The sequence below is a fragment of the Phaseolus vulgaris genome, chromosome 9 (assembly GCF_000499845.2).
Source record: "Phaseolus vulgaris cultivar G19833 chromosome 9, P. vulgaris v2.0, whole genome shotgun sequence".
Taxonomy (NCBI): Eukaryota; Viridiplantae; Streptophyta; class Magnoliopsida; order Fabales; family Fabaceae; genus Phaseolus; species Phaseolus vulgaris.
The window spans coordinates 1267105-1410703 of record NC_023751.2 but is presented as its reverse complement, the minus strand read 5'-3'; the positions used below and the strand labels follow the sequence as shown (position 1 = coordinate 1410703).

General features: G+C 37.1%; 8 protein-coding genes and 1 long non-coding RNA gene across 12 annotated transcripts; 6 read left to right on the top strand and 3 right to left on the bottom strand.

Annotated features, from left to right (window-relative positions):
* Positions 1-19781: 19781 nt before the first annotated feature.
* LOC137820591 (uncharacterized) lies at positions 19782-20366 on the top strand. Its single transcript, XM_068624742.1, has one exon. It carries the CDS (start codon positions 19782-19784, stop codon positions 20364-20366), a length of 585 nt encoding a protein of 194 aa, XP_068480843.1.
* Positions 20367-51081: 30715 nt separating this feature from the next.
* Positions 51082-58640, top strand: LOC137820155 (AT-rich interactive domain-containing protein 5). 3 transcript variants are annotated; one of them, XM_068624016.1, is made up of 14 exons: positions 51082-51481; positions 51676-52032; positions 52113-52246; positions 52396-52435; positions 53480-53532; positions 55048-55093; positions 55504-55596; positions 56305-56427; positions 56550-56601; positions 56673-56748; positions 57340-57406; positions 57524-57574; positions 58151-58243; positions 58373-58640. In XM_068624016.1, exons 2-14 carry the CDS (start codon positions 51706-51708, stop codon positions 58475-58477), a joined length of 1260 nt encoding a protein of 419 aa, XP_068480117.1. In that variant the 5' UTR covers positions 51082-51481; positions 51676-51705; the 3' UTR covers positions 58478-58640. The 3 variants fall into 3 exon arrangements, with proteins under 3 accessions (XP_068480117.1, XP_068480116.1, XP_068480118.1); XM_068624015.1 differs by having other exon boundaries at positions 51092-51481; positions 51654-52032; XM_068624017.1 differs by having other exon boundaries at positions 51104-51481; positions 51787-52032.
* A 1196-nt stretch (positions 58641-59836) lies between these two features.
* On the top strand, positions 59837-65468 carry LOC137820154 (uncharacterized). The gene is made up of 2 exons (XR_011082552.1): positions 59837-59962; positions 64765-65468. It is a non-coding gene; the product is annotated as an uncharacterized lncRNA (long non-coding RNA).
* A 718-nt stretch (positions 65469-66186) lies between these two features.
* Positions 66187-67262, bottom strand: LOC137820153 (uncharacterized). Of its 2 annotated transcripts, XM_068624014.1 has the most exons (4): positions 66951-67262; positions 66792-66869; positions 66638-66700; positions 66187-66377 (listed from the first exon to the last, which is right to left on the bottom strand). In XM_068624014.1, the coding sequence occupies exons 1-3, from the start codon at positions 67113-67115 to the stop codon at positions 66641-66643; spliced, it is 303 nt and encodes a 100-aa protein (XP_068480115.1). In that variant the 5' UTR covers positions 67116-67262; the 3' UTR covers positions 66187-66377; positions 66638-66640. The 2 variants fall into 2 exon arrangements, with proteins under 2 accessions (XP_068480115.1, XP_068480114.1); XM_068624013.1 differs by having other exon boundaries at positions 66187-66700; positions 66951-67259.
* Positions 67263-71657: 4395 nt separating this feature from the next.
* LOC137820853 (uncharacterized) lies at positions 71658-76287 on the top strand. The gene is made up of 8 exons (XM_068625138.1): positions 71658-72664; positions 72879-73002; positions 73511-73640; positions 74102-74138; positions 74226-74460; positions 75060-75167; positions 75249-75347; positions 75752-76287. The coding sequence occupies exons 1-6, from the start codon at positions 72434-72436 to the stop codon at positions 75152-75154; spliced, it is 852 nt and encodes a 283-aa protein (XP_068481239.1). The 5' UTR covers positions 71658-72433; the 3' UTR covers positions 75155-75167; positions 75249-75347; positions 75752-76287.
* A 2254-nt stretch (positions 76288-78541) lies between these two features.
* LOC137820785 (SWI/SNF complex subunit SWI3B) lies at positions 78542-82182 on the top strand. Its single transcript, XM_068625029.1, has 5 exons — positions 78542-79303; positions 79725-80144; positions 80993-81128; positions 81534-81664; positions 81750-82182. Exons 1-5 carry the CDS (start codon positions 78692-78694, stop codon positions 81939-81941), a joined length of 1491 nt encoding a protein of 496 aa, XP_068481130.1. The 5' UTR covers positions 78542-78691; the 3' UTR covers positions 81942-82182.
* Positions 82183-84285: 2103 nt separating this feature from the next.
* LOC137821587 (psbP domain-containing protein 3, chloroplastic) lies at positions 84286-86509 on the bottom strand. The gene is made up of 10 exons (XM_068626243.1): positions 86340-86509; positions 86217-86268; positions 86026-86129; positions 85686-85751; positions 85503-85583; positions 85312-85394; positions 85142-85217; positions 84776-84894; positions 84648-84692; positions 84286-84516 (listed from the first exon to the last, which is right to left on the bottom strand). The coding sequence occupies exons 1-10, from the start codon at positions 86416-86418 to the stop codon at positions 84490-84492; spliced, it is 732 nt and encodes a 243-aa protein (XP_068482344.1). The 5' UTR covers positions 86419-86509; the 3' UTR covers positions 84286-84489.
* Positions 86510-136189: 49680 nt separating this feature from the next.
* Positions 136190-140018, top strand: LOC137820905 (AT-hook motif nuclear-localized protein 10). Its single transcript, XM_068625233.1, has 5 exons — positions 136190-137092; positions 137640-137689; positions 138568-138699; positions 139003-139164; positions 139360-140018. Exons 1-5 carry the CDS (start codon positions 136576-136578, stop codon positions 139606-139608), a joined length of 1110 nt encoding a protein of 369 aa, XP_068481334.1. The 5' UTR covers positions 136190-136575; the 3' UTR covers positions 139609-140018.
* Positions 140019-140525: 507 nt separating this feature from the next.
* LOC137822029 (cysteine protease XCP2-like) lies at positions 140526-142164 on the bottom strand. The gene is made up of 4 exons (XM_068626909.1): positions 141643-142164; positions 141237-141472; positions 140993-141133; positions 140526-140885 (listed from the first exon to the last, which is right to left on the bottom strand). The coding sequence occupies exons 1-4, from the start codon at positions 142097-142099 to the stop codon at positions 140670-140672; spliced, it is 1050 nt and encodes a 349-aa protein (XP_068483010.1). The 5' UTR covers positions 142100-142164; the 3' UTR covers positions 140526-140669.
* Positions 142165-143599: the final 1435 nt, after the last annotated feature.

Genomic DNA, 143599 nt, shown 5'->3' with positions numbered 1-143599 from the left:
CGTCTAGTTCCAAGGAATGAGCGTCTAGGACGTGAAGAAGGGAGACTACCCATGGAGCGTCTAGATGTGGAACTAGACCGTCTAGGTCCTCTCACAAGGTCAATGGCTAAGCATGTACAAGCACAAGTGGATGAAGCCACAGATGGAAGAGAGAAAGCCTTGTACATGTTGCATAAAGGCCCAATAGGGGTACTTAGTAGATAGGGTAGTGTAGAAAGCACATTTGATGGAAACATTCTAGAAACTTGCTAGGTGTGACCGGTCATAGCACATGGCCTATGCTTTGCATTTCATTTGGTTTACATTTCATTATGTATTAGCTTAAGAATCACGGCCATCTAGCTTATAAATAGGGAGGCCATCTCTTTGTATTTGCAAGTTTATTGTGAGTAAAGTTATGCTGCCATTTTGTGCCAAACTTTGCTTCTCCCTAGAATCCTAGGCTCTAAACTTCAATTCCTTCATCTTTTCCCTTGGGCTGGCCGAACCACCCAATAACCACACATAGCATGCACCTACAAGATCAACACCACTCCTAGGAGGATCTTGCTCACCTTCATTCATTGCTTCCGCCCCATTACTCTACATTGATTCAAGAAGAACTTCATGAAAATGCCATCACTTTCCTAAGTTTTCTCAAGGTAAAATACTTGTATACACAAAGCTTTAGCCATGTCTTCTTCTTCTCATTCTACAAAGTCTATTGGAAGTGAATTAAAATCTTTAAAAACTCTTTTGAAAGAAGTTTCACAAACTGTGCAATCAATTGCTTATAGACAATTGGAGAGTGAGACTAAACTTAATGTTTTGACTAAAGCAAAGAATGAGAAGTCTCAATTTTCAAAAAAATTACATTTTCATGCATCTAGCTCTAAACATCATGATTATCTTGGGGAAGAAAGTCTTAGGAAAAATGAATATCATCAACAATTCCCTAGGAGAGCTAGGAAAGAGAGACAAGAAAACCTAACCAAGCATAACTCTCACACTCAAGCTAGAGAAATTCCATGTTTAGAATACCTTGGCAATGATCAATTAGCATCTCAATGTTTCAATGAAAGATCTATGATCTTAAGGGACAAAGATGAGAATAGTAGACAAGAAAAAGAAGCTAGTGAGAGTGAAGAAAATGTAAAAATAGAAAAGCAAGAGAAAACCCTTGGGAAACAAAAGGCGTGGGAGAAGAGTGTTCCTTCCCACAAGGTCATTCAACAAGAAGGAAAAGTTGAAAATACATTTGAAAATATACCTCTTGTTGAACAACCTAGCCTTACCTTTTGTAAAGGAACACTTGCAAGCCTAGAAAAAAAAGAAGAATCCTTAAAAAAGGCTTGCATAGGTAAAAATATAGTAGATTATTTTACATACATGCCAAGATATCACCAAGTGAAGGTCAAGTCATCTATAGGCATCTACAAAGACAATTTTTTATGTGAAGTAGTGCCTAAAGAAACTTGTCATGTCTTATTGAGACAACCTTTGCAAAGAATTGAAATTTCCATGAACAAAGGTTGTATCAACGAGACTACCTTCACACATAAAAGAGAAATTCTTCATGAAGGAGAACTCATGGGTCAAATTAGAGTTGATAAAACTCTAGAGCTTTTAAAAGGAAAATTATTGTCACCCATGAGAAAAGATGTTCAAAGACATTACCCTAGATACATTCCGTGTTTTAAAAATACATCTAAGGCGATGTCTCATGAACTCTATACTCCTTCACCTTTTGCAAATGATCCTTGGGAAGACATAAGCCTAAATTTCATATTAGATCTTCCTAGGACAACAAAAGGTTTTGATTCCATTTTCATGGACATGGATAAACTCTTCCTTAAAGAAGTGACAAGTCTTCATGATTTCTCTTCAAACTTAGTGTTGGATAGAGCTCCAAAATTTGAAAACCATCATTTGAGGATTCTCTTGGAAAAACTTGCAACTAAGTTGTCCTTTTCAAATTCTTATCATCCTCAAAAGAATGGTCAAAATAAAATTGAAAACATAGCTCTTGTTACTATGCCTAGGGAAATCATGAAAGACAACCACAATTCTTGGGATGAGTATCCTTTTTCTATTGAGCATGCATACAATAGAGTAGTCCACAAGACTACTAATATTTCTACATTTGAAGTTGTATGTGAACATAGTCCTCTTTCTCTTTTTGCGTTGTTACCACTTCCTAAAGGAATTATGCCTAAGGAACAAGTAACCACTATTGAAAATTTTACAAAGCATGAGAGGATTAGAGAACACATGCAACCATCAAAAGAGAAATATTGTAAAAAGTTGCCAAAAACAAAAGAAAAACAAAAATGGCAACTTCATAAAATTGATTTGTATATAACTGCTTCAACTAACTCATTTGCTTTATTTGATAATTCCCCTAGATGGACGTTTGATCCGGGAGGGCAAGCATAGTTGAAGAAGCAAGAGGCTGCTATCTGAGATCAAATCTCTAGATCTGAGGATAGATCTTCTCAAGGAGAAGGAGATGATGGACACCATCCAGCCACATCCATTCCCCTAGCCATGAAGAAGAAGAAGCAATGGATTTGAGGACAAATCCTTTTCAAGAGGGAGGGGATGATGGAAGAGGCCCAAGCACAAGCCCACATGCAAGCCCACCAAAGGGTAGATTTGGGCCAACCATAGAGTTATGGCCAAGAGGATCCAAGAAGACGTTCTTTTACATGTTCAAATGCCATAAACTCTAGTGTAAAGTAGACTTTAATTTCTTGTCAAAATTAGCATAGGAACTTTATTTGTAATTTTCTTAGAATTAATTTTGGCACCTAAAACACCAACCTAGGTAAACTTAGAGTTTCTAAAAAAACCTCTAAATTTACCAAGGCCGGTCTAGAAAGCCCATGGAGGGGGTGAGCATAAAAACTAGACACACCCCTCCCCATGTGCTCATTTGTGCACCCATGTGCCATGTGCACCCATGTGCTTCACATTTACATTTCATTTGGCTAGCATTAGGGTTGCATTATGGTCCTCCTTAGCCTATAAAAGGAGGAGCCTACACCTTGTATTTTCAAGTTTATTGTGAGTAAAGTTATGCTGCCATTTTGTGCCAAGCTTTGCTTCTCCATAGAATTCCAGGCTCTAAACTTCATCTCCTTCACCTCTCCTTGGGTTGGCCGAACCTCCCTAGCTTCATACTCATCATGCACCTTCAAGATCAACACCACTCTTAGGAGGATCTTCCTCACACACCTTCATAGCTTCCGCACCACTTTTTCTTACATGATTCAAGAAGACCTTCATGAAATGCCATCAGGTGTTCTCCTTGAAGTCTGCGTATGATACACTTGCTAAGCACGCGAGTGGATAGCACAATGACTTATTCACATGTATGTGGAAGGTCAAAACTCTACCCAATGTGTTGACTACAGTCTGGAGGGTGTTGTTGGACAGACTTCCTACTAAGATGTGTTTAAGAAGGAGAGGGGTTTTGGTTGAAACCACATTATGTGGTATGTGCCAAGCTAAGGAAGAGACTAGCCAACATTTGTTTCTAGAGTGTAAACATGCTCAAAGCGTCTGGTCTTTGTGTTATAGATGGATAGGTATCCTCGGTGTCCAACATAATGATTTGAAGCGTCACTTCGAGAGTTTCCATCTTTTTTAGGTTAGCAATAAACAAAACCTGATTTGGAAAGGTATACAGGCAACGTTAGTATGGAGTATATGGGACCAAAGAATAAATTTATCTTCAAGCAAGACATTGATGATGCAGAAGAGAACTTTTAGAAGGCATAACTCAAATCTTGGTTGTGGCTAAAACATAAGGTACCCTCTTATAACCATTCCTTTATGGATTGGGTGTTGTACAGGCCAGACCTCGGTCATCGGCCTAAGAGAAAGACATCGGACATCGGTGGACTGATAGTAATGGTGGGCTTTGCAAGCTGAGTCCCACAAGCACTATGAGTTGACATGAAGTCAACACCCAGATACCAGTAAAGGACCTAAGTCACGAGAGGATCATGCATGGGGTGTGTATGGTACATTCGGGTACGACACAAGCAAGTGTTCCTTGGAGGCACTGAGGCCTGTTAGGGTTAAGGTTTCCAAGAGAAGACTGCATTCATGGCACGTGAATACTTAGAGCACCCATAAAACGGATGACCCCGCAACATTGATGCATGAGTTAGTACCTTGGCGGCCATACTATTAGTCGTTACACTCCGGTAAAGGGAAGTCCTATGTGCTAGATTACGCTAAGATTGTGTAATAGTGGTGCAAGAACATTCTCCCAAGAACCCTAGATATGGGTAACAGAATTAACCCTAGTTACAACCTCTATAAAGGGTGCAAAGAACCCTAACAAGGTACACCGTTTCTAAGACTGAAACTAGTTTATTCACTTATTGTTTCTTTGCCCCAGTACTGACTTGAGTGTCGGAGTGCAAACGACCGTTAGGGCGCCTTTTGTCTCTACAGGTACAATGTTCTTCAATCAAGAGGAGGGCGTGAGAAGGAGGAGACAGGTGGGGCCTGAAGCTGTCATTGGAGTCAAACGAAAACCAAGTCAACCGGCGAGAACATTTAGCGCTCACCATGGGGCCCAATAAAACTAGGTCTCACTCACAATCGTGTTAAGAGCTTACCAGCAATATGAGGAGTACGAGGCAAGGATCAACTGCGAACGAAGGAGGGGAGAACGTTACCTTACAACAAATGATGGAGACCATACGTTCCCTTCAGCAGGCGGTAGCGACGTCTAGGGTCGACCAAGACCGTTTCCAGGTTAACCTAGCCGCGTCACAAGCAAGCAACGAAAAGTTGCGCAGAACCAATGAGGAACTGTGTGTTGAACCAAGTGGTGTTCAAGCTTTGAAGAATCCAAACCCTTTGAAGGATGTTGAAGGCTTGGCTGTGCTTGCTGTTGCTGAGCTGTCTTAGTTAGGATCTGGGTAGTTTGAGTTTTGTAATCCACTCTAGATTGAATCCAAAGCATAGGCATTCTCAATCTTTTAAAAGAAAAAGTGTTTTTCAAACTAAGTGAAAAAAACCGATTGTTTAGTCGAAACAACCGATTGTTTTATACTTAGATGTTTTGAGAAAAGATTGAAAACTGTTTTTCAAATGGTTGAGCTGTTAAAACCAAAACAACCGATTGATTCGAGGAAACAACTGATTGTTTGTTTTGGTAACATAACAGAAAAACTGTTTTAGATTTGACTGAGTTTTAAATGCTTTAATTGTTTACGCTCCAGTCTTTAAATGCATTGACCAATCATTAAATGCAATGAATAAGTTTGTTAAAATTTGATAACAAACAATATCTTTGAATAAATTCAGAAAAACAGATTTGAGTAACAATCTTTTGAACAAAAGTTTTTTAGTTTTTCAAAGAGTTGAGATTGCTTAGAGTTTGTGATTGATCAAAGAGTGTGAGATAGGATTTCTGTTTGTATTGATTTCAGATTTGCTTCTGTAACAAGTGTAATCCTTGTATTCTGTAGAACAAGTTTGTTTGTGTGTTTGCTGAGAAGTGTTGTGTGTTCTTGAGGGGATCAAGATCAGCATTCTTAGTGTTGGTGTGTTGGCCAAGAGAAGTGTGTGTCTTGAGGGGATCAAGGTCACTTTCTTGGTTGTGTTGTAAGTGATCTAGGTTTGATTGCTTAGTGGATTTCCTCAGTGGTTTCTGAGAAGACTGGATGTAGCTCTGGGTTTGGAGTGAACCAGTATAAACATCTATGTGCATTCTCTATATCCTTAAACTCTTTAAATTCAGTTTTGATATTTGCAAACTGGTATAAACAACCGATTGTTTTTCTGGTGTTGTTGTTTTTGCTTGTTGATTTGGCAAACTGGATTCCTTATCAATTGTTTCTTGAAGTAATTTCATTCTTTACTTAAAAGTTTGCGAAAACCCTCTTTAAACAATTCACCCTCCCTCTAGTTTAAAGCCATCCATTCTAACACTGTGCAGGAGTTTGCAACAGGCGGGGGAGCGCGCAGTGGATGAGTGTGCCCCACCCATACCAACTAGGGCACGTCTCATGCCGTTCTCTCAGGCAATCATGGACGTTGTGCTTTTAGCCATTTCCATGGGCCCAAAGGTCACCTTCACATGTGTAGAGGACGCAGAGGCTCACCTCACAGTGTTCCACACCCAGATGATGTTTTCAGGAGGTTTCGATGTTGTGTACTGCAAGCTATTTATGAGCACGTTGGCAGACGCAGCGTTGGACTGGTTCGTCAGTCTCCCTGACGGACACATTACTTCATTCGACCAACTCTCAACGTTGTTCAGAGAACAGTACCTTATCAACAGGGCTCCCCCTCCGATCTCTTACGATGTCTTTGACATAAAGCAATACCGGGGAGAGTCCTTGAAAAAGTTCTTAAATGGATTTGGGGTCCAAGTGGTGAGGCTAAACACCAAGGATGAAGCCATGACGGTGTATGCCTTCACCAAAGGAGTGCTACCAGGGCCCTTCAACGACTCACTGATAAGATGTTTCCCAAATACGTTTTGCTAGATCAGGCGTCGACCTATGGCGCACATCGTCGCGGAAGATCGGGTCACAGAAAAACGCAGTAGCGTTGGCCATGTCTGACCTCGAGGAACCAGTCGAGCTCAACCCATGAGGGTGCATGAGGCGACAACGGAGAAGAAAGACTCGGGAAAGCAGCAACCATATGAGACAAGGAAGCCCCAGACCAGGGCACGAACGAGGGAAGACGCACCCCCAAACACAATTTTCGAGTAGAGCTCAAGTGATGGCATTTTCATGAAGTTCTTCTTGAATCAATGTAGAGTAATGGGGCGGAAGCAATGAATGAAGGTGAGCAAGATCCTCCTAGGAGTGGTGTTGATCTTGTAGGTGCATGCTATGTGTGGTTATTGGGTGGTTCGGCCAGCCCAAGGGAAAAGATGAAGGAATTGAAGTTTAGAGCCTAGGATTCTAGGGATAAGCAAAGTTTGGCACAAAATGGCAGCATAACTTTACTCACAATAAACTTGAAAATACAAGGTGTAGGCTCCTCCTTTTATAGGCTAAGGAGGACCATAATGCAACCCTAATGCTAGCCAAATGAAATGTAAATGTGAAGCACATGGGTGCACATGGCACATGGGTGCACAAATGAGCACATGGGGAGGGGTGTGTCTAGTTTTTATGCTCACCCCCTCCATGGTCTTTCTAGAATGTTCACACAAATATGCTTTCTACACTACTCTAATTACTAAGCACCCCTAATGGGCCTTTATGTAACAATTACAAAGGTCTTCTCTTCCCAAAACCGTAGCTTTGACCCATGTGTATGTGAAGCTAGACGGTCTAGAAGGAATCCTCATCATGGCCTAGACGCTCCTTATGTAGCCGCTCCTCATCATGGCCTAGACGCTCCTCTTCATGGGCTAGACACTCCTTTTTGAGTCTAGACGCTCCTCATCATAGGCTAGACCGTCTAGTCTTGGAGGCTTGGCTTTCATCGTGTGGTGAGCTTGGGCCCTCCTCCATCATCCTCTCCCTCTTGAAAAGGATTTTTCCTCAAATCCAAAGCTTTTGCTTTTGAGGGGGCTTGTTGTGGCTGGATGGTGTCCATCATCTCCTCCTTCGGGAAAAGATCTATCCTCAGATTTGCTAACTTGATCTCGGATAGCAGCCTCTTGCTTCGTCAAGGTGTGTCCTCCCGGATCAAATATCAACCTATGAGAATCCTGAAACAAAGCAAAGGAGTTAGAGTGAGTATTTGGAGAACAATTAATTGTGTGAAGTTGCCATCTTTGTTTTTCTCTTGTTTTGGTCAACTTCTCACAATGCTTCCCTTTTGATGGTTGTAGGTGCCTTCTAATCCTCTTATGTTTTCTAAAATTTCCAAAAGTAGTTACTTTTTCCTTAGGCATAATCCCTTTAGGAAATGGTGACAACTTTAAAAAGGCAAGAGGACTATGTTCACATACAACTTCAAATGGAGAGATATGAGTAATCTTGTGGACTACTCCATTGTATGCATGCATAAAAGGAAAAGGATTCTTATCCCAAGAATTGTGGGTGTCCCTCATGATTTCGTGAAACATAGAAGGGAGAGCTATGTTTTCAAATTTTGGAGCTCTATCCCTTATTTTTGAAAATAAATCATGGAGGCTTGTCACTTTTCTTAAGAAGAGTTTATCCACTTCCATGAAGAAAGAATCAAGACCTTTTGTCGTCCTAGGAAGCTCTAATTTGAAATGTGTGTCTTCCCATGGATCTTTTACAAAAGGTGAAGGAGTATAGAGTTCTTGGGACGTTGCCTTAGGTGTAGTTTGAAAACAAGAGTTATACCTAAAGTAATGTCTTTGAACTTCTTTTCTCATGGGTGACAAAAGTTTTCCTCTTAAAAGCTCTAGAGTTTTATCAACTCTCATTTGTCCCATGAGTTCTCCTTCTTGTAGACTTTTTCTCTTATGTGCAAAGAGAGTCTCGTTGGTACAACCATTGTTTATGAAAATTTGTACATTTTGCAATGGTTGTCTCAATAAGACATGGCAAGTTGTTCTAGGCACTACTTCATACAAAAATTGGTAGGTGCTTATAGATAACTTGTCATTCATTTGGGGATATCTTAACACATTTGAGAAATAGTCTTGATCTATGCAAGCTTCTTTTAAAGACTTTTCTTTTGTGCTCATGCTTGCAAGTGTTCCTTTACAATAGGAAAGGCTAGGTTGTTCAACAAGAAGCATGTTTGTAAAGGTAGTTTTATTGTGATTGACTTGTTGAATGACCTTGTGGGAAGGAACACTATTCTCCCACGCCTTTTGTTTCCCAAAATTTTTTTCTTTTTCTATTTTTTCTTCATCCCTTTTGTGTTTCATTTGTATTTGGTCTTTTACCACTTGGGAATGTGGTAAAGGACTAAGTACAAACTTTTTGTGCTTGTGGATGAAAGAAATCTCGTTAGTTAGACCATTATGCGAGGTTTTCTTATCAAATTGCCATGGTCTACCTAATAAGACGTGGCAAGCTTCCATAGGTACTACATCACACAAAACATTGTCTTCGTAGTTACCTATAGAAAACTCGATTTCCACTTGTTTGTCTACACGTAGTTCTCCATCCTCATTGATCCATTGTAAATTGTAAGGTTTTGGATGAGGAACTACTTGTAGATTTAGTTTCTCAATCAATCTAGTGCTACAACAATTGCAGCATGATCCACCATCCACAATAAGAGAACATATATTTTCTAAAATATTGCATCTAGTATGAAAAATGTTCTCTCGTTGTGTCTCAATGGATGCACTAGGTTGATTGTGGAGGATTCTTTGAATCATCAATAAGTCCCCCTCCAAAGGATTTATCCTCTCTCCTTCCCCCTTTCCTTGTGTACTAGGTTCATCCTCACCACTTGTGTACTCATCTTTTCCCTTTAAAAACAAAACCCTTTGGTTTGGACATTGCGCTTGCACATGCCCTCTTCCAAAACATTTAAAACACTTGGTGTCCCTAGCACGGATGTATGGGGTGGAGGCATCTTTTACTAAGGGTTTGGTAGTTTCTTTGGATTCGTCTCTAGGTGTACTACCCTCCCTTTTAAAGTCTTTCTTGGGATAAGAGTTGGAGTAAGAACCCACCCTTTGACTTGAAGTTTTGCGCAAATTTTGTTGTTCAACTTTAATGCAAAGTTGAACCAAATCATTCGAGTCTTGGTAGGGTAATAGTTCTACTCTATCCCTTATCTCAAGGTTGAGCCCACTTAGAAACCTAGATATGGTGGTGGTTTCTTCCTCTCTAATGGATGCTCTCATCATGTAGAGTTCCATTTTCTGCCTATACTCTTCCACACTTAAGTTCTTTTGTTGGAGTCTTTGGAGCTTGTCCATCAACTCCCTATGGTAGTAGGAAGGTATGTGGCGACGTCTTAGGGCTCCCCTAAGGTCATTCCAATATTCTATGGAAGGCTCCCTATGAAGACGTCGGTCTCTCTCTAGAGAGGTCCACCAATACATGGCATTGCTTTGGAAACTAAGGGTTACTAAGGGTACTTTCCTCTCTTCACTCACTCTATGGCAAGCAAAGAGTTGTTCTACTTTCATCTCCCAATCTAGGTAGGCTTCTACATCTTCCTTACCATGAAAATGAGGTAGGTCTACTCTAGTTTCCCTTGGCACCTCTTGTTCCCTTTGCCTAGTTCTTCTAGGGGGTGGTTGGTAATAATCATTGATTCTACGGCTTCCCTCCCCTAGAGACTCAATACTTTGAGATGCATGAGTAAGCGTTTTTTTTTATTTTTGTGTTTTTTGTGATTTCTCTTCTTGAGCTTTAGCCAACTCATTGGTTTTGTTCTCATTCTCCAATTGTCTAAAAGAAATTAATTGGACCGCTTGTGATACTTCTTTCAAAAGAGTTTTCAAAGATTTTACTTCACTTTCTATAGACTTTGGAGAGTGAGGAGAAGAAGACATGGCTAAAACTTTGTGTATATAGGTGTTTTACTTTGAGAAAGTTTAGGAAAGTTAAAGAAGGTAGTTTTCCAGGTAAGGGAGGTGAGTCACAAATGACTACTTAAGTACCAAGCCTTTTCCTTGCCAAAACCTATCCTCCAATATCTTCACACAAGACTTTCTCTTAGTGAAACACTTAGAACACAAATAAGTTGAGAAATAAATGCAAGAAAACAATGTAAGCTAACTATGCAACAAAGCTATTCGGTTTTAGCACAAAATTTAAACAAAATTAAACATGCAAAGCGTTTCTACTAAAGCAATAAAATAGCAAATTCAAACAAGTAACAATTACTAAACAAGAATGCTATATTATTCGGCCCTAGGTGAGGCTTCTTGGACACTTAGAGCCCTTGAAGACACACTCACCATCTAAAACGTAATTAAAAAGGTAATTAACAATAAACCAAGTTGCAAAGGAAATAAGAGAACTCCCTTTGTTGATCCTCTTTTTGGTTAGTGCACTTCCTTGTTGTCTTTGCTTGTTGATCTTCCAAGTGTTTGTAGAATTTTTTTTCAAGAATGCTTGTTTCGGCTTTGGCCTTGTCTTCTCCTTAGAATGATGGTATTTAATTCTCCAATTTTCAGCACCTAGCAAAGGGCTAAACCTTAACCAAATCAAGTTCCCATTCACATAAGCACTAAAGAAGAATAAATTCCAACACCCAAATTAGAGGTCAAAGAACAAAAGCAAGAAACAAATTTAATTGAATAAAACAGTACCACCAAAAGGATTTAGATGATGACAACTAGAAAGAGAGTCAAGAAATTAAAGCAAACAAATAAAGGTACTCAATTAAAGGTTGGCACACAAAAGAATTCCTAAAGAAAACCACTAGATTAGATGACCAAAGAAAAAAAAACAGCACCACTGGAAAATGTTGTGGGCCAGAAACGTGTTTGTTCCCCAATTTATGCTGAGCTGTATTTTTAAAATTTGACTCTGAAATTTGATATGCAAGATATTCAGGATCTTATCTAAAATCTAGCTTTGGAATCACTCAAAATGCATGCACCATTTTTTTTTAATAAATTTTGCAATTTTGGTGTTCAGTTAGGCCAGCTGGAGCGCCTCAGATTTGCACTCTGATTTTAAAAGATTTATCATTTTTTTCTGTTGCTTCTTTTGACCTAATTCTTTTTTTTTCCTTTCTATAACACTTTAAACTTGCATATTCCAGAGAATCAAAATTTTCCTATGAGTGGAAATATTTTTCTGGATCAAAACAGCCAAAACAGAGAAGGTGAAAACAGGGGAATCTGAAAACTGGAAACAAAAACAGCAAGATACCAAAGTTTAGACACAATGGAAATTTGTGAAATAGAATTGTGTAGGATCTAAACACAATATGAACTCAAACTAAAATTAAAAAGGCACCAAAAGATCAAAGAACAGCAGATTTAAGCAATTAAAGAGACCCAAAATCAAGAAACAATCAAGCCAAATAAAAGGACTACTATGAATTGTTGACAATATGGATGAACATGACTTGACAAAACATGTATAGATTCAGAAAATTAAAGACTCAAAGCATAATATGAACCAAATAATGAAAGCAATAAAGACTCAAAAGCCTAAAAGAAAATAGCAACTCAAGGTGTATGGAATCCTATCACAAATTGCACAAGAACTTGTTCAAGATCAATTGAACAAGAGTGCTTCGGTTGGATCTTTCACAAAGCACACCAAACAAATTAAAATGTAAAAAACAGCAAGACAAGTATGGAAATTAAATGACAATATGAAATAAAGAAGAACTAAAATTGAAAAGACTAAGAGCTACTCATCTTGAAGAACCAAAGCTCATGATACCAAATGATGGCATTTTCATGAAGTTCTTCTTGAATCAATGTAGAGTAATGGGGCGGAAGCAATGAATGAAGGTGAGCAAGATCCTCCTAGGAGTGGTGTTGATCTTGTAGGTGCATGCTATGTGTGGTTATTGGGTGGTTCGGCCAGCCCAAGGGAAAAGATGAAGGAATTGAAGTTTAGAGCCTAGGATTCTAGGGATAAGCAAAGTTTGGCACAAAATGGCAGCATAACTTTACTCACAATAAACTTGAAAATACAAGGTGTAGGCTCCTCCTTTTATAGGCTAAGGAGGACCATAATGCAACCCTAATGCTAGCCAAATGAAATGTAAATGTGAAGCACATGGGTGCACATGGCACATGGGTGCACAAATGAGCACATGGGGAGGGGTGTGTCTAGTTTTTATGCTCACCCCCTCCATGGTCTTTCTAGAATGTTCACACAAATATGCTTTCTACACTACTCTAATTACTAAACACCCCTAATGGGCCTTTATGTAACAATTACAAAGGTCTTCTCTTCCCAAAACCGTAGCTTTGACCCATGTGTATGTGAAGCTAGACGGTCTAGAAGGAATCCTCATCATGGCCTAGACGCTCCTTATGTAGCTGCTCCTCATCATGGCCTAGACGCTCCTCTTCATGGGCTAGACACTCCTTTTTGAGTCTAGACGCTCCTCATCATAGGCTAGACTGTCTAGTCTTGGAGGCTTGGCTTTCATCGTGTGGTGAGCTTGGGCCCTCCTCCATCATCAAGGAACTAATCGCTATTCCTAACATAATGGAAAGGTTGAAGACACCCCTGAAGACTGACAAATAGTTGAGGTCCAGCAAGAACGCTTGGTGCGAATTCCACCAAGCCTATGGCCACGCCATACGCAACTGCTTGTCATTGGGGTACCAATTGGACGAACTAGTGAAAAACGGCTTCTTGAAGGACTACCTCCAAAAGTCACAAGGGGCTCAAGCGTCAGCAGCCCCAGGAGGTGATCAAGGGCACGAGGTGCCTATTCATGGTGATATCAACACCATCTCTAGAGGGTTCTCAGGAGGAGGATGCACCGCCTCCCAACGGAAGAAGTATGCACGAGAGGTGATAGTAGTAGAGGTACAAGAGGCATATCAGACTCCCGATGTCGACCTCGTCTTCACCAAGGCCGATCGCCAGGACGTCGTTCCGCATGACAATGATTCAGTGGTGATTTCGATAGTAACAGTAGGAAGGAGGGTGCATCGCGTCCTCGTGGACCAGGGAAGTTCGGCCGAAGTGATGTTCTGATCGACCTTTAATAAGTTGCAGTTGTCTCCAGACCAGTTGAGACCTTATACTGGCTGCTTGTATGGTTTCGCTGGAGACCAGGTAGAAGTGCGTAGACACATAGAGCTAAGGACGACCTTCACAGATGGCACGGCCTCACGCACTGCAAACATCAGGTATCTTATTGTTAACGCTCCATCAACCTACAACATACTTTTGGGTAGACCTGCTTTGAACAAGATTTGAGCGGTGGTCTCCACGAGCCACATGAAGGTGAAGCTGCCTTCCATCGAGGGGACGGTGATCGCTATCAAGTCTGATCTGAAGGAGGCTAAGAAGTGTTACAAGAATAGCCTCAAGACGAAGAGAGGAGTGTTCATTGTTACCACCCAACCTCCAAGGGAAGAAGGGGTTACCCGCGCCAGGAGAGACGACCCAAACCTGCAGAAGAGGTGTTGGAGAGGGAGATCGGTGGAAAGAGGTTCAAGCTTGGCAAGTCCTTAGGCCAAGAGACACAGGACCAGATTGTCGAAGTCATAGCGCGGCACCTAGATGCTTTTACATGGTCCGCCTCAGACATGCTTGGCATAGATCCTGATTTCCTGGGTCATCATCTTACCATGAACCCGCAGGTCCGACCTGTTCACCAGAGAAGAAGAAAGTTCAATAACAAGAGGCGTCAGGTCATCAGAGAAAAGACACAGAAGCTGCTAAGCGTTGGCCACATCAGGGAGATTTAGTACCTTGAGTGGTTGGCGAACGTGGTGTTGGTGAAGAAGGCTAGTGAGAAATGGAGAATGTGCGTCGACTTCAAAGACCTCAACAATGCATGTCCGAAGGACTCCTACCCGTTGCCCAGTATTGATGCTTTGGTAGACATTGCATCTGGTTGCAAACTACTCAGCTTCCTGGATGCGTTTTATGGTTACAATCAGATCAGGATGCATCCCAGGGATGAATGCAAAACAACGTTCATGACAGAGCTCTCTTGCTATTGTTATAAGGTGATGCCCTTTGGGCTTAAGAATGTAGGTGCGACCTACTAGAGGCTAATGGACAGAGTACTAGCACCCATGATAGGACGAAATTTCCAAGCGTATGTAGACGACATGGTGGTCACCTCCCAGCAGAGGGAGTAGCACGTAGTGGATTTAGAAGAGTTATTCACTATGATAGCTAAGTACAAATTGAAGTTGAACCCCGAGAAGTGTGAGTTTGGGGTAGAAGCGGGCAAGTTTTTGGGTTTCATATTCACTGAGCGTGGGATGGCCTAGACGCTCCTCTTCATGGGCTAGATGCTCCTTTTTGAGTCTAGACGCTCCTCATCATAGGCTAGACCGTCTAGTCTTGGAGGCTTGGCTTTCATCGTGTGGTGAGCTTGGGCCCTCCTCCATCATCCCCTCCCTCTTGAAAAGGATTTGTCCTCAAATCCAAAGCTTTTTCTTCAACTAGGGGGATGGTTGTGGCTGGATGGTGTCCATCATCTCCTCCTTCGGGAAAAGATCTATCCTCAGATCTACAGACTTGATCTCGGATAGCAACCTTTTGCTTCGCCAAAGCTTGTCCTCCTGGATCAAACGTCCACCTATAGAAATAATCAAATAAGGCATAGGTGTTAGTTTGCAAATTAATTTTACTAGGTTGCCATTTTTGCTTTTCTTTTGGTTTTGGCAACCTTGGACAAAGTTTCTCTTTTAATGGTTGTGTGTGGTCTCTAATCATCTTATGTATTTTAAAAGGTTCATTTGTGGTTACTTTCTCTTTAGGCATAAATCCTATAGAAGATGGTAACAACTTAAAAGGAGAAAGATGATTGAACCCACACATAACTTTAAAAGTAGAAATATAAGTAGTTTTGTGAACTACTTTATGGTATGTTTGCTCACCTCTAGAGTTGTGTGTGCACTTCATGATTATTCTAGGCATAGTGAAAGAGCTAGATTTTCAAATATATTTTGACCATGCGTTTGAGGATGATAAGAATTTAAAGTGTGCAATTTAGTTGCAAGTTTTCCAAAGGAAATCCTCAAATCATGGTTTGCGAAATTTGGAACTCTATTCAACACTATGCTTGAAGATAAACCATGAAGATGTATCACTTCTCTAAAGAAGAGTTTATCCATAACCATGAAGATTGAATCACAACCTTTTGTTGTCCTAGGGAGTTTTAATAGGAAATTTATATCTTCCCAAGGATCATTTGCAAAAGGTGAAGGAGTATAGAGTTTATGAGACATTGCCTTGGGCGTATTTTGAAAACAAGAATTGTACCTAAGGTAATGTCTTTGAACTTCTTTTCTCATGGGGGACAAAAGTTTTCCTTTTAAAAGCTCTAGAGTTTTATCAACTCTAATTTGTCCCATGAGTTCTCCTTCATGAAGACTTTTTCTCTTATGTGTAAGGATAGTCTCGTTGTGACAACCATTGTTTATAAGGATTTGTACACTTTGCAATGGTTGTCTCAATAAGACATGACAAGTTTCTTTAGGCACTACTTCACATAAAAAATTGTTTTTGTGGATGCTTATAAAAAAGTTGACATTCACTTGGTGATATCCTAGCACATATGAGAAATAATCTATTTCATTTTTATCTATGCAAGCTTCTTTTAGAGACTCTTCTTTTTCACTTAGGCTTGCAAGTGTTCCTTTACAAAAGGTAAGGCTTTGAGGTTGTTCAACAAGACACATATTTTCAAAGGTATTTTTAAATCTTTGGTCTTGTTGAATGACCTTGTGGGAAGGAACACTCTTCTCCCACGCCTTTTGTTCTTCAAGGGTCTTCTCATGCTTTTCTTTTTCTTCTTTTTCTTTAGCTTCCCTTTCGACTTCCCCTCTCTTCTTTTGTATTTTTCTTTCCTTTCTTTCTTTATGGGAAGCAAACAATTTTTCTACCCTCATTTCCCAATCTAGGCAAGCTTCTATATTTTCTTTTCCATGGAAATGGGGTTGGTCTACCCTAACCTCTCTTGGGTTTTCTTGTTCTTTTCTATCTCCTCTATGTCTTCTAGGGGGTGCTTGATAATAATCATTTACTCTAATGCTTCCCTCCCCAAAAGAATCATGATCTTTAGAGATATATGCATGAGAAGGTAATTTTTTTAGAATGTGAGACTTCTCATCCTTTGCTTTAGTCAAAACATTAAGTTTAGTCTCACTCTCCAATTGTCTATATGCAATTGATTGCACAGTTTGTGAAACTTCTTTCAAAAGAGTTTTTAAATATTTTAATTCACTTCCAATAGACTTTGTAGAATGAGAAGAAGAAAACATGGCTAAAGCTTTGTGTATATAGGTGTTTTACTTTGAGAAAGTTTAGGAAAGTTAAAGAAGGTAGTTTTCCAGGTAAGGGAGGTGAGTCACAAAGGACTACTTAAATACCAAGCCTTTTCCTTGCCAAAAACTATCCTCCAATATCTTCACACAAGACTTTCTCTTAGTGAAACACTTAGAACACAAATAAGTTGAGAAATCAATTTTTTTTTTTCAATGCAAGAAAACAATGTATGCTAACTACTTTAACAAAGCTAGTCGGTTTAACACAAAATAAGCATGCAAAACGTTACTACTAAGCAAAAAGAAAGACAATCACCAACAATTAACAAAATTAAACATGCAAAACGTAGCTATGAAAGCAAAAGAAAAGCAATTACAAACAAGTAACAATTACTAATCAAGAATGCTATACTATTCGGCCCTAGGTGAGGCTTCTTGGACACTTTGAGCCCTTGAAGACACACTCACCGTCTAAAACGTAATTAAAAGAGGTAATTAACAATAAACCAAGTTGCAAAGGAAATAAGAAAACTCCCTTTGTTGTTCCTCCTTTTGGTTAGTGCACTTCTTTGTTGTCTTGATTGTTGATCTCCTAAGTGTTTGTAGTGTTTGTTTCAAGAAAGCTTGTTTCGGCTTTGGCTTTGTCTCCTCCTTAGAATGTTGGCTTTAATTCTCCAATTTCCAGCACCTGTTCACAAGGGCTAAACCTTAAACCAAGTCAAATTCCATGCACATAAGCACCAAGGGAGAAATTAAATTCCAGCACCCAAAAAGAGAGGTCAAGGAACAAAAGCAAGAAACAAATTTAATTGAAAGAAAACAGTACCACCAAAAGGATTTATAATATGACAACTTAGAAAGAGATTCAAGAAATTAAAGCAAACAATTAAAGGTACTCAAATAAAGGTTGGCACACAAAAAGAATTCCTAAAGAAAAGCACTAGATTAGATGACCAAATAAAAAAAACAGCACCACTGGAAAATGTTGTGGGCCAGAAAACGTGTTTGTTCCCCGATTTATGCTGATCTGTATTTTTGGAATTTGGCTCTGAAATTTGTTATGCAAGATATTCAGGATCTTATCTAAATTCTGGCTTTGGATTCACTCAAAACGGATGCACCATTTTTTTTTAATAAATTTTGCAAAATTGGTGTTCGGTTAGGCCAGCTGGAGCGCTCAAGATTTGCACTCTGATTTTGTAAGATTTATCATTTTTTTTCTGTTGCTTCTTTTGACCTCATTCTTTTTTTGTCTTTTCTATAACACTTTAAACTTGAATTTTCCAGAAAATCAGAATTTTCCTATGGGTGGAAATATTTTTCTGGGTTAAAACAGCCAAAACAGAGAAGGTGTAAACAGGGGAAACTGAAAACTGGAAACAAAAACAGCAAGATACCAAAGTTTAGACACAATGGAAATTTGTGAAATAGAATTGTGTATGATCTAAACACAATATGAACTCAAACTAAAAATTAAAAAGGCACCAAAGGACCAAAGAACAGCAGATTCAAACAATTTAAAGAGACCCAAAAGCAAGAAACAATCAAGCCAATAATAGGACTACTAAGAATTGTTGACAAATATGGATTCACATGACTTGACACAACATTTATAGATTCAGAAAATAAAGACTCAAAGCATAAAATGAAGCAAAATTAAGAAAGCAATAAGGACTCAAATTCCTAAAAGAAAACAGCCACTCAATGGTGTAAGGAATCCTATCACAAGCTGCACAGAATTTGTTCAAGATCAATTGAACAATTGTGCTTCGGTTGGATCTTCCATAAGCACACCAAGAACAATTTAAAAAGTAAAAAAAACAGCAAGACAAGTATGGAATTTAAATGACAATATGAAATAAAGAAGAACTGAAAATTTAAAAGACCAGGCTACTCATCTTGAAGAACCAAAAGCTCATGATACCAAATGATGGCATTTTCATGTGTTCTTCTTGAATCAAAGTAGAAAATAAGGTGCGGAAGCAATGGGTGAGATGATCAAGACCCTCCTAGGAGTTGTGTTGGCCTTGTAGGTGCATGATGAGTATGGTGTTTGAGTGGTTCGGCCAGCTCAAGGGAGAAGGTGAAAGGATTGAAGTTTAGAGCCTAGATTTCTAGGAGAAGTAAAGCTTGTGCACAAAAATGGCAGCATAACCTTACTCAATTAAACTTGAAAATACAAGGTGTAGGCTCCTCCTTTTATAGGCTAAGGAGGACCATAATGCAACCCTAATGCTAGCCAAATGAAATGTAAATGTGAAGCACATGGGTGCACAAATGAGCACATGGGGAGGGGTGTGTCTAGTTTTTATGCTCACCCCCCCCTCCATGGTCTTTCTAGAATGTTCACAAATATGCTTTCTACACTACTCTAATTACTAAGCACCCCTAATGGGCCTTTATGTAACAATTACAAAGGTCTTCTCTTCCCAAAACCGTAGCTTTGACCCATGTGTATGTGAAGCTAGACGGTCTAGAAGGAATCCTCATCATGGCCTAGACGCTCCTTATGTAGCCGCTCCTCATCATGGCCTAGACGCTCCTCTTCATGGGCTAGACACTCCTTTTTGAGTCTAGACGCTCCTCATCATAGGCTAGACCGTCTAGTCTTGGAGGCTTGGCTTTCATCGTGTGGTGAGCTTGGGCCCTCCTCCATCGGGCAAATCCTGAGAAGTGCGCTGCAATCATAGGAATGAGGAGCCCGATCTCAGTGAAGGAAGTGCAAGAGCTGAAAGGGCGGATGACTGCTTTTTTCATATTTGTGTCAATAGGAGGGGACAAAGGTCACCCCTATTTCCAGTGCCTTAAGAGGAATAGCAGATTCGTATGAACCAAGGAGTGCGAAGAGGCATTCCTCAAGTTGAAGGAGTAGTTGGCCAGTCCACCGGTGTTATGCAAGCCACGGCTAGGTACCCCACTTCGCTTGTACTTCGCAGTCACTGATCGGGTGATCAATTCGGTCCTTGTGCAGGAACATGACCAAGTACAGATGTCAATTTACTTTGTGAGCAAAGTATTGCAGGGGCCTGAGGTGAGATACCAGGCCATTGAGAAGGCGGCCCTGGCAGTAGTGTTCTCAGCACGAAGGCTTCGCCACTACTTCCAGAGCTTTACAGTGATAGTGATGACAGATCTTATCATTCGCAAGGTCTTGCAGAAGCCAGATGTGGCAGGAAGAATGGTGCGCTGGGCAGTAGAGCTATCAGAGTTCGACGTGCAGTATGAACCCAGAGGCCCTATCAAAGGTCAGGTTTATGTTGACTTCGTGGTAGAACTCTCCTCGACAGCCACGCACCAAGAAGGAGCAGGTTTCAGATGGGTACTCCCTGTAGACGGTTCCTCCAACCAACAGGGTAATGGGGCTGGCGTCATCTTGGAAGGGCCAAATGGGCTACTGATTGAGCAGGCTCTACAATTCGCTTTCAAGGCTAGTAACAACCAGACAGAGTATGAGGCCCTGATCGCTCAAATGCTATTGGCTAAGGAGATGGGTGCGAAAAGTTTGTTGGCAAAGAGTGACTCCTTGTTAATCACAGGTCAGGTCACAAGAGGATACCAGGCTAAAGATCCTTAGATGGTTGCATACCTAGAGTACATTCAGATTCTGAGGATGACGTTTGAGGTGTTCGAGTTAGTACATGTCCCCAGAGAACAGAATGATCGAGCTGACTTGCTAGCAAAGCTCGCCAGTTCAGGCAAGGGGGGCAGACAGAGGACAGTCATTCAGGAGACCCTGAGGATACCTCGAACTACCACAGATAATGCAGCAGAAGTCCAGCAGGTCAACATTTCGGAAGGGGTGAGGAGGAGTCATCGGTCATTGACTCAGGAGACGTTGAAGACGCCCAGGATAAACACATACCCAGTTTCTAGGGAGAAGTCGTTGCAGGTTTGCCTAGTCGAAGGAGGCGAAACCTGGATAACACCCTACAAACGCTACTTGGCTTATGGGATACTCCCGCTGGAGCCTACAGAGGCTAGAAAAATCAAGAAAAATTCGAGCAAGTACACCTTGATCGATGGAGATTTGTTCAGACATGATGGGTTCACTCACCCTATCCTGGTATGTGTAAGTGGTGAGCAGTGCACGCGCATTATGGCAGAACTCCATTAAGGGATATGCGGGAGTCACATTGGCGGTCGAGCTCTCGCATCAAAGGCCATTCGCGCAGGTTACTATTGGCCAACCATGAGGGAAGACTGCACAGGGTATGCATAGCGGTGCAAGCAGTGCTAGCAACATGATGACTGACACAAGGCGCCTCCAGAAGAGCTCAGATCGATCTATAGCCCATGGTCGTTTCACACTTAGGGGATCGACATTTTGGGGTCTTTTCCTTTAGTGGTGCGGCAGATGAAGTACCTCGTGGTTGCCATAGAATACTTCACAAAGTGAATAGAGGCTGAGCCAGTTGCGCAGATCACAGCCCACAAGATCCATCACTTTGTGTGGAAGAACATAGTATGCCGCTTTGCAATCCCAAAACGGTTGGTGTCCGACAATGACACCCAGTTTGCAAGCCAACAGTTGGGCAAGCTATGTACAAAGTTGGGAGTAAAGCAAGTGTTCACATCAGTCGAACACCCCCAGAAAAACGGGAAGGTCGAGTCCGCCAACCGAGTTCTGCTCAGAGGTCTGAAGAGAAGGCTGGAGAAGGCCAAAGGGACTTGGGCAGAGGAGGTTCCTAAAATTGTGTGGGCTTACCACACTACTCCCTAGTACACTACCAAAGAAACACCCTTTAGCTTGGTGTATGTTTCGGACGCAATGATTCCTGTAGAGATCTAGGAGAACTCGCCACGTTTCCAGAACTTCGTGGTTGTGGCTGAAGAGTCCAATGAAGAAAGAAAGGTGAACCTGGACCTACTAGATGAAGCAAGAGAGGAAGCAATAATCAAGGCTGAAACTTTGAAGAGAAAGGTGGAGTACAAGTACAGCTCCAAGCTGAGACCTCAGCAGTTCCAGGTCGCCGACTTGGTGATGCGGAAAGCCCACCCATACCAGCTAGAGAACAAGTTGTCTCCCAAGTGGACTGATCCCTTCAGGATGATAGAGGCCCTTGAGAATGGAGCATACAGGCTCGAGACTTCAGAAGTTGGGGCGATCCCTCGTACATGGAACACGGCCAACCTTAAGTTTTATTTCAATTAAGTTATTTGTATTGTACACGGTCTTAGGGGACACTCTTTTTTCCTTATAAGGGTTTTTTAACGAGGTCACCAAATAAAATTTCAGTTATTCAGTTAAAGAGATATATGTTCAAGTATTTTGTATAGTACAATTATGAACCTCTCCCTTGGGTTAGAAGTTCCAAGAACGGGAATAGTATGGTTCTGAGTGAGCCTCCCTCTTAGGTGAGAACGCCAAGGTCTAACAGTATAGTTCACCAGTTAAATCCTCTTTTGCCCTCAAGGGACGAGGACGAGGTCAGTTACAAACCTTTCCCTTGAGTTAGAAGTCTCAAGATGGAGATAGTATGGTTTTTTGTGAACCTCCCTCTTGAGTGAGAACGCCAAGGTCAAACAGTATGATTCGTCAGGTAAATCCTCTCTTGCCCTCAAGGGGTGAGGACAAGGTCAGTTACAAACCTCTCTTTTGGGTTAGAAATCTCAAAATTGGAAACAGTATGGCTTTTTGTGAGTCTCCCCCTTGAGTAAGAACACCTAGATGGAGAACAATATGGTTCCCCAGTATCATCTGTAAAACATCTCCTTTGCCCTAAGAGGCAAGGACGAAGTCGGCAAACAGGCCTCTCCCTAAGAGTTTTTCCTTATCTTTATGTGACAAAGTAAGGTCAGTTAAGAGTTTGTACGCACATCACCGACACCTCAAGATATTGGAAAGTGAAAGAAGGTAAAATAGGTGGGAAGAAGCGTGCTACTTAAGGTGAAAACACTCGTTAAAAGGCGTGGTTAGTAAAGCTAATGCAAGACATGGAAGATAACAACCAACACAGAAAAGAAGAAAACAAATTTCATAGGAAAAAAATATATACAACTTATCAAATTGTTCTCCAAGCTACAAAATAAGTACAGGAAGGGAGAAGTCACTTAGCATCGACCAGCTGCCCATCGACAATCCTCTTGGTCATACCGGTTTGAGATAGGTCCACCCCAGGATGCACACAGGCAACCTGAGCCATGGCTTACTCAAACCCGGCACTATAAGCTCCAACAGTGTCGTTGGTGAGCTCCTCCTTGATTTCACTAAAGAGTTTGTTCTTGTGAACTAACTCTCCTTCCAATTGGCCAAGATGCACCTCCTGCTGGGTCGCCCTCTCCTCCAGCCTGGCCTGTTAGAATGGATGGCTTTAAACTAGACGGGGGGTGAATTGTTTAAAGAGGATTTTCGTAAACTTTTAAAACAAGAATGAATTTATCTCAGGAAACAATTGATAAGAAATTCAGTTTACCAAAAACAACAAACAATTCAGCAGAACCAGAAAAACAATCGGTTGTTTCACAGAAACAATCGGTTGTTTATACCAGCAAACAACAAACAAAACTGAATTTAAAGAGTTAAGGATAGAGAGATTGCACAGATGTTTATATTGGTTCACTCCAAATCTAGAGCTACATCCAGTCTTCTCAGAAACCCTGAGGAAATCCACTAAGCAATCACAACTTGATCACTTACACAACAACCAAGAGAATGACCTTGAACACCTCAAGAAACACACTCTTCTTGGCCAACACACCAACACCAAGATTGTTGATCTTGATCCCCTCAAGAACACACAACCAATCTCAGCAAACACAAAAACGAAACTTGTTTCACAGAGTACAAGGAATAAACTTGTTACAGAAGATAATCTGAAATCAATACAAGCAGAATCCTATTCCACAACTTTGATCAATCACAAACTTTCAGCAATCTCAGCTCTTTGAAAAACTCAAAAACTCATAGCAAAAACTTGTCAAAGATTTTTTCCACTTCACTTGATGGAGATCAAGCTCAAGAGGACATGGAGGCCAATCATCAAGCTCAAGAAGAGGTGGAGGCACAAATGGAGGACGCCCATGGAGGTCAAAGTCCACCTCAAAGGATTACAAGAAGCATGTTCAAAGCTTTGGGAGCTAGAGGACATTTATTTTCTCTTTTTGTAATTTCTTTAGTTGAAGGTACTTAGAGGGAAACATTAGAAACCTCTTTTGTTTTAGCATCTTGTAGGCTTTAGTTAGGAGCTTTGGGGGGTGTATTAGTAGATAGGTGTAGAAGTAGAATAGGAGGTGCCAAAGTGAAGGAAAGGGTCACACCTTCCTCATGCATAGAATAGGCGCCGGTTCTAGAATGATTTGGGAGGGAATTTTGAATTGTTTTAGCTTTCATTTTCAGCACCTTAGGCTATAAATAGAGGTGCTCTCTTTGTAAAATTCAGATTGGAATTAATCTAAGAAAACTCTACTCAAATTTTGAGTGAACTTTGGAGAGCTTTGAGCCTTCTTCTCTAGTCTTATCTTGATGGATCATTGGAGTCCTCAAGTGGCGGCATCACTCTCATCTAGGAGCATTCCACACTTCTAGTGGCGAGATCATCCAACATTCTTCCATCTTCATGAGCACTCTCTTCTCCTTCCTTTCTTCTCTTTCTACTGTTTTTGTTAGCTTGTGTTCTTGAGTTTTGGTTTGGTGTTCTTGCTATTTTTATGAGTTTTGGTTCGGCAGTTTTATATTTCAGTTCATTCATCTTGTTCCTTTGCTTTTCTTGCTCTTTTGTTCGGTTCAATTTGACTATAATTGGTTCATCCAAATGAGTTTGGGATTTGGTACTAGTTTTTGGTGAGTTCTTGTCTTAGAACAATGATCCAACTCTAAGAAAAGTGCCTCTATAATGTCCAACTCAAGGTGATTCCTAAGAAGGTCAAGAACCTTTCTCTATATGGCTAGTGGAATCTCATCATGTGGTATCATGAGTCTTAGGTTCATTCTTGCTTAATTGTTGAGTTGTGTGCACTTTAATTTCAAGAGCTCTTTAATTTTCTTGCAATTTAAGTTTCTGTTTTAGAATTTTACTTGAGTATTCTTGCTGTTTTTCTTTTACACCAAGTGCTTGTGAAAAGGTTTATGGCACTCATAATTCTTATGAGTATGGTTGCTCTTTTGGAATGACATTATCCTTCCTAGAGTTTACCTTAAGCTTCCTTTCACTTGTTACAATTTGTGATGTGTCTTTTAATTTTTGAATCATGTCAAGTTTTGTCTTAGTCATGTTATTCCATATATGTCATTACTTCTAGTAGTACTTTTATTGTTTTGATTGTTTCTTGCTTTGGTGTCATATAATTTTCTGAATTGATGTTGATCCTTTGTGCATTTTCTTTTTAGATTTGAGTTCATACTTGTATTCTAGACCTATACAAGTTCCAATACATCATTTTCTATTATGTCTTTGCTAGTTCATAATCCTGTTTTTTATTCCTATTAGGATTCCTCTGTTTCTGAAAAAGTGTGCTTACTGTTTTTCTTATTTCAACTGATTTACGTACTTTAAAATTCTGAAATTCTGGATTTGAGATATTCAAAGTGTTAGAAAAGAATAGAAAAAAGAATCATTCAAAAATATGAAGTACAAAAAAAATGATAAATAAAATAAAAAAAGTGTACATTCCTGCCAAAAAAAATACGGTAATCTGGCAGCGATTTTAAAAAAATTATTTCTCTCAATTGGCTTACTGTTTTTAATTGATTCCAGTGCCATTTTTGAGTTAACATCTTGAAGTTTCTGTGGTATAAATTTCATAATCCAGTTCGCTCTACAACGTTCCAGTTAAATCAGTGAATATCAAGCACAGTTTGCATTTAAAAAAAAAAAATATTTTCCAGTAGCTAAATTTTTTGTTTTCTTCATCTACTCTAGTGCTTTTCCTTAGGTATTCTTTTGTGTGCCTACTTTTCTCATTGAGTTCTTTATTTTCTTGATTGTCTTTCATTCTTACTCTTTGAGTTTGTCTTACATATAGTTTTCCTTTTGCAATTACCTTTCCTTGCTTATACCTTTTCTTGTTTGTCTTTATTGTTTCTTTGGTTTTGTGGTGGATTGCTCTTAAGATTGGTGTGCTTGCTTTGACATATTTCAATTGAGGATTCCAAGGCCTCAAGATCAGATTGGTGCAAGAACATTATTTCTTTGAGAGTGATATCTTTTTCAGCCTTAGTTCACTTCGACAGTTTCATTGCCAAAAGCTCACTGTTTTTGCTAATTTTTAACTTGTTTGCTGTTTTTGTGTGTTTGCTGTTTTTAATTACAAATGGCTGGATTTTCAATCCTTGGTGAATTACATGAAGCTCAAAGAACCATTAGACGGTTGGAGGAGAAATTGCAAAAGATGGAGGTGCAACAAGCTAGACCATCTCCTTCAATTCATGATGAGCATCATAGACCTTCAACAAGAGCTTCTTCCAATGATGTTGGCCGTGAAGATGAGCATAGGAGAAGGAGAACTCCACCCCAAGTCCATGGACAAAGACATCATCACCATGGGGAAAGAATTCACTACGGCAATGGCTTCTACCATGATGCAAAGTCCAAGCTTCCTTCGGTCAAACTACCTTGTTTTAATGGTTCTAATGATCCAAATGTATATTTAGATTGGGAGGCTAAGTGTGAACAAATTTTTGAGATCCATGAGATCCAAGATGAGCATAAGCTCAAGCTAGCCACCCTAGAGTTTAGTGATTATGCCATGAAATGGTGGCATGGAATTGTAAAGGACATTATCTATCACAAGGGTCCTCCCATGGACTCTTGGAACTCTTTAAAGGATCATATGCGCGCTAGGTTTGTGCCCCCACATTTTAGGAAAGACCTCATGTTGAGACTCCAACGGTTTCAACAAGGCACGCTAAATGTGGATGAATATTATAAGGAGCTTGAGACGCTTGTGCTTAAAATTGAATTAGAAGAAAGTGAAGAAGCCATGGTTGCTAGGTTTGTGAGTGGTCTTAGGAAGGATATTCAAGACATTGTTGAGTTACAAGAGTATTCATCATTGGGTTCTTTAGTTCATCTTGCAATGAAGGTGGAAGCCCAACTTGCTAAGAAAAACTCTTTTAAAAATGCTTCCAATGATGGATACTACTCCAAGTCTTGGAGAAACAAAACTTCTTTTTCTAAACATCCTTCCAAAGATTCTTCTTTCAAACCCAAGGAATCTAAGCCACCTACTTCTAGACCTAAGTCTCCCACTAGAACATCTAACACTAAATGCTTTAAATGTATGGGTTATGGTCATATTGCTGCAAATTGTCCTTCCAAACGAAGTATGTACATGCATGAGGGCATTGTAGTTAGTGAGCATGATTCGGATTCTCCAAAGCATTCATTGCATTCTCATGCATCTAGTGAGGAAGAGAGCGAATGTCCACTTGAAGGGGACTTGTTAGTTGTGAGAAGACTTCTTGGACAAGTTTCACAACCTTTTGATGAAAGTCAAAGGGAAAATATTTTCCATACAAGATGTCTTATTCAAAACAACATTTGTTCCTTGATAGTGGATGGGGGTAGTTGTGCAAATGTGGCTAGTACAAGAGTAGTAGATAAGCTTGGATTGCCTACTATCTCTCATACAAAGCCCTACAAATTACAATGGCTTAGTGAAGTAGGAGAAATAATTGTTAATAAACAAGTCCTCATCCATTTCTCCATTGGAAAATACAAAGATGAGGTATTATGTGATGTTGTGCCCATGGAAGCCACTCATGTTCTTTTGGGAAGGCCTTGGCAATTTGATAGAAAAGTTTTACATGATGGCTTTTGATGGCATTTTCATGTGTTCTTCTTGAATCAAAGTAGTAAAAGTGATGCGGAAGCAATGGGTGAGTGAAACAAAGCCCTCCTAGGAGTTGTGATGGCTTTGAAGGTGCATGATGAGTATGGGTTAGAGAGGTTCGGCCAGCTCTATGGAGAAAGGTGAAAGGAGTGAAGTTTATAGCCTAGATTTCTAGGAGAAGTAAAGCTAGTGCACAAAATGGGCAGCATAACAATACTCAATAAAACTTGTCAAATATAATGAGTTAGCCTTCCTATTTATAGGCTAGTTTGGGACGTAAATGATAAGCTACATTACAAGGAAAAGAAAACCAAAATTAAATCTAAATTCTAGGGTGCAATGACCGGCCATACACAACCCTAGTTTCTAGAAGGTTTCCATCCAAAATGCTTCTTACACTATCCTATCTACTAAGTACCCCCAATGGGCCTTTATGCAAACATATACAAAGCCTTCTCTCTTCCATCCGTGGCCTCATTTGCTTGTGTTTGAATATGTTTGGCCATTGATCTTGTAAGGGGTCCTAGACGGTCTAGCTCCATGGATAGCCTCCCTCCTTCACGTCCTAGACGCTCACCTTCACGTCCTAGACGCTCACTTTCACGTCCTAGACGCTCTCCGTGGTCTTGGTCTTGGTCTAGACGCTCTCCTTGGCTTGTGCCTTGGTCTCCTTGGGTAGGTGTGCTTGGCCCTCCTCCATCATCCCCTCCCCCTTGGAAAGGATTTGTCCTCAAATCCAGCTCGTCACTGTCATTGGTACCTACAAATGGAGAAAGATCAATTACATTAAAAGTGTCATGTACTCCATATTCAAGAGGTAGGTCCAACTTATATGCATTGTTGTTGACTCGCTTGAGAACTTGGAAAGGTCCATCACCTCGGGGACTTAGTTTGGACATCCTTTGATTTGGAAATCTATCTTTTCGAAGATGAAGCCAAACTAAGTCTCCTTCCTCAAAAATTATTTCTCTCTTCCCTTTGTTGTTGTATTTTGTGTACTTCTCATTTTGTTGTTGTATTTGGATTTTAATCTTCTCATGCATTTTCTTGACAAAATCAGCTTTGATTACTCCTTCCTTATGCACAAAATCTTGTGGATTAGGAAGGGGTATTAAATCCATAGGCGTGAGAGGATTAAAACCATATACGACCTCAAAAGGAGAAGCATTAGTAGTTTTGTGAACTACTCTATTGTAAGCAAATTCAATGTGGGGAAGGTACTCATCCCAAGATTTGTGGCTTCCCTTCATGATAGCCCTAAGCATAGTTCCAAGAGATCTATTGACTACTTCGGTTTGACCATCCGTTTGAGGATGACAAGAAGTTGAAAATTGTAGTCTTGTTCCAAGTTTACCCCAAAGAGTTTTCCAAAAGTGGCTTATAAACTTGGGATCTCTATCGGACACTATACTTCTAGGGAGACCATGGAGTCTCACCACTTCTCTAAAGAAGAGTTTAGAAATATTTTGAGCATCATCCACTTTGTGGCATGGAATAAAGTGGGACATTTTGCTAAAACGGTCCACTACCACAAAAATAGAGTCATGACCTCTTGCAGTCCTAGGAAGTCCTAAAATGAAATCCATGCTAATGTCTTCCCAAGGAGCATTTGCAATCGGCAAAGGGGTGTAGAGTCCATGCGGCATTGTTCTAGACTTTGCTTTTAAACATGAGATACATCTAGAACAATGTCATTGGACATCTTTCCTCATGTGTGGCCAACAAAATTTTGCTTTTAAAAGATCTAGAGTCTTATCAACTCCAAAATGGCCCATGAGTCCCCCTTCATGTGATTCTTTGACAAGGAGCTTTCTATGTGTTCCTTGGGGAATGCAAAGTTTTCCTTCTTTAAAAAGATATCCCTCGGACACATAGTAACCTCCTTGTGCTCTATGTAGACATTGAGCATAGATGGATGAGAGTTCTTGGTCTTCTTGGTAAAGCTCTCTTATGTGGTCAAATCCAAGAATTTGGGCACCTAGTTTTGAAAAGAGTGTGTGCCGTCTTGAAAGAGCATCAGCCACTATATTGGTGCTCCCTTTCTTGTATTTGATTACATAAGGAAATTGTTCAAGAAATTCCATCCATTTAGCATGTCTCTTGTTGAGCTTGTGTTGGCCCTTTAAATATTTTAAACACTCGTGATCACTATGGATAACAAATTCTTTGGACACAAGGTAGTGTTCCCAAGTCTTTAGGGCTCGCACAAGAGCATAGAGCTCTTTGTCATAGGTGGGGTAGTTGAGGGTGGCACCATGGAGTTTTTCACTAAAATAAGCAATGGGGTGTCCACCTTGCAACAAGACCGCACCTATGCCTACCCCCGATGCATCACACTCTATCTCAAAAGTTTTGGAAAAATTTGGAAGAGATAGAATGGGTGCATTGGTGAATTGAGCTTTGAGCCTTTGAAAGGCTTGCTCATGCTTTTCATTCCAACAAAATGCAACATCTTTTTTCACAAGTTCATTCAAAGGAGAAGCTAGACTAGAAAAATTAGGTACAAACCTTCTATAGAAGCTAGCTAACCCATGAAAACTTCTTACATCACTTACATTTTGTGGAGTTGGCCACTCGCGGATGGCTTTGATTTTCTTGGGATCTACATGCACCCCCTTTTTGTTAACTATGAAACCTAAGAAAACTACACTATCTACACAAAAGGTACACTTATCCCTATTGGCAAAAAGACTATTTTTCCTAAGAACTAGAAGAACTTCCCTAAGGTGACTTAGATGGTCTTCTAGGCTTTTACTATAGACTAAGATATCATCAAAGTAAACTACTACATATTTACCTATACAATCTCTCAAGGTGTGATTCATAAGCCTCATGAATGTGCTTGGAGCATTAGTAAGCCCAAAGGGCATCACCAACCACTCGTATAGTCCAAATTTGGTCTTAAAAGCGGTTTTCCATTCATCACCCTCCTTGATTCGAATTTGGTGATATCCACTTTTAAGGTCAATTTTGGAAAATAGAGTTGACCCATGCAATTCATCAAGCATATCATCAAGCCTCGGGATTGGATGCCTATACTTGATGGTGATGTTGTTGATTGCTCTACAATCACAACACATACGCCATTTTCCATCTTTTTTTGGCACCAACAAGACAGGTACAGCACAAGGGCTTAGGCTCTTTTGAACCCAACCCTTCTCCAACAAGTCTTGAACTTGTGATTCTATCTCCTTTGTTTCCTCGGGGTTGGTTCTATAAGCAGGCCTATTTGGTAGGCTTGCCCCCGGTATAAAGTCAATTTGATGTTCTATCCCCCTAAGAGGAGGAAGCCCAATGGGTCCTTCTTGGGAGAATAGATCTTCAAATTCACTCAAAAGGTTTTCTACTTGAGGAGGTAAAACCATGAGTTCACTACTTGTGGCAGTGCATGTAAGTGCTCCTTTACAAAAGATAAGGCTTGGTTGTTCAACAAGAAGCAAGTTTTCAAAAACATTTTCAAGAGGTTTTTCTTGTTGACCAACCTTGTGGGAAGGAACACTCTTCTCCCACGCCTTTCTATCCCTAAGGATTTTCTCTTTTTCTAGCTCTCTTTTTTTTTTGTTTTCCTCATCCCTCTTTTGTTTCATTTGTATTTGGTCTTTCACCACTTGAGAATGTGGTAAAGGACTAAGTACAAACTTCTTATATTTATGGGTGAAGGAAATCTCGTTAGTGAGACCATCATGCAAGGTTTTCTTATCAAATTGCCATGGCCTCCCTAATAAGATATGGCAAGCTTCCATAGGCACTACATCACATAAAACTTTGTCCTTGTAGTTCCCTATGGAAAACTTGATTTCCACTTGCTTGTCTACATGTAGTTCCCCATTTTCATTAAGCCATTGAAGTTTGTAAGGTTTTGGGTGAGGAACTACTTGTAGCTTAAGCTTTTCAACCATCCTAGCACTACAACAATTACAACTAGATCCACTATCCACAATGAGAGAACATATATTTTCTAAAACATTGCATCTTGTATGAAAGATGTTCTCCCTTTGTGTTTCCATGGATGTGCTAGGGTGATTGTTGAGGGTTCTCCTAATCATAAGCAATTCTCCCTCTAGTGGAGCTACCCTCTCATCCTCTCCCCCTTCCTCTTTCTCACTAGGCTCATCCTCGCCACTAGTGTACTCGTCTACACCTTTTAAAAACAAAGTCCTTTGGTTTGGACATTGTGCTTGCACATGCCCCCTACCATAGCACTTAAAACACTTGACATCTCTAGCTCGGATGGGTGGGGTTGAGGTTTCTTTGGTGAAGGGCTTGGTAGGCTCTTTTGGTTTTTCCTTGGATGTACTACCCTCCCTTCTAAACTCTTTCTTGGGATAAAAGCTAGAATAGGGGCTCACCTTTTGACTTGAGGTTTTGCGCAAGTTTTGTTGCTCAACTTTAATGCAAAGTTGAACCAAATCATTCAAGTCTTGATAAGGTAAGAGCTCTACTCTATCTCTTATCTCAAGTGATAGGCCACTAAGGAACCTAGCAATGGTGGTTTCCTCTTCCTCTCTAATAGAGGCTCTCATCATATAGAGCTCCATCTTTTGTCTATACTCCTCTACGCTCATATTTCTTTGTTGGAGTCTTTGGAGCTTGTCCATCAACTCCCTATGGTAGTAAGAGGGTATATGTCGACGTCTTAGGGCTCCCCTAAGGTCATTCCAATATGTAATGGAAGGTTCCCTATGAAGACGTCTATCTCTTTCGAGAGAGGTCCACCAATACATGGCATTCCCTTGGAAACTAAGGGTGGCTAAGGGTACTTTTCGTTCCTCACTTACCCTATGGCAAGCAAAAAGTTGCTCTACCTTCATCTCCCAATCTAGATATACTTCTACATTTTCCTTTCCATGGAAATGAGGTAGGTCTACTCTTGTTTCCCTTGGCACCTCTTGTTCCCTTTGCCTAGTTCTTCTAGGGGGTGGTTGGTAATAATCATTGATTCTACGGCTTCCCTCCCCTAGAGACTCAATACTTTGAGAATGAGATGCATGAGTTTTTTTTTTTTTTTTTGTGATTTTTGTGACTTCTCTTCTTGAGCTTTAGCCAACTCATTGATTTTGTTTTCATTCTCCAATTGTCTAAAAGAGATCAATTGTACCGCTTGGGATACTTCTTTTAAAAGAGTTTTCAAAGATTTTACTTCACTTTCTATAGACTTTGGAGAGTGAGAAGAAGAAGACATGGCTAAAACTTTGTGTATATAGGTGTTTTACTTGGAGAAAGTTTAGGAAAGTTAGAGAAGGGAGTTTTCCAGGTAAGGGAGGTGAGTCACAATGGACTACTTAAGTACCAAGCCTTTTCCTTGCCAAAAACTTTCCTTCAATGACTTCACACAAAATTTTCTCTTAGTAGAACACTTAGAACACAAGAAGTTGAGAAATCAAAACGCAAGAAAACTATGTAAGCTAGATATGCAGCAAAACTAGTCGGTATAGCACAAAATTAAACAATACTAAACATGCAAAACGTTTCTACCAAAACAAAAGAAATACAAGTTCAAACAAGCAAAATTACTAAGCAAAATTACTATGCTATTCGGCCCTAGGTGAGGCTTCTTGGACACTTTGAGCCCTTGAAGACACACTCACCGTCTAAAACGTAATTTAAAAGAGGTAATTAACAATAAACCAAGTTGTAAAGGAGATAAGAAAACCCCCTTTGTTGTTCCTCTTTTTGGTTAGTGCACTTTCTTTGTTGTCTTGATTGTTGATCTTCTAGGTGTTTGTAGTGTTTGTTTTCGGCCTTAGCTTTGACTCCTCCTTAGAAAGTTGGCTTTAATTCTCCAATTTCCAGAACCTATTCACAAAGGCTTAACCTTAAACCAAGTCAATTTCCATGCACATAAGCACCAAGGGAGAAATTAAATTCCAGCACCCAAAAGAGAGGTCAAGGAACAAAAGCAAGAAACAAATTTAATTGAAAGAAAACAGTACCACCAAAAGGATTTATAATATGACAACTTAGAAAGAGATTCAAGAAATTAAAGCAAACAATTAAAGGTACTCAATAAAAGTTGGCACACAAAAGGAATTCCTAAAGAAAAGCACTAGATTAGATGACCAAATAAAAAAAAAACAGCACCACTGGAAAATGTTGTGGGCCAGAAAACGTGTTTGTTCCCCGATTTATGCTGAGCTGTAATTGTAAAATTTGTTTCTGAAATTTAGATGCAAGAAAATTCAGGATCTTATCTAAATTTTGGCTTTGGAATCACCTAAAACGCATGCACCATTTTTTTTTAATAATGTTTTCAAATTTGGTGTGCAGTTAGGCCAGCTGGAGCGCTCAATATCTGCACTCTGATTTTGTAAGATTTATCATTTTTTTTCTGTTGCTTCTTTTGACCTCATTCTTTTTTTGTCTTTTCTATAACACCTTAAACTTGCATTTTCCAGAAAATCAGAATTTTCCTATGGGTGGAAATAGTTTTTTAAACAAAACAGCCCAGAACAGAGAGATGATACAGGGGAAATCTGGAAAACTGGAAGAAAACAGCAAGATAACCAAAATTAACACAATGGAAATGTAAGAATGGAAATTGTGTAAGAACTAAAACACAATTATGAACTCAAACTAAAAATAAAAAGCACCAAAGGATCAAAATAACAGCAGATTAAAGCAATATAAAAAGACCCAAAAACAAGAAACAATCAAGCCAATAATAGGACTACTAAGAATTGTTGACAAATATGGATCCACATGACTTGACACAACATTTATAGATTCAGAAAATAAAGACTCAAAGCATAAAATGAAGCAATTATAAGAAAGCAATAAGGACTCGATTTCCTAAAAGAAAAACAGTCACACAATGGTGTAAGGAATCCTATCACAAGCTGCACAGAATTTGTTCAAGATCAATTGAACAATTGTGCTTTGGTTGGATCTTCCATAAGCACACCAAGAACAATTTAAAATATAAAAACAGCAAGACAAGTAAGGAATTGAAATGACAAAGATGAAATAAAGAAGAACTGAAATTAAAAGACCAAGCTACTCATCTTGAAGAACCAAAAGCTCATGATACCAAATGATGGCATTTTCATGTGTTCTTCTTGAATCAAAGTAGTAAAAGTGATGCGGAAGCAATGGGTGAGTGAAACAAAGCCCTCCTAGGAGTTGTGATGGCTTTGAAGGTGCATGATGAGTATGGGTTAGAGAGGTTCGGCCAGCTCTATGGAGAAAGGTGAAAGGAGTGAAGTTTATAGCCTAGATTTCTAGGAGAAGTAAAGCTAGTGCACAAAATGGGCAGCATAACAATACTCAATAAAACTTGTCAAATATAATGAGTTAGCCTTCCTATTTATAGGCTAGTTTGGGACGTAAATGATAAGCTACATTACAAGGAAAAGAAAACCAAAATTAAATCTAAATTCTAGGGTGCAATGACCGGCCATACACAACCCTAGTTTCTAGAAGGTTTCCATCCAAAATGCTTCCTACACTATCCTATCTACTAAGTACCCCCAATGGGCCTTTATGCAAACATATACAAAGCCTTCTCTCTTCCATCCGTGGCCTCATTTGCTTGTGTTTGAATATGTTTGGCCATTGATCTTGTAAGGGGTCCTAGACGGTCTAGCTCCATGGATAGCCTCCCTCCTTCACGTCCTAGACGCTCACCTTCACGTCCTAGACGCTCACTTTCACGTCCTAGACGCTCTCCGTGGTCTTGGTCTTGGTCTAGACGCTCTCCTTGGCTTGTGCCTTGGTCTCCTTGGGTAGGTGTGCTTGGCCCTCCTCCATCAGCTTTACCAACAAACTATCTTTTGAATTCCATGGTCACAAGGTTGCTTTAAAATCTCTCTCTCCAAGGGAAGTCCATGAGGACCAAGTTATCATGAAGAAAAAGAGGGAGAGTGAAAAAGATCAAAAAAATAAAAAAGATAAGAGTTCTAAGCCTACACTCCTTGTGTCTAGGCGTGACATTGAAAGGGAAATAGTGGCTCATCATCCTCTTTTTTTAGCCATCCCTAGAACTCTTAGAGTAGATTCACTTGTTGATAGTCCTCATTGCTTGGAAAATTTGGTAGAAGAGTTCAAAGATGTGTTTCAAGATCCTCCAAAAGGACTTCCACCTTTGAGAGGGATTGAGCACCAAATTGATTTGATACCAGGCTCTTCTTTACCAAATCGTCCAGCATATAGGACCAATCCAAGTGAAACCAAGGAAATTCACCAACAAGTTGAGGCTTTGATTGAGAAAGGGTGGGTGCAAGATAGCATGAGTCCTTGTGCTATGCCTATCATCTTAGTGCCAAAAAAGGATGGCACATGGCGAATGTGTTCGGATTATAGGGCCATAAATAACATAACCATTAAGTATAGGCATCCCATACCTAGACTAGATGATTTGTTGGATGAATTACATGGTTCAAAAATCTTTTCAAAGATTGATCTTAAAAGCGGCTACAATCAAATCCATATCAAACCGGGTGATGAATGGAAGACGGCTTTTAAGACCAACTTTGGTTTATATGAGTGGTTAGTTATGCCTTTTGGTTTAACTAATGCACCAAGTACCTTCATGCGCCTCATGCATCATGTTCTTAGACCTTTCATTGGTAAGTTTGTTGTGGTTTACTTTGATGACATTCTCATTTATAGCTTATCTTTGAATGACCATAGGTTGCATGTTAGGCAAGTTTTGGAAACCCTTAGGAAGGAACATTTGTATGCTAACCTTGCTAAATGTATGTTTGCTCTTGATCATATAGAATTCCTAGGGTTTGTTGTGAGTTGTAAAGGGGTCCATGTGGACAAAACAAAGGTGGTGGCCATTCAAAATTGGCCTACACCGAAATCTTTGAATGAGGTCCGAAGTTTTCATGGGCTTGCTTCTTTCTATAGAAGATTTGTCCCAAACTTTGGTACCATTGCCGCACCACTCAATGACATAGTGAAAAAGGATGTGGTCTTTCATTGGGGAGAAGCACAACAAAATGCTTTTGATACTTTGAAAGAAAAATTGACTAATGCTCCCATCTTGGCCCTTCCTAATTTCACTAAGACATTTGAGATTGAGTGTGATGCTTCAAGCATAGGTATTGGGGCTGTTCTCCTTCAAGAGGGCCACCCCATAGCCTATTTTAGTGAGAAATTGAAGGGAAGTCATCTCAACTATTCCACCTATGATAAGGAATTATATGCACTTGTTAGGGCTTTGTTTACTTGGCAACACTATCTTTTTCCCAAAGAGTTTGTGATACATAGAGATCATGAATCTCTTAAATATTTGAAAAGCCAAAACAAACTTAACAAGAGGCATGCTAAGTGGGTGGAATTCATTGAGCAATTTCCTTATGTGATCAAACACAAGCAAGGCAAAATAAATATTGTGGCGGATGCTCTTTCTAGAAGATACACCTTGCTAAATCTTTTAACCTCTCAATATCTTGGTTTTGATCACATTAAGGAACTTTATCGTGATGACCTTGATTTTTCTCCTATCTATCAAGAGTGTCTTAAAGGAGGACACAAAGACTTTTTTATTCAAGATGACTTTCTTTTTAAAGGAAAACGTCTTTGTGTTCCCCAATGCTCTATTAGATTATCTCTTATTAGAGAAGCTCATGAGGGGGGTTTAATGGGACATTTTGGGGTTGCTAAAACTTTGGATGTGTTGCATGAACATTTCTTTTGGCCTCATATGCATAAACATGTTCATAGTTTGTGTGATAAATGCATAGCTTGCCGCAAAGCTAAGTCTAAAATGCATCCCCATGGTCTATATACTCCTCTTCCTATCCCTTCAATGCCTTGGGTCGATATATCTATGGATTTCATCTTAGGCTTACCCAAGACATCAAAGGGAAAGGACTCCATTTTTGTGGTAGTGGATCGTTTTTCAAAGATGGCTAACTTTATTCCTTGCCACAAAGTGGATGATGCATGCCACATTGCAAACCTCTTCTTCCAAGAAGTGGTTCGCTTGCATGGGATTCCTAGGTCTATAGTGTCCGATAGAGATCCTAAGTTCTTGAGTCACTTTTGGAAGACCTTGTGGGGCAAGCTTGGAACTAAGCTTTTATTTTCTACCACTTGCCACCCACAAACTGATGGTCAAACCGAGGTGGTAAATAGAACCTTAGGACAACTATTGAGATGCTTTATTTCGGGGAATCCTAGAGTGTGGGAGAATTTACTACCCCATGTTGAGTTTGCATATAACCGAGTAGTAAATTCTACCACCTCCCATTCTCCTTTTGAGGTGGTCTATGGGTTTAATCCCCTAACACCTCTTGATCTTCTTCCTATTCCTCTTCTTGAAGATGTCTTGTGCAAAGATGGAGATGAAAAGGCTTCTTTTGTGAAAACTTTGCATAAAGACATCAAGAAGAGAATTGAGAAGAAGGTTGGCAAGTATGCTGAACTTGCCAATAAAAGGAGAAAAGCATTGTTGTTTGATGAGGGCGATTGGGTTTGGCTTCACTTGAGAAAGGATCGTTTTCCTACTCAAAGGAAGTCCAAACTAATGCCTCGAGGGGATGGACCTTTCCAAGTCCTCAAGAGGATTAATGACAATGCTTATGAGTTAGATATGCCTGATACTTTCTTAGGTAGTCATACTTTTAATGTCAGCGATCTAACTCCCTTTTCTGTAGGTCTCCAGAATTCGTGGTCGAATTCTCTCCAACTCGGGGAGTATGATGGAGATCAAGCTCAAGAGGACATGGAGGCCAATCATCAAGCTCAAGAAGAGGTGGAGGCACAAATGGAGGACGCCCATGGAGGTCAAAGTCCACCTCAAAGGATTACAAGAAGCATGTTCAAAGCTTTGGGAGCTAGAGGACATTTATTTTCTCTTTTTGTAATTTCTTTAGTTGAAGGTACTTAGAGGGAAACATTAGAAACCTCTTTTGTTTTAGCATCTTGTAGGCTTTAGTTAGGAGCTTTGGGGGGGTGTATTAGTAGATAGGTGTAGAAGTAGAATAGGAGGTGCCAAAGTGAAGGAAAGGGTCACACCTTCCTCATGCATAGAATAGGCGCCGGTTCTAGAATGATTTGGGAGGGAATTTTGAATTGTTTTAGCTTTCATTTTCAGCACCTTAGGCTATAAATAGAGGTGCTCTCTTTGTAAAATTCAGATTGGAATTAATCTAAGAAAACTCTACTCAAATTTTGAGTGAACTTTGGAGAGCTTTGAGCCTTCTTCTCTAGTCTTATCTTGATGGATCATTGGAGTCCTCAAGTGGCGGCATCACTCTCATCTAGGAGCATTCCACACTTCTAGTGGCGAGATCATCCAACATTCTTCCATCTTCATGAGCACTCTCTTCTCCTTCCTTTCTTCTCTTTCTATTGTTTTTGTTAGCTTGTGTTCTTGAGTTTTGGTTTGGTGTTCTTGCTATTTTTATGAGTTTTGGTTCGGCAGTTTTATATTTCAGTTCATTCATCTTGTTCCTTTGCTTTTCTTGCTCTTTTGTTTGGTTCAATTTGACTATAATTGGTTCATCCAAATGAGTTTGGGATTTGGTACTAGTTTTTGGTGAGTTCTTGTCTTAGAACAATGATCCAACTCTAAGAAAAGTGCCTCTATAATGTCCAACTCAAGGTGATTCCTAAGAAGGTCAAGAACCTTTCTCTATATGGCTAGTGGAATCACATCATCACATCCCTTAGGAATCCACTTCATAAAACCTCTTAGAACAGAATATTTCCTTATTTTGCATAACCTTACAGAGTGGCCTTTCTTCATGCAGTAAAAGCATGTAACAACCGGTTGTTTCGTCTTAACAATCGGTTGTTTTTCTGGCTTTCTTGAAAAACTTTTTGAAAACTTATCTTGTTTGTTTTGTGGATTAAAGCCTAAACCAGCCCTTCCAAAAACACAGTTTTGAGATGCCAAGACATTCTCAAAGTTAGATTTCCTTTCGAAAGCTTATCCACAGTACTTACAAGATAGTGCACTTTCTTTTCAAGGTTTTCACAATTTTCACAAATAAGAGTATAACACTTGCAAGAAGAGTTTTTGAAATGTATTTCTAATTTTTCAAAATCACTTTTTGCTTTTTTCATATCTTCTTCAAGTAATTTAACTCTCTTTTCAAGTCAACTGTTAATATCTTTCAATCAGTTGTTTGAAAGAACCAATCTATTAGCTTCATCATGTGTTTCTTGAAAAGCTTCAAGTAATTCATTATAATTTTGTTCATTTAAGGAAGCACATGAACTTACCTCACTTTAGCTGCAAGATTCATCATCATTTTCAGCAACCAAGCAGATGTTTGCTTCTCATCTTCACTTGATAAAGAACTTGATGATGATATCTCATTTTCATCCCAAGCTATGTAGGCCCTTTTTGTCTTGCCTTTCTTTTCCTTATAACTGGGCTTTTTCTCCTTGCTTTTGTTTGGACAATCTGCCTTTTTATGACCTTGCTCACCACAACCAAAACAAGTATAGTTATTGGAATTAAAAGCATTGGATTTCTTGTTTCCATACCTATCTTTGTTGTTGTCTTTGTTGCGGTTTCTCTTTAGGAATTTGCTTAACTTTCTTGACAACAAGCTAAGGTTTTCCTCATCACTATCATCACTAGAATCTTGTTTCCCTTTGTGCTTGGATGCTTGTAAGGCTATGCTCCTTGTGTGCTTATCTTCACTCTCTTGAACATTGAGTCTATTCATCTCTAACTCATGTTCACTAAGCTTTCCAAACAAAGAAGCAATATTTAATGATGTTAGATCTTTAGATTCGGAAATAGCAGTTACCTTTGGTTGCCATGCTCTATCAAGACATTTCAGGATCTTGATGTTCAGCTCTTCTTTATCAAAGGTCTTGTCAAGGCTCATAAGGTGATTGATGATGTGCGTGAATCTTTTCTGCACCTCAGCAATTGTTTCTCCTTTAAGCATTCTAAACATCTCATACTCTTGGATTAGAGCATGCTTTCTAGCTCTCTTCACCTCATTTGTTCCTTCATGAGTGACTTCCAAGGTGTCCCACATTTCTTTTGATGATTTGCATTGCGAGACCCTGAAAAACTCATCAGAATTTAAAGCAGATGTTATAATATTTTTGGCAATGCAATCGAATTTGGCCTTTTTTCTTTTTGCATCAGTCCATTGAGACCATGGTTTCTCAATGACAAATCCATCTTTTTCAAACTTTGGGACAAAAGGACCATTTTCAATTGCATCCCAAATTCCTTTGTCAAGTGATTCCATAAATATTTTCATTCTTACTTTCCAAAATTGGTAGTTCAAACCACAAAACAAAGGTGGTCTGTTAATTGAAGCACCTTCCCCAAAAGGTAGTCTATCAGCCATTAAAAAATGTTTTTAGGATCAACTTGAATAACTTTCAAGAACCAAGCTCTTGATGCCAATTGTTAGAATGGATGGCTTTAAACTAGACGGGGGGTGAATTGTTTAAAGAGGATTTTCGTAAAATTTTAAAACAAGAATGAATTTATCTCAAGAAACAATTGATAAGAAATTCAGTTTACCAAAAACAACAAACAATTCAGCAGAACCAGAAAAACAATCGGTTGTTTATACCAGCAAACAACAAACAAAACTGAATTTAAAGAGTTAAGGATAGAGAGATTGCACACAGATGTTTATACTGGTTCACTCCAAATCCAGAGCTACATCCAGTCTTCTCAGAAACCCTGAGGAAATCCACTAAGCAATCACAACTTGATCACTTACACAACAACCAAGAGAATGACCTTGAACACCTCAAGAAACACACTCTTCTTGGCCAACACACCAACACCAAGATTGTTGATCTTGATCCCCTCAAGAACACACAGCCAATCTCCGCAAACACAAAAACGAAACTTGTTTCACAGAGTACAAGGATTAAACTTGTTACAGAAGATAATCTGAAATCAATACAAGCATAATCCTATTCCACAACTTTGATCAATCACAAACTTTCAACAATCTCAGCTCTTTGAAAAACTCAAAAACTCTTAGCAAAAACTTGTCAAAGATTTTTTCTCAAATATGTTTTTCTGAATTTATTCAAAGATGTAGTTTGTTATCAAATCTTAACACTCTTAAATTGCATTAAAAGATTGGTCAAAGCATTTAATGACTGGAGCATAAGCAGTTAAATCATTTAAAGCTCAGTCAAAGATAAAACAGTTTTTTTGTTATGGTCCCAAAACAAACAATCGGTTGTTTCTTCGAATCAATCGGTTGTTTTGGTTCTTAACAGTTCAACCATTTTAAAAACAGTTTTCAATCTTTTTCTCAAAACATCTAAGTATAAACAATCGGTTGTTTCGACAAAACAATCGGTTGTTTTAACTAAGTTTGAAAACATTTTACTTTCACAAAGATTGAGATGCTTATGCTTTAGATTCGATCAAGGGGTGGATTACAATACTCAAACTACCCCAGAACTATACTAAACCAGCACAGCAACACCAAGCACAGCCAAGGCTTCAACATCCTTCAAAGGGTTTGGATTCTTCAAAGCTTGAACACCACTTGGTTCAACATGGTCGTCTTAGCCTGCGCCTCCTCAACCTTCTCCTTCAGCTTAATAACCTCGTTTCGGAGGGGTAGAATCTTCGAATGAGCACTCAGGGCCTCCTAAGACTTCTCAAAATAGGAGCTTCTTGGTCTTCTTTTCAGTTTGGCGAAGATTTGTCAACTCCAAGTGTAAGGCGGTTTTGCGTTGAGTGAGCTTCTTAATTTGGAGTGCATCTTGGGTTGCCGCCTCCCTCAACTTCAACATCTTAGTCCTCATTTCTAGCACTTGGGTCGAGGCGCGGCAGAATGAGATGAGGAAGGCCCCAAGGCCTCTTACTGCATGCCCTCCCAGGGGGAAGCTCGGCAGTGGGAGGCACGCCAAAATCGCCCTCAGGGGTACTCCCCCCCCCCCCCACCGCCTTCATGTACCACCAAGTCACGAGGGAAAGAGGCGCTTGGGGGGTTCTCTCTGAAGGAGGAAGTGCGACCCGTTGAGTTCGATTGGGCTGAGACAGCGGCATCAACACCCTTTTTCCTCTTGAAGACGAGGTCAGAGCAGGTGTCCTTATCCTTAGAGGCAGTGGTCTCAACGACTCCCTTCTGCCTAAGATATCCACAGGGGCTGGTGTAGAAGGGCATGGAGGCAAGAATAGGCGCAGGAGGGGCATCAGATGGCCCAACACCCACTTTGAGCTTAGAGGCTGCCTCAGCTAGCATCCTCCTCTTCTCCGTGTTTAACACCATGTCTACACAAGAAAACAACAATGCATAAGAACATAAACCAACATGATAAGCAAGTAAACAATAAAGGACAAAGTCAGACAAAGTACCAATATAAGCCTTGAGAGGCTTGGGGTTGTATTCAAGCTTGATTAGTTCAGCAGTGTTAAACACCACTCCCAAGCTTGAAAGGAACTAACACACCTTGCGATTGGGCGGGGCCAAGTCCTCAAGACTCATGAGCTTTTTGAGTCTTGCTTTCTCCACCCAGTAGAGTGGGAACCCGTCCAGCAAGGTCGAATCATGCTTATTGTAGCATATCTTGAAGAACTTCCCTTTGAAGCCCTTGTAAGACCGCTGGAAGAACACATCCACAAAAGACGTATGGCCAAAGTGGTTGCAGAGAATGGCGAAAGCCCGCACGAAGGCCCAACTGTTGGGGTGCAATTGGGCAGGAGTCACGTTAACCTCAGTCAGCAAGGCGCGCTCGAACCCCGTAAAGGGAAGACAAAGTTTGAGCCGCTTAAAGGCAGTGGCGTACATAAAGAAGAAAGGTTCTTCGGGGTTTGCGCGGTCATCAACGAACACTGGCTCGCCCTCCTTACAAGGCAGATCCTTCACATACAAGTCGTGCTCCCTCCCGAAGACATGGAATTTCTCGTCAGCCTCGCTTTTCTTGTACTCATCGATGTCCTTTAAGGTGTTTATCTAAGAAGTTTCGGCCAGAAGGCCATCAGAAGCCTAGCGATAGAGTGCTTTGTAGTCAATGGGAAGTGGAGGATTTGGTGTAGTTTTGGTTTTGGCCATCTTAAGAGAGGAAGCTAGAGAAGAAGGGAGGGAAGAGGAAAAGAGAAAAAACAAAGGTTTAAAGGGAAAAGATGGTATGACTCTAAAACCCAGAAAAACAGAGAGTGCGAGAAAGCAAAGAGCGGAAACGTAAAGTGCGAAAAACATAAAGAGTCCCAAAACAGTTATGGCATGTTATGAGCATCAAAATTATAAAGCAATGGCAATCAGGGAGTAAAGATCATACCTTTGAATAAATTAGGGTTCGGAGGTAGAGGTTTTCGAAGAAGAAGACATAGTGTTTGAGACATAAATGTTCGAGAAATGTTTAAGTGAAGTAATGGAAGAGTGAAGAAGCGTAGGGGTTTTGAAAGGTTTAACATATACAGAGAAGCGCAAGCGCCAACGAGTCTTAGCCGTTGATCTTGCCACATGTACGTTGTTAAAAAAGTAAGGTGAGATGTCACTTCGGTGCACTGTTCACGTCCTATCACCCAGTGCCACGTAGGTCGTCGTGGGTGATCACTTAGTCTCTTCATTGAAACAAGTTACAGCTTGAGACTGGGGGGGGCTTGTGTACAGGTCAGACCTTGGTCATCGGCCTGAGAGAAAGACATCGGACATCGGTGGACTGATAGTAATGGTGGGCCACGCAAGTTGGGTCCCACAAGCAGTATGAGTTGACATGAAGTCAACACCCAGATACCAGGAAAGGACCTAAGTCACGAGAGGATCATGCATGGGGTGTGTATGGTACATTCGGGTACGGCACAAGCAAGTGTTCCTTGGAGGCACTGAGGCCCGTTAGGGTTAGGGTTTCCAAGGGAAGACTGCATGCATGACACGTGAATACTTAGGGCACCCATATAACGGATGGCCCCGCAGCATTGGTGCATGAGTTAGTACCTTGGCGTCTATACTGTTAGTTGTTGCACTCCGGTAAAGGGAAGTCCTATATGCCAAATTACGCTAAGATTGTTTAATAGCAGCGCAAGGATGTTCTCCCAGGAACCCTAGATATGTGTAACATAACAGAAGTAACCCTAGTTACAACCTATATAAAGGGTGCTAAGAACCCTAACAAGGTACACCATTTCTAAGACTGAAACTATTTTATTCACTTACTGTTTCTTTGCCCCAGTACTGACTTGAGCGTCAGAGTGCAAACAGCCGTCAGGACGTCCTTTGTCTCTACAGGTACAACGTTCTTCAATCAAGAGGAGGGTGTGAGAAGGAGGACATAGGCGGGGCCTTAAGCTGTCGTTGGAGTCCAACGGCAACCAAGTCAACCGGCGAGAACAGGTGTTGAATCCACTCCCTTGTATTAGCAGCTTTAGGTAAGGTTTTGAGAGGGGTAATTAGGTGCTTCGGTGAAGGAGAAAGGTGGAAATGGTGAGTGGGAGCCACTAGGTAGGGGAGAGCCCTTGGTGATTGGTGGGCGCCTCCGACTTTGAGGGAGGTGTAACCCCTCTAGTTGATGATTATCCTTAGCAAGAAGTATGCATAATTATGCAGGCCCAACACTTATGCATAAGTTCTGGTTCTCTGGTATGAGTTTTGGATTGAGAAGGAGCAGCACCGGTCATATATATGTTCTAGAAGAGTAACCCTCACGGTTAATCAAGGGGTCTTCAGGATCTAGGCAAAAGTTTTGTAGTATTAATATACATTCTTGTAGTCTTTATAGCTTGTGTTGTGGAATATGCAGATGGTTCTCTACAACAAGCCGAGTCATGGTTTTTTGCATGTGCTATCTTGATTATTGGTGTAGAATCAGTATACCTTCTTAGTGTGGAACAAGTATAAAGTTGTTAAGAATGGGATCAGGATTTTTTATGCTATACAATGGAGTCAAAGGACCATGTCTACTAGCTTGTACAGGGGTAATAAATCTACTGGGATTGGAGGAATATAAATCAGTTTAGGCAGGGGAGTCTTAAGTATATCTGAAGCACACAACTTTTTTGAACACACCTCATTATGTTGGAACACTAGCTGGATCTTGTTGATGCCTATAGTGAACTTGGGGAGAGGAAGTCATGTCTAGAAGGTTCTGAATAAAGTGAAGTAAAGGTGAGAAGTTAAATTAAAGAGTGGATGCTAGTAGGTCTGGTGTGGTATTGTTGCCATAACATTAATGCTACTAAGTAGGTTGGGGTCTTTGGTGGAGTGGTATCAGTTTGTGGTTTTTATTGCACATTGTTGTTATATGAAGGTCCATTGCAAGTTCATATAACGACTCACATATCCTTCAGAGCTACTTTCTTCATGGTTTCCAATTCAGTTTGCTGTGAATGGAGAGGAGCCACTTGTGATAACACCACAGGTAGGGTTGATGCAACCAATCTGGTATATGGAAGGTTTTGCAACAACTACACTATGCATCTCAGCTCTACATCTTGACTCACAATTGGTGGAAAAGTTTATCATATAGAACTAGCAATTACAAGCATTCAATGAAGTGTGGTAACGGAAAAAGCCAGAGTTATGCAGGTTTAGGGTTTTTAGTAAGTTGCTTAAATGGTATGACAGAAGCATGGGAAGCAGGTGGGCAGCAGGTATTGAGCTGAGTAAAATAGGTAGAGATCAAGGATTAACCAACTGGTTTAATCTGTGGCATGGAGGAGCAGTTTTGCCGGGTCTAGATTGGTAGATGCAGGGTGCAGGTTTGAGGGAGTTTTCTGGGTCTGCAATTTTGTAGAATAGATGGTATACTAGACTTGTAGGTGCAGAGGTGACTGATATCAAGTGATGTGGTCGTTTGCCTATGTCTGGAGCTCCCAATGATGCACTTGGAAGGAGCTGTTGGCAGGAGAAAACAATTTGGAATTTTAGTAAGTTGTGCAGGTTTAGGGTTTTTAGTAAGTTGCTTAAATGGTATGACAGAAGCATGGGAAGCAGGTGGGCAGCAGGTATTGAGCTGAGTAAAATAGGTAGAGATCAAGGATTAACCAACTGGTTTAATCTGTGGCATGGAGGAGCAGTTTTGCCGGGTCTAGATTGGTAGATGCAGGGTGCAGGTTTGAGGGAGTTTTCTGGGTCTGCAATTTTGTAGAATAGATGGTATACTAGACTTGTAGGTGCAGAGGTGACTGATATCAAGTGATGTGGTCGTTTGCCTATGTCTGGAGCTCCCAATGATGCACTTGGAAGGAGCTGTTGGCAGGAGAAAACAATTTGGAATTTGCTTGGCTCCCGAATGGTGAATTTGGACGGTGATTTTGGTGGATGTTGATCTTAGGCAGGTTGTATTTGCTTTGTTAGGCAGCAGGTTTTTTTGTTCTGTTTTAGTTTGATGTAAAATAGGAGCAACAATTTTTTAGCTGTCAGCTTTGGGTTTGCTGTGAGCTGTATGTCCAAAGTTGGGCTTGGCTGGACTGTTTTGTTGGCGTTACTTGCTTGTGATTTTGGTTTTGTATATGGGTTAAGACATTCCTAAGACTTTGTTTGGATTAGGGAGTGGAAATGAGGGAGTGAATTTGTGATGATTTGAAGAAAAAGTATAAAGAAAGTTAGGGTATTTGGATTAAGGTAAATAGAATGGAAAATGTGGAGAAAGTTTATAAAAGTTTGTGATGACGTGATGGGTGTGATTGAAATTATATATTTTTTAATTGATAAAAATGTAAGTTTACAAATTTATCTTTATATTTAAAAATGGTTAAATATTAATTTGATATATTTATTTATAAATTATAATTATTTTTAATTAAAATATTTATATTTATAATTATAAATATTTAATATTTTTTATATTAAATAAAATTATTATTTTTATCTTTACTTTTTTAATTAATATAATTATTATATAAATTTATTTTTAATTATTAAAAAATATATTTATTTTCATTATTATTTATATTTATAATTTATTATATAATATGATTAATTATGTTTTTTATAATAATTATTTTTTTATAATATTTATATTTTTTATATTTAAATGATAATTATATTTTAAATAAAAATAATAATAATTTAAGTATAAAATAAAAAAAGTAAAAAGGTAAATTAAAATATATATATATATATATATATATATATATATAACTTTCTTCGTATAGTTGCTAAGAAAGTTTTGGGGTAAATTCTTTTTTAATTTACGTGCAATTTTGTTTTTCTTATGTGGCTTTCTTCGTTTTTCGTTGGGAATCGGAATTTTTTTGTCTTTCTTCGCATAGAAACAAACGCAAGATTTCTTTTAATTTAATTAATTATTTATTAATAAAAAAATCTGAAAATAATGTATTTTTGAAAAAAAAATTATAATTCAAAAACATATTCCAAAAATCCAAATTTTAAAAATAGATTTAAAAAAAATCAGAAATATTTTTTATCTACCCTCACTTTTCATTTAAAGTTATTTTTCATCATTTTATAAGATATTTTCGTCCGTTCACATTTTTTAGATTCAAATTCATATAGTGAATAAATAATTTGCCTTTTTTTTTCAAAAGACAACTTCCAAAATAATTATTATATTCTTTCAGAAATTTAAGTAAAAATATAAAAAAATTAAGTCAAAAGTTATATTAAATAAAAATATAAAAGTTGAGTAACATGAAAAAAAAAAACTCTTAATTTATTGTTTTAAAATTTAAAGTAAAAAATAGTTTCATAATTTCTCATGTAAGGTGAGTCATAATATATTAGTGTATAATCTCTTCCATATATCTCTTCAAAGAATTAACAAATTTAGTTCTCTCTTGTGCAAGTTGTCAAAACTTAATAAGTTTTGTTTTCCCCATTCTTCTTATTACTAATTTATCATCTTCAATTATTTTACTATTAAAACTACATTTTTACCCTTAACAACTTAGAAGAGGTTTTTTATTTTTATATTTGCCTGTTACAAAAACACACTTTTATTATATGTGGGTGCTCAACGGCCTATAGGGAAATTAGTACTCATGCTCATAGATTTTTTATAGAAGAGTTTTTTATTGTTAGAAGAGTTTTTTATTAATAAAAATATATTTTAATATAGAATGCATAAATAAATAATATTTTAACTTTTAAAAATTCATATTATTAGATTCAATTTAAACAAAATATCTTTGTTAAAAAAATATTCTCACTAAAAAATTATAATAGCCAAGTTGTTACATAACATATTCCCCTACACTTATGGGAATTATATGTTGTGTTATTGCAGGATAGGATTTTTCTCGGTTACAAATATTTTTAGTCTTCTTTTAAGTTTTTTTTTAAATTTTTTTTTGTCTTTTTGGGTATAGGGTAATATCTATAATTATATTTCAACGTTCAAATCAAGGTTCGAGTTAAAGATATTAGTTCAATATTAAAATTGTATTGTATCTGATCTTAGGGTATTTATCTATTTATATTGATAGTGTTGGATCTTTAGTTATACAAACAGTTAAATCAGATTCAATAGAATCCAAACATTTCTCAATCACAATTTATAGGTGTTTATTATGTGATGATAATTTCTAATGTTAATTCTTTCACACTCTTCAATATGAGGTTCGTGAAGAGTGTCGAGATGCCTAGTATTTAAATGCATTTGGTATTCCACAACTCGGTAGTACACGTGTTTTTATCGAAAATAAACTCGAAAAATACTATGATGAGAAGATCGGTATTCCTTCACGAATAAGCCTTTAGGTAAGAAGATTGGTATTCCTCCATGAACAAACCTTCAACTGACCACTAAATAGAAAAGGAAATTCACCTGAAAAAAACTCTTCCATACTTAAGTCAATAAAAACACAAAAGATGTTATCGTGTACATGAAATATAAATATATTTTATTAAATGATTCTACTTTCTACAAAAATTTATTTTTATATACAATTCACTTTATATAATATTCGTATTGAAATAACCATTATGATTCATAAGTAATTGTTCAACCATTATGACTTATTGAATTCACAATTAACTCTTATAATAACCATTAGTATTAAGACTTCAGTTTTAAACACTGTAGTCATTTTGAATTAAGAACATTTTCGATTAACAACATTTATGGTATTAAGACGTTGGTTATAAAATACTAGCGTTTGGAGTTAAGGACATTTTTAATTTGTGATGGTAATTTCACTTGTAACATAATATTACCTTTAATTAGATGATAAACAGTTTAAAGAACATTGTGATTATAATATTTCTTTTTATTAGTTGACCAATTATATTAGGAATATTTCTATTATTATTACTGTAATAGTTAGTTGAACTATAAAAATAACAACAGCTAACTATATTTACATGTATTCAAACTCGATCTATGAGCGACTTTTTCTTGTAAAATAAAAGATTACCATGTGAGCTATGTCGGTTCTCGTTTTTAAAATCTCGCTAGTTATTCTTTAAAGTTTAAGATAGTGTTAATTATCTTTTTAATATTATTTATTTATATATTTATTACGAATGTAAATAAAAAAAACAATTAAATCTGTTTATGAAAATTATAATTTTATTAATTTTAACTTGTGTATAATTTTTCTAAACGGATTTAAAACCTATGAGACTCGGACACTTCTGTTAAATGACGTATCCGTGTTGGACACATGTATCAGTGTCGACACTCGTACGACACTTATCGGTGAAGTGTTTAATTAAAAAAATATTTGTTAGATTTTTAAAAATTCTAACACGGTTCTAACACAATTTTAAAAGGTTTAAATACAATAATTTTCTAAAAATTCAATTTTATTGTATAAATTTTTGTTATGATTATAAAAATAAGAAACAAATTCTTTTGAACCAGTCATGAAAAATATTTTTCTGTTCCCAAAAGAATCTGAAATATACTTTTGCACATAAATATTTATTTTCAATTTATATATAAATCCGTATCCTCATGTCCTACATTTTAGAAATTATATATATCTGTGTCTGTATCCTAATCGTATCAGTGTCTACATAATTTAAAAGAGTAGTATTAATAAATGCGTGTTTAATTTAGCGTTAACAATCTCAATACTTATCAGACGTAAAAGATGAAAGTTACTAAAAATAAATTTAACAGTAAAAGATATCTTTATATTTAACTGATTTGTGAGGTGAAATCAAATATAACTTAATAAAATCAAATAGTAATTAGTTACTTATGAGTATTTAAATGAAGAGATTGAACCTTATGCATTAATTATTAATTAAAAAAAAGTAGTAGTGAAATTAATGCAACCCTGAGTTTGGTTTATTATTTGCTGCCTTTTGCTTTTTGACTACAGCTGAAGTTGGAAGCAAAGAAAATGGATCAGAGATGGCGATATGATCCTTTGCATCTGTCTAGAAAAACTTCTGAAAAAGTGGGAGAAAGGAATAGAGATTACTTTAAATTTTAAACGTTTTATAGAAAATACGTTGAACTTTAATTTTTACTCAATTTTAAAATTATTATTTTATAAATACGATAATCAATTTTAGTTTTGTCTTAATTCATTTTTAATTTTATTGTTTTAGAAAAGTATGTTTTCTATTATTAGTTTAACTCTCCAACTCAATAGAAGATATTACTTGTAGAGAAAGTAAATACTATTTTATGTGTTATTTAAAGAAAATGAATTTATGTTGACTTGTAAAATATATTATTATTATTATTATCCAAATATGTGGAAAGAAAGATGGAGAAAGGGGTAAGACAGTCTTTTGACATGGAGGAAACAAAACGATTGCAGTAGTAGAGAGTGGGTGAGTCGAGGAGTGGAGGTGGAGGTGAAGGTCTTTAACTTAACCGGCGTTTGTATAATTGCGGCTGAACCCCCGTTGAACGGTTACCGGAGGCGGCATAAGGGAGCAAATTGTGGATGTGAATTTTGATTTTCATCATAACTTCGTGTGGCGTTTGTGCTTCTGCTCCATTCCTTCCAATTCCGTTTCTAATTTCATATCTAAAATAGGAACACGCTCATCTCCACACTTCCCATTTCCTCATCTGCAATTTCCATTTCCGATACCGAACCCTACATTTTTGCCTTGTGGTGGATCAGTTTCGCTATTCCTCGCTCCAATTAAGGTACGCTGCTTTTACTTCCAGCGTGTTTGCTTCGCCATGACTGTGAATCGTGTCCGTTACACACTATTTTGGCTTAGGGCAAGGATTTTCGTCCCTTTTCTCCATAGCCATTTCGCATTCCTTTGTTGTAAGTGTTGAATGAGTCACGAGATAATGCTGATTATATATTTAGTGTTTACGCGGAGTGTATGTAGGATTGCTGTGTGCAAATATAAGGTTGTGAGATGGAGGATGGTGAGAAACCCACGGGTAATTCCCATGGCATTTCTGATATGGATGTTGTTGATGCGGCTTTGCATGTCCAGCATGTGGTGTCTTCCCCTACTAGCAATTCCCCTGCTCAGCAACAGCAGGATCAAGTAATGCTCGAACAGGGTGATGATAACAAAAACGGGGATTCTGATCCTAGTAATGTGCCAGAGACCAGTGTTATTAGCGAGAATCAGTTTGAGCTAGAAGATTCCAAGACCGTTTCGCACCATGAACTGATCACTCCTAAGCCTAAAGAAAAGAACATTAGAGAAATGAAGAATGTGCTAAATGATACTGAGGTACTTACTTCCAGTAAGATGGCAGAGTTTTTTGTTATTTCTCTTTTGTAGATTGTATTTATCTTGCCTTTCATCCACAGATGACTGAGTATGATGAGTATGGCACACCTCTGGACCGAGATACATTTATGAAAGAGATTGAGAATTTCTACAGAGAGCGGTCCTTGGAATTTAAGCCTCCTAAGTTTTATGGAGAGCCACTAAATTGCCTTAAGTATGTATAATCCCCTGTGACGCAAGGGTGTAACCCCTTTCTCATAAGCATTCTAAAGGCTAGTTTAAGTTGGCCTGACCTCCTCCTTAATATTTGAATGTGTTACTCTACTGTTCTGATAGTGGATTCCTTACTTCCATGGGCTGCAGGTTGTGGAGAGCTGTTATCAGACTAGGTGGCTATGATGTGGTACGGATTAGTCTTATGTGTTATTTTTGACAGATCATCTCTTTGAATGGATATGGGCCATGGCTGTAATTCTTGTATTACATTACTTACTTCTAACTCAAGGTTGTTGTTAATGCTATCGCTAATAACTCTATCCCATTCATACCTTGTGTAAGATAAAAGGGTCGTTTTCACTTAATCTAGATTTAAACATTTTACTAAATGTCAGATGAGGGATCAATATGATTTCCCATGTTTGATGGCTTTGCTGATACCTCAGATATACTGTAGTTATGCCTTCAATAGTGCTGTTTGTTATGTTTTCCCATGTTTGATGTCTGAGCTAGTTTTTGGTATTCTCAATGCTCTGCTCAAATGATTGGGTAGACAGTACTTGTAGCACAGATAGAACCGATGTTGTGGAAGTCAAACATTTTTTGACTTGGTCCTCAGCCCTCTTGTCAAGTTTTCAAAGAGCTAATCATTTAGGATTTGTCATTTATCTAATAAAATCTTTTTAAAATTTTGAAGGATATGGTAGGGCTAAGTTCAAATAGTTGTGGTCTGACTTGTGGAGACGCAGTAACAGCTTTGGCCTGTGATTTGGTCTTGTACTTCTATAGTGTCATGAGACCAGCCCACATTTTTTTTGTTCTGGAACTTTATTTTGATTGACTTAATTTATTTTATAAATTTTGGAACAGGAGACATATCATTACATGTTTAGATTATCTGACATTTGGGTTGCTTCTTGCCGGGCTCTAGATATCATGTTTAGAATGAAAGAGAACGAGACATAGGATGAATTTCATTTGTTAGAATTATGCAGTCGAACATATATTTATCTTAAGAGACCAATACAAGCATAATTACATTACATTATACAATCACTCGAATTAATCATAATTAAGTATATCATATGTCATATAATATGCTGTATTTCCAATTATTTCTATCAACATCCATAAGTTTTATTTCAGTTGGTGCTGAAATGTTTTAGGCCCTTTGTCAGTTATTCATTACTAATATCTGACAAAGTTGATCTTATTGATTGGTTATATGTAGGTAACTGGCTCCAAGTTGTGGCGACAAGTAGGAGAGTCTTTCAACCCCCCAAAGTAATTATTGTTTTCTAGTTCTTGTTGTTAAACTTTTATAGCCTCATCATATTGTATTTTTTCTATTTACTGTCACTGATGAATTCTTTATAGTTTTTTCTGAGTTGTTTATCTGTTTCTTATTAACATGGGCAATTTAATTTCTAAAACATCAAATGCTTAATTGTTTTTTTGACCCCCCCCCCCCCCCCCCCCAGGTTCAAATACGGAATAGTTCAACAACCAATAAATGTAAAAGTTGCTCTTAACAGACTACTTATCCTTAGTAACCTTGTGACAGGCCTCAATCCGAAAAAGTTATTTTAATTACAAAATCTAGTCCTCAATCCATAAATAGGCCACCTGAAAAGACAAATCTCTTTTCAGATTGTCTCATGTTTGCTATATGATTCTTGAGTGGCAACAACTTTGCTAGCCTTCTTCCTTGCTATAAATGGTTCATCAAGGTCATTGATTGCAGAAACTTGGTCTGTACTGAATATTCAATACTATTTTGTTTCCTCTTAGTGCCAGCCGCAAACACTTGTTCTCCCCTTGTACCAGATTGTTGTCCACTTCTTTGTCCTCAGGGTGCGGGACTTGTTTAACTATAATGTTAGAACTGGGTAAATTAGGAATAAAATTTGGTATGCAGTATTTCCTCCCTTAGGTATGACTCTACCAACTGTAGTCTAGCCCTTGCATGTCCCAACATTATGGTCTAATTGCCACATCTCTTGTACCTGACTATGGAATCTTGGTTAAGAAATTTATGTCGATTTCTTGCTTCATCATTAGTCTTTTTCCATTGCTTTCCTAGTCTTCCGTATGGTGGATTAGTGGGCTGAAAATCAATTGCGGACCATAATTTTGGTCCATTATAGGACAAATTATGTAAGTTACCATTTGATTATTGCCATACTTGCCAACTGCTACTATTAAAATCCATTCTTCCAGCATTGATATTCTCTGCTACTGTATACTTGTGTGTTTTGGTCCATTGATTACATCCACCAAGAATGGTCCCCTTTGTCAAATGCCTTTTTTCACTATCTGGTGATATATCCCATGCCTAATCTTGTGGGAAAACCCTTGGAAATTGAGTATTTGGTTGCTGTTTTCATTGTTAGCAAACCCCAAGTAGTTTGGTATATGGATATCCTTTTGAGTTTCATGTCCTGAGGTATAATTTTATCTTAAGTTCCTTTAATTTTTATCTTATAAATTGTTTCTTTTATATAAATATTATTCGATCCTATGTGGCATATGTAGTATCAAATAATCAAATGGATTTCTAATATGGAATTCCATTGCCATGTCTGTTAAATATTTGATGGTAACTTAAAAGATGGCCCATTTGCTTAATTTTAAAAGGGGACTTGATTGGCTTGAATAATATTATGGGGACCAAAATAAAATATCTGTGCCATACTAAGGGGACCAAAATCCTAAAGCCAAAAATAAAAATTCTTTTTAAGCAATTCATTTTAAAAAATATCCCTTTGCTCACTATTATATTGAATTTTTTTCTTGCAGGACATGTACTACAGTCTCATGGACATTTAGAATCTTTTATGAGAAGGTAAATGATGGAGTGAACATATCTCTAATTATTAGAAAGACTTCATCTTCGTTATTGTAATAATTGATAAATTAGAGTGGACTTGTACTTTTGATGATTGGAATTGGCCAATATTTTTTTTTTCTGAAATAACTAATGAGCATCAGTTTTAGGTTGAATATGTCTATTTCATGTCTTTAAATGTAAAAGAAGATAAGAACTGTGTATCAATTATCCGATGTCTGCTTCTCCTTTCCACTGCATGTGTTGTCTTTGCAGCAGGACTGGATGCGAGTTGAACTAAAACCAAGATTTGCCATCATTACCTGCTTTTCTGCCTTAAACTATTTCTGCTGTGATTTTTTTTTTGCCTTTTTAGTCTCATGTATGATCTGCTGCTTTCCTTTTTCCTGAACTGAAAATTTGGACAGGCACTTTTAGAGTACGAAAAGCATAAGAGAGAGACTGGGGAGCTACAGCTCCCTGTTGGATCATTCCATCAATCTTCAAATGTGGAAAAAGAGGTTTGTATAATGTTTTTTTTTTTCCTTGTGTTCCTTGATTTCATGCTCACAAGATTACTTTTAGTATATGTTTTCATTTGTCATGTGAACTTGAATAAAGCTCCTTCTTTTGTTAGTTATGCTCCTGTTTTGATAGAGACACAAAAGTTGAGGTGTGAAGTGTGTACTGGATTTGAACAAAATGGCTGCTGGAATGAAAACATTAGGCTTTTACGGTTGTGTATGAAACAAAAGAAATATTCTAATGTCCTGGGTTTTTTGTTGAGTAGAATTAATTAGGAAATTAGGAAACCAATGATGGGGTTTTTTTTATCTGTTGATGTGGCTAATAACTTTTGAACTGTACCATTATAAAGAAGAAATAGAAACAAAAAAAAAAAAATTGGCACATAAGTTATCCATTAACAGAAGCTAACCTATCATACTAATTTAAGAAAATGTAAAGGAGAAACCAAAATAGTTGCCAACAATGCCGAAAATTGCAACCATTGTTGGTGATGCTGTCAAACTGATCCTCCAATTTCGAAAGTCCTCAATCTGTGACGTCTAGTCTAGGGATCATAAGAGGTGGTCGGTTGCTGCTGGTTCTCTACAACAAATGATAAGCAACTACGAAAAAGAGTATTTGAAACATGACTTGGAAGCATGTAACAACATTTCAACCTCTACCATTTGTTGTATATATCAAATAATGAGTTTCTTTTTCAGACTACTGTCTACCAGGCTCCAGGATCAGGTAGAGCACGAAGGGATGCTGCAGCCCGTGCAATGCAAGGTTGGCATACTCAGCGCCTTCTTGGATATGGTGAGGTTGCTGAGCCAGCTACTAAGGTCTGTAGAGACCTTTAAAATTTACATTCTTATCCTTTTGTATCATTTAATTATTCATCGAGTTGTAACTCTCTCTTATAGCAATCTTTTCACTACTGGAGTGTTTGTATTTTCGTGCACAGGACAAGAACTTCAGTTCCACACCAAAGCGTGAAAAGAACCTAAAAAGCATTGGTATGCTCACTACTAACATCACCGACTTTCTCTGAATTGTTATCTCATTTATTTATGCATCAATGAATTAGGTATGATTAATAAACAGAGGACGCAGGCTGGTTTGGACCATGCTGAGAAAGCTGCAAATATTGAAGGAGATAGACAGTTAAGTTTCTGGTCTTTTCTGTTAGTTGAGCTGTAGTCCTGTGCATTGATTCATGATCTCTGTATCAAGGTTGGCTTCTCCATCCACGATCTTTCAATTCATGGTATTGGCAACCCACCACTTGATATTGAAGCAACAATTGCTATTTAGTAAATTACTTTTTGCTGTTACACAATCAATAAATGCGACTTTTTCTATAAGATTCATCGGTTTCCAGCAAAATAAAATAAGGAATTAACCAGGACAAGTTGGGGCATTTTAATGATACTACCCTATACATATCTTATTCGAGTCCTTGGAGACATATGCATCCTTTTTCCCCTAAAGATTTATAAATCTATGTCTTTCCTAGCAAAGGTTTTCTGAGCCAAAACACAGACAAACATACAGAGTGAATATATACTGGGAGATCCTTTTGGCATTTTCTCTATGTCAGGGAGGATTCCTCTTATATTTACTGATTCCCCAATCAATTCAGTCACTTAAAATCCCTACTTTCAATCTGATAAAGATACATATGCTCACTGATAGTTGTTTGAAGTTTCAGCTTGTATATTAAATCAAGGCTAATCAAGTTTTTCATCTATTAGATTGATCACAGCAGTGGTGGACATTGGACCCCCAGCTGACTGGGTGAAGATCAATGTACGGGAAACTGTAAGTCAGTTTGATCTTATCTAATTTACGTTCTTTTTTTTTGTATCAGAATGCTAAGTTTCTATCCTATCAATAGAATTTAATAATTTTTTTACCGTTTTCTGTATCTATGTTCAGAAAGATTGTTTCGAGGTGTATGCCCTAGTTCCCGGGCTCCTTCGTGAGGAGGTAAGCACCGTAGTTATTTTTGTCCGGAAAAACTGGCATGATATTTGGGTAGTTTATTCTGTTGGGTGAAACATATTAAAGTTTAACTGTCGAAGTCGTACTCCTTAGTTATCTAACAATCCACTTGATAAAAATAATTATTCATTCCTTCAATTTATAAAATTGTAGCACAGATTGTTTCTTAAGCGTAACTGTATAAAATGGGATGTACAATCATATTTTATAATGTCTACTACTGCTGTTTTTTTGGATGCCTTATTGTGACGAGGGAAATTCTTGCCAACATAGCTTTATAAATGTTTGGTGATAATTTGACTTCGTTTGTCGTGTCAAAAATAATATCTACTTATATATAATGATTGCAGAAGATTATGTGTGAGCAATAATGTATTAACCCTTAATTTTATGAAAAGCTCCGAGATCATAGCCCATTAAAAAATCCAACTTCTAAAGAGTGGACGCAACCTTGTTTGCTCATTTTAGAAACAAACTCACTTTAAATGAGTATTTTGCTGTGTCATTGATTATGGCTTCTGAGTTCTACTTTTATTGTTTATTTTGTTATAACAAATCCAGGTGCGAGTCCAATCAGATCCAGTTGGACGTCTGGTTATAACTGGTCTGCCAGAACACATTGATAATCCATGGGGAATTACCCCCTTCAAAAAGGTAAAGTACCTTTTCTTAACAGGGATCTTGGTATATTGCTGTTTTCAGGAGGATATTATGACGTTGAGAGTAAGTTAGGACGTAGCATCTTAGCTGAAAGTGATCGACTGAAATTTGCTGTTTTTTCAGGTAGTGAACTTACCTGCAAGAATTGATCCGCTTCAGACATCCGCTGTCGTTAGTTTGCATGGTCGACTATTTGTACGGGTTCCTTTTGAGCAGGGAGCTGTATGAATGTTCCTCCCTTGAATAGTTGATTTATCAAATCTCCTCTTAAGGTGTTAAAATTAAACAATCAGGGCGAGTTTATGCTTGCAAATACTCTAGCCCTGTTGGGTTAGTCGAAACTACCACCTAAATTACCATTTTTTTAGGTAAAAATACCCAATTTCTCTAATAGTGTGCTAGAGTTTTCCCATCAAATGCCTTATTATCCATATACCAAAAAATGCACATTTTACCTTTTTTTAGTTATGTGCTGCCGCATTTCTAACTCTAACTAGAGTCCAAGTAGTGGAGGACTTGTTCAAAAGCACATCGCATAGGAAAAAGCTAAATGATCGATATTTGAAAGTACACAATATACTTAACGTCTTCCACTTGCGTGTGGATGGGGACAGAATATGTATTTACTGTTACGCACCGATCCACATGTAGTACTCCTTAACTCTGCTCAAGGTTTAAATCGTCTCTCTAAAGATTTTGGTTCATTTTCCAGCGTGTCTTTTTGTCGTAGACACTGCGTAGAAAACTATTTTAGTACAACTCTTCAGAAATAATTAACGTTTTTTCACAAGATTAAGATACGAGGAGTGTTGATAATACATCACTCTCCGCTACCCTTTCCAATGCATTGTCATTCGTTCAAACTTATTCAAAGTTAAAAAATTAGAATAGGTTCATTAAATAAAAGAATATCACAAAAAGTATAGTTTTAATCAATAAAGAATGTGTAAGAAATTTTGTTAAGAATTATAATAAATAATTTGATAAAATAATTTTATTCGAATGTCTTTTATCCTTTTCATTCAACTTCTTTAAATAATTTATGCAATTGTCTGAATGTTCACCTAATATTGATTGTAGGTGTTTTTTTAACGTAAATATAAATAATGATATAAACTAATTTTCATAAATAGTGAATAAGAAATCTAAACTAATTTCACTGTCTAATATAATTTATAAATTACTGTTGAATTAATTGAAATTTTAATTTTATCATTTTTTATTCTTGATTCCAAATGTCATTAAAGGACGATCTTTAAGTCCGTGGACCTCACTTATAAGTTATAATAAACCCCTCTTTTTAATATTCACATAATCATAATCAATTTACAAACTTGGTTGGCTAAAGTGTAGCGGTCTTAATCATAGATTTGTAGCGGTCTTCTATTTAAAAGCCTATCATTTAACCTATTTAAAGGCTTTACTTGATCTGATCCTCCCTGCACCCAATCAATTCTGACTAGCACTCAATTGTTTGTGTGAAATGTCCATAACACTCTTAATGATCTACGTGAAATGACCATAACACTCTTAATAAAGTAAAATTAGGTTACATGCACCCAACAGCCAACACAGAGTGTCGTTCATTGTTTCTTGTGCACATTCTCTTTTAGAGCCTTACACGCGCGCAAGCGTTGTTCAGGCAATGCTTTTGAGCCACTTTGATGGCAACAGAGAATGAAGGTACCAGAGAAAGAGACGCGTCGCAGAACGGTGAGTTTTTCCGTTTTTTTTTTGTTTTGGATATTTTTGTTTGTAACTGTGTTATAAGTTCTGGATATAAACATGCACCACACATGAGCTAATCTTCCGGATTAGAAAATTCAGAATTTGTTTATTGGGTGTTTTTTTTCTCTATCAATGATATTCTATCTCTGCCCTCAATGGTTAATGCATTTGGAAGTATATAAATGATAATATAAATATTTTAGAATGAAAAACAAGTGCTCTGGTTTTATGGATACCTTTTAATGTTGATTTTACTTGTATTCTTTAAATTAGTTTGGTTTAATGGTTTTAATTCATTAAAAGTAACAAAATCATCACACTGTAAAAAAAAAAACATTTCACTTCCGGATATGTATATCCAGAAGCATGATAGTGCCTTCTGGGTAAAAATGACCGTAGTCAAATAGTGCTAGTTTCAGATGCCAATGTCCATAGGCAAAACTAACACTTCCAGATACCAATATCCGTTGGCAAAACTGACACTTTCGAATGTTAGTATCCGTAGGCAAATCTGTCACTTCCAGATGCCAATATCCACAGGAAAATATGTCACTTCCGGATATTGACATCCATAAGCAAAAATGTGAAAATGACAAAATGGGATTTTAAAACTTTTGTTAGGTGCCAGTCAAAATTGATTGGGTGCAGGAAGCAATTGCCTTTAGTAAAAGAGGTTAGATATGGGCTTTTTAAAAACTCGTTTTCTTAAGTAGACCCGACAAACCACCTCATTGATACATAATAATATTTAATAAATATATTAACATTTAATATATTGTATAGTTATATTTAACAACTGAAATTATATCTTGCTTGAGAAAATTTTAATATTTATAAAACGCAATTCTTTTATGTGAACTTTAACTACTTTCAATATAATAATTGTTAATCATAGTAATACCTATTGATTTATTTAATCATAGGTTAATTGGTGTATTTAAAAATTCAATACGCAACAAGTCTTTGAAAAGGTTAAGAAAAACTTATTTAAGATTCATTACTGAACACAATATGATAAAAACATCATATCTATTAGTGTCAACATGATATAATAATTTTAAGACAAATGCTCCTGTACCATATCAATTCTGCACTTAACCTATTGAAAATAACAAAAACGTACTTTTAAAATGACGAAAATAACCTTAAGAAAAAGAAGGATTTTAATAAAAGTTATTTCTAGAATCTTTTATCCGAAATATTTAATCCAGAATACATTTTTGAATTCTATCAATTTTTAACCATAATACATTTTTAATTTTTTGTTATGAATTTTTTTATCTAAAATGTATTTTTTTTTAATTATATTTACTATTTTTAAATCAAGAATAAGGGTAATTTTGGAAATTTTGAAAAATATATGGTGCAAGTTAGAATTGATATGGAGAAGGAAGGAATGGCCTCATTTTAACGTATCACTTATTTTATTTTTCTTGCTCTAATATATTTCTTATTCTAGGGAGAACTAAGTTAAATTCAATAGAATAGGGTAAATTTTCTTTGTATATATAATCTTAAGATATAATTAAATTGTAATGGTGAACTAAATATTAAAATTATTTTAACCATAATATTAATTTCACAAAACCTTTATAATCTTTTTTTGTAATTTTAAGAAAAAGTAACTATACAAGCAAAATATAATTTTGTTGATATTAATTTATATCATCTTTTTTTAATCAACATATTATATAATATTATTTATAATTGTCGTGACAAATTTAAATTATATTATTTTTTAAAATATTAAAGTTAAATCATTAGTAGTTCAATATTTTAAAAACATTAATTACAATTTTAAAATCTTGTATAAAACTTTTATAATATAAACATGTATATAAATGAAACACAATATTGGATAATTTAGTTAAAATTGTATCTTTACAATTTTCATAATTTGCAAAAAAAAAAAAGTGTAAATTAAAATTCAACCTTTAGAAAACTATACAAAGTTTTAATGAAAAGTCATCTAAACGTCATTAATATTATATCCTACCATTATTTAGTTTGATATTTTATATACATAAAACACTAGATATGATAAATTGTTATTGTCATACCATATCATATCATTATTTTATTATATTCTATTCTCTTATAGTATCAAATCATATCCACCAAATGAGTAATAAAAGTGAAATAAGATCTGAAAAAGGCCATTAATAAAATTAACTTAACACACAAGATCGAAATAAACAAAACAGATGATGACACAGGAGAAACCAGGGCGGCAGGGATTTTGTGCAATGCAGGCTAGTCTACCATAGTGAATGCACACTTATTTAAAAGGACAAATAATAAAAATTCAACATCCATTGACTGTTTGTGACATTATATGTAACCACAACATCCTCGCTATATTTTGGTAGTGAATGATCTCTACACTACAATACAATAAACTATCTCAGTTCAATCTGATGCACCAGAATCAAGCACACAAGGGAAACTCTTGCTACTACATTCAGAATGAGCAAGTAGAAAGTCAAATCTATTTCGACATCTAATTTGTATAGCTTTAGTGTATATTCAGTCAGCTGCAGAAGTAGTGCCAACTACCAAGTGCAAAGCCAGTGTACACCAGTGACCCCAAGAAACTGGAGCAACAAAACAAGAAAGTCTCTATGCCGACAAACATCACGAACTAATGGAGACAATGATTAAACATGAGTAACCCCAACAGTACTAAGTAGCTTCGTATCACAAGGATGACAAAATTGCCAGTGTTCACAAGACCCGGCTCAGACTGCCCCCATTTGACATTCAAATAAACACATTCTCCTCTCACTGAGGTAACTAAGGTTTTGTGATATTTAATTCTGCTACTGAGGGATATCCGGCTCTAAATAGCAAATATTTTTTTGATTCATTGCTAGCCATCCAAAAGGAGCAACATAGAGGAACTGTTGCACAATTTCACCTCCAATAAATTTCTACCAAGGGGGATCAAATGTTGGTAGATTTCCAATTCACAGTTGAACTTGAAGAACAGAGTGAAAAAAATAGGAAATCAAATATCATTGGCATGCAAACAGCTTATTTTGCAAAGTGTAGATTGAGATCACAATATTATATCAAAGGGTTCTCTAAAAATGACAGTTGGCAAGTTTCAATGCCGCAAGCTGTGAAGCATCAATATGGACACCGAACACAATGGACTAATGCTAAAAATATAAAACACCAAGAAACTGCAGAGACATATATTTAACCAACATAAAAAAAAACTAAATTGAGATTTAAGATTGATATGTTCATCTTCTAAAACAAACTTTTAAAAGCTTTAAAATTTTCATAAGGGATGAAAATCACAAAGGTGAATGACAAAAGCACCCTTGTTGGCAACCACGTGTTGGAGGAGAGTTACCCTCAACCACAGAAGACAAAGGCACAGCTGGCAACAACAGAAATCAGTGACAATTGAAACTAACACAAATACAGATGTTGACGACCACGACAATGGAACAGAGCACTGACTAACATCCACGACAAAAACAAGGTTTTGTGCACAAAGATGTTTGTTCTCAATGGAAGAAGGGTAATGTGCTTCATAATATTTTAAATGATTTCAAATTTTAAATAAGTTTAATATCAATAATATAATATAAGTTTATTTTAGAAAAGTTGTGATAGAAGTGTCTGAAGAGTGTCTGTCTATCCAAGAGTAGATATCACTTTCTAAGAAATGTTGAAAAAATGTTTTTTAATTGGTGTGGTATGATGAGATTCCGGCCAGAGAATCAAGAATTGGATCTTGCCACTTGCAAGCTTCACAACTCAAGTCAAGACACAAAGACGAGAAAGAGTGAAGAACAATCACCTAGATCGGGTGGTTATTGGATTGGGTAGCTTGCAGTTTGTATGCTTATGGAAGGGTAAGGATGGCTGAAAGGTTAGGTAAGGTTTAGGTCAGATCTTGGAAGAATCTTGGAGACAAGAATTGGTGAGGATTTGCGCAAGCTAAGGTCAAGATAGGTAAGGTGTATAAGGTTGGAGATTGGATTCTTTTAAGGTTCTTTGGTTGGGTATCGTTGTGGAATGTATGAGGAAAAGAATGGTGTAGGTTTCTTGAATTATAACGGTGATTTGGTGGTCTAAAAGGGGAAAGGTCAAATGGTCTTATTGCTTGACTTCTTGGAGTATTTGGTTAGGTTTCTTGGTTCTTGGCTATGTGTATGATGGTGGCCAAATCTTGGTCTACGCTACTTGTTAATTTGTTTTTTAAGGAAAGAAAAGTAAGAACATGAATGGAAACAAGAAAAGGAAATTGGGAACCTCGCCATAACATTGGCTTCCTCTTGAAGTCAAAAGAAGGAGACGAACTTGATCTCCTCAAGATCTTCCACCTTGGATAAGCTAAAGAACAGCACCAAGAGAACTGTCACTTGAACACTATGAAAGGACTATAAACTCTTTAGAGAAAGAAGAAAACTAACAATCTTCTCAAACTCAAACACTCGAGTGAGTATTGAATTCAAGTCAAGTTACATTACAAAGCTAACTTGTGTTACGTTACATAGGCCTTTGGCTCTGAGGGATGCGGGACTTGATTCCCTTCTCTAAAGAAGCCCTAGGAGTGTTTGGATGTCACTCCTTCCTTATTCTGCCCAAGAACTAGCTAACCCTCTATCCAAACAAGTTGGATGTACACTTAGCTATCCTATGCCAATATTCACACAATCTTTATTACATGGTTGATTTTCTACTATATTTTTACAGCATTTATATTCTTCATCTTGTGTTTTAGTCACATCTCTTCCAAGTTATCCCTGATGTGAAGACTACATTTTCAGGACCGCATAATGGTAGATAAGTTGTGTCAAGACCATGTCCAAGAAGTGGTGCCTAAACATGTCCGAGAACTACTGGGGCCTGAGAATGTCCTAACTTGCCAGCATGTCATTCTGAATGGATGAATGTAATTTAAAGGCTAAGAGCACGAAATTCAGAAAGCAAAGTAGAGGAATGGTTGTAATTAAGTCGGTTGTGTGGATTTTGAAGAATAGAGTTACTTTGTACACTTAGTTTTTGGGAGCAATTATCCCATTATATCTCGTGGTTTTAGATCATAGAATCTATCAAATTACACATAAAATGATAAAAGGAAATGTCTGTACTAATAATTGATGAATGTTTAAATTTCCACATGAAGGAAGAATTGAGAAACTAAGTTACTGAAGTGAAAAGCTCCATCACTCAAGGGAAATTAGATGAAGAGAGCAATGCAAAACGGTGCTTAAGTCAGAATTCACCACAGCTAAGCTAGAAAATGAGTACAGATTCGTGTATATGACACCTGAGCAAGAAATTTCTTTCTCAAGCAAAATAAATCCATGAGACAAAAAGTGTTAGTTATAAAGCCAACCACATGGGGGCAGTTGGTTAGTTGATTTATTTTTCCATCAAAGCAAAATTTTGAGCATGATTCTCTCTCTGTTATCTTCTCACATTTAGTCAAATTCTTCATCAATTTTATAGTAGGAGTTGAATCATCTAATCTTTTGTATATAGCTGACCTAATTTATGTTCGATACAATTTTTTCTATGCTTTTAATTCTACCTGGCTTGATCAACCAAACATTTATGAAAATAAATGTGTTGTGTTGCAAATCATATTTACAGTTTAGATATGAAGTACAACTTGTTGAATATTAATTTCTAGGAATAGAATTACGGTTTTTCAGGACTCAAATCCTCTTCTGTTGTGCTGATTTCTATAATTGGGTTTTTTAAGGGATCAGACATCTGAAAGTAGGAATCAAGCCCATTAAGGAATTAAGTTTTGAGAACACTGAGAGAATTGAATTGGCAAAATGATAGAAATAAGGATGAGAGTTTCTTCTTTACATGATGAAAATGTTTAACTCCAACAACGTTCTTCCATAAATTATTTTTTTAATTCCAACTGTTTGATAAAATGATGCCACAAAGAGTTCTATTTGCACTTGTCTTTTCATAGATACATGTTTCTATTAATGCACTTACTTTAATCAGTGAATTTGTCACAATTATTGTTTAATACTTAAATCTCTAGGGATACGATACTCTATTTATCAAAGTACTAAAACGTGTTTGGTGCGCTTCCAAATATTGAACACACAAACTCATTTAAATTTGTGGCGCAGCAGAAGTACTAATGCAACCTTTTAAATTTGTTTACAAAACTGATGTAAGTGATATAATAACAGTAAGCATGAACCTATCCTTAACATTGCTTCATGGGTAAAGGCAGGACTTATTCATTAGAATATTATAGCATGCCTCCTGTCAACTGAAGGATGGATGTTTATTACAGACGTTGATTCTCAACACTCAAAAAATAATAACAACATGACACATGAAAGAAAAAGTTGACCGAAAGAGCACTGCTGCTAAATGTGTAAAACAGACAAGGCAACCCAATTTACTGCATCACCATATAGTATGTTGTCAGCAACATCAATACAAAAAATAGTAAATCAAAACACAAGATATGCCTTATTGTTATTTATTTCCATTTTGACCCCTGCCTAGGGCATCACAGAGCAGCAATGAATCAAGATGAAGCCATGCCCCCTAACACACTCTCATGTAGCGGAAAGACAGGAATCTATCTATGTATCTAGCTTCATTGACTATTCGGAATGTAGTGACTGTATAGCAGTATAGGATAGGCAACAAACTCACATGCTAATCCTCTGCTTTGCTTGCTCTGTCCTCGTTTTTCTTTCCGTATATCAAACCCGTTACCTGGAATTGTTGGAATTGAAAACCAACTTATTACAAAAGTGGAAGAAGAGTACATGGAAGTGGAACATAGAGGGTGGTGCAAAAGTGAAACCTGAGGATCGGGAATGGGTTTTCGAGTCTCAACGTATCGATATGGATCGGCTTCGGAGGCGGCAAGAGCGGCTTTTTCCTGCGGGGTCCACTGCTACAGTGAGTGCGCTGTTTGCAAATTGAAGTTTGGAGAAACAATAGAGTGAAGAGAGAGGAGAACCTGCTGTTGGCGCTTGAGGTCTTGTGAGGGTTTGATCCAGAGGTAGTAGGCTAGGGTTCCGGCGACCACCCACGAAGCAAGGTTGCTTCCGCCCCTCAGACCACCCATCGAATTGCTCACGAAGGACCTCACGTTGCCCAACGTTCTTCTCCAGCTGCTCGCCATTCAAACGCACCAACAGATTACAGATTTTTAGGGTTTCTCAGAAAATGGTATCGTTGATGAATCAAGAGTGACTCCAATTGGCGAATGGCACAACAACGCACCCTCTCCGCCCAAATTACTCTCGATATTTTTGTTTCAAGTTTCAGAAAAAAAAAAATATTGCCCCAATTTTTTTTATTTTGCTACACCAATTAATTATTTTTTATAGAGTAAAGTCTATTTAGTAGGATAAATTTAAAAATTAAAACGACAATGAATGATTAAATTTACAATCCAAATCATTTATTAATTTCAAAAAAAATTAACAGTAAATAATTAGGTTAACTATATTGATAATAAACATCTCAACTACACACAAATATTAAATTTAGCAGAAAATAATAATCTAACGACAAAATCAAAATGACAAAAAATAAAATTTCACTTTCGTATATTTTTTTAATCGTTAATAGATACATGAACTACGATCAATTGCAAATTCGAAGGTTAAAATGGCTTATCATTTTTTTATATATATATAACCTTAATAAGTTATTATGGAGTGACAAATCACAACAAAAATATAGACAGAAAAATATTTAATTTATACGATATATATATATATATATTGAAAATTATATAATTTTTTTATGAAAATTACAATTTAAATTTATGAGACCAAAATCTTAAATAATAAAAAAAAATTGAGATGGAAATTAGGAGGTGGGTTGTACCAAAATTCATTATAAAAAATGTGGGACGTGTTTACTATTTTTGATAAGTCTGTTATTCCTATATTCCTTCAAATTTTCTTTTGCATTCCATTAATTTCGGTAATTGAATTTCGAAAGTTAAAATAATTATTTTAAATTTTAGAAAAAAAAATGTTATTTAAGATCTTCTGTTCTAAACTTTCATTTTTAAAATTTTATATTATATAAAAAAATTAAAATTAATGAGATGCAAAAAACAATTGATGAAATACAGAAAAAAAAATTATAAAGTATAAAAAAAACACTTTAATAAAACATAAAAAAAATCATCTCTTTAACATATGTAGCACAGATACGGACACTGACACGATACAGATACGAACACGGAAATACGTATAATCTCTAAAATGTAGGATACGGGGATACGGATCTATATATTATATAATTTCGAATTATATAAATTGAAAATAAATATTTATGTGCAAAAGTATGTTTCAGATTTTTTTGAGAGTGGAAGATATTTTTCATGACTGATTAAAAAAAATTGTTCCTTATTTTTATAATCATAATAAAAATTTATATAATAAATTTAAGTTTTTAGAAAATTATTGTATTTATGCCTTTTAAAATTATGTTAGAATTTTAAAAAATCTAAAAAATATTTTTTGAATTGAACATTTCACCGATAAGTGTCTTACGTACAAGTGTCGACACCGATACGTGTGTCCGACACGGATACGTCCATTTAAGAGAAGTGTCTAAACCTCATATTTAACTTTTATTTTATAGAAAAATTACAAATAAATTAATGTTTTTATTATTATTATAAGATCTTTATTTTTTATGCGGACTAACTTACACAGCAACGCATGTAAAAAAGTTGTTGAATCCACATTACTTAAACCAGGAGTATAAAAAATACAATTTTGATGCAATTTTGCCGTTAGAGTAATTTCTTTGGTTGAAATTTTTTAAAATAAGTTGGACCTTGAAGAGTACTTATGGATTTAATTATCGTTATTATGTTCTACATCAACAGCAACATTTGAACAACATCATTCTGGTACATGAATATGATTGGTGTCATGTGATTAACCTTTATTGGTTTACCTTCACAACAGTTGACTATATAAAAACAATTACTATTTACGTAAGTAATCATTATAATAACGTCTCAAAATTGTAAAAGCAAATCAATATTTATTTTATGTTTTTAAGGATGTACTGTTATAAATAAAATGTGTTCATATAATTCTAAATTCATCTTAACTTCTACATCTACCAATAAAACCAACAAATTTGTCCTCGTAAAAATATACGTAAAAATAATTCACACGTTTTAACTATCTATTAAATAAGTTTAAATTTATTTAAATATAAAATAAAATAAAATAAAATAAAAATTCCAATACAATGTGTATTTAAATGCAAGCATGCAACTGCCAGTTGTTTGTTATATAAATTTATTTTTGTGTTGATGGTGGTGTTCATGGTTCTTGACATTTAAATTATCCACTATCTAATTTAATTGTAGAGGTGTTTGTTTTTAAATCTTGGAGACATTATTTATATGGTGTAAGGTTTGATACATTCAATCATCATAAGAGTTTGAAATAGTTGTTTGTTCACAAAAGGTTGAATACAAGATTATTATGATGTATAAAATTCCTAAAAGAATATAATAATTTTCACTTTACCTATCATAAAAAGCATACATGGTTTCTAATTTATTGAGTATAAGACAATGTAAGTAAATGCCATGATGTAATTTGTGAGTTGTGTCATAAATATATATATCACATATGACTAATGCTTTAATTTAAATTAATTAATTATTATTGGATAAATATAGTTTTATTTAATTATATTATTTTAAAATATATGTAATTATTTAAGAACAAAAATCTAAAAAATACATAAATACTAAATAATAATATATACATATATTAATTAGTGTGCACTATTATTATTATTCTCTACCAACTTTTTAATATTTACATTAAAATTTTCTCGTTAAAATCATTATTTCGTATATTTTTCAAATAAAATTTAAAATGATCTCTTTTTAGTTATACAATAAATATATTTACTTTAAATCTATTTGGAAGGTAAAATATATCTTTAATAGACAAGTAATAATTATGTTTTAAGATTTATAAACTCTATCCGTCAACTTGAAAATGTCTATAGTAGAAAGTAATTTTGCATATTTCATAATTTGTCATAAATTTAAATTTTCATTTCTAAACGGCTATTTATGAGTTATAAATGACAATAATAGGATTCAATCTAAAAATCACCATCCAAAAAATTTATAAATACAAACTCCTTAAAAAATACATCCTATCTAATAAACTTATACTTTGTATTTAACTTACATAGGATCTTTCAATTTGTTTTGAGACCAATTGAGCATAAATTAGAAGACTATTAGGATCTTACCAAGACTCCTTCTAACATGTTTTGGGAAGAACAATAATGATATAATATGATATGCAATGTTTTTTGAATATTAAATAATATACTAAGCTATAAAAATAAAATAAAAAAATGATAAAAGTTAAAATATAAATATTAGATATGATTTGTAGAGTGACATGGAATTTGCTACTTAAAAAGTGAAAAGCATGATAATGGATTAAGTTAAACAGGCGAAGATCGTGGAGAAATTCCACATGAAAGCAACACGGTGGTGCAACTGCACGTGTTCAAACACCATCCCCGCAACAACATTGCCAACCGCAAATACCAGTATTCCAACATTACTATAAAATTATCTTTCTATATTATACCCAATACAAATCATCTTAAATATAACTTTAAAATCATTACTATACAAAAAATTTTAGTATACCACAATTAATAATAGAATTTTCGGATGTGTAATTTAAAAAATGCAATTACACAAAACCGAGGATAACTCATGGTTGGAATGAATCACTCATTGTATCTATGATTTATTTTTATAATGTCTAAACATGATAGTGATTATTAAGTTCAGACATTTTTCTTAAATAGCGTGTCAGACACGATACTCATATGACACCTTTTAGAACATATATGTGAAGTGTTAAATTCAAAAAATATTTGTTAGATTTCTGACAATTTTAGTACGGTTCTAACACAATTTTAAAATAAAAAAATACATTGATTTTTTAAAAAATTAAAATTTATTGTATAAATTGTTATTATGATTATAAAAATAAAAAACAAATTTTTGTGAATTAGTTATGAAAAATATCTTTTTATTTTAAAAAATAATCTGAAACATACTTATGGACATAAATTTTTATTATCAATTTATATAATTTATAATTATATAATATGTAGATCTCATTTTAGAGATTTTATATATCTCTTTATCCGTGTTGTATCAATGTCTATGTCAGTGTGTCTGTGCTCAATTTATTAGTATTTTTAATGTGTAAAAATTGTTTGTGTAAAAATTGTTTTCACGTATCTTTTCAGTTATTTTAGCAGTATATTTTTCAGGATAATAATTTTCGTAAGAATACATTTTTCTTAAATTAACGAGATTAAATATGTTAAATTAAAAGAGTTAATTTACATATTTTATATAACTGAGCTCGGAATTTTAAAAAAGAACGAGACGGGGTTTGTTACTCTGAGAAAGCGTTGCTGACAAGTAACCAACAGTTGCAGCAAAGGTGGACAGTTCCAAAAAATAAAAAAATAAAAAAAAAAGTGAAAAGAAAGGAGGGAAGTGTGTGGGTCCCGCGTGACCACAATCGCAGGCTGTCCGGTTGGGTTGAGAAAACTGGAAGTCTCGAAAACTGAAGCCCTGCCTCTACTTTTCCTTTTTATTTATTTTTAATTTTAATTTATTTTTGTGTTTCCCATTCATATTCATTCATTGATTTATTCTTTGAAGTCTCTCACTTTCTGGCCGTTGCTTCTTCCTCTTCTTCATTCTTTTAGCCACAATGAATCACTCTCACTTTTCTCCCACTCTTCCTCCTCCTATTCCTCCATCTCTCCACCCTGTCATCACACATCATCGTCATCATCACCTTCAACAACCATAATTCACAACAACCAAAAACCCTTTTCTCTTCTCGATTCTCTTCTACCACCGCCACCACCACCACTACTAACACCACTGCTGCTGCTTCTTCTGTTAACAAGTACCCCAGATTCTTTTCAATCTCACCATCACCTTTTCAACCCCACAACCCCACCTTCTTACTCCAATCACTCTCCCCACCTCAATTCTAGGGTTTTTCCATTCTTCCTTTTTTAAATATATATGTATTATTGTTTTTATTTCTAAATCCCCTTTTCTCACCACTTTTAATTCCTTAGGTTACCCTCTCATAACTCTGTCTTTCGATCTCCCTCTCTCTCTCTCTCTCTATATATATATATATATATAGACTTCCTTTGATTCCCAGTATATTTCTTCTAAATCTTCACTCTTTTGTCCTTTCCTTTTGGTTTTCTCCGCGCACCACACAACACGCACAAGCAATTCTTCTTATTTTTCTTACCATGTCTTAGAAACCCAACCCCAATATCAATTCATCTCTATTCTTTGCCTGATTTATTGATTTTCCTTCTCTCTCCGTTGCTACTGCTGCGTGTGGCGGACCATAGTGATTGTTGTTAATGGCGTACCAAGCGATTCAGGGTCCTAGTTCGGGATCGAGTTCGAGTTCGGGGTTTCAGCTACTCAATTCTCCTTTCGGAGACACCACTTACACCAAAGTCTTCGTAGGAGGGTTGGCCTGGGAGACTCAGAGCGAAACCATGCGCCGCTACTTCGAGCAGTTCGGCGAGATTCTTGAGGCCGTCGTCATCACCGATAAGAACACTGGGCGATCCAAGGGCTATGGTTTCGTGAGTATCTTTTTTATTCCATTTTCGATTTTATTCGTTATTACTACTGCTGTGCTGTCACTACCAACACTAGACAACACGCTGTTTGAGAAGTTTGTTGCTTTGTGTGATTCGGGTTGCGTCTTATACGAAGATTCATATTGCATTATGTGATTTACATTTACTATAGAATGACTTGGTTTCTATCTCATGTGCATGGAATTGGAGGGTATAGGTGACTTTCCGGGATCCCGAGGCTGCAAGGAGAGCCTGTGCTGATCCAACTCCTGTTATTGATGGTAGAAGGGCGAATTGTAACTTGGCTTCACTCGGTCGACCACGACCCCCTTTGCCTTATGGTATCGTGTCTAATTCATCTTCCTCGCTGTCAATGAACTTAGCTATGTATCGTGCTGAAGTTACATTGCATATCTGCGTTATAAAATTTAATTGCTATGTTGGTTGTCACTGACGTCATCATCATTGTCGTTTGCTGTTGTTGCTATTATTTTTCATTATCGGAATTCCACATTGGCGTGTCTCTGTTATCGAGATAAAGTTATTCGCAGTGATGGAAAGAGATCGTGTGCTTCCATCCTAGTGTTTAGTACTATCATTACCCCCAAAGTTATCTCCTGACTCGTATGGACCATATTTTTTTAAAAATTTACTTACACGTTATTATTTCTCTCTGATCTAGTAACATATGTGCTTTAATTTCTGATTGAAATTTTTAACCAAAGTGTTTGTTTTGGTTCAACAACCTCCTTCACATGTGTAATGGTGTGCATCAACATTATCGCTCTGGCTTATTCTTCCTACTCAGATTGCTTTTATTTTGTGGTTGTTTCTTTTTCACTTTTATAGGACGGGTAAGACCTGCCTCCCCTTATTTTGGAAGTGTGCAAACACCTCGTGGTGCTTATGTTGGAGGCTTTGGGTACCAGCAACCGGTTTCCTACAGCTATCAACAAGGATTAGTTTACCCTCCTTATGGGTGAGTGTGATTTTGTTGCATATTATTGCAAAACAAACATTTGCTCTGAAAGATTTATTTTCACTGATAAAAATTATTGTTTTGATTGTTCTTTGTACTTGGTTGTATCTACACACGTTGTTTCTGTACTTTTATTAATTTACTCGTTATCAATTCACACGTCACTTTTGTTGAGTGTTATAAATGACGGTGATGACCTCTAAGGTCAATTATGCGCACATCCTTGCAGTAGTGGTTAATCAGGAGAGCATAATCCTCAGATTTGGTTTTAAGTTGTTTTGTTTTGTTGTGTGTGCAAAGACTATATCAATTGGATGTAACGAACTAGTAATTGTTTGTTTATCTCAGTGTGTGTGATGCGTTCCTAACTAATTTAAATTGTGCATCAGGATGTATTACACCAGAATCATGCTATAGAGGTGATCTTTTCAACATTATATGTGGTTGTTTTATCTTTGCAGGTATACGGCATATGGACCAGAGTACATCTACCCACAGGTTGAATTACCTTTCTTGATTGTCTTAGGAGAAATGATAGTGTTGTTTGTGCACTGCTGACTTTTCAACTTCCATCTTGTCTAATAGAATATGTACAACCCATATATGGGGCAACAGTACCTTCAGTTATATGGAGTGCCAGGAACAGTGAATACAACTATTTATCCGTATGGACAATTGGGTCAGGCTATTCCTGGTGGTCATGGTTATTCGGCAATGCAGGGTTATACAGTACCAGGTCATCAAATTGTCCCCTATGCATCCAATGTTAATGCCATAACAACTTCACCTATGCCCGCCATTCAAGCTTCATTTCCTAGTGGTATGGTTGTCTACCCCAAAGAATTTTCATTTATGATTCATGATGTGCCCTTTTGTTGCTTTGTGAACTTGTACTTTTCACATGCCCAAATTTCGTGTGATTGAAAGTGTGCTGCAATACATATCTTGTTCGTGATTTTCTTTTAAACAGCCATACTCAGCGTGTACTCAATGCTCACATATATAGGAATTAACATTTACTTGAAAATACTTGAGCATGGAACCATTTATTTTTCAGCAAGTACTGATATGCTGGGAATGCAATGAAATTTAAGTTAGTGGCATATTGTCCTGCAAATATATACTATTTGGGTGATCTTAGTTATCCTACTCAGATTTATGTTGGAATTTGGAGCATGGTAATGTCTGAGACGATGCAGTTTTGATTAAGCATACGTAAATGGGTGTTTTGATGGGTGTTCCATTACAAATATGTGAAGAGTGCTTGATATTTTTTATATGGATTTTGGAAAAGCACTATGTGAGTGTATTTGTACTTCTAGAATGAGGCATCGAAAACATCCATGCTGCATCTCTGGACTTCTTTAGGTCCTATATAAAAAGGATGTGAAATTATTTGCATGTCTTTTGATTTTTCAGGAATTGCTGCACCGGTTCCTGGTCAACCACAATTTATTGTTCCTGCTCCTTCTCAGTTCATGCAAAGTGGTGGTCCTGACCAAACAGCTGGGTGAGGGGGCGGTTAAGGTGGGCTCCTTTTTCTTGTATCTTACTATAAGCCTCTTTATTTCCAACATCAACTTATATTTTGAAAGTATCATGTTACAGGTATCCTTAGTTTGCAGCAGGACTAAGAGCAGCGGAACTGCTACATGAGTGGCGGGCTTCCAATCTAGCCTTGCAAGTTAATTATTTTGCATTCTAGAGGTATGTTGCTTTCTTTTACGTTGCCATGACGAGGATGGTTAAAATGGGTTAAGTTTTACATGGGCGTCTCATAACCTACTTTTTAGCATAATAAGCAGAAAATAGTAAATACACATCTTACATTTCTTAAAATTAGCACACAAGCGTAGCTCTAGCTGAGCTTCTGCTTGAAAATTTGCCTCACTTTGAATATTATGATTGAGCCATTGCAATATAGTATATAACTTTCGATACAAGTGTGTCATTATGTCCGCTATACTTTATTTTGGCAGCTTATTGGATATTTGGGTCTCATTTACTCATGGATGAAGGTTTTATTGCTCTAGGGGGTCTGATTCCTAAAATGGCACTGCAAACTACAATATTCTTTTGTTAGGCTATTTAACAAATGTTATAATATGCAGGTCAGTCATGCTCACCAAGTTGTGTCTGAGTCGCTCCAGATGGCGAAGGAAACTGGAATGTGCGGGCTGCTTTTCCATTTGGACTTTTACAATAGTGTATTTATACCTAATACTACCTGTACTCTGGAAGAGTGGAAGTAGTATTGAATCAATGGGTGCTGGAATAGGTTTCTAGTAGCCACGTAGGGAATAAACTTCTGTAAAAAAGAAAATCACGTCTGAATCAAAATATGATTCTTTGTAGTCTTGTGCAGCATTGAGTCTGTAGATAGTTGTCAATGTTGGTGCATTGTGTGACGATGGATGGTCCATCACATTGAATGTGATTTTTGTGCATAGTAGTTGTCAGGGATTCTACTAGAAGACACGGGTGTAATTTTATGATTTTAAGATCCTGCCGATTATGCAGGGTAGAACCATCAGTATATTCCATTAGAGAGGATTGCAGTGGTCCTTTAGTGTTATTATTTCACCGTCATTCAGCACGGAGTCACATGTTCCACATTTTCTTGAATTAATTTTCAACCTTTTCGTCATGCTGCCTTCTATAATTGCTATATCTTTCCCTCTATAGTTGGTACTGTTCTCAGTTTGTTTCGATTTTTCAACATGTCAATTCCTTTATAATCAAATGGTGCAGTCGTAATAATTGCAAATCGTGGTCTTTTTGGCTTGACCTTGGGTTGGTGATACGGTTGGATTGTAATTTCATGGATGCATTGGGTTTATATTTCTATCACGTCAAAATCATAGTTTACGTATGCTAAGATTGGTCACGACTAATAATAATGCAGGTTTGATCCAGAAGAACAGCTTATAAAAGAAACTTTGTAATTGTTCGAGTTTTTAAGGTTAAAAAATTGTGGGTTTTTGTTTCGAAGTGAAAAGCCCCCACAAGAACAACTAAAGAACCAAGTCCTTTGTGTACGTTCAAAAGAAGCTAATCATGTGGCACCAAAATTCCTTCACGAGAACCATGACTGAACTGAAGACATCAGTCTCTGCTGCGAAAACCAGCAAGTAAGGCACTTGGTTAGATGGTGTACTTAACCTTTTTTCTCAATAAAAACAAAACTTCAAAAATTATGATCGTTTTATAATACTTGCGAGATTAAAATATCATTTAAACTTGAACATAAATAAAACATGAAAGTTCTTAGTACAGGCTTTGTTTGTATAGATTGAGGAAGTATGTTAATATGTTAGTGTTTTTGTATAATCAATGATATGATGTTATTTACACATTTCTTTTTATTTTGCGATCATGTTATTTACACATTTCATAAAAACTTAAATACATGAAATATTATTGTGGTGTTGCATACACAAATTGGAGAAAATTGTTTCACAGCTCATATATCAACGTATATATATGCATGCTTTTAGTGCATAAAAATAGCAAAAATATTTTCTGTTATTAATTGACCAATCATTTTGATACAGTTTTCCTTCCTAGTATTTCCTTTCGTAATACTTTGCTTTAAAATTTTAGGTGCTTTTTTATTTGAATAAGTATCTTGTAACATGTTTGAGATTCTTCATAATGAGTCTAACAAAGGAATGTAAGTTTACCTTTTTTTAATGTTTAGTTAGTTTCAAATAAAATCAATCTTAACCCCTAATAAAATGCCTTGACCACAATTACTTTTAAATAAAAATAAAAATATGAGTGATAGATAGAAAAGAAAGAGTTAATGAGGGAGTTGTTAAAAGGGAGTTGGTTGATTGAGAAACGTGTGATGATGGTTGAAAATTCCTTCATATGGATTTAATTCTTATGTATAAAAAATAGAGTGTGAAGAAAATCTACAATAATTAAGTTGTTTTAAATTATGTCAGATTTGGTTAGTTCCACATATTCAAAAAAGTGGGAAGAGTTTTAATATATTGACTTAATCATAAATAAGTTATTTATAAATACTTTTATTAAATGATTAATTGTTAGATTTTTTTTTCAAACTTTTTGTTTAATCATTGGTTTCATCTTAAAATTTTAATCAGAACTTAGAATGATTAAATGAAGAGATCTGAATTTTTCTAAAAGAAACGAAGATTTCTCAATGAAAAGTTTAAGAAAATTAAATATTTTGTATATAATGACAATTAAGTATTTTACGAATACAAGACTTGCAAATAATAATTCAATTAATTAATAAAAATGAAAATATAAAGAAATAACAGATAAGATGAGATTAACTATGTTTGAATGCTCTTTTTTTTTCACTTTTGAGGGGCAATTTTCTTCTTTTTAAAATGAATATATTTTCAAAAAAATTTAAAATAAGGACAAGTAGTGCTATAAAATATGATTTATGTGTTTTAAATATATATTTAGTTTTTAAATAATACTAAAATCACATTTTTTGGAATCATATTTTATAAATAAACTTTTAAAATATTAAAGTTAAGCAGTATTTTAAAACCAGTCTGTGTTTATTAGAAATTGTATTTCAGAATAAGACATTTTAGGTAGAAGTATTTAAAACCAATCCTTCCCACTTATTTGTTTTTTTAATGATTTATTTTAGTAATTTTGTATGGATATCTTTAATTTATTTATTTTAATATTTTTATGTGACATTCTAAATTTAAATAAAATCAAGAATTATAAAAATAATAAATATTTTAAGTTTTAAAGATTAAAATATAAATCTTGTAGGAATATTGCAAACAGAAAGTACAAAAAAGGCAAAAAAAAGGACATAAAATAAAATAACTTATAATATGATTTTTTATTAAAGAAGAGCTTACAAAACATATATAAAAAAATATAAAGTATATTTGGATTTCAATTTCATAAGACATTATTTGAGCTGAGATGTTTATTTATTTCTAAAGATCCGTTGCAATTTCTGAATGGATTATTAATTAGTTACTTCAAAATCACATATATACGTAATTCGTATACCGAACGCGTGCTTGTAATAAGGGCCCAGTGACATGGCCACCACCGCCACCTCCGCCCCCACTTCTGCCACCGAACCTTCACCTTCCTCCGCCGATACGCCTCCGGCACCAATTCCTCCGAAGCAACCACCGCCTCCTCCGCTGCCTGCGTTGGCACCGGTGAAGCCAGAGGCGCCATTGTCCGACCCGAAATCTTCCTCGGACGCGAACGTAATCGTGGTCCCGAGCTACTCTCGATGGTTCTCGTGGGACTCGATTCACGAAAGCGAGGTGCGTCACCTCCCTGAGTTCTTCGAGTCGGCGTCCAAGAGCCCTAGGGTTTACAAGTACTACAGGAATTCCATCGTGAAGTTTTTCAGGTACAATCCCGCCCGAAAAATCACCTTCACTGATGTCCGCAAAACGCTTGTCGGAGACGTCGGTTCGATCCGCAGAGTCTTCGATTTCCTCGAAGCTTGGGGCCTTATCAATTACCACCCCTCTTCGTCGCTTACCAAACCCTTGAAGTGGGACGACAAAGAGACCAAATCCGATTCTGCGTCCAACCCCACCGAATCTTCTTCCGCTCCCGCTAAAGAAAACACGAAGAGACTCTGCAGTGGCTGCAAAGCCGTTTGTACTATTGCCTGTTTTGCTTGTGACAAGGTTACTTTTTCTCTATTCTTTTATTGTTTTGACACAATTTAGTATCTCTGGTGATTTTAGCCTATCCTAGTTGTAGTTTTATCTCGATAATTTATAGTAGAGATGTCTACATTGAAGGTCATCATTATAAGTTACCTAGTGAAACTTTAATACCATTTTGGAAAATAATGATAAAAACACGAGGAATTATTGTATGATCAGAGACCATCATGTCTCCATGGTTGTGACTAATTTACATATATGCGTACCCAATTTTTTATTTATGAAACATAATTAATAAAACTTGATTATGTGTCACGTGATGGTTATGATTTATGGCCGTGGTGGTTTGGACTATACCATTGTTTATCCAGATGTACCTTAACTACAACATCTAAGTTTTGTTTAGCATTTGATAGAGGGAAAGTTGAAGTGTGTGCAGTATGATTTGACTCTTTGTGCGAGGTGTTATGTTCGTGGCAATTATAGAGTTGGTGTGAACTCTTCGGATTTTAGGCGAGTGGAGATAAGCGAGGAGACAAAGACAGATTGGAGCGAAAAGGAGACAACAAATCTTCTGGAAGCTATTACGCATTATGGTGATGATTGGAAGAGGGTTTCTCAGCATGTTGCTGGCAGAACTGAGAAGGAGTGTGTTGCTCATTTTTTGAAGCTTCCTTTTGCGGATCGATTCCAGAATTATCAACAACAACCTGCTGTCAATGGCACTGAAGACAGTTGTAATCAGTTAAAGAGGGTAACTAATGCTGAATCTGAATTGGATACTGTTGCCTCAGCTGAATCTAGTAAGAGAATGCGTCTCACGCCTCTTGCAGATGCAAGCAATCCTATTATGGCTCAGGTTCTTTCTTGCTCTCTTTAAATTATAGGAAGACGAAAAAATGAAACTTAATTGTATAGCATCTAACCATTAAAGAGTCATGAATTTCTCTCTGAATCTCTCTCTAACGGAACTATATCTTAATAGTTAGTTGGTTACCAATGTTATCAATGGCAGATCATGGAAAATGACAATTCATTATATGGTATACCAGATGTCAGTGTGGAAAAATAGAGGAAGTGGCACAGTGGTTGAAATTATGATATATATCAATTATAGCTGTATAAAAAATTATGTTTTATGCAAATAAAACTAAAATACATAAAAACTGACATAATATTAACTCAAAAGTTCAATTTGTTGGAGACTTGTGGAGATGATAGGAGGATTAAGGAGGTGATGGTAGGAGGTTGAAGCAGGAGGTGACAGAAGCTGATGGTGGAGGGAAGGAATCCTCTATAGATCCTACGTGAAGGTGAACTAAGGTTTCTGTATGGGGGAAGTTTAACAGATTCTGTGTGGGTGGTAGAAGTGGGAAAAAGTCGTGGAATCCCAAATCCAGCTCTCAAAATCATGAAGCTGTAATGCTTGCCATAGTCACAGATGTGTGATACCCATAGCTGCTGCAATAGCCGTTTTGTGGGAGGCACACTGCAATGTTATCGAGATTGCAGATATGAGGGATTCCGCCACACAATAGCTCCATTGTGGCTATTTAACAGAACTGTTAGTTACTAAGTACTGAGGTCTTGGATAGATTTTTAACACAGTTATTGATAGCTGAATTGCCCAATGAAGAATGATCACTTTGGAAGTCTTTGTGTGTCTTAAATATAATATATTAACACTTTTTATTCAATGTCTTGTAGGCTGCTTTCCTGTCTGCTTTGGCAGGGTCAGAGGTTGCACAAGCTGCTGCTCAAGCTGCATTGACAACTCTTTCTGAGGTTTACAAAGCAACTAGAATAAATTATCGGTCATTTCCAAGGAATACAATGCTGCAAGGTGAGAATGATAAATTGATAATTAAAGCAATCTAAGATTATAGGCTTATATGAATGGATTAATCTTTCATGGGTATTAATGTAATTTAACGGGGAATGGATGGACCGATCTTCATTGTGTTCTTTGATTTGTTTGGTTGGAATAATTTCTGAATGTAGCTTTGCAACTGATATTTATATCTACATCAGTGCACCAAATTCATCATTTCCTTTTTTCAGTGGTTAACTTTTGGAATAAGCTCTGATGTATACGCAAATAGAAAATTCATATATTTTTCTCTCCTGTTTTTTTCTTTTCTGTTGTATACTTGTCACATGATCTGTGTGATTCTACTAATTGAAAATGGATAAATTAATTTTTAAACTCAATTTCCTTAGCAGAATTGTGGCTTTATGTTTTATGCAGATGCCAGTGTCGCATTTAATGGTGGCAATACTTCAGATTCATTTCAAGGATCTCGCCTGCATGCACATATACAGCTCGAGAAGGAAGAGTTAGATGTGGAAAAAGGAATTTCTGAGATTATAGAAGTTCAGGTCAGTGGTCAAGGTTTATTTTGATGACGTTTGTATTCACAAAATTTTATTTTTTTGGCTAAATACTGGATATTCTGTTCTGTAGATGAAAAATATCCATGGCAAGCTTGTCCATTTTGAAGATTTAGACCTGCAGATAGAAAAAGAAAGCCAGCAGCTGGAGCAAATGAAAAATATGTTTTTCCTTGATCAGCTTACTCTTTTATTTAATAAATCATCAGCTCCAAAAGCCGGAGAATGCCAAGAAGGCAATAGGGTAAGGACGAACCATGATTGAGAAGTCTCAATTAGCTATTGATCTTAGGCTTAGTAAATGTATTCAATATTTCTTTGGCTTGTGTCTCATGGGTCTGTGTTCAATTTCCTGCAACTCTATCTTGATGGAGAGGGTCTTTTTAATTTTTTCAACCAATTGTACTTGTACTTGGTAGTGCTTTGCTTGGATATGTAGACAGAATGTAGGAAATGAAATGAAATGAAAAGAAGAAAAAATAAAGCCAAAAATAGAAGTGATAAAATGATGATTATGTTGTGAAGAAAATAAAAAAAAATGTATAAAAAAGATGAGTAAATAGTTAAAAAAATTACTTGGGTTTTTAGTGATTGAGGAAAAAGGTTGTAGTTCCAAGGAAAATAAATGTATTATTAGGAAATGCATTGAAGCATTTTTATATAATGGGTAAAGCTTAGGATGTTGTAGAATTCTTTTACCCTTTTAAAGATATTTTCTCTGTTTTTATATAATAGTTGTTTTAAAAATATTGATTTTTATGTCTTATTTTTTAAATTTTAAAGTAACATTTTCATTTATACTTTAATTTTATTATATACTGAAAACTGTTTAGAGACATGATATCTAATAAGTAACTTATTTTAAATTCTATTAAAAGTAGAATAATTTTTTTTTAAATTGGAGTAAATGAATATTAAACCACTATTATATGATAACGGAGACAGAGAGTTTCAATTTCAATCGAGAAATTCGACAAATTGTTCATTGAAAAAGATCTACAAAGAATTTGAATGCTAAAAGAAAAGTGGTTATAAAAAAAGAAAAAAGAAAAAAGAAATACTTAGTAATTTCAGAGACAAATATTCATTTGAACAAAATAACTTGTGATAATAAAAAAAATCCAATGTTTTTAACTAAGAAATATTTCGTTAAATAAAAAGTCATTTAAAAAATCATAATAAAATAGATTTTCTATAAATTATTTGTGTGTATAGCTTTTTCTTGAATCAACAAAAATAATTTTTAAATTAATGAATTTACGACAACGAAACAAATTTAATTTTAGTGTACATACCTTTATCTGTGAAATGAAGGATAAGTATGCACTTTTAAAGAGAATTTTATTCATGAAAATATCTCTAACGGGTGAAATTGTTGGGTGCAATATAATATCATGTTTAAAGTGTATTATTGTAAGATTTTGCCCAATAGTATAATTCTAAGTAACTCTTAAAGTAATAAACATTTTTATATATTTCTTATTTGCACTCAACACGAATATCAACATTAAAGAATTAAATGGTAATATATTTAAAACATTGTATTGTGTAATAGAGTTATTTAAATGCTACTTCCTCTGTTTTTCTTTTAGAAAAATTAAGAGATATTATAATTTTTTATTATTTTAATAAAACACTCAGAAAAATTTATGTTTTTCTTTATTTTTTAGATTACCACATATATAATAATTAAAAAAAATGAATAGTAAGAATATAAATGACAAAAAATAATTAATATTATCGAAAACTTTGAATATAACAGTTAGATAAAAATAAAATATATTTTTGTTCTTACAACAAGGACCAAGAACACTAGAATCAGGTTGATAAGATTAACTCTTGTATAAATCTTTTAATATTGGACTGGATTCTTGATTTCTTCTTGGGCTGGATCCTCCCGACTTCAACTAGGGTTGGATGCTTAGGCTTCTCCTCAGACTGAAATTTGTAAGGACTTTTATCCTGAAAATTTTGTAAATCAGTGAGATGTGATGTGACACAGTTGCTAATGAACCCTTCATTGGGAAGCATATCCAATCAAGGTTACACATAAGACATGGAGTTATGAATCTGAATTCAACTCTCGTATGTCATGACAGAGCAACTACTACCACTAACTTCTTTCCTACTTCCTTCACTTAACGCAAGGTTTTATCAGATGCACTTACATTCACTACAACGTATCTTATCAATTATCCACTAAAAATTAAGATTTTTTGGGAAGATATAATTAATAGTAAAATCTCATTTTAAAAGTTAATTTTTGTTTTATAAGGTTGAATTAGACTTAAAATTTACTTTTTAGTGGGTATCAGAGTCATTCTTAACGAGAATTTGTTGGACCTATCAGACCACCCGTTATCGGATTACTCATAATATATAGTCTCACATATATCGGCATTAACATGAAAGATTGGGTTGAAAATTTCATATCAGACTATATTAAAGATAAAATTATTTCATAATATATATATTAAAGATAAAAATATTTTATAATATATAAATGAGTGCAAACCTCACCTTATAAATTGATAATATATGAGCGACCGCAAAAACTCATTTTATAAATTGATTTTTTATAAGGTTTAGCCTTAAAATCCAGTTCTAAATAATTATCAATACTAACTATATATTACTCTGATTCAACAATTTGAAGGAAATCTCATCGTATGCCATCTCTAGTTTGAGAACAATGACAGCAAAATAGTGAGGGAACCAGGAAAGAAAAGATCTAGGCAGACACAAATCCATAATGGAATAGGAAAAAAAATGAAGGGTTGTGAGAAAGTTTCTTCCTCGTCATGACCATTTCTTCATATGAACCTAAAAGATGCCACTACCTGCAGAATCGAAGTGGAAGCTGAATTTCAATAAATAACTTAGAAGCCACTTCATCTTATCTCACTAGATGTCTTGGATCATCATAAATTCTATTAAATAAAGGATTACATGAAAAAAAAAACAAATTCACCTTCTGAATTTTTGAGGCATATTTGTCTGTTTCCTCTTCCACAAACTGCATCATGCATAAGCAGAATTAGACTGAAGACATAGTTATTGCAGTATATGTTGTGAACTGTGATGAGGCCACAAACAAACCTGTCCTGTCACCGTATACAGTCTGTTATACCAACCATTTGATGCCATCCCAATAGCTGAATATAAATATCTCCGACTCTCACCAGGATTTTGCAGCCAATACTCGATGTAATAAATCCCTGAACCATTGTTGGAATTGAATTAAGCACTTAAACTTTGGTATTTCCCTTCGTTTTCAGAACTTGGGAAAGTTTCAAGTTCTTTCTGTGGCTCATTAAGCTTATGTTAGCATATGAATAGGGATCTAAAAGACTAAAACATATGCACCTTAATAATGGTTTTCGCATATATGTCACATTTTACAACATCTTAGTTTTTCCTTAACATATACCATAACGAACCAACTTCAAAAGCAAAAGTACACACCATTAGATGATCTAGAATCTATGAGTTTAGCAGCCACACCCGGGGGTCTTTGCCAGCTTCTGTCTAGTCCACTAACCTGTTGAATTCATTTTAACGAAATAGGGAGAAATTTTAGCATTAGTTGGAATAATAAGAAAGAAAACTCCAAACATCTGATCATGAAATCACACCAGAGTCTGAGCAAACTCATCCACTTTGCCAAAGGATTCCATTCTAGTAAAATCTGGTCCCAGCCCTGTGATCGCAACGCTCACTGAAGCCAATTTAGTTAGCAAAAATTTTACACAGTAGAAATTATAATGGCTGAAGAGACAAATATCAGAAGCACAAATTGAAAAGAAACAAATGCTGAGAACAATACCATTGGAATTGGATACTTCTGTTGGGTAAAAAGCAGTTATTGATTTAAATCCATTAGACTCTCCATTCCCCACTTGCCACCCTGATTCAGCCACAAGAACACAAGGAGTAAGAATCCAAGAAACTGAATTGAGTGTGTGGTTTTAACTTTTACTTCAAAGCCTGCAATTCAATTCAAATTCACCTTGGGGGATTTCAATCTTGAACTTGTTCTCATCGTCAGTGTACACACGAACATCCTCAGACACGTCTGAGACTCAAAAACACATTTAAGAAAAACATTATATGATGCATAAACCCAGTTCCATAAATGCTTTTGGTAATGTTTTCAATCAGAGTTGAAGATTCATTTTTCTAATCTGCCTAATGAGACATAGATTATAAAGATGAAACTATAATTCAGAATTGAAAAATAACAGTAAAAACATCTATGAAACTGGATCCAAGTTTAGTCTTTAAAGTTAGAGTACAAAGAAACATAATCTATTTTTAATTTTAAATAAATAAAAAAATGAGAAAACCACCACTGAGTGCCAATGCATTAGGAACTACAAATGCAGGTACTGCTACTGCGGCGTGTAGAAGAAGTTGCCTCCTATTGACCCCACATCCTTCTTCCATGGAAGAACTGAAAGAACAAAGACAGATATAAAGAGCATGTTGTTTGTGCATGAAACATTGGAAATGATGGGAATTGAGAAGCTTGAATTCTTACAGTAAACATGAGTTAGTTTTATGAAGCTCCAAGGATTTGAGAAGTGATGGACCTGAAAAGAATGAGTTATGAGTGATGTTGAAGGACATGAAAATGGAGTTAATGGGGAGGGAAGTGTTGGACCTTTCTCTGCCTGAGAGGGTGTGAAGTTGCATAGTGTGGGTCGCACGTGCACACCGCAGAACCAGGAAATGGAAGCCATTCCTTTCAGATGAGCTTCTCTGCCTTCATTTCTAATTTTCTTAATTTTTAAAACAACACTACTTCCACTTTTCCTAAATATCTAAGATTCTAGTTGTTTTGTTATGAAATTTGTACACAAATACCGTATTACAACTAAAAAATAAATAAATGTTAATATATTGACAATTTCGTATTACCGAAAAAAGAAAAATATTATTTTATTAAAATAGAATAATGTTAAAATTATACATTATCATAATTCATAACATTGACCATCTCGTATTAGATTATAACTGAAAAAAAGAAAAATAAATGTTTACTAAAATAGAATAATTTTAAAATTATACACTATCATAATATTGACCATCTCCTATTAGATTATAACTGGAAAAAGGAAAATAAATGTTTATTAAAATAGAATAATTTAAAAATTATACACTATCATAATATTGACCATATCGTATTAGATTATAACTGAAAAAAGAAAAATAAATGTTTATTAAAATAGAATAATTTTAAAATTATAAAGTATCATAATGGAGTTGTAAATTAATATTTTTTATTATATAATGGTCAAAGTAATATTTAAAAAAATAAAAAAATTATTGAATAAATTTTAAAATTGTATTATATTATAACACACAATCATTGTAAGGATCGAGAAAAATAGTCTGTAGAGTACAAATGGTACAATTAAAATGATATCTGAATATTTAATTATTAAAGTGAAAATGCTATATAAATAGAAATTTAGTTATTTCGATTTAATTTTAAAAGAATCACCATCTCTCTAAAAACTCATTTTCCTTTCCTCTGTCTTCTCTCTAAAATTCCAACATTCTCGCTCATCAAATCAACGATCGAAGGCCGCCATTGGACTCCTGGCAGTGAACCTGATCAAAATCTTAGATAGAGTAAGTTCATTCTTGGCTCCTTTTCCTTTGAGTTAGTTTTGATCTGGTTAGGTTGCCTTTTCTGTTAGCTCAAGATCCTAGTGATATAGTTAGATTTGTGAGCAGGACTCGGTGGTGCAGGTTAGGGTATTCTTAAGCTTTTGGTGGGTTTAAAGCTCTTAGTGAGCATCTGCTAAAGTCCAGATAAGGGAAGCTAGTTTAAAATTTTCAATAGAACCCTAGGTTAGAAGATTTAAATGTGAGTGTGACGCGGTCACCAATTCCAAATTTTGTTGCAAGATTTCTTGTATTGAGTAGATTGTAGTTTAATTGAAATTGAAAGTGTTGTGATTGAGAATTGGTTGTTTGATTTTAAATGGTTTTGGAATTAGAAATCATATATATATATATATATATGTATAGATGGACATAATAGCTCAATGATTCAATGAGAGTGATTGTATCATGCTGAACAAGAACTATCAATGTAATGTGTAGATTTATAAATTTATGAATTGAATGAGATGTTGATTTATAATCTAACAGGTATATTAAGTTATGCAGATTCTTTTTGCATATTTCGCTCAAGCTAGATAATTTTAGCTCAAGCTAAAATTTTGAGTGCTCTCAGGTTGAGTTTAGCTCAAGCTAAAATTTTTGGTGCTCTCGGGTTGAGTTTAGCTCAAGCTAGCAAATTCTAGCTCAGGCTAGACTCTCGAAAAAAAAAAATCTGAAATTTGTTTTCTATATATATTTGTTTTTAAAAGGTTGTTTATTTCTTTTTGGATAGGTATAAATTATATAGATTTTTATTTCATGTATATTTAATTGAAAATCTCTTTAATTGGATATTTATATGATTAGTGGATGAATTGTGGTATGTTTTGGAAATTCTAAAATTTTGTATGATTTGATTCTTTGATGTTGGAATTTTTTTTAAGTTCAAAGTATGAATTTTAATCAAAGACATAGTATTTTTAGGAAAGAAAATACCGTGTTAAGATTGTTTAAGATGTGCATTGACTAGGGATTCATCTAGAAGGAGATATCCTGACTCTACTAAGATAATGGAATCATGTAGATGAAGTTATTCAGGTGGTGAGAGTCGAAGGAGGTTCATATGAATGGGTAAGTTGTTTGAAAAATAACTAACTTGACCTGTTATATGAGTCAACCATGTCATACTAGGAGAGAGATGATATTGAGATTATTTATGCGCATAATTGTGTGAATTTCACAGTGAGATAGTATGACAGGTGCAAATTTCTGAGTCTGAGTCAACACACGAGTCTTCCGGAAGTAGAGTCAAATGTCTATGTGTTATGGGTCAGTAGAAGTCTGACATGAGAAAAATGAATATTAAAATTGTTGATAACACTTGATGGTTATGTGAAATGCATGAGAAATGATGGATTTATGTGGATGTTTAAAGTTATATTTATGTTATAAGTTTTAAAAATATCTAGCTTACCCTTTGTTTTGTTTTGTGGTTGGTTTTCTTTGATATTTGATGATCGTGTATTTTACACGGAGCAGATGATATTACCGGTGATCAAGTTTCTCGGTGAAAAGATGGATGATGGAAAATGTTTATTTTCTTTTAAATTTTTGTTTTTAATTTTATGTAAATGTTAAGTCTTATGAAGATGTAAATATTTTGAAACATTATATGAAAGAATTGTAGATATACTTGTATTATGTTTATATAATTATTTTAATATTTCATACAAATTGTGGTTGAGATATGAAAAAATATAGGGACGTTACAATCATAAACTGATTCATTTTATTGTGTAGTTATCAAGTAACATTTGTTAGCTTGTCGCCTAATCATTATCTCAAAATAATGATACAACTTTAAGATACAATTTTTTTTAAAAATTAAGTTGTTTAAGAAACTTGAATTGCAAATATAATTTGATTTTGTTGTCTTTAACTTTTTTTTATATATTTAATTTTTATAATTTTCTTAAAGCAGGAAATTTGTTAAACATGTTACGTACCTTTAGCACTTATGAAACTTGCAAATGCATAATTTGACTAATATGTTCATGTTTCAAGAATTTAATACTTACTAATTAGAGTAAAATTAAACTAGATTTTTTATGTTAGATTTTATAGATAAAAAAAGTAGTTGAAAAAAAATTGTGGGCAATCAAAAGTTTTAAAGAAATTAATGAGTGTTCTCAAACGGGTTTGGGATCTAGAGAATGATTGCTCCTGTTTCCACCTTCGATCGACCACTGATGCTCCAAACTCTACTACGCCTTCCTCTTCTCGGTCGCTTGGCTCCACAGTCGGGGATGGTACCTGCAGAAGGCATTCCAATGCTCAAGTCAGTCGAGGTGTTAACACTCGGGTGTCAAAGTACTATAGATAATGACGTACCTTTCTCTTTGAAATGCGTGCTATTTATATAACCTTAATGGAACTTCATTGGTGGGCTGGATTAGAGAATTGGTACGTGTTTAGGGTTGCACTAAACAACCCTTAACTATGGATTAACCCTTCTGACTTGGTCAACCCTTGGCTCAACGCCAAGGGTCGGTCGGTCACGTGGCCTTCTCACTGGTTTAGGTGGTTACTTGGTCCGAGTGGTGACCGACTCACTGAGTCGTCCGGTCGTACTAGTACAGTTGCCCCCAGGCTCGAGAGCTGGTACAGCTGAAGAGTCTGAGAACTAGGACCCGGTCAGTGGCGTAATGATGGGTGAAGTGACTGGAGACGGCGCCTGAGCGGATGACGTGACATGCATTTATGAGGGGTTTTTTGGGTGCCAAACGATATGGGTCGTTAGATCAAGCAGATCTAACGATTGAGATCTTGTGACATTTGGGATTCCGAGACATCTTCGGGCTATAAATAAGGGTTGGGAATAGTGGCTTCTCATGCGTTCTAATATTCATTGAGCTCCGATACCCGAGCGAATCCGAGCGATTTGTGCTGCATTCCTCGTCCATCTTAAGGTTAGTCATGTCTACCCGCTCACATCCTACTTCTTCTTCTTCTCCTGCTCGGTCTCCTCTTCTTGAACCCCCCTCCTGTTCGTCTTCTTCTTTTTCTTCCAGTTTTTCCTCCAACAACGTTATCTCGGTTGGGGCAATTTAGACCGTTGCCCCACAAATGGAGGAACTGAGGGGTGATGACGTTTGTAACGCGTCGAACCAGTCGAGCTCGTCTTTGCGACCGCTCCCTCACGGGGCCCTGCTTGGGTCGACCCCAAGGTGTGTGAGATTGTGTCCGTGTTTCATACGGACGCCTCAGTGGCTGAGTTCTTGGATAAGGTTCCAGTCTTGAAGGCTTCGGCCGAGGATTCCTTATTGTCGTTCGACCCCTGTTCGTTGGACAACCGTGTGTATAGGGAACAGTTATCTACCAAACCCCATTTTTCTTTATGTACAGTTGTTTGTTTTCAGATTTACACGTGTCCTTTCCTTTTGACGCGTTCACGGTGAGTGTCCTTCGGACGCTTAATGTGGCGCCGAGTCAAATGCACCCCAATACGTGGCATCCATGCAGGCTTTCCGCATGGTGTGCCGGACATTCGAGGTGCATCCTCTTTCCTCTTATTTTTTGAATTTCTATGTCTCTCACCCTTCTGAGCTGGTCGGCTGACATTCTTTTGTCAGTCGAGCGGGTAGTGTGTTGTTCAAGGCTTTCTCGGCCTTCTATAAGAACTTCAAAGAAAAGTTCTTTAAGATGTTCATGGAGCCGGCGGGCACGCACTACTTTTTCGATGAGGTCAGCCAACCGAGATTCCCCTTGTTTTGGACGAGGAGTCCTTCAAATATAAAGAATTGGCCACGCCCGGTCAATCCAAGCGAAGGCGAGCGGGAGGTTTTCGTTTTGTTCGATAGCCTTCCGAAGAATCTTCCTGCTCGGCCACTAATGTCCTTGTACATAGAGACCAATCGCGAGGCGACCTTTGAGGGTATGTTTGATATCCTCGTCTTTCGGTCGTTTACTCTATGCTTTTGACTAACGTATTTTTTTGTTTCAGTGATTGCAAAGAGAGAGATACCGCAGGCGGTCGGTATGCTGACAATTTTTAAACACAAGCTGAAGGAGAAAAGGGGAGCTACCGGAACCGGGCCCCCTGCTGCTGAGACCGCCCCTGAATGGGTTCTTCATCCAAGAATCCCAAGAAGAGGGCAAGGGAGAGCGGCAAACCGCCCGTACCTTTCGGGTTCCTGGGGAGATGCTGACCCCTCCTCCAAGCCGAACGATTGCTCATGTTGGCTCGCCACCAACCAACGAGCTCAACCGTCCTATTCCAACAGCGGTCGCCGTACCTGTGGCGATTGTCCAAGAGTCATCCTTGACGCTGCTGGGGGCGACTCGTGCTTTACGAGGGTAATGAACTTTAACTTGCCCCCAGCCTCGAAGAGCTTATCGGGTCGGTCTCCGAGGATGATCTTCTTGACGGCGGCGTCAAGATGATTTATCGCGGCCTGATACTGACGCGTCGGAGGGTCGAGGCTCACAGGCGGCGCATCGAGGACTTGTCGCACCTCGTACACCAACTTCAAGAGGCGTCCAACAACCTGAAGCAGGCCATCGATGCGAACACAGTCTACGAAAAGAAGTTGTGTTCGCAGGCTGCTGAGCTTGAGCTTGGTGTGGTTCGGGTGGCTGAGGTGGAGAAGGCGACCGAGACAACTCGGCTACGAAAGGCGTTGGAGGAGGCCGAGCACAAAGAGGCATTTCTACAGGGGGAGGCCGCTTGCTTGCGCCAGGGGAAAGAGGCGGCGAAGGCCGAGTTGTTGAAAACCATGGAGGACATCATGGTCTTAATAACCCAGAGCTTCGACCTGACCGTTCGACAGGCTGGGGTGCTGTATGGCGGGCCTCCACCTTCTGGTCAATTTGACCAAGTGATGGAGGTCTTCAACGACCGACTAGTTCCTGCAGGTGAGGTCCAGAGCCTTCAAAATGCCGACCAACCTGCCCCGAGCGAAGATGTTGAAAACTAGGGCTTAGGCTTTTAGGCTTTCTTTTTCGTTCGTTTTGTTTCCTTGAGGTCGGGGTGTGGCCTCCACCTTTATTAATGAATAGAATCGATCGCCTTTGAATTTTAATACTTTGTACAAGTCTTTTTGTTTGGTCGGTGTGGGCGTGAGTTAATAATAACTTAACTTAATGAATGCAATCGGTGCAAATTTGATGTGATCGCTCGCTTGGAGGTAAGTTGCTTAACGAAATTGTAAAGCGCGTCTTATTTAGACAAGTTAAATTGTGTGGTCAGTGTAGCTAGCGGTATCAGGATAGACTGATACGCTTGTGTGGGTATTGGGAGGGAATGCCAGTAGGGCTACATCTTGGCCGAACCGTGGCTCTTATGTTGATTTTATGATTTGCACTTTGTTTGACGAAAACGCTTCTTTAAAACCTCTCCGACCGCTGGTGCTACCGGACGAGGAAAGAGTGCGTGCATTTTATTCATTGTCTAGCTAAAATAAAATTTGAGGTGCGTGGCATTCCACGTCCTCGGTACAATTTTTCTTGATAGCCACTCAAGGTGGTACGCTCCCCCTTCTCCTACCTCTCGGATCCGAAACAGTCCTTCCCAGTTTGACAAGAACTTGTCTTCCAACTTCTTGGCATTGCTTCGCATCCTCCAAACGAGGTCACCCTTGTGGAAGCTTCTGGGCCGAACCTTCGTGTTGTATCTTCTTGCAGCTCGAAGCTTGCATGCTGCTTTGTGGAATTTGCTCTTGTCGCGTAGAACGTTGATGAGGTCGAGCTCAACTGACAAACTTTCCTTGTTGAGGGATAAATCAAATAATTGTCGCCTGATGGACGGTTCGCGTACTTCTACCGGGATCATGGCCTCAGTGCCGTACGTGAGGTTGTACGACGTTTCTTGTGTTGTGGTTTGGGGGGTGCATCAGTACGCCCAGAGGACTTCGAGTAGCTCCTCGGTCCACCTTCCTGTCACTATGTCGAGCCTCTTCTTCAACTCATTTAAGGGGACTTTGTTGGCCGCCTCTACTTGGCCGTTCGTTTGTGGGTGTTCGATCGAGCTCGTGACTAATTTGATGATGAGGTCATCGTAAAAAGTCTAGAGTCCTTGGTTGATGAACTGTCGGCCATTATCAGATATGATTGTGTTTGGAACTGCAAATCGACACACAATGTTCTTCCATACAAAGTTTTGGACATTTCTGGCGGATATGGCGGCGAGAGGTTCGGCCTCTATCAATTTCGTGAAATAGTCCACAACGACCAACAAATGTTTTGTTTGGCCTTTACCAGGTGAAAAAGGATCGATAATATCCATCCCTCATATGGCGAACGGCCACGACGACGTCATGCTGTGGAGTTCCTCTGGTTTTAAATGATGAAGTGGGCCGAACTCTTGACACTTTAGACACTTCTTCACATACTCCGCATAATCAGCTTGAACGGTTGACCAATAATATCCTGCTCGGATAACCTTGGTTGCCATTGTTTGGGCCCCAGAATGGTTGTCACACGCTCCATTGTGAATCTCTTGCAATACATATTCGGTTTGCTCTTTGGTGAGGCATTTTAGGAGCGGCGTTGAATACCCCCTTCGATACAGATCTTGGCCGATCATGGTGTATCGGGTGCACTGCAGTCTAATCGCTTTTTCATTGCCTGGTTTGCAGGTTCCATGCTCTAGATATTGGATGATAAGGCTTATCCAAGTATCGACTTTGGTGACGACCAAGCATTCGGCCTCTCCCACGCTCGGTTGCTTTAGATGGACCTGAATGATCGATCGGTGGTGGCTTTGCTTCTTGGTGGACGCAAGGCGAGACAGCATATCTGCCCGTTCGTTGTCTTGCTGGGGTATATGCTCGATAGTGACTTTATCGAATTTCGCAATGAAGTTGCTGATCGTTTGGTAATATCGTTGGAGGAGGGGCTCCCTTACCTCGAATTCACCTCTGACTTGGCCGACTACCAATTAGGAGTCGCTTTTACATGTGACCTCTCGCGCCCTAAGGTCATGGGCTAAACTAAGGTCGGCCAGGATGGCTTCATATTCGGCCTAGTTGTTTGTTGCCTTGAAGGAAAATTGCAGTGCTTGCTCGATCAGCAGGTCGCCTAGTCCCTCCAGGACGACACCTGTGCCGCACAAGGTTTTATTGGATGACCCATCAACATATAGCGTCCATGTCGTAGGGACTTCAGACTGTGGTGGAAGCTCTGCCGAGAATTCAGCCAAACACTAGGATTTGATTGAACCTCTCGGTTCGTACTGAATGTCGAATTTCTGAGAGCTCGACCGACCATCCTATCATTCGACCTGCAAGATCGGGTTTAGACAATATTTTATATATAGGATAGTTGGTCTTTACCGTTATGGCGTGATTTTGGAAGTATGGCCACATCCTCCTCGTCGTCAGAACCAGTGCTAGTGCCACCTTCTCTATCATCTGGTACCTTGTTTCGGCCGCATGGAGCGTGTGGCTGACAAAGTACACTTGGTGTTCTTCGTTGTTGATGTCTTGTACGAGGGCAACACTGACTGCCTCTTCTGATACGCTTAGGTAGACCACAATTGGCAGATCAAGTCTTGGCTTTTGAATGACGGTCGGTGATGACAAAAATTCCTTGAGCTGGGTGAAGATGCTTTCACATGCATCGCTCCAGCTGAACTTTGTAGTTTTGAGAAGCATTTGCGCCATGGGTCTCATGCGTTCAGCTAGGCGGGGGATGAACCTAAACAATACTGTCAATCGGTCGAGTTGCTGCTGGATCTCCTTCAGGTTCTTTGGGCTTCTCATCTCAGTTATCACCTTGCATTTGTCAGGGTTGGCCTCAATTCCTTTGTGAGTCAACACGAATCTCAGAAACTTGCCCCCCTCAACTCCGAACACGCATTTCTCGAGATTGAGGCGCATGTTGGTCCTTCGAAGGGCATCAAAGACTTCTTGCAAGTCCTTGATGTGTTGGTCGCACAAGTCGGATATGATAACGATATCGTCCACGTAGACCTCCACGCTTTTTCCGATCATTCCTTTGAAGATCTTGTCCATCAACCTCTGATACGTTGCCCCTGCGTTCTTCAGGCCGAACGACATTACCTCGTAGAAGTAGTTTGCACCGTCGATCGTGAATGCTGTTTTCTCTTTGTCCTTGGGGTGCATGCTTATCTGGTTGTAGCCAGAATAAGCGTCCAGGAAACTCAATACCTTGTGCCCTGCCGCTCCATCGACGAGTCGGTCGATGTTAGGCAGTGGGTATGAGTCTTTAGGGCATGCCTTGTTTAGATCTTTGTAGTCGACGCACATTCACCATTTGCCGTTCGATTTGATTACCATCATCACATTGGCCAACTAGGTAGAGTACCGGGCCTCTCAGATGAACCCGACCTTTAAGAGCTTCTCAGCCTCAACTATGGTCGTGAGTCTCTTCTCTTCGTCGTGGTTTCTTTTCTTCTACGCGACCGGACGTGCTTCCCTGTACACTGAAAGACGATGAGTAATGATCTCGGGATTGACCCTTGGGACGTCAGTGGCTGTCCATGCGAAAAGATCCACATTTCTCTTTAGGGCTTGATGAATGAGTTCGGCATCGGCGACTGCCATTGTTGTGCTGATACTCGTGTATCGCTCCTTATCAATGAAGGGGACGTGGCATAGCTCGTCCTTTGCTTCAAGTCTCGGTTCGACCTCTCTTGGATCAAGGTCGACCTTGGCGACCGCATGCTCGGCCGACTGCACATGTCTTTAGGGGGACCTTCCTCGTCTAGGTATCTTGGGCCTGGGTAAGTGACTGTTGGTGACCTTCTGCCGAGTGAGCTCCACTCGCAGGCTTTCTACATAACACTCCCTTGCTATCTTCTTATCCACGTGAATGGTCAAAATGTCACCCCACAAAGAGGGGAACTTCATTGCGAGGTGAGGGGTGGAGACGATCGCCCCAAGCTTGTTGAGGGATGACTATCCGAGAAGGATATTATACGAGGTATAGGCCTCAATAACCAAAAACCTTATCCTTAGTGTTTTGCTGGCCTTGTCGAGGTCGAAGGTGGTGTACAGCTCGATGTACCCCTTCGTTCCAACTCGCTTTCTAGAGAAACCGACCACGTGGTCATCATAAGGCATCATTTCCTCTATTGGAATTTTCATGGCTTTGAAGGTCTTCTAGTAGAGGATGTCGACTGAGCTTTCTTGATCTACCAAGGTCTTCATGATGGTGAACTTATCGATGTTGACCGATATCACCATTGGATCGTCTTGGGAGGGGTCTACCCCTTTGAAGTTGTCGTCTGTAAATGTTATGAGTGGCATCCTTGGCCGGATGGCCACAGAGTTCACCTGATGGATAACTCGCAGGTGCTTCTTCCGCGCACTGTTAGAGCTCCCACCCTCGGCAAACCTGTCGACGATGGTGTTTATGACCTTGCGGCCTCTTCTACGGTCGTCTTTGGGAGATCGTCCCTCCTCCCGCGACGTTCTTGGCGATGATCGTCCTCTCTGGGCCCTGGAGGGGTGCGGTCTCTCTTCCTTGGTGCTTCCTCCCTACAAGGGGAACGACTGGTGGTGCGTCCGCCCTGCACAAAGCGGCGTAAGTGCTCTGCTTGAATTAACTCCTCTATTTTGTCTTTCAAGGCTTGAAACTCCTCGGTCGAATGATCGGTATTCTTGTGATACCAACACTTCTTGCTACGGTCAACATTGTCAGCGCTCAGAGCTCTTCTAGGTGGCGGGATCAGCTCCGCGTTAAGGGTTTCTTGCAATATTTTCCCTCGATCGGCGTTGAGGGGTGTGTATCGTGAGAATCGAGGCCCACGATTGTCTCGCTTGGGATCACCACCTCCAGACCCGAACTTCCCTTGTCGTTCCTTCTCATCCTTCTTCTCACCGTTTGCCTCTACTCGAGCCTGGTTCCTGAACTCACGCAATTCCTGCAACTGCATAAACTTGGCGGCTCGGCCCCTAAGTTCGTCTAAGCTTGCTGCTGGCTGCATGCACAGGTTATCTGTGAAGGGACTCGGTCGGAGGGTAGTCAATATATGATGCATTGCCACCTTGGGACTGAGGTTTCGAATGCCTATAGCGACCTTTCCGAACTGGTCGATGAACTTTCTCAGGGACTCTCCCTTCTCCTAGCGGATGTTGACCAGGGAAATAGACGTTATGTGGTGGGGTCGGCTAGTTGCAAACTGGACATCGAACTTGGCCACCAGCGTTTCAAAACAATCTACCGAGTACGGAGGGAGCTTTGTGAACCATCTCAAAGCTCCTCCCTTCAAAGAGGTTGGGAAGACTCGGCATAGGACCGCGTCATCGGTCGTTTACAAACTCATGTGAGTGGTATACGCATCCATGTGCTCATCGGGATGGGTCGTTCCATCATACCGATCTCTTTTGAATCCCTTCCACTTATCCGGTAGAGGAACCTCCATGATGAGGTCATTGAAAGAGTGGCGACGGTCGGTTGCAGCAGTGCTGATCATGTTTATCGTATTGTTGGGATGGGATTCACCATCCATCTCCACGGTGAGGTTCTTGTTCTTCGAATCCCTCTCGGTATGAGGGTCGACAGCTGTGACGAAGGACCTGCCAACCTGGTTGGTCGGGGCAGGGACGGTCCTCCTTCTACCAACTTCTTCATTTCTTGGTTCTCCTTTCAGAGGTTTTTGATCTCTTCTTCATTGTTCCTGGTTGCCTCTTCATGCGCTTTCTTCATCTCGGCCAACTCCTTCTGGTGAGCCAACATCATTGCTGCTTGGTCTGCTTCGGACATCCTCTCGCTAGCCATACTGCGGGTTGATACCATCTTCTGCTGCTTCTTTACACTATTCTCTCAGCCCCACGGTGGGCGCCAATCACTGTACTAGTACGACCGGACGACTCAGTGAGTAAGTCAACACTCAGACCAAGTAACCACCTAAACCAATGAGAAGGCCGCGTGACGACACGTGACCGACCGACCCTTGGCGTTGAGCCAAGGGTTGACCAAGTCAGCAGAGTTAATCTATAGTTAAGGGATGTTTAGTGCAACCCTAAACACGAACGAATTCCCTAATTCGACTACCAATGAAGGCCCATTAAGGTAATATAAATAACACGCATTTCAAGAAAAAAGGTACGTCATTATCTACAGTACTCTGACACCCGAGTGTTAACACCCCGACTGACTTGAGCGTTGGAGTGCCTTATGCAGGTACCATCCCCGCCTGTGGAGCCAAGTGACCGAGAGGAGGAAGGCGTAGCAGAGTTTGGAGCATCAGTGACCAACCAAAGGTGGAAACAGGAGCAATCGTTCTCTAGGTCCCAAACCCGTTCGAGAACAATGAGTTATTAAACTAATCGACACTTCTCACCTATTATGGTATGACAAGAAAAATATTTATGTTTTTAAAAGCTAATAAATATTGGAAATCTAAATAAATTATAAACATGGATTTTACTAAAAATACTTACTTTAAAGAAAAATCTCTAATTTGTTTGAATGAAGAGTTTTGAGATTTTACGAAATTAAAAATATTTTAAAATGTTTTATTCATGTATTTGTATGGATGATGGAGCCTAGGTAATGTTTGTCCACCGGTACATAATTCACTGACATGTCGATGATCTTTTAGTTCTTTGAGGATCTTCCTTTCGCTCTATGTGCTCTGCCGGTCAGGGGTACCTACGATTGCACCCCAACGCTCAAGTCAGTGCTAGTATTTTGGTCTGTTATCTTAAGATATGAAAAAAGTACCTTTTCCCCCTTTAGAAATCCTATTTATTGGTTGACTTGGGCCCCCACTTGTGTGGGTTAGGAAATCAGTTCACCCAGATGTGTGTAGTGATCCTCAAAACGTGTGTAGTGGCTTCCTGATATCATGAGTATGTATCTTGAAGTATGTCTTTGACTCATTCAATGCCAGTCACAACTGCTTCTTTATTACGTATTTGTTATATTGTAAATGTCATTTGACTCGGTCGTCCGGTGTCCGACCAATACACTTGCCCCCTAGGCTCGAAGGAATTTATCTCCGAAGAGACGTATAGGATGGCTGGGGATTCCAAGATAATGTGCGATAGCTGGTAATTTTGAATGCATGGCAGAGATGTGACGTTTAGCAGAGCCACCATTTCATGATGCACTATTTCATCAGATGTCTTCAACGGTGTAGATTTCATGTCGTTTCGTATGCCGAGTGGGTTTGACCGTTAGATTGCATTAAATGCAACGGTTGATGGAAGAGGGCCAAGCACAACTTCACAAGAACGACAAAAGCCAAGACATGAGCATCCAAAGCCAAACCAAGAGCGTCTAAGGCTAAGGGAAGAGCGTCTAGGCCAAAGGGGAGGAGCGTCTAGGCCAATGAAAGGAGCGTCTAGGACCAAATTGCTAAGCCCATGGCCAAGCGAATCCATGCAGATTTGTTTATGCTACATGAAGGCCCATTAGGGGTAGATTAGTATTAGTTGTGGTGTAAATAGCATAAACTTGATTCCATGAGACTTGACCTAGATTTGCTAAAGATTTGGTCACTTTCTAGAAGGATTCTCCACATGGCCATGTGCTCCATGTGATGTAAATTTGCATTTCATTTTTATTAGCATTAGGGTTGCATTATGGTCCTCTTTAGCCTATAAAAAGAGGAGCCTACACCTTGTATTTTCAAGTTTATTGTGAGTAAAGTTATGCTGCCATTTTGTGTCAAGCTTTGCTTCTCCCTAGAATTCTAGGCTCTAAACTTCACATCCTTCACCTTTCCTTGGGCTGGCCGAACCTCCCAATATTCATACACATCATGCACCTTCAAGATCAACATCACTCTTAGGAGGATCTTGCACACACACATCCATAGCTTCCGCACCATCTCTTACATGATTTGGTATCATTTGGTATCAGAGCTTGGGTTCTTCAAGATGAGTTGCTTTTGGTCTTTTCATTTCTAGTTCTTATTTTATTTCATGTTGTTCATCTTATTTCCATAATTGTCTTGCTGTTTTTTGCATTTTAATTTGTTTTGGTGTGCTTTGTGGAAGATCCAACCGAAGCACTTTTGTTCAATTGATCTTGAACAATTTCTTGTGCAAATTGTGATAGGATTCCATACACCTTTGAGTTGCTGTTTTCTTTTAGGCTTTTGAGTCTTTATTGCACTTTTAATTTGGTTCATATTATGCTTTTGAGTCTTTAATTTCTGAATCCATATATGTTTTGTCAAGTCTTGTTCATCCACATTGTCAACAATTCTTAGTAGTCCTTTTATTTGGCTTGATTTGTTTCGTGATTTTGGGTATCTTTAATTGCTTTGAATCTGCTGTTCTTTGATCTTTTGGTGCCTTTTTAATTTTAGTTTGAGTTCTTATTTGTGTTTAGATCCTACACAAATTCTATTTCACAAATTCCATTGTGTTTAAATTTTGGTATCTTGCTGTTTTTTGTTTCCAGTTTTCCAGAATCCCCTGTTTCACATTCTCTGTGCTGGCTGTTTTGTTCCAGAAAAATATTTCCACTCATAGGAAAATTTTGATTCTCTGGAATATGCAAGTTTGAAGTGTTATAAAAAGGACAAAAAAAGAATTAGTTCAAAAGAATCAACAGAAAAAAAATGATAAATCTTTTAAAATCAGTGTGCAAATCTGAGGCGCTACAGCTGGCGTAACTGAACACCAAAATTGAAAAATTTATTAAAAACAAATGGTGCATGCGTTTTGAGTGATTCCAAAGCCAGATTTTAGCTAAGATCTTGAATATATTGCATATCAAATTTCAGAATCATATCTTAAAAACAAAGCTCAGCATAAATTGGGGAAAAACACGTTTCTGGCCCACAACATTTTTCCTGTGGTGCTGTTTTTTATTTTGTAATCTAATTCTAGTGCCATTCTTAGGAATTCTTTTGTGTACCTACCTTTATTTGAGTACCTTTTATTTGCTTGCTTAATATTTCTAGTTGTCATAATCTAACTCCTTTTGGTGGTACTGTTTTATTCAATTAAATTGTTTCTTGCTTTTGTTCTTTAACCTCTAATTTGGTGCTGGAATTTATTCTCCCTTGGTGCTTAATTGAATGGAAACTTGACTTGGGTAAGGTCTAGTCTTTTGATAGGTGCTGGAATTGGAGAATTAAGACCTTCATTTTAAGGGGAAACAAAGACAAGGCAGAATCAAGCTTTCTTGAAAACACCACAAACACTTGGAGGGTCAACAAGCAAAGACAACAAGGAAGTGCCTTTAGCAAAAAGAGGATCAACAAAGGGAGTTTTCTTAATTTCCTTGCAACTTAGTTTGTGTTAATTACCTCTTAATTACGTTATTAGACGGTGAGTGTGTCTTCAAGGGCTCCAGGTGTCCAAGAAGCCTCACCTAGGGCCGACTAGTGTAGAGTTTTCTAATTAGCAATTGTTAATTGTTTTTTTATTGCTTTTCTATTGCTTAATTAGTTTCGCTTTTGCAATTGTGTTGCTTTGTTTAAGCTTTGTAAATCGTCTAGCTTTATTAATTAGTTAGCTTGCATTGTTTTCTTTCATTGAAAATTTGATTTCTCAACTTAATTGTGTTCTAAGTGGTTTACTAAGAGAAAGTTTTGTGTGAAGACATTGAGGGATAGTTTTTGGATAAGGCAAAGGCTTGGTATTTAAGTAGTCCTTTGTGACTCACCTCCCTTACCTGGAAAACTACCTTCTTTGACTTTCCTAAGTTTTCTCAAGGTAAAATACTTATATACACAAAGCTTTAGCCATGTCTTCTTCTTCTCATTCTACAAAGTCTATTGGAAGTGAATTAAAATCTTTAAAAACTCTTTTGAAAGAAGTTTCACAAACTGTGCAATCAATTGCATATAGACAATTGGAGAATGAGACTAAACTTAATGTTTTGACTAAAGCAAAGGATGAGAAGTCTCACATTTTAAAAAAATTACCTTCTCATGCATATATCTCTAAAGATCATGATTCTTTTGGGGAGGGAAGCATTAGAGTAAATGATTATTATCAAGCACCCCCTACAAGACATAGAAGAGATAGAAAAGAACAAGAAAACCCAAGAGAGGTTAGGGTAGACCAACCCCATTTCCATGGAAAAGAAAATATAGAAGCTTGCCTAGATTGGGAAATGAGGGTAGAAAAATTGTTTGCTTCCCATAAAGAAAGAAAGGAAAGAAAAATACAAAAGAAGAGAGGGGAAGTCGAAAGGGAAGCTAAAGAAAAAGAAGAAAAAGAAAAGCATGAGAAGACCCTTGAAGAACTAAAGGCGTGGGAGAAGAGTGTTCCTTCGCACAAGGTCATTCAACAAGACCAAAGATTTAAAAATACCTTTGAAAATATGTGTCTTGTTGAACAACCTCAAAGCCTTACCTTTTGTAAAGGAACACTTGCAAGCCTAAGTGAAAAAGAAGAGTCTTTAAAAGAAGCTTGCATAGATAAAAATGAAATAGATTATTTCTCATATGTGCTAGGATATCACCAAGTGAATGTCAAATTTTCTCTAAGCATCTACAAAAACAAATTTTTATGTGAAGTAGTGCCTAAAGAAACTTGTCATGTCTTATTGAGACAACCATTGCAAAGTGTACAAATTCTCATAAACAATGGTTGTAACAACAAGACTATCTTGACACATAAGAGAAAAAGTCTTCAAGAAGGAGAACTCATGGGTCAAATTGGAGTTGATAAAACTCTAGAGCTTTTAAAAGGAAAACTTTTGTCCCCCATGAGTGGTATCAGAGCGTTCTCTCTCGTACTATGTTGGCTATAAATAGCGCTTCATACAGGTAGGGTTAAAAGGTTTACATACTTTTTCTGCCTTTTGAGTTTTGTGCCATCTGCTTCGAGTGCCGAGTTCATTGCTTGAATTGTCAGGTTGACGTTAGTAATGTCTTCTTTTGTAGATTCCTCTAGTAATGTTGTAGATAACGAGTCATCCTCAACTCGCACTGCATCTGGTAGTGCGAGTCGGTTGTCGGACGACCAAAGTTACGATTGGGTCGACCCCGCCGTTTTGAAAATTCCCACTAGGTTAAGGGATTCTGATAAGTTAGATGCATTGTTTCCTGAAAATTCATTTCTAGCTCTCCATTGTCCGTTTGGAGCCATTATGGCTGATATATGTTGCGTTATCGATCGTGTATGTCATGGTCGGGAGAATGCCCCGATCGAATTTTTCTTTGTGTATAGTACCTTATTTGTTGACTTGCATGTAACCCTACCTTTTGATAATTTTACCATGGGGGTCCTTCAGACCCTCAATGTAGCACCGAAACAACTACATCCCAACTCGTGGGCAACCCTTCAGGCGTTCTGAGTATTGTGTCGCTTGTTTAAACTACAACCTACCCCTGAAGCCTTTTTATATTATTACAATACACGTCCAAGCACTCCTGTGAGTTGGTTATCTTTGACTAGCCGACCGGGGAACATTCGATTTGCTGCTTTTACAACTTCCTATAAAAATTTCAAAGAGAGGTACTTTAAAATTTTTGTGGAGCCAAATGGCCGAGACTATTTTTATAATACCAATGGGACAACCAAATTTCCCTTTCATTGGACAGAAAAATCGACGCAACTTGGTAACCGGTTGTAGTCGGCTCTTTCACCTTTTGATAAAGAAATTTTAGTCGTTATCGACCAACTACCTTATAAGTTGCCGACCTGAGAACTGATAGCTTTGTATGGGTCGACTAAGAAGTGGGAGGATTTTAATGGTATGTGGATTTTTTACATCCGGTTGTGTTACTCGTTATGTTAATGTGGTTTAATTGTGTTTGTACATTGCAGATATTGTCATAAAGATGGACCACGCTCATGGAAGAAACTATACCATTTCACACGCCCTCCAGACCTACCCCAGTTCCATCCACTATTTCAAGGCTTCTTCAACATAATATTTTTGTTACATAGTTTACCAAGGTACTGCATGCTTTGGTTAGATGCTCCAGCTAATAGTGTTTCTACACCACTATGGATGAAGAGTCTTGGCTTATACTGTAGAGGGGATGGTTGAAACAGCTGCGACTGCCACTTCCCTCAAGCTGAATGAGGGAGTACTTCTTCTATCACTTTTATTATACACATTTATTTATTGATTTTACATTGAGGACAATGTATGATTTAAGTGTGGGGGAGGAGAATCATAGTTTAGGATTTACTTTTTGTTGATTTATTTTTGTTTTTTTATTTTTCTTTTAATTGTTTGAATTTCTTTTTGTTTCTGTTAAAACAAATGAGCTTTTTAGGATTGTCTAATGGCTGACATGTTTTATAATTCTTGAAAATCTTGGTTTCTTGATATTTTTTGTTTGGATTTTCTTAAAAATTGATAAATGAGTTGGTTATGAGAAATTTTGGGTTGAATCTTTTGATAGAATGTCCCTAGTGAGTTTTGAGCCTTAATTGATATATCATTTAATACTCTTTTTAGTGTGTTTTCACTCATGTTTGCTTATACTCTAGAACTTAGCTTGATTCTTTGTTTTACAACTGTGATTTATGTGCATGAATTGATATGATTGAGGCATTCTTTGTTTAAATTAACCCACTAGCCATTTTAGCCTACCTTTATGATAATCCATTTGTTAGCCCCTTGAGCCTATAACCTTTTTCTTATTTTTAACCCTCATTACAAGCCTCAAAACAGAAAAACCATGTTTGTCCCCACCTTAGAAGATAAAGGAGCTTTGAAATTATTTGGGAATAGGTTTTTGAATAAGTGAGGGGGTGTATCTCATTTTCATAGTTTACCTCTTCAGTTTTAAAGAAAAAAGAAAAGAAAAGAAAAGAGATAGAAAAAAAAAAGAATACAACAAGAAAAAGAAAAACAAAGAAAATAAGAATGGATCCTCTAATACACTGGATTGACTGTCTACTACATGAAAATAAAATTATATCTTGAAATAAAAAGAGGAGTTGAATTGTCATAATACTTACACTTGTTCTTAGACCTATCCTTCATTGCTCCTTTTGTTTTTCTATGGTTTTTAAGCCTATTTTCCCACTTTTACCTACCTTTACCTTAGCCCCATTACATCCCTTATAAAGTCCTCTTGATCTTTGATTGCATATTTTTCGATGGTTGTGAATATTAGAGTCTTGCTAAGCATATGGTAGTGTTTGTCTGCATGGGTGTTGAGTGTAAATACAAACCCTAAACACTTGAGAGTAGGAGTGTGTCCAGTGAAGTTTTGTCAATTTTGATTCAACCTTCGATTTCAATTACCTGCTTGTATATTAAAATATAGGAATTTTCATTCAAATTTTTCTTGATTCCTTGATTTCTTGAAATTATATCATGTTTGTCATTATGCATTCTTAGAATTTGCTATTTGTTATTTGCACTGCTTTTTCTTTTCTTTTTAAACCTTAGAGTGTTTTGCCCGAGAGTGCAAAAGGATAAGTGTGGGGGGTTGATAGCTGTCGTTTTGCTGTCGAATTAATATGATTCTAGCGTAGACTTGTCTAACACTAGAGAGATGATAGTATAATTGTGGCCAGATGACCCCAAGTCGTCTCCCAACGAATCCAATAGTGATTCAGTTAATCAGGGTTTAGAATTTATCTACAAACAATAAAAGTTAGCAATAACAATAAAGATAAAAAGGGGGTTTGAGATAGTTGTGCAGAAAATATAAAAAAAAGATTAAAATAGCAAATAAAAAGTGGTTGATCCCAAGTTCTTCCACCATTGAATTCTTCACAGGTTCTCTAAAGATTAATCTTTTCTCGATCCTCCAACAGAGCTAAACCAGATTGAACATGCGCCAATCTGATTCAACTGAAACTCACCAGTAAAAAGCATGCGTCTACTAGTTTAATCAATACCCACTTTGTTCCATGTGTATACTCCATGGGAATGCTTACCTCCTCTCTCTTGAATCATGCGCCCAAGAAATTAATTAGAACGATGCGAACTAACTAAGAAACCAAAGTTTAAGATAAGGAAGACTCTCAATCATGCGTTCAAGTACAACCTCTCACAAAAACTAGTTTTCCAGGAAATTAGACAATAAAAACAACTGCTATAGAGACTTAAAAATCGAAACTTTTATAGAACAAAACCTCATAACTCAATGGGAAATTACAAAGGAATCAACCAAAAAGGTTTAGCCTTCCATGCGGAGGCAAAACAAAAGAATTACTAGGAAGAAAATAAACTAAGAAAACCCTATGAAACTCTCCATTTTCTCCTTGATGCTTGTGTCCTTTTATAGGCTTTTCTGCTCCAAGGATCTTGGGAAAATATTGCAGTTTATATTTTGTAAACAGTTTTACTTTCCATAATTCTTTTTATTTTGCAGAAGATTTGCTTCCAATTCTGTTTCTGGAATCTTGTAGCTTTTATTTTCTCTTTCTTCTCCTCATAATATTTTTTCTGTTTTGGTTCAAGAAGCAACTTGGACTTTTGCATATTTGGCCCATTCACAAAGGTAGATGCTTCCTCTGGATAATTTACTCTAAAAAGACAAAATTAACAATAATAATAGTTAAGGCCCAAATAAACCCAATTATAAGAATATTAATTAAAACAATGGATTTATTTATTATTATAGTCCAATAATCTATGAATAAGGCTAGTGAGTGTGAATAAATATATGCTCATCACACGCCCTAAGTAACTTCATGAGCAATCTGAAACGACAAGCTGTCGAATGAAAACTCCGCAGTCTCGCCGGGATTGAGAAAGAAAAAGCTGATGTGGAAGAAATAGCACCGCTCGTGGCAGTGGCCGCCCCAGCTGTTAACCGGAAGATAGGGCGTCCACCCAAGGCTCAAGCTGGCTCTGAAGTAGGGCCATCGTCCGGCAGGCCGCTCACCATGTTGGGTTCTTTAATGAGAGTGGCCTCCACCATGCAATTCGAGCTTCGTCCCGAAGACGAAGGTGTGTTGGCGACTATCCCTACTAAGGACTTAATAAAAGAACTGGTAGAGCTGCAAAGTCGGGCTACCGTCGTGGGTAGAGCAATTGGTGATGAGCTAAGTAGGACCCAGACAGTGGTGGTCCCGAAGTTGAAAGCCTAATTGGAGGAGTCGACCCTCTCTTTAAAGAACATCATAAAGATTGCAGAGAAGAGATGCAAAAAAAGGACCGGCTGGCCAGAGAGGAACAAGAAACATTAAAGGCAACACTCACCAAGGTAATGGGCGAGCGAGATCTGCTGGTGAAAGAGAAAGCTGATGCTGAAGCTAAAGGAGAATCTCTGGCTGCCGAGGTGGAGAAATGCCATGAATTTATGCTGCACATCAATGAAGAAAGTTTTTACCAGGGTATTCAGCAGGCCGCCTTTTTCCATGACGTACGGAGTGAAGATTCGCGGTATGACTTGGAGAAAGATATGGTTAACGGTCAGATGGTACCACTTAGAGGCGGTGTCGACCACGTGATGGAAGACCAACAGACCGAAGCCAATCAACCAGATCAGTCGGTGGAGATTATTTAAATGAGGAAAATACTTGGACCCGGGTTGTGGGCTTTAAACAATGTGTTGCATCTTTATGCTTTTAGCGTTGAATATTGTGAACAATGGTGTTTATGACTTTTATTTCTATATATGCGCGTTTCTGTGAAGTAATTTGTATCCACTTTATATTTAATATTTGTTGATAGAACTTGGTATAACTTTTAAATTATAATTGGCAGACCGAACGCCTCGGTAAATAACAATTGAGTTATTAACAAATTTCAGACCAAGATTTTGGTGAATAACAGCTAAGTTATTAGATGTTGGCCAAACGCTCGGTAAATAACGATTTAGTTATTAATAAATTTCAGACCAAGATTTTGGTGAATAACAACTAAGTTATTAGATGTTGGTCGAATGCTCGGTGAATAACAATTAAGTTATTAATAAGTTTCATACCAAGATTTTGGTGAATAACAACTAAGTTATTAGATGCTGGCCGAATGCTCAGTGATTTATGTTGATGGCGCATATTTTTGAGAAATAATTTTAAAGTGCCTCGTTAAAACCTTATCGATCAAAAACCCTCCTTAGAGATAAAACAACCAAGCGAGGAAAGAGTACACTAATTTTATTTATCAGTTGTAATAAAATTTGAGATACGTGGCATTCCACGTTTTCGGTATAGTTTTCCTTGACAAATATTCTAAACGATACGCTCATCTGGTCGATGTGTCGGCGATACGGAATTGTCCTTCCCAGTTACTTGAAAACTTCTCGCTATCCTTTCGGGCGTCGCTACGCATGCACCAGACTAAATCTCCTTTGTGGAAGCTGCGTGACTTTACCTTTGAATTATATCTTCTTGCCGCCCGTATCTTACATGCTTCCTCCCGTATTCTGCATTTGTCCCTTAGCTCATTGATAAAGTTGAGGCCGACCAATAGACTTTCTTTATGTAAGTCTAAATCCCGCGTTTGTTGCCGCAGGGAGGGTTCACTTATTTCGACATGAATCATGGCTTCAGTGTCGTACGTTAGACTGTAGGGCGTCTCTTGAGTCGTAGACTGCGGGGTACACCGGTAGGCCCATAAAGCCTTCAAAAGTTCTTCGGTCCAATTTCCCTTGGCTAGACCGGGTCTCTTTTTGAGCTTGTTGAGGATGGCTTTATAGGCAGCCTCTGCTTGATCGTTGGTTTGTGGATGTTCGACCGAACTTGCAATATGTTTAATATTAAGTTTCTCGTAGAATTATGCTAAACCTCGGTTGGTGAACTGTCGACCGTTATCAATGATGATAATCTGAGGTAGACCAAATCGATAGACGATATTCTTCCATATGGAATTTTGGACGTTTCGTGCGGTTATCGTTGTCAAGGATTCGACCTCAATCCACTTAGTGAAATAGTCGATGCCTACTAGCAGAAATTTACATTGCCCTTTGTCAAGCGCAAAGGGTTCGATTATATCCATTCCCCATTTAACGAGCGACCATGGAGACAAAATGTAATGTAGATTCTCAGGCTTTTAGTGATGGCATTTCATTTCATGAAGGTCTTCTTGAATCATGTAATAAAATGGTGCGGAAGCTATGAAGGTGTGTGAGCAAGATCCTCCTAAGAGTGGTGTTCATCTTGAAGGTGCATGATAGGTATGAACATTGGGAGGTTCGGCCAGCCCAAGGAAAGGTGAAGGATGTGAAGTTTAGAGCCTAGAGTTCTAGGGAGAAGCAAAGCTTGGCACAAAATGGCAGCATAACTTTACTCACAATAAACTTGAAAATACAAGGTGTAGGCTCCTCTTTTTATAGGCTAAAGAGGACCATAGTGCAACCCTAATGCTAGCCAAATGAAATGTAAATGTGAAGCACATGGGTGCACATGGCACATGGGTGCACAAATGAGCACATGGGGAGGGGTGTGTCTAGTTTTTATGCTCACCCCCTCCATTGGCTTTCTAGACCGGCCTTGGTAAATTTAGAGGTTTTTTTAGAAACTCTAAGTTTACCTAGGTTGGTGTTTTAGGTGCCAAAATTAATTCTAAGAAAATTACAAATAAAGTTCCTATGCTAATTTTGACAAGAAATTAAAGTCTACTCTACACTAGAGTTTATGGCATTTGAACATGTAAAAGAACGTCTTCTTGGATCCTCTTGGCCATAACTCTATGGTTGGCCCAAATCTACCCTTTGGTGGGCATGCATGTGGGCTTGTGCTTGGGCCTCTTCCATCATCCCCTCCCTCTTGAAAAGGATTTGTCCTCAAATCCATTGCTTCTTCTTCTTCATGGCTAGGGGAATGGATGTGGCTGGATGGTGTCCATCATCTCCTTCTCCTTGAGAAGATCTATCCTCAGATCTAGAGATTTGATCTCGGATAGCAGCCTCTTGCTTCTTCAACTATGCTTGCCCTCCCGGATCAAACGTCCACCTAGGGGAATTATCAAATAAAACAAATGAGTTAGTTGAAGCAGTTATATACAAATCAATTTTATGAAGTTGCCATTTTTGTTTTTCTTTTGTTTTTGGCAACTTTTTACAATATTTCTCTTTTGATGGTTGCATGTGTTCTCTAATCCTCTCATGCTTTGTAAAATTTTCAATAGTGGTTACTTGTTCCTTAGGCATAATTCCTTTAGGAAGTGGTAACAACGCAAAAAGAGAAAGAGGACTATGTTCACATACAACTTCAAATGTAGAAATATTAGTAGTCTTGTGGACTACTCTATTGTATGCATGCTCAATAGAAAAAGGATACTCATCCCAAGAATTGTGGTTGTCTTTCATGATTTCTCTAGGCATAGTAACAAGAGCTATGTTTTCAATTTTATTTTGACCATTCTTTTGAGGATGATAAGAATTTGAAAAGGACAACTTAGTTGCAAGTTTTTCCAAGAGAATCCTCAAATGATGGTTTTCAAATTATGGAGCTCTATCCAACACTAAGTTTGAAGAGAAATCATGAAGGCTTGTCACTTCTTTAAGGAAGAGTTTATCCATGTCCATGAAAATGGAATCAAAACCTTTTGTTGTCCTAGGAAGATCTAATATGAAATTTAGGCTTATGTCTTCCCAAGGATCATTTGCAAAAGGTGAAGGAGTATAGAGTTCATGAGACATCGCCTTAGATGTATTTTTAAAACACGGAATGTATCTAGGGTAATGTCTTTGAACATCATTTCTCATGGGTGAAAATAATTTTCCTTTTAAAAGCTCTAGAGTTTTATCAACTCTAATTTGACCCATGAGTTCTCCTTCATGAAGAATTTCTCTTTTATGTGTGAAGGTAGTCTCGTTGATACAACCTTTGTTCATGGAAATTTCAATTCTTTGCAAAGGTTGTCTCAATAAGACATGAGAAGTTTCTTTAGGCACTACTTCACATAAAAAATTGTCTTTGTAGATGCCTATAGATGACTTGACCTTCACTTGGTGATATCTTGGCATGTATGTAAAATAATCTACTATATTTTTATCTATGCAAGCCTTTTTTAAGGATTCTTCTTTTTTTTCTAGGCTTGCAAGTGTTCCTTTACAAAAGGTAAGGCTAGGTTGTTCAACAAGAGGTATACTTTCAAATGTATTTTCAACTTTTCCTTCTTGTTGAATGACCTTGTGGGAAGGAACACTCTTCTCCCACACCTTTTGTTTCCCAAGGGTTTTCTCTTGCTTTTCTATTTTTACATTTTCTTCACTCTCACTAGCTTCTTTTTCTTGGCTACTATTCTCATCTTTGTCCCTTAAGATCATAGATCTTTCATTGAAACATTGAGATGCTAATTGATCATTGCCAAGGTATTCTAAACATGGAATTTCTCTAGCTTGAGTGTGAGAGATATGCTTGGTTAGGTTTTCTTGTCTCTCTTTCCTAGCTCTCCTAGGGAATTGTTGATGATATTCATTTTTCCTAAGACTTTCTTCCCCAAGATAATCATGATGTTTAGAGCTAGATGCATGAGAATGTAATTTTTTTGAAAATTGAGACTTCTCATTCTTTGCTTTAGTCAAAACATTAAGTTTAGTCTCACTCTCCAATTGTCTATAAGCAATTGATTGCACAGTTTGTGAAACTTCTTTCAAAAGAGTTTTTAAAGATTTTAATTCACTTCCAATAGACTTTGTAGAATGAGAAGAAGAAGACATGGCTAAAGCTTTGTGTATACAAGTATTTTACCTTGAGAAAACTTAGGAAAGTCAAAGAAGGTAGTTTTCCAGGTAAGGGAGGTGAGTCACAAAGGACTACTTAAATACCAAGCCTTTGTCTTAGCCAAAAACTATCCCTCAATGTCTTCACACAAAACTTTCTCTTAGTAAACCACTTAGAACACAATTAAGTTGAGAAATCAAATTTTCAATGAAAGAAAACAATGCAAGCTACTAATCAACAAAGCTAGTCGGTTTATCTCAAACTTAACAAAATAATCATGCAAAGCGTGATGGAGATCAAGCCCAAGAGAACATGGAGGCCACTCATCAAGCTCAAGAAGAGGTGGAGGCACAAATGGAGGATGCCCATGGAGGTCAAAGTCCACCTCAAAGGATTACAAGAAGCATGATCAAAGCCTTGGGAGCAAGAGGACATTTATTTTCTCTTTTTGTAGTGTCTTTAGTTGAAGGTGCTTAGAGGGAAACCTTAGAAACCTCTTTTGTTATAGCATCTTTTAGGTTTTAAATAGGACCTTTAGGGGGGTGTATTAGTAGATAGGTGTAGGTGTAGTTTTTGGGAGGTGTCATAGTAGAAAAAGGTCACACCTCCCATGTGACTTGTTTTTGGTGGGAATTTCAAATGAGTTTATTTGAAATTTCCCACCTATTTTTCAGCACCTTAGGCTATAAATAGAGGTGCTTCCTTTGTAAAATTCAGATTTGAATTTTATCTAAAGAAACTATACTCAAAATTGGAGTGAGCATTTGGAGAGCTTTGAGCTTCTTCTCTAGTCTTATCTTGAAGGACCATGGTTTCCTCAAGTGGCGGCTTCCACACTCATCTAGGAGCATCCATTCTTCTAGTGGCGTGATCATCCAACCATTCCTCCATCTTCATGAGCATTCTCTTCTCCTTCCTTTCTTCTTCTTCAATTTGTTCATGTTATCTTGTGTTTTGAGTTGTCTAGCTTTCGGTTTTTCTATTTTCAGCACCTATATTCTGTTTTGTTTTTAAATTCTGTTCGGCTCTTTTGTTTTAAGTTCAATTCTGTTCGGTTTCTTCTTTTCCTTCTCCTTTGTTGATTCAATTTGACAATATTTGGTTCATCCAAATGAGTTTGAGAATTGGTACTTGTTTTGGTGAGTTCTTGATTTTAGAACCATGATCCAACTTCTAAGAAAGTGCCTCTATATTTTCCAGCTCAAGGTGATTCCTCAAAGTGTCAAGAATCTTGTTCTAAGTGGCTATTGGAATCACATCATGTGGTATCATGAGTCTTAGGTTCATTCTTGTTTAATTGTTGAGTTGTGTGCACTTTATTTCAAGAGCTCTTTAATTTCTCGCAATTTAAGTTTCTGTTTTAGAATTTTAATTGAGTATTCTTGCTGTTTTTTCTTTACACCAAGTGTTTGTGGAAAGGTTTATGGCACTCATAATTCTTATGAGTATGGTTGCTCTTTTGGAATGGCATTATCCTTCCTAGAGTTTACCTTAAGCTTCCTTCCACTTGTTACAATTTGTATTGTGTCTTTTAATTTTTGAATTATGTCAAGTTTTGTCTTAGTCATGTTATTCCATATATGTCATTACTTCTAGTAGTATTTTTTTTTTGTTTTGATTGTTTCTTGCTTTGGTGTCATATAATTTTCTGAATTGATGTTGATCCTTTGTGCATTTTCTTTTTAGAATTGAGTTCATACTTGTATTCTAGACCTATACAAGTTCCAATACATCATTTTCTATTATGTCTTTGCTAGTTCATCATTCTGTTTTTTATTCCTATTAGGATTCCTCATTTCTGAAAAGAGTGCTTACTGTTTTTCCTTATTGCAATTGATTTACGTACTGTAAAATTCTGAAATTCTGGATTTGAGATATTGAAAGTGTTAGAAAAGAATAGAAAAAAGAATCATTCAAAAATATGAAGTACACAAAAAATGATAAATAAAATAAAAAAGTGTACATTCCTGCCGAAAAAAATACGGTAATCTGGCAGTGATTTTAAAAAATTTATTTCTCTCAATTGGCTTACTGTTTTTAATTGATTCCAGTGCCATTTTTGAGTTAACATCTTGAAGTTTCTGTGGTATAAATTTCATAATCCAGTTCGCTCTACAACGTTCCAGTTAAATCAGTGAATATCAAACACAGTTTGCATTAAAAAAAAATTTCCAGTAGCTAAATTTTTTTTTTGTTTTCTTCATCTACTCTAGTGCTTTTCCTTAGGTATTCTTTTGTGTGCCTACTTTTCTCATTGAGTTCTTTATTTTCTTGATTGTCTTTCATTCTTACTCTTTGAGTTTGTCTTACACATAGTTTTCCTTTTGCAATTACCTTTCCTTGCTTATACCTTTTCTTGTTTGTCTTTATTGTTTCATTGGTTTTGTGGTGGTTTGCTCTTAAGATTGGTGTGCTTGCTTTGACATATTTCATTTGAGGATTCCAAGGCCTCAAGATCAGATTGGTGCAAGAACATTATTTCTTTGAGAGTGATATCTTTTCAGCCTTAAATTCACTTCGGCAGTTTCAATTGGAAAGCTCACTGTTTTTGCTAATTTTTAACTTGTTTGCTGTTTTGTGTGTTTGCTGTTTTTTAATTACAAATGGCTGGATCTTCAAGTGATGCATCCTCCAAGCAGAATTCTCCTTCCAAAGCTTCAATTCTTGGTGAATTACATGAAGCTCAAAGAACAATTAGAAGGTTGGAAGAGAAATTGCAAAAGATGGAGGTCAAACAAACTAGACCATCTCCTTCTATCCATGATGGACATCATTCTCATAGACCATCTTCAAGAGCTTCTTCAAATGATGTTGGCCGTGAAGATGAGCATAGGAGAAGGAGACCTCCACCCCAAGTCCATGGACAAAGACATCATCACCAAGGGGAAAGAATTCACTACGGCAATGGCTTCTACCATGATGCAAAGTCCAAGCTTCCTTCGGTCAAACTACCTTGTTTTAATGGTTCTAGTGATCCAAATGTGTATTTAGATTGGGAGGCTAAGTGTGAACAAATTTTTGAGATCCATGAGATCCAAGATGAGCATAAGCTCAAGCTAGCCACCCTAGAGTTTAGTGATTATGCCATGAAATGGTGGCATGGGATTGTAAAGGACATTATCTATCACAAGGGTCCTCCCGTGGACTCTTGGAACTCTTTAAAGGATCATATGCGCGCTAGGTTTGTGCCCCCACATTTTAGGAAAGACCTCATGTTGAGACTCCAACGGTTTCAACAAGGCACGCTAAATGTGGATGAATATTATAAGGAGCTTGAGACGCTTGTGCTTAAAATTGAATTAGAAGAAAGTGAAGAAGCCATGGTTGCTAGGTTTGTGAGTGGTCTTAGGAAGGATATCCAAGACATTGTTGAGTTACAAGAGTATTCATCATTGGGCTCTTTAGTTCATCTTGCAATGAAGGTGGAAGCCCAACTTGCTAAGAAAAACTCTTTTAAAAATGCTTCCAATAATGGATACTACTCCAAGTCTTGGAGAAACAAAACTTCTTTTTCAAAACATCCTTCCAAAGATTCTTCTTTCAAACCCAAGGAATCTAAGCCATCAACATCTAGACCTAAGTCTCCCACTAGAACATCTAACACTAAATGCTTTAAATGTATGGGTTATGGTCATATTGCTGCAAATTGTCCTTCAAAACGAAGTATGTACATGCATGAGGGCATTGTAGTTAGTGAGCATGATTCGGATTCTTCAAAGCATTCATTGCATTCTCATGCATCTAGTGAGGAAGAGAGTGAATGTCCACTTGAAGGGGACTTGTTAGTTGTGAGAAGACTTCTTGGACAAGTTTCACAACCTTTTGATGAAAGTCAAAGGGAAAATATTTTCCATACAAGATGTCTTATTCAAAACAACATTTGTTCCTTGATAGTGGATGGGGGTAGTTGTGCAAATGTGGCTAGTACAAGAGTAGTAGATAAGCTTGGATTGCCTACTATCTCTCATACAAAGCCCTACAAATTACAATGGCTTAGTGAAGTAGGAGAAATAATTGTTAATAAACAAGTCCTCATCCATTTCTCCATTGGAAAATACAAAGATGAGGTATTATGTGATGTTGTGCCCATGGAAGCCACTCATGTTCTTTTGGGAAGGCCTTGGCAATTTGATAGAAAAGTTTTACATGATGGCTTTACCAACAAATTATCTTTTGAATTCCATGGTCACAAGGTTACTTTAAAATCTCTCTCTCCAAGAGAAGTCCATGAGGACCAAGTTATCATGAAGAAAAAGAGGGAGAGTGAAAAAGATAAAAAGATAAAAAAGATAAGAGTTCTAAGCCTACACTCCTTGTGTCTAGGCGTGACATTGAAAGGGAAATAGTGGCTCATCATCCTCTTTTTTTAGCCATCCCTAGAACTCTTAGCATAGAAACACTTGTTGATAGTCCTCATTGCTTGGAAAATTTGGTAGAAGAGTTCAAAGATGTGTTTCAAGATCCTCCAAATGGACTTCCACCTTTGAGAGGGATTGAGCACCAAATTGATTTGATACCGGGCTCTTCTTTACCAAATCGTCCCGCATATAGGACCAATCCAAGTGAAACCAAGGAAATTCGCCAACAAGTTGAGGCTTTGATTGAAAAAGGGTGGGTGCAAGATAGCATGAGTCCTTGTGCTATGCCTATCATCTTAGTGCCAAAAAAGGATGGCACATGGCGAATGTGTTCGGATTGTAGGGCCATAAATAACATAACCATTAAGTATAGGCATCCCATACCTAGACTAGATGATTTGTTGGATGAATTACATGGTTCAAAAATCTTTTCAAAGATTGATCTTAAAAGCGGCTACAATCAAATCCGTATCAAACCGGGTGATGAATGGAAGACGGCTTTTAAGACCAACTTTGGTTTATATGAGTGGTTAGTTATGCCTTTTGGTTTAACTAATGCACCAAGTACCTTCATGCGCCTCATGCATCATGTTCTTAGACCTTTCATTGGTAAGTTTGTTGTGGTTTACTTTGATGACATTCTCATTTATAGCTTATCTTTGAATGACCATAGATTGCATGTTAGGCAAGTTTTGGAAACCCTTAGGAAGGAACATTTGTATGCTAACCTTGCTAAATGTATGTTTGCTCTTGATCATATAGAATTCCTAGGGTTTGTTGTGAGTTGTAAAGGGGTCCATGTGGACAAAACCAAGGTGGTGGCCATTCAAAAGTGGCCTACACCGAAATCTTTGAATGAGGTCCGAAGTTTTCATGGGCTTGCTTCTTTCTATAGAAGATTTGTCCCAAACTTTGGTACCATTGCCGCACCACTCAATGACATAGTGAAAAAGGATGTGGTCTTTCATTGGGGAGAAGCACAACAAAATGCTTTTGATACTTTGAAAGAAAAATTGACTAATGCTCCCATCTTGGCCCTTCCTAATTTCACTAAGACATTTGAGATTGAGTGTGATGCTTCAAGCATAGGTATTGGGGCTGTTCTCCTTCAAGAGGGCCACCCCATAGCCTATTTTAGTGAGAAATTGAAGGGAAGTCATCTCAACTATTCCACCTATGATAAGGAATTATATGCACTTGTTAGGGCTTTGTTTACTTGGCAACACTATCTTTTTCCCAAAGAGTTTGTGATACATAGTGATCATGAATCTCTTAAATATTTGAAAAGCCAAAACAAACTTAACAAGAGGCATGCTAAGTGGGTGGAATTCATTGAGCAATTTCCTTATGTGATCAAACACAAGCAAGGCAAAATAAATATTGTGGCGGATGCTCTTTCTAGAAGATACACCTTGCTAAATCTTTTAACCTCTCAATATCTTGGTTTTGATCACATTAAGGAACTTTATCATGATGACCTTGATTTTTCTCTCCTCTATCAAGAGTGTCTTAAGGGAGGACACAAAGATTTTTTTTATTCAAGATGGCTTTCTTTTTAAAGGAAAACGTCTTTGTGTTCCCCAATGCTCTATTAGATTATCTCTTGTTAGAGAAGCTCATGAGGGGGGCTTAATGGGACATTTTGGGGTTGCTAAAACTTTGGATGTGTTGCATGAACATTTCTTTTGGCCTCATATGCATAAACATGTTCATAGTTTGTGTGATAAATGCATAGCTTGCCGCAAAGCTAAATCTAAAATGCATCCCCATGGTCTTTATACTCCTCTTCCTATCCCTTCAATGCCTTGGGTAGATATATCTATGGATTTCATCTTAGGCTTACCCAAGACATCAAAGGGAAAGGACTCCATTTTTGTGGTAGTGGATCGTTTTTCAAAAATGGCTCACTTTATTCCTTGCCACAAAGTGGATGATGCATGCCACATTGCAAACCTCTTCTTCCAAGAAGTGGTTCGCTTGCATGGGATTCCTAGGTCTATAGTGTCCGATAGAGATCCTAAGTTCTTGAGTCACTTTTGGAAGACCTTGTGGGGCAAGCTTGGAACTAAGCTTTTATTTTCTACCACTTGCCACCCACAAACCGATGGTCAAACCGAGGTGGTAAATAGAACTTTGGGACAACTATTGAGATGCTTTATTTCGGGGAATCCTAGAGTGTGGGAGAATTTACTACCCCATGTTGAGTTTGCATATAACCGAGTAGTAAATTCTACCACCTCCCATTCTCCTTTTGAGGTGGTCTATGGGTTTAATCCCCTAACACCTCTTGATCTTCTTCCTATTCCCCTTCTTGACGATGTCTTGTGCAAAGATGGGGATGAAAAGGCTTCTTTTGTGAAAACTTTGCATAAAGACATCAAGAAGAGAATTGAGAAGAAGGTTGGCAAGTATGCTGAACTTGCCAATAAGAGGAGAAAAGCATTGTTGTTTGATGAGGGCGATTGGGTTTGGCTTCACTTGAGGAAGGATCGTTTTCCTACTCAAAGGAAGTCCAAACTAATGCCTCGAGGGGATGGACCTTTCCAAGTCCTCAAGAGGATTAATGACAATGCTTATGAGTTAGATATGCCTGATACATTCTTAGGTAGTCATACTTTTAATGTCAGCGATCTAACTCCTTTTTCTGTAGGTCTCCAGAATTCGTGGTCGAATTCTCTCCAACTCGGGGAGTATGATGGAGATCAAGCCCAAGAGAACATGGAGGCCACTCATCAAGCTCAAGAAGAGGTGGAGGCACAAATGGAGGATGCCCATGGAGGTCAAAGTCCACCTCAAAGGATTACAAGAAGCATGATCAAAGCCTTGGGAGCAAGAGGACATTTATTTTCTCTTTTTGTAGTGTCTTTAGTTGAAGGTGCTTAGAGGGAAACCTTAGAAACCTCTTTTGTTATAGCATCTTTTAGGTTTTAAATAGGACCTTTAGGGGGGTGTATTAGTAGATAGGTGTAGGTGTAGTTTTTGGGAGGTGTCATAGTAGAAAAAGGTCACACCTCCCATGTGACTTGTTTTTGGTGGGAATTTCAAATGAGTTTATTTGAAATTTCCCACCTATTTTTCAGCACCTTAGGCTATAAATAGAGGTGCTTCCTTTGTAAAATTCAGATTTGAATTTTATCTAAAGAAACTATACTCAAAATTGGAGTGAGCATTTGGAGAGCTTTGAGCTTCTTCTCTAGTCTTATCTTGAAGGACCATGGTTTCCTCAAGTGGCGGCTTCCACACTCATCTAGGAGCATCCATTCTTCTAGTGGCGTGATCATCCAACCATTCCTCCATCTTCATGAGCATTCTCTTCTCCTTCCTTTCTTCTTCTTCAATTTGTTCATGTTATCTTGTGTTTTGAGTTGTCTAGCTTTCGGTTTTTCTATTTTCAGCACCTATATTCTGTTTTGTTTTTAAATTCTGTTCGGCTCTTTTGTTTTAAGTTCAATTCTGTTCGGTTTCTTCTTTTCCTTCTCCTTTGTTGATTCAATTTGACAATATTTGGTTCATCCAAATGAGTTTGAGAATTGGTACTTGTTTTGGTGAGTTCTTGATTTTAGAACCATGATCCAACTTCTAAGAAAGTGCCTCTATATTTTCCAGCTCAAGGTGATTCCTCAAAGTGTCAAGAATCTTGTTCTAAGTGGCTATTGGAATCACATCAAAGCGTCACTAACTAAGCAAAAGAAAAGGCAATTACAAACAATTAACAATTGCTAACTAAAAATTCTATACTAGTCGGCCCTAGGTGAGGCTTCTTGGACACTTTGAGCCCTTGAAGACACACTCACCGTCTAAAAACGTAATTAAGAGGTAATTAACACAAATTAAGTTGCAAGGAAATTAAGAAAAACTCCCTTTGTTGATCCTCTTTTTGCTAAATGCACTTCCTTGTTGTCTTTGCTTGTTGGCCCTCCAAGTGTTTGTAGTGTTTTTCAAGAAAGCTTGTTTCGGCCTTGGCTTTGTTTCCCCTTAGAATGAAGGTTTTAATTCTCCAATTCCAGCACCTATCAAAAGACTAGACCTTACCCAAGTCAAGTTTCCATTCAATTAAGCACCAAAGGAGAAATAAATTCCAGCACCAAATTAGAGGTCAAAGAACAAAAGCAAGAAACAATTTAATTGAATAAAACAGTACCACCAAAAGGAGTTAGATTATGACAACTAGAAAGAGGTCCAAGAAATATTAAGCAAGCAAATAAAAGGTACCAAAATAAAGGTAGGCACACAAAAGAATCCTAAGAATAGCACTAGAATTAGATGACCAAATAAAAAAAACAGCACCACTAGAAAATGTTGTGGGCCAGAAACGTGTTTTTCCCCAATTTATTCTGAGCTGTGTTTTTAAGATATGATTCTGAAATTTGATATGCAAGATATTCAAGATCTTAGCTAAAATCTGGCTTTGGAATCACTCAAAACGCATGCACCAATGTTTTTTAATAAATTTTTCAATTTTGGTGTTCAGTTACGCCAGCTGTAGCGCCTCAGATTTGCACACTGATTTTAAAAGATTTATCATTTTTTTTCTGTTGATTCTTTTGGACTAATTCTTTTTTTGTCCTTTCTATAACACTTCAAACTTGCATATTCCAGAGAATCAAAATTTTCCTATGAGTGAAAATATTTTTCTGGAACAAAACAGCCAGCACAGAGAATGTGAAACAGGGGATTCTGGAAACTGGAAACAAAAACAGCAAGATACCAAAATTTAAACACAATGAAATTTGTGAAATAGAATTGTGTAGGATCTAAACACAATATGAACTCAAACTAAAATTAAAAAGGCACCAAAAGATCAAAGAACAGCAGATTCAAAGCAATTAAAGATACCCAAAATCAAGAAACAATCAAGCCAAATAAAGGACTACTAAGAATTGGTGACATTGTGGATGAACATGACTTGACAAAACATATATGGATTCAGAAATTAAAGACTCAAAAGCATAATATGAACCAAATTAAAAGTGCAATAAAGACTCAAAAGCCTAAAAGAAAACAGCAACTCAAAGGTGTATGGAATCCTATCACAATTTACACAAGAAATTGTTCAAGATCAATTGAACAAAAGTGCTTCGGTTGGATCTTCCAAAAAGCACACCAAAACAAATTAAAATGTAAAAAAAACAGCAAGACAATTATGGAAATAAGATGAAGAATATGAAATAAAGAAGAACTAGAAATGAAAAGACCAAAAGCAACTCATCTTGAAGAACCCAAGCTCATGATACCAAATGATGGCATTTCATGAAGGTCTTCTTGAATCATGTAATAAAATGGTGCGGAAGCTATGAAGGTGTGTGAGCAAAATCCTCCTAAGAGTGGTGTTCATCTTGAAGGTGCATGATAGGTATGAACATTGGGAGGTTCGGCCAGCCCAAGGAAAGGTGAAGGATGTAAAGTTTAGAGCCTAGAGTTCTAGGGAGAAGCAAAGCTTGGCACAAAATGGCAGCATAACTTTACTCACAATAAACTTGAAAATACAAGGTGTAGGCTCCTCTTTTTATAGGCTAAAGAGGACCATAATGCAACCCTAATGCTAGCCAAATGAAATGTAAATGTGAAGCACATGGGTGCACATGGCACATGGGTGCACAAATGAGCACATGGGGAGGGGTGTGTCTAGTTTTTATGCTCACCCCCTCCATTGGCTTTCTAGACCGGCCTTGGTAAATTTAGAGGTTTTTTTAGAAACTCTAAGTTTACCTAGGTTGGTGTTTTAGGTGCCAAAATTAATTCTAAGAAAATTACAAATAAAGTTCCTATGCTAATTTTGACAAGAAATTAAAGTCTACTCTACACTAGAGTTTATGGCATTTGAACTTGTAAAAGAACGTCTTCTTGGATCCTCTTGGCCATAACTCTATGGTTGGCCCAAATCTACCCTTTGGTGGGCTTGCATGTGGGCTTGTGCTTGGGCCTCTTCCATCATTTAGTGTGACAAGGTGTCGTACTCTTGGCACTTTATGCATTTGCGAACAAACTCGGTACAATCTCCCTGTACGGTCGGCCAATAATACCTGGGTCACAATATCTTGGCAGCCATGGTTCGTGCTCCATAATGAGTTCCACATACCCCCTCCTGTAGTTCGCTCATGATGTAAGTGACTTGTTCTGTAGTAAGGCACTTTAAAAGTGGATGAGTGTATCCTCGTCTGTAAAGGTCTTGGCCAATGAGTATGAACCGGGCAACCTGCTCCTTCATTGTTTTTTCTGAGTGTAGATCACATATTCCATTTGTCAAGTATCGTTTGATGGGGGTCATCCAATTTGGCTGAGTATCAGTTGCCATACATTCCTCTGTGATGACACTGGGTTTGGTCAAAGTGACATGTACGACTGACCGATGAATTCCTTTTTGCTTAGTGGTTGCCAAACATGATAGCGCGTCCGCACGAGTGTTATTTTCTCGTCGGACGTGTTGGAACGATACCTCTTCAAACTTGGTTAACAGATTCTGTACGAAGTGAAAGTATCGCTAAAGTAATGTTTCTCTAACCTCGTATTCCTCGGTAAGCTGCCCGACCACCAACCGTGAATCGCTTTTACAAATTAATATAGTTACTTCTAACTCAGCAGTCAGATAAAGACCGACTATGATGACCTCATATTCTACTTGATTATTTGAAGTCTTGAACTCAAATTTTAAGGTTTGCTCAATGATGATTTCACCCGGTCCTTCCAATACCACTCTTGCTCCGCATGACCTGTTGTTCGAAGAACCGTCAACGTATAATATCCACCGAGAATGCTCTTTTTCATCTGGTTGTGGAGCAAGTTCAGCTGCAAAGTCGGCAAGGGCTTGGGATTTGATCGCACCCTTGGGTTGGTACTAAATATGAAATTCTGATAATTCAATTGCCCATCCTATTATTCGTTATGCTAAATTTGGCTTAGTTAGAATATTCATAATAGGATAGTTAGTCTTAACTATGACCTGGTGATTCTGAAAGTACATCCGCAATCGTCATGCGGTTATGATTAAGGCCAACGCGACCTTTTCAATCGTTTGATATTTCACTTCTGCGTCGTGGAGTACTTTGCTAACAAAGTACACTGGCCTTTCTTCTGTCTCTATCTCCTATACTAGGTCCGGAATTACTACTTCGTTTGAAACAGCGAGATAAACAATGATAGGCTCACGTGCGTTCGACTTTTGGATAACTGTCGAGGATGCCAAAAATGCTTTCAACTGGAGAAAAAATTGTTCACACTCAGCGATCCACTCAAACATGGATGCCTTTTTTAACAATTGGATGATGGGTCTCGTTCATTCTGCAAGTTTTGGCACAAATCAAGACAGAGAGGTAAGTCGTCCAACTAACCTTTGGATTTCCTTAATGCTGCTGGGACTCCGCATCTCTGCGATAGTCTTGCAATTTTCGGGGTTTGCTTCTATGCCTCGATGGGTGAGCATAAAACCCAAGAATTTTCCTCCTACACTAAACGCGCACTTGTCTGGATTTAAGCGCATGCGATACTTGCGTAGAGCTTGAAAATCTTCTTTCAGATCTAAGACATGTTGCTCGAATGAGTCAGATTTAACAACAATATCGTCAACATACACTTTGACGTGTCTTCCAATCATGTCGTGGAAAACATAGTCCATCAAACGTTGATAAGTGGCTCTGGCGTTCTTGAGGCCGAACAAAATAACCTCATAATAGAAGTTGTTGGAGTTTGTCATAAAAACTGTTTTCTCTCTATCCGTGGGTGCATCTGGATTTGATTGTAGCCCGAGTACGCATCAAGAAAGATGAGAATCTGATGTCCAGCTGCTCCGTCGACCACTCGATCGATAATCAGCAGGGGATAAAAGTCCTTTGGGCATGCCTTGTTGAGGTCCGTGTAGTCTATGCACATTCGCCAATTACCATTAGACTTCTTAACCATTAGCACGTTAGCTAACCACGTGGTATAGTGGGCTTTCTGGATGAAACCGGCTTGTACTAATTTATCAGTTTCTTCTCGGGCGGCCTTATGCCTCTCCTCGCCTAGTTTTCTTTTCTTCTGGGCTATCGGTCTAGCCTCTTTATATACGGACAAACGATGAGTAATAACATTGGGGTTTACCCCGGGCATGTTCGCGGTGGTCCAAGCAAAAAGATCTGCATTCTTGACCAATGTCGCACTTATCACTCTCGATCGTCTGTCTTTAGGGATGTTCTTATATACGTCTTACGGTCATCGTCGCGGAGGAATATGGGTTAAAGATCTTCTCCGGCCTCCATCCGAGGGTCATACAGTCGTGGATCTAGGTCTACAAGGGCAACCAAGTGCCTCCTGGAGTTTCGACCCCTAAAACGCCTCTCTGGTGACCGTCCTCTACTGGTGGGGGATCGGTCGTTCGTTGTAGTGTACAACCGTCTAGTCGGCTCAACTTTTAGGCTAGCTACATAGCACTCCCGTGTAGTCTTTTGATCAACATGCACTATTGCAATGTCTCCATTGACGGAAGGAAACTCCATGGCCAAATGAGGGGTAGAAACAATAGCTTTTAACCTGTTGATAGAAGGATGTCTGAGCAGTATGTTGTAAGAGGTGTTGGCATTAACCAATAGGTATTAGATGTTTATGGTATTCTTGAGAGAATCATCACTGAAAGTGGTGAATAGATCAATGTATCCCTTGGTGTCCACACGTTCTCCTGAAAATCCAACTATATATTCATCATAAGGTTGTATCTCTGCTTCCGAAATGCGCATCTTCTTAAAGGTTTTCCAATATAGAATGTCGATCGAGTTACCCTGGTCCAACAGGACCTTCGCTATTGCAAATTTGTCTATGTCCACCGTGATGACCATGGGGTCATCTTGGGCTGGATCAATTGTGGTGAAGTCGTCATCAGTAAAGGTAATTGGAGGTATGTGTGGACGTTCATGTATCGAAGTTGAATGGACGGACTAAATTGCCCTTATATGTTTCTTCCTTGCAGAGGTGGAGCATCCACCACCTGCGAAGCCGCCCGCGATATAATTAACTTCTTGAACTGGTACGCCAGCGAAACTAGGCCATCAGCTTGGACGATTTCTTCTATTTTATCTTTTAACACTTGGAAGCCTTCGGTCGTGTGGCCATAATTGCGGTGATACAGGAACGTTTGGCCGTATCGGCATTGCATCGTGTCTGCGCCTGTTTGAGTGTCGGGATAAGTTCAGCTTGTAAGGCTTCGTCCAACACTTTTCCTCTAGGTACTATCAGAAGGGTGTAGTTGTGGAAACGAGGACCTCGGTTTGGACAGTATCAGTCGGTCCCCGTCATGGGGGACGTATGCCTTTATTTTCCTCCCTTTCTTTTTACAGAAGCTCCTGCCTGCGTTATCCTGTGATAATCAATGTGTTCTTCTATTTGCATGAATTTGGTGGCTCTCGTTCTCAAGTCATCCATATTGTATGGTGGACATTTTATAAGGCTCTCCGTGAATCGGCCTAGGAGTATGGCCGAGAACAGATGATGCATCGCTATCTCTGGATTCACGTTCCTAATTCCCATACAGACTTTGCTGAATTTGTCCATAAAGGTTCTCAGGGATTCTCCTTTTTCTTGTTTTACATTGAGGAGACAGATGGACGAGGTGCGATGGGGTCTACTCTGTGAATACTGGGTGGTGAATTTCGTTTCTAGGACTTTGAAATTCGACACAGAATTAGCAGAAAGTTTAGTAAACCATTCTAATGGGCCTTCCGGAAGAGATATCGGGAAGTCTTTGCACCATACCGTCTGATTGATCGTGTACAAAGTCATTTAGGTTCTAAAGATGTTCAGGTATTCGTCTGGGTCTGAAAAACCATCGTATAGGGTCATAGTTAAATCTCTCCATTTATCAGGGAGTGGCGCAACAATTATGTCGTATGTGAAAGGGTGGCCTTTCGGGTTTTCTTCATTGTCGAGAGCAACATTTTTGGAACTTTGTGTTAGAATGTATGTCTTTAAACTAGAGGGGGGTGAATGGTTTAAAGGGTGGTTTTCGCAAACTTTTTAAGATAGAATGAAATTCTTTGCAAGAAACCAGATTTAGAAATTCAGTTTGCCAAGAACAAAGCTCAAAACAGAAAAGCAACATAAAAACAATCGATTGTTTCGTACAAACAATCGGTTGTTTATACCAGTAATATAACAACAACTGAAATTAAAGAGTTTAAGGAAGAGAGAAATGCACAAACAGTTTATACTGGTTCACTCTTAACCCAAGAGCTACATCCAGTTTCCCAGAAACCACTGGGGAATCCACTAGGTAATCAAATCCAGATTACATACACACACCACCAAAGAAGTGACCTTGATCCCCTCAAGACACACACTTCCTTTGGCTCAGCACATACACCACCAAGAATGTTGATCTTGACAACCTCAAGAGCACACAACCCTTCTTGGCTTTACAATACCAAAATGTACACAAATTACAGAACGAATTACACTGTTACAGAATCAACTGAAATCAATACAGAGTAATCCTATTCCACTTCTCTCTTGAATAACCAAAGCTCAAGTTCAAACTCAAAAAGATTAAAAAACTCTTTGAAAAACTCAAATATGTTTTTCTTTTATTGTTGTTTGTTATAAAACATTAACAAACTATTTATTTTATTCAAATCTTGGTCAAAGCATTGAAAGCAGGAGAGTATTCAGTTATGAAATCAATTAAAGCTCTTTGAACAAACAAAACTATTTTCTGTTAGGATTCTAAACAAACAATCGGTTGAAATAGCGAATCAATCGGTTGTTTGGGTTTGACAGCAAGTCAACCATCCAAAACAATTTTCAAACTTTTTCAAAAACACCTAAGTATAAAACAATCGGTTGTTTCGACAAAAAAACAGGTTTTTTTTCACTTAGTTTGAAAAACACTTTAAACTTAAAAGATTTGAAAACACTTAAGATTTAGATTCAACAAAGAGTGGATTACAAATATAATCTACCCCATATCCTATTCTAAAGCACACCAGCAACAATAAGTACCTCTAGCCTTCCATCAAACACAAAGGATTTGGATTCTTCAAAGCTTGAACACACTTGATTCAACAATCTCCCCCTATTTGATGAAGACAAATACCTGGTTGCTTGTGTTGTACTTGGTTGAATCTAAAGCATTTCCTACAAAAACAACATATACACAATCCAGTGTTTCCTACAGCAGCTGGTTAGTTTTTCACATTTTGAAAACAATATATCAGACAAACAATCGGTTGTTTGCACGAAACAATCGGTTGTTTTTGTCAGCAGAAGCAAAAACAATTATGATATCAGAGATTTTAGCAGATTTAAAACACTTTGTCAGAGAAAGATACACAAGAACCAATCAATTCTCCCCCTATTTGTCTTCACAAATAGACTATAACAGTTATAAGATAGTTTTAGGAAAGATTTTGAGAGTCAAGAATGCCTAACTCATTTCTCAAAAAGAAGAAGCTTTCTTTTGGTAGTGTTTTTGAGAAGATATCAGCTAGTTGCAGTTTTGTCTCAATGAACTTCACTTCACAGTCTCCATTGTTCACATGATCCCTTATGAAATGATGGTGAATCTCAATGTGCTTAGTTCTTGAGTGCTGAATATGATTTTTGGTAAGATTGATGGCACTTATGTTGTCACACATCAAGGGAACCTTGCTAATCTTTAATCCAAAGTCTGCAAGTTGTTGTTTAAGCCAGAGAATTTGTATTCAACCTCTGCAGTAGAGAGAGCCACACAAGCTTGCTTCTTACTATGCCATGAGATGAGACTTGAACCAAGAAGATGGCAAGTGCCACTTGTGCTTTTTCTGTCCAGCTTACATCCTGCAAAATCAGAATCTGAATAACCAATTAAATGTATAGGAGAGTGAGAAGGATACCATAGACCAACATTTGTTGTTCCTTTGAGATATTTCAGAATCCTTTTTGCAGCTTTGAAGTGGGATTCCTTTGGATTTTCTTGATATCGTGCACAAAGACATACCGTAAACATTATATCCGGTCTACTTGCTGTGAGATAGAGCAAAGAGCCAATCAAACCTCTATATTTTGTTTGATCTACCCCTTTTCCAGCAGCATTTGCATCCATATAGCAACTTGAGGGCATAGGTGTGCTTGCTTCCTTGCAACTTTCCATTTCAAATTTCTTGAGAATTTCTTTACAATACTTTGATTGACATAAAAAGATTCCATCCTTTGTTTGCTTGACCTGCAATCCAAGAAAGAAAGAAAGTTCTCCCATCATAGACATTTCAAACTCACCTTTCATAGCTGCCACAAATTCTTCACACAAACTATCTTGTGTAGCACCAAAGATGATGTCATCAACATAGATTTGCACAAGGATAATTTCAGAATTTGACTTCTTGATGAAGAGAGTCTTGTCAATCATTCCTCTTTCATAACCATGTGATAGAAGGAAGTTGATAAGTCTTTCATACCACTGCCTTGGAGCTTGCTTCAACCCATACAAAGCCTTTTTCAGCTTGAAGACATGATTAGGGTGTTGATGATCTTCAAAGCCAGGTGGTTGATCCACATACACTTCCTCATTGATGTAGCCATTGAGAAAAGCACTCTTGACATCCATTTGAAAGATTTTAAATCCACTCACACATGCAAAAGCTAGCAGCAACCTCACAACTTCCAATCTTGCAACAGGAGCAAAGGTTTCCCCATAGTCAATTCCCTCCTCTTGATTGTAGCCTTTGGCCACTAGCCTTGCCTTGTTCCTTGTGATCATACCATCCTCATCCAGTTTGTTTCTGAAGACCCTTTTCGATCCAATGATGTTCATCTCAATTGTTTTAGGGACAAGAAACCATACCTCATTTCTTGCAAACTGATTCCGCTCTTCATGCATAGCTTCAACCCACTTTTCATCCTTGAGAACTTCCTCAATTGACTTTGGTTCAATTTGAGAGACAAAAGCAATGTGCCTGCAAAAGTTTGAGATAGAGCTACGTGTAGAAACACCCTCCTTTATCTGCCTAATGATGTTCTCCACTGACAGATCTATAGGAATCCTCCATTCTTTGGGCAACTCACTCTGCTGCAGAATTTCAATCGGTTGTTTCGAGCAATCAACCGGTTGTTTTTCTGCACAGAAGTCCAACTTCTCCAAACTGATGTTCTGCTCATCCTCTTCAACACTGTTCTTTGAGATTTGAATGCTCTTGCGATCCACTTCATCAAAGACCACATGAACAGACTCTTCTACAATCATTAGCCTTTTGTTGTAGATCCTATATGCATGACTATTTAGGGAATAGCCAATAAAGATTCCATGATCAACTTTTTCATCAAATTTCCCTAGGTTTTCCTTTCCATTGTTTAGAACAAAACAACTGCAACTAAAAACTCTAAGGTGATTGATGTTTGGTTTCCTTCCTTTGAAGAGTTCATAGGAGTCTTCTTCAAGATTGGCCTTATTAGCACTCTATTCATCACATAGCAAGAGGTGTTAACAAAATCAACCCAAAAGTACTTGGGTAGAGAAGATTCACTTAGCATTGTTCTTGCTAATTCTTCAAGGGATCTATTCTTCCTTTCCACTACACCATTCTGTTGTGGAGTTCTTGGAGCTGAGAAATTGTGCAGAATTCCCATCTTTTCAAAGAATTTTCTGAATTTCTCATTTGAAATTCCCCACCATGATCACTTCTTATTGAGCCAATGTTGTTGTTCTTTGTGTTTTGCAACCTTCTAGCAAGCTTCTTGAAGGCAGAGAAGGCATCACTCTTTGATTCCAAGAAGAGAGTCCAAGTGAACCTAGAAAAATCATCCACAATAACAAGAGCATAATAGTTGCCACCAAGGCTCATGGTTCTTGAAGGTCCAAATAGATCCATGTGAAGTAGCTCAAGGGGTTTTAAGGAAGAAACAACATTTTTTTATTTTAAAAGAATTTTTCACTTGTTTGCCCTTTTGGCAAGCTTCACAAATGTGATCCTTCTCAAACTTGAGCTTGGGCAACCCAATCACAAGATCTTTAGATATTAATTTGTTTAAGTGATTCATGTGAATGTGAGCAATTCTTCTATGCCATAGCCAAGACTCATCATGCTTAGAAAGAAGGCAACCAATAGAACAAGGAGAAGAGATATCCAAGAGATAAACATTGTTGATTCTCTTACCAATCAACATTACCTCTTTTGAGTTGGGAAGACAGATTTCACATGTGTTTGTCTTGAAGATCACTTGATATCCTTTGTCACACAGTTGGCTAATGCTTAGCAAGTTGTGCTTTAAGCCTTCTACATAAAGAACATCATGGATGATCAAGATATCTTTGTCTCCTATGGATCCTCTTCCAAGAATCCTTCCCTTGTTGTTGTCTCTATAGGTTACATGACCTTCTTGCTTAAAGAAGATGCTTAGAAACTTTGATTTATCCCCAGTAATGTGCTTTGAGCACCCACTGTCCAGATACCATTGCTGCATGCTTTCCTTCAAGGTTTCCTACAAAATAGAATTTCAAGTACAAAGATTTGGTCCCCTTATGAATGTGGGTCCATTTGGTTTACATTCATCATTTGAAGTTTTACAACATTTGGGAATCCACTTCATAAAACCTCTAGGAACTGCATATTTCCTGATTTTACAGAATCTGACAGAATGGTCTCTTTTCATGCAATAAAAACATGTAACAACCGGTTGTTTCGACAGATCAATCAGTTGTTTTTCTAGCAGTTTCGAAAATGACTTTGAAAATTTATCTTGCTTGTTCTGTGGATTAAAACCTAATTCTGCTTTTCCAAAAACACAGTTTTGAGATGCCAAGACATTCTCAAAGTTGGATTGACCTTTTGAAAGCTTATCCACAATTTTAACAAGATAATGCATTTTCTTTTCAAGATTTTCACAATTTTCACAAATAAGAGTGTCACACTTGCAAGAAGAGTTTTTATAAACGATTTCAAGGTTTTCAAAATCTGTTTTTGAATTTTCCAATTCTTCTTCTAGTGTTTTGACTCTGTTTTCAAGCCAGTTGTTCATTCCCTTTAACCGGTTGTTCAAGAGGGCCAATCGATTAGCGTCTTCATGTGTTTCTTGAAAAGCTTGAAGCAACTGACTGTAATTTTCAGCATTTTGAAGAATTAGAGGAACTTGCACTGCTTGAATCATCTTCCTTTTTGGCCATGAAGCAGAGTTTGAGGCTTTTCCGATTTTGCCTCCTTTTCCTTCTTGCTTGACTTCTTGTCTTTACTTCCTTTGATTCAGTGATGTTTCCATGAGTAGCTTTGAGTGTGTCCCACATTTCTTTGGCAGATTTGCATTCTGATATCCTGAAAAATTCATTAGAATCCAGTGTAGAAGCTATTATGTTTTGGGCAATACAATCAAGCTTGGCCATCTTACATTCTTCATTGGTTCATTGGGACCAAGGTTTTTTAATAAAAGATCCATTATTTTTAAGCTTTGGAATGAAAGGGCCATTTTTGATTGAATCCCAAATTCCTTGATCAAAATGGATTCAACAAAGATTTTCATTCTAGCTTCCCAATACTTATAATTCAAACCACAGAATAAAGGTGGTTTGTTGATTGAAACACCTGAAATTAAAGAGTTTAAGGAAGAGAGAAATGCACAAACAGTTTATACTGGTTCACTCTTAACCCAAGAGCTACATCCAGCTTCCCAAAAACCACTGTGGAATCCACTAGGTAATCAAATCCAAATTACATACACACACCACCAAAGAAGTGACCTTGATCCCCTCAAGACACACACTTCCTTTGGCTCAGCACATACACCACCAAGAATGTTGATCTTGACAACCTCAAGAGCACACAACCCTTCTTGGCTTTACAACACCAGAATGTACACAAATTACAGAACGAATTACACTGTTACAGAATCAACTGAAATCAATACAGAGTAATCCTATTCCACTTCTCTCTTGAATAACCAAAGCTCAAGTTCAAACTCAAAAAGATTAAAAAACTCTTTGAAAAACTCAAATATGTTTTTCTTTTATTGTTGTTTGTTATAAAACATTAACAAACTATTTATTTTATTCAAATCTTGGTCAAAACATTTAAAGCAGGAGCGTATTCAGTTATGAAATCAATTAAAGCTCTTTTAACAAACAAAACTGTTTTCTGTTAGGATTCCAAACAAACAATCGATTGAAATAGCGAATCAATCGGTTGTTTGGATTTGATAGCAAGTAAACCATCCAAAACAGTTTTCAAACTTTTTCAAAAACACCTAAGTATAAAACAATCGGTTGTTTCGACAAAACAACAGGTTGTTTTTCACTTAGTTTGAAAAACACTTTAAACTTAAAAGATTTGAAAACACTTAAGCTTTAGATTCAACAAAGAGTGGATTACAAATATAATCTACCCCATATCCTATTCTAAAGCACACCAGCAACAGCAAGCACCTCCAGCCTTCCATCAAACACAAAGGATTTGGATTCTTCAAAGCTTGAACACACTTGATTCAACACTTTGATGGGTTGGATGTGTAGGAAAGGTATGGTGTGTCTGATGGACCTGGTGAGTTGGATGAGTTGGTGGTCTGGACGTGTGGGATTGTTCCTCCCTAACAGATTCTCCAAGCTGCTGCAATAGTTTTCTATTTTGTTCTTTCAAATGAGCCACCTCATCTGCCTGTCGGCGCCACTCTTCTTCTTGCCTACGCCGATCCTCTTCGTGACGCAGTTGATCCGCTACTCCCTTCTGTCGTAGTTCCTCCATCTGGGCTTGGAGGGCCTGGATCATCACGATTTGTTCTTCCGCCATGCCATCGTTATTCGTGTTGTTCCTTGTAGATACCATCGTTGTTGACTGAGATCTTCGTGTTTGAAAGGTTGAAAAATCACCTTGTGCCCCACGGTGGGCGCCAATTGTACTTGTATGGATGATGGGGTCTAGGTAATGTTTGTCCACCGGTACACAATTCGCTGGCGTGTCGATGATCTCTTAGTTCTTTGAGGATCTTCCTTTTGCTGTATGTGCTCCGCCGGTCGGGGTTACCTGCGATTGCACTCCGACACTCAAGTCAGTGCTAGTATTTTGGTATGTTCTCTTATGATATGAAAAACGTACATTTTCCCCCTTTAGAAATTCTATTTATAGGTTGACTTAGGCCCCCACTTGTGTGGGTTATGTAATCAGTTCACCCAGACGTGTGTAGTGGTCCTCAGAACGTGTGTAGTGGCTTCCTGATATCATGGGCGTGTATCTTGAAGTATGTCTTTGACTCATTCAATGCCAATTACAACTACTTCTTTATTATGTATTTGTTATATTGTAAATGTCATTTGACTCATTCATCCGGTGTCCGACCTGTACAATTCGTTTTAAAATAGTTAATATTATTTCAAAATTATTTATGCAGTAAAATATTTAATCATATCTTTATAGCATATTATAATTGAATATAAAGTTTTGTCAAAGAAGTTATAAACATTAATATAGCATATATACTATTACCTATATAATTGACTGTAATTCTTTATGTTAACATTACTATAATATATATTTCACTTAAAAAATATATTACTATAATTCATTTATATTAACTCATTACAAAAATTTAATTATATCTCTACAACATACTATGATTGAATTTTTTTTTCATAAATGTCAAAATAATTAAATATATATAACATTACTTGGTAAAAATATTAATGAGTAATTGTTTTCACATCAACTCGTATGAGGTAGCATGGTTAGAATCAATCACCGCACTCCATGTATTGTTCGTTGTCGAGAGCTAAGAAATGACCTAATTTCTAGGAATCTTCAACACACCCCTCATACCGAGAGTGACAACTCCTACGTGAGACTGTATATTTATGGGTAATCCGATAACTTCTCGATAGTGGATTATAATGAGTCTAACAAACTCTCGTTATAATAGAATTTAAATGGTTATAAAACTGGTTTATAAGGTAAGGTTTACACCCACTTATATACTATGATGTGAGAGTATTGAGTGTATCAGAACAGACAAAGAAAATACGTCCGCATCTCACATCAATTAAGAGTTGTGATCAATGACACTCTAAATACATTTTATTCCTTAACCCACAAATTATGTTTTAAAGACAAAACTAGGACAATTCCAAAATATAAAATATATTGAATGCGATGATTAATCTTCATCATATTATCTAAATAAATTTGAATCCAAACAATAATATAATTATAACATGATAATATAAGTCTAACATCAAAATTGATTACTCTGTAACATTTAAAAAATGTTAATCATATATTGTTTTTATTTTAAATTTTAGAGAATAACATGCAGACGGGACTTCACATATTCATTAATAGATATAAATTATTTTATTAATTATTACTGAAATTACAGACATTATGTTAAAAAAGTTATATACTACTTTATTTTTTAATACACTAAAATTTAATAATTATATTAATTTCAGTTATATTTTTAAAATAATATATATTATAAAATATAAAACAGAAATGTGTAAATATATTTTTTGGATATACTATTTATATCTTTAATACTTTTTTGTTATTATTATTTAATAATTTTTTTTTACATTGGTAATTACCCTTCATATGAGTTCTATATACTGTTAGGAGTATTAGAGTTAATTATAAAATATATCCAACAGAGGATTATTTATTCGAATTAGGGTGTTGTGATTTTAAATTGTAATAAAGAAAAATTAGAAAAATATGTTTTCTAAAAAAAAACAGTTAGAAAACGAATTCTTTATTGATGACTACAAACTGTGTTTACCTATCCGTTTAAATTTGTTTTTATAATTATATATAAAAGCATTAAATGTTTTCAGTTTTAATATTTAAAATATTTACTTATGCATGCATAATAATTATGTAATTAATATTTTTTAAATAAATTTAAATATTTATAAGTTAGCACATTTTTAAATAACATGAAAGTATTAAAAAATTATGAACATGTCTGTTAAAATAAATAAAATGTTATATTTTTAATATCCTATTAATTATGTCATTATGATTTTATATTAAAATTTATTTTATAAGAATGTTATAATTTTTATTTTATTTTTATAATTTTGTTGTGAATTTAAAATAATAATCTTTATCAATATGTATAATATGCTTTCATTATAATAACTATTTGTTTTGATTGTAAACAAGTTATCATCATAATATTATGATTACTATTATTTCACAATCTATCTTGTGAAGTATTAGACGTGAATTGAAATAAATATTAACATTAAAATTTTAATTTTATATTAAAAAAAATGAAATTTCTTTAACTTATAACCATAGATAGATAGATTATTTAGAATCAGTATTATTAAATCAATAACATAATTTATTAACTATTAAATCAGTATTCTTTTTCTTATGCAAATAAATATTAATATTAATCATTGTTACTTGAAAAGTATTTAATAATATATAATATTAATACTTATGGACTATTAAATACTAATATTTATTTTATAAATAAAATATTAGTAATTTATATCTGTTTAGTATTATTTATACAGTAATTTTTTAATTATATTATATAATATTGGTATTAGGTATTTTAAATAAAAATATCTTATATACATATATAAACAGTATAATAGGTATTATATTTACCAGTTTTTTGGGTATAATTATAGTTACCAATATGAAAACATTTAATAATATAATACATTATTATTAATTACCCATCAATAATAATTTATTAGCCATTGATAAAATAGTGATAAATGAAATTATTCTAATATTATTTACACAGGAAAATGTATTTAATTATTCAATATACTATTAAATTTTGCTATAAAAAATATTATATATAATAAAAATTATATTAAGTATTATAATTATTTAATTATTTATATTTTTAAATATATTTATAATATACTATATTTGAGTATAATATTTTTCAGAAATATTAACTTCTGGTTTTGTCAACTCACTTTGCAAATTCCATTTTTCAGAAATATTAACATTAATTCTAGTAAAATTAGTGAAGAATAATAAAACTATATAAATATATAACAACTTTGTGAATTTTAATTACATCTTTAAACAAATTTGTTTTCTAAGTACTTCTAAGGAAAAAGTTCTATTAAAAATAATTTGTAAAATTTTTATAAATAATTTTAATTTAAGTAAAAACCTATTTGATTTAATTTTCTTATAGGATGTTAAATATAAAGTTGAGAGAGAGAGGGAGAAAATGGACAGATGTGAAGAAGAGCAGCAGTGTATGAACAGGATAAGCTTATCAAAACTGAATCTCATTCTTTGATTTATGAGAAGAGCAGCAGTGTATGGGGTTCATTTATGAGGAACATTTAGTGGATTTTGAAATTTGAATTTGAATTGTGTAGATGTACTATGAAAGTAGAAAAAAGATGATGATTGTATTGTATTGAGGGTGTAGAGAGAGAGAGAGGTTAGGATTTATGAAGTTAGCAGTTATGATAAGGCATACCATAATAGGATCACCCTAGGGGTTATATTAACCTCAGTTCAAACAAATGTTCAAATTGCAGCTCTTCAATCTGCACTGAGACCTAAACATGAGCATGTCCGGATCTGACATGGTAACCAGGGAGCAATTCACGATTGGGATGCACAACCCTCACAACCCGCACAACCCTCAATCCCAACCGCAACAACCACAACAACAACCTCAACTTCATCAAAACATGCGTATGGACTATGCTGCTGCTGACGAGGCCGATGTTTTCGCCGCACCTACCATCAACATCAACGGCGGAGAATCCTCTCCAGGGGCTGTGCCTCCGGGCTTGGGCCTGGGCCAGGCCCATCCCCAGGCCATGATGGGTAACTCCACTGAGTCACTCAAGAGAAAGAGGGGAAGGCCCAGGAAATACGGGCCTGATGGTGGCATGGCCTTGAGCTTGAACACCACACCTCCTTCCGGTGGCTCCGCGGTGCCTGTTGGCCATTCCGGTGGGGCATTCCCGGCGGCTCCTCTCTCTGATTCTGCCTCAGCCGGTACTGGTACTGGGAAGCGCAGGGGCAGACCTCGTGGTTCTGTTAACAAGAATAAGAAAAGCTCAAAGTTCTATGGTAACTGCTTTTTCCTTTCTCTTCAATCTTCCTCTCACTTATCTTCTTGTATGTTGTTTTATAGAGGAAGCTTTACTGTTTTATTTTTCTTTGAAAACTGTATAAACCTTCCCACCACAGCGTGTTTTTTTTTTTACTTGTTTTGTTTTCAAGGACATGTCTTATTGTTTTTTTATTTTCTTAGTTTTTGCTTCCCTCACCTTCGGGGTGTGTGTGTCTATGGAGGGGTACTTGTTATTATTATATTTGTTTATTATTTATTTATCTATATATAGGTTGGATCTATTATTCCACAGGGTTATCGGTTCCCTGATTTTCAAAATTACTCTTTTGCCCGTATGTCATGTGCTGTTGTTCCCATTTGTTCAGTGCATTTTATTCTTGTTTTTCCTGAATGTGCGATCTCTTATTTTCTGGTGTCCAATGGTATATTGGATATACACTTACTATTTTAGATTGCTGCTTTCTAATTTATATTTAATATTATTTTGAAAAAATGTGCTGGTTCGGTTCTGGGATGGTATCCTCTGATGGAATATTTGTGCAGGGCCAGGAGTTTTCTTTACTCCGCATGTCATTACCGTGAAAGCTGGAGAGGTATCTGCTTAATCTTTCAAAATGCTATCTGAAATGCGTGAACTCAATTATTTTCGTTTGTGTGGTCTTTTATTTTTCTAGATAATTTTGTTTTCTTTGTGTATGTATTTGTTCAATAACTTGAGTTCCATGCCTCTCATTAGTACACCTATATTTTAATCATAGCTGTAATTTGATTTACTTTGATGAATGTTGATATTGTGATCAATACTTTTTTTCTCTTGCTTCTTTTGGGAACTTTATTGCTAACTTAGATTAGCTATTTTGTAACTTTGTATGGATCACATAAATGGAAGATTTATATTGGAAGTGTTATTACTTGTACAAGACACCCAATGACAATTTGATCTTCAAAAGGAAGAAATGAATTATGTATATGATGCAAGTTGGTGAAACACTGAGTTTAATTATTAAATTTTTAGAGTTTATCATCCAGGCAGAGAAAGCTAATTAAGTTACTAATTCTTTTTTTAATGAACTCGGATAAACTCTCTAAAATTATAGTAAAACTTAAATAAACTCTTGAGTCGAGAAGCGGCTTAACGAGTTTGAATGTAATTTTTACCCTACTTCATTTTCATATTAAGAACTTATGTTGATGTGAATTTATATATGATTTAGTCATCTATGTAGTTTTATTTTATTTAGCTCTAGTGTACTATCACATTTATTATTGTGATTTGCTACTTTTTTTATTTTGATGTTGAAAATATTGAATTATTCCTGTGTTAAGAGTATTATGTAACAATGTTATTTATGACTTCTTAATTATTTATTGTCTTTTTGGGAGAATAAAACGGGTGGTAATCCCCGAGCATTTCTGATTGGATTCTGCTGGGACCTAATATTGTTTTTTTAATGTATATTTTGATATTCAGGATTTGTCAGCAAGAATTATGTCAATTTCCCAGAGTGGTTCAAGAAATGTTTGCATCTTAAGTGCAAATGGATCCATATCTAATGTGACACTTAGACAGCCTGCCTCGTCTGGTGGAACTGTGACTTATGAGGTTCTTCTTCGAGCCAAAATTATATATACTAGCCGCTAGGTTTATCTGTCAATTATTTTGTTACTCTAAATGTTCTGTTATTTTATTAATTGTATTTGTTTTCCTACTCCCGTGATTGCTATTTATTTCATAGTTTTTTTATGTATGAAATTTGATTTTAAAAATTTGTTTCGTTAATGCCGGGAATGCCTGGCCATTGTTTAGAAAAATTTATGATCATGTCACAATAAGCTAGTTGCATGCCCATAGTGGAAAAGTAGACCTGCTCTTGTTTTTTATATATATTTTTTTTCTGGTTTTCAGGGGCGATTTGAGATCTTATCACTTGGTGGTTCTTTATTTCTTACTGAAAATGGTGCTCACGGCGAAAGGGCCGGGGGCCTGAGTGTGTCCTTGTCAGGGCCAGATGGCCGCGTCTTGGGGGGCGGAGTGGCAGGTCTTTTGGTGGCTGCCTCCCCTGTTCAGGTGCATTTTCTTTATTGATTTGTGTATGTTTCATTAAAAATTATTTAAAGAAGAAAAACTGTCCACAAGTCTATAAAAAGCTCATTCTCCTTCATCTTTAAGTGCATGTTAAACCCCACGATAACATCTAGACACTTAGCTTTGCGTGTGTTTGTCAGATTGTTTGGCCTCTAAATGTGGTGTATAATTTTGCAGATTGTTTTGGCTAGTTTTGTTTCCGATGGCAAGCACTCCAAGTCTGCAAAGCGGATGAGAAATGTATCTGCCCCAGAAAAGGTTTCCACAGCTGTTGGCCAAAGCAGCTCACCATCAAGGGGCACTCTCAGTGAGTCTTCAGGTGGGGTCGGAAGTGGGAGCCCACTAAACCAAAGCACAGGAGACTGCATCAACAATATCAACAGCACCACCCCAACGCCAGGCTTTTCAGGCATGCCCTGGAAGTAAAACTTGACTCTTCTCTCATCACTGTTTTCTGTAGTGTCACATCAAGTTCTACTCACTTGTGATGGTATTACTTTTGTGTATCTTCAATGCTTTAAGCTTTGAAGTGCGCCTGTTACATTAATTGTGTAATATTAGTTGGAGGATTAGCATTTGAGGGATAAAGCATGTGGTCTCGTAGCTTAATTTGGTTAGATATTGCGACATATATTAGTGTATGTGCACTTGGGTGATTCAAGAGGTTCTGGCAGGATGTAGTTGTGTTCTAGAATCGTGGGTAGGATCATGATTAGATGGCGGGGATTTTCTCATCTGTTTGTTGTAATTTATTGTCGGTCCATGTGCCCAAACTTTCTCCTCCGCCCTAGTTGTTTGGTGGTAATAATACTTAATCTAGTTAGTCTTTCACCCTATCTTCGTCTTTCACTAGGCTGTTATATTGTTTATTTTATACTTTTTTCTATTCTGTTTACATTAGTCATGATTGACAAACATTTTCCTGCATAACATCATTAAAAACTAAGGCCGTTTGTTTAAGCTTTAAAAAATGGGCAATTTGAAGTTGTGTAAAGAATATTTGTTTTGGAAAATTATAAAAAAAAATGTATATTTTTTGAAAGTACAGTTCTTTTTCATTTCACAAAATTTGTTCGAAATCATTTGAAATATGTTTACATCTTTAAAAGCTGATATTATTTCAAATTTAAGATTTTCTAATGTAATGAATGTTAACAAAGGGGCCCTCATTTTGTTAGATCGATAGGGCATTTGTAATAGTATAATCTATCTATGACATGACCTAATAGAGTTAAACTTCATTTACACCTTTAACTGCAGATATTTGTAGAAACTTTTCATCCAAAATGGAATAATGAAAAGCCGCATTAATATGGAAAAGGCCACATTGGCTCAAGGGAATATAATGTTAAGAGTCAATCATTTTATTATCCCATAGAAAAGGTTACATTGTTTGATTGTTTCTATGGACAAGCTGAAATAAGCAGACAGTGAGAATGGAGTAGTAGAAGGAAACAAATTGAGAGAGAAGAATGGATATTTTTTATCTATTTCTTCTTGGTAGGATAAGAAGCCATCTTATAGATTCCACAGATTCCCTCGGGCTTTCCGATGTTTCTCCTCATCCTTACGTACCCTTTCTCTCCCCACTTAGATCCCCATGAATTTTTCACTGTGATATAATCCACGCCTTTCGAAGTTCCGTATCCAACAGCTGCCACTCCGTGATCTAAGTCACTTCCGCAATGTCCATCGAAAACACCCTGAATATAGCAATCAATTAAGCACACTGTATTAAAATTAGTTTCTTCTATATACAAAATAGCCATATTTGCCACAACAATAACACTTAGTTTATAATTTAACGTACCCCACTGTAAAATTGGAAGTCTCTGCTTGAAGCCTCTATGGCCACACTGAGGGGTTGGTTCGCAAGAGCCTTCAATAGGCTCTGTTCATTGTTTTGAGGCACGTCATGGTACCCGCTAATCGTGACAACTTCAGTTTCCTCCTGGCGATGGAACAGGTGAAAGAAGTTTAGCTTATATATGTTATGTTATATTGGACTGGATCTATCTGATAGAGATGTTAGACTTGAATTTTGTTTAGCTTACCTTTGTCATCTCGCAAGTACCTTCCTCCATAATGTAAGGATAGTCTTCCTCCTTGTGGAGTCCACCGTTTTCTACTATAAAAGAGAATGCATAGTCCATGAGACCCCCATTGCAACCGCTGTTGTAAGTTCTGTCACAGTCAATCAATTCTTGCTCAGACAATGATGTTAAATTTCCCGTCACAATTTGGTTTATTCCTTCAACCGCTGCAACAGTGGAAAATGCCCAGCAGCTGCCTGCAACAATCAACATGGTAACCATCTCATTAATGGCTAGATGATTTCATATGGAGCTGTTAATCTCTGTTTGACACGGATTAATATTGTATCCCATAGAAATTAGCTAGAATCTCAAACAATATAATAATTTATTGAGTAAGACCATGAATAATAATTACGATACTTACCACATGACCCTTGGTTCTTGACTTGGGTTACAGCACCTTTCTTTCTCCAGTCCACTGACTTTGGCAATTCAATATCTTTGTAAGAGAACTCTTCTGGGGATTCTCTCCTTCTAGAGTAGTCAACCTTAAGCCCCAGATATTTGTTCTTAAACTCTTGGTGGCTCAAATCAGCAAACTCATTCAACCCAAGCCAGTAGTTGCTGATCACGTTGTTTCTCTCATCTATGTGCTTTAAGTTGTCCTTGAAAATCTCGAACCTTAGCAGCTTCTCCTCAATGCCCTCGTAAATCTTGCCGTGTCTAGACATCCATGATTCAAAGAGCTCAATGAGCTTATCCATGGACTTTAAGTCCTCGGATGAGTAGCCCACAATGGAGAAATCGCGTCCAAAAGCCAAAGACAAGAATATGCAGAAGGAGCAGGCAAGGACAAGTAAATTGGAGGAGGAGAAAGCCATGGCTAAAGTTGTTGAAATGTGAATACTAGAGAGAAGTGAATAGGTAAGGGATGAAGAGGAATGGAGAAAGAGAGCATTATATATATAGGTTGTGTGGGCTTTTAGATGTTGGAATTGTTATACCATGATATGAGTAGTAGGCTTCAAGCATGCAATAAGTTCTTTTAACGTGGCTTTACATCAAAGCATAATAATCTATTACATGCCGTAATTGTGTGGCAGAAGATAGTGGATATCATAGAATATTTATTTCGGTGCAGTAGGAGAACTTTCATTTACTTAAGGTGAATTAATGGACTTAAACCAAGCTGAAAATATTCACATACTGTATATTTTACTTATGTTTCTGTCCACTAGATTAATACAAGAAAAAGACTTCAAACATTGACAGAACACGTATATAAATAAAAAAAAAATATGTATCTTTCTGGTGAAAGGTGAAAAATAACGTGTTAGAAGGATTACTTGGTTGAGATTTTTCTTTAAAAGAACGACAACTGTATTTAAAATTTTCCACAATAAAGTTGAAAGAAAAGAGTAGTCCTTGTTTATGCCCCTAAAATTTACACTACCAATGATTTTCAATTTCAAACAGATATTTACGGACATATATGTATATGCTAATGCAGTAACAACGAGTGTAATTTAATAAAGTGAAAATCATATATATATATATATATATATATATAATTAAAATAAAAGTTAGGTCATTATCAAAACAAGTACTTAAAACTATCAAGCACGTTAGTTTTTAATATTTATGCAAAATAAATTCTTAAGAGTCTACAATTCAAGTTCATGATCTCGAGTTTCACGATGATACATCATGTTAATATACTGTAGTGTTAATAAAACTGTTATGTAAAGAGAACTATGTCAATAATAATAGTATACTTCAATAATGTTACATCATTCTGAACAAGGATATATATAGATAAAAAAACTAATGTAGTGGTACGACTGGACGATCCAGTGAGTCGGTCAGTACTCGAGCTAAGTCACTGCCTAAGAAATGACGACGCGGTCACGTGGCCGACTGACCCTTAACGTTTAGTCAATGGTTGACCAAGTCAGCAGGGTTAATCCGTAGTTAATGATTGTTTAGCGCAACTCTAAACACGAACCAATTCCCTAATTCGGCCCATCAATGAAGACCCATTAAGGTAATATAAATAACACGCATTTCAAGGACAAAGGTATGTCATTATTTATGGTACTCTGACACCCGAGTGCTAACACCCCGACTGACTTGAGCGTTAGAGTGTCTTCTGCAGGTACCAACCCCACTTGTGGAGCCAGACGACCGAGAGGAGGAAGGTGTAATAGGACTGGGAGCATCGTAGACCGACCGAAGGTGGAAGCAGGAACAATCGTTTTCTAGGCCCCAAACTCATTCGAGACCAATTAACAATAGGGATGCTAACAATTAAATCAATCTTTTAACTAAAGAAGAGAATGATTTGAATGTGAGAAATCTCTTATTGAAGAATTAAGTCAGCA

Excerpts from the sequence above, each read along its gene's own strand:
- LOC137820591 (XM_068624742.1), top strand. The coding sequence starts at position 19,782 with ATGTCAATTTACTTTGTGAGCAAAGTATTGCAGGGGCCTGAGGTGAGA.
- LOC137820155 (XM_068624016.1), top strand. The coding sequence starts at position 51,706 with ATGGAGGATGGTGAGAAACCCACGGGTAATTCCCATGGCATTTCTGAT. Across the intron at positions 56,428-56,549 it reads TTGCTGAGCCAGCTACTAAG|GACAAGAACTTCAGTTCCAC; the intron begins GTCTGTAGAGAC and ends TTTCGTGCACAG. Across the intron at positions 57,575-58,150 it reads CCGGGCTCCTTCGTGAGGAG|GTGCGAGTCCAATCAGATCC; the intron begins GTAAGCACCGTA and ends TAACAAATCCAG.
- LOC137820153 (XM_068624014.1), bottom strand. The coding sequence starts at position 67,115 with ATGGCGAGCAGCTGGAGAAGAACGTTGGGCAACGTGAGGTCCTTCGTG. Across the intron at positions 66,870-66,950 it reads ACCTCAAGCGCCAACAGCAG|GAAAAAGCCGCTCTTGCCGC; the intron begins GTTCTCCTCTCT and ends TGGACCCCGCAG. Across the intron at positions 66,701-66,791 it reads AACCCATTCCCGATCCTCAG|GTAACGGGTTTGATATACGG; the intron begins GTTTCACTTTTG and ends CAACAATTCCAG.
- LOC137820853 (XM_068625138.1), top strand. The coding sequence starts at position 72,434 with ATGGCGTACCAAGCGATTCAGGGTCCTAGTTCGGGATCGAGTTCGAGT. Across the intron at positions 72,665-72,878 it reads GATCCAAGGGCTATGGTTTC|GTGACTTTCCGGGATCCCGA; the intron begins GTGAGTATCTTT and ends TGGAGGGTATAG. Across the intron at positions 74,461-75,059 it reads TCAAGCTTCATTTCCTAGTG|GAATTGCTGCACCGGTTCCT; the intron begins GTATGGTTGTCT and ends TTGATTTTTCAG.
- LOC137820785 (XM_068625029.1), top strand. The coding sequence starts at position 78,692 with ATGGCCACCACCGCCACCTCCGCCCCCACTTCTGCCACCGAACCTTCA. Across the intron at positions 81,129-81,533 it reads AAGGAATACAATGCTGCAAG|ATGCCAGTGTCGCATTTAAT; the intron begins GTGAGAATGATA and ends TGTTTTATGCAG. Across the intron at positions 81,665-81,749 it reads CTGAGATTATAGAAGTTCAG|ATGAAAAATATCCATGGCAA; the intron begins GTCAGTGGTCAA and ends TCTGTTCTGTAG.
- LOC137821587 (XM_068626243.1), bottom strand. The coding sequence starts at position 86,418 with ATGGCTTCCATTTCCTGGTTCTGCGGTGTGCACGTGCGACCCACACTA. Across the intron at positions 84,895-85,141 it reads AGATTCTAGATCATCTAATG|GGATTTATTACATCGAGTAT; the intron begins GTGTGTACTTTT and ends ACAATGGTTCAG. Across the intron at positions 84,517-84,647 it reads ATGCCTCAAAAATTCAGAAG|GTAGTGGCATCTTTTAGGTT; the intron begins GTGAATTTGTTT and ends TCGATTCTGCAG.
- LOC137820905 (XM_068625233.1), top strand. The coding sequence starts at position 136,576 with ATGAGCATGTCCGGATCTGACATGGTAACCAGGGAGCAATTCACGATT. Across the intron at positions 137,690-138,567 it reads TTACCGTGAAAGCTGGAGAG|GATTTGTCAGCAAGAATTAT; the intron begins GTATCTGCTTAA and ends TTTGATATTCAG. Across the intron at positions 138,700-139,002 it reads GTGGAACTGTGACTTATGAG|GGGCGATTTGAGATCTTATC; the intron begins GTTCTTCTTCGA and ends TCTGGTTTTCAG.
- LOC137822029 (XM_068626909.1), bottom strand. The coding sequence starts at position 142,099 with ATGGCTTTCTCCTCCTCCAATTTACTTGTCCTTGCCTGCTCCTTCTGC. Across the intron at positions 141,134-141,236 it reads GTACTTGCGAGATGACAAAG|GAGGAAACTGAAGTTGTCAC; the intron begins GTAAGCTAAACA and ends TTCCATCGCCAG. Across the intron at positions 140,886-140,992 it reads ACTTCCAATTTTACAGTGGG|GGTGTTTTCGATGGACATTG; the intron begins GTACGTTAAATT and ends TGCTATATTCAG.